Source organism: Panicum hallii, chromosome 1, assembly GCF_002211085.1.
Source record: "Panicum hallii strain FIL2 chromosome 1, PHallii_v3.1, whole genome shotgun sequence".
NCBI classification, from domain to species: Eukaryota; Viridiplantae; Streptophyta; class Magnoliopsida; order Poales; family Poaceae; genus Panicum; species Panicum hallii.
The window spans coordinates 43,184,982-43,328,815 of NC_038042.1; the positions used below are offsets into that span (position 1 = coordinate 43,184,982).

At 47.2% G+C, this 143,834-nt stretch overlaps 3 protein-coding genes, 3 long non-coding RNA genes and 1 pseudogene across 19 annotated transcripts; 3 read left to right on the forward strand and 4 right to left on the reverse strand.

Annotated features, from left to right (window-relative positions):
- Window positions 1-71,894: 71,894 nt before the first annotated feature.
- Window positions 71,895-73,693, reverse strand: LOC112897165 (annotated as a pseudogene).
- Window positions 73,694-76,619: 2,926 nt separating this feature from the next.
- LOC112878719 lies at window positions 76,620-80,591 on the reverse strand. The gene is made up of 2 exons (XM_025942926.1): window positions 80,280-80,591; window positions 76,620-77,025 (listed from the first exon to the last, which is right to left on the reverse strand). Exons 1-2 carry the CDS (start codon window positions 80,478-80,480, stop codon window positions 76,807-76,809), a joined length of 420 nt encoding a protein of 139 aa, XP_025798711.1. The 5' UTR covers window positions 80,481-80,591; the 3' UTR covers window positions 76,620-76,806.
- Window positions 80,592-85,697: 5,106 nt separating this feature from the next.
- Window positions 85,698-88,796, forward strand: LOC112873641. Of its 3 annotated transcripts, none has more exons than XR_003224809.1 (7): window positions 85,698-85,913; window positions 86,001-86,076; window positions 86,342-86,953; window positions 87,029-87,113; window positions 87,186-87,433; window positions 87,611-88,019; window positions 88,112-88,796. It is a non-coding gene; the product is annotated as an uncharacterized LOC112873641 (long non-coding RNA). The 3 variants fall into 3 exon arrangements; XR_003224812.1 differs by having other exon boundaries at window positions 87,044-87,113; XR_003224805.1 differs by lacking the exon at window positions 86,342-86,953 and having other exon boundaries at window positions 85,707-85,913; window positions 87,000-87,113.
- Window positions 88,797-89,924: 1,128 nt separating this feature from the next.
- LOC112891535 (protein ROOT HAIR DEFECTIVE 3-like) lies at window positions 89,925-98,141 on the forward strand. The gene is made up of 23 exons (XM_025958427.1): window positions 89,925-90,129; window positions 91,048-91,194; window positions 91,288-91,354; window positions 91,470-91,572; window positions 92,348-92,418; window positions 92,500-92,563; window positions 92,670-92,735; window positions 92,876-92,923; window positions 93,013-93,075; window positions 93,150-93,206; window positions 93,298-93,456; window positions 93,534-93,602; window positions 93,694-93,785; window positions 94,263-94,341; window positions 95,096-95,258; window positions 95,896-96,020; window positions 96,103-96,365; window positions 96,443-96,539; window positions 96,621-96,782; window positions 96,905-97,009; window positions 97,186-97,280; window positions 97,359-97,455; window positions 97,541-98,141. Exons 2-23 carry the CDS (start codon window positions 91,050-91,052, stop codon window positions 97,763-97,765), a joined length of 2,415 nt encoding a protein of 804 aa, XP_025814212.1. The 5' UTR covers window positions 89,925-90,129; window positions 91,048-91,049; the 3' UTR covers window positions 97,766-98,141.
- Window positions 98,142-101,998: 3,857 nt separating this feature from the next.
- On the reverse strand, window positions 101,999-104,283 carry LOC112878776. Its single transcript, XR_003225867.1, has 3 exons — window positions 103,685-104,283; window positions 102,594-103,143; window positions 101,999-102,510 (listed from the first exon to the last, which is right to left on the reverse strand). It is a non-coding gene; the product is annotated as an uncharacterized LOC112878776 (long non-coding RNA).
- Window positions 104,284-106,755: 2,472 nt separating this feature from the next.
- Window positions 106,756-114,179, reverse strand: LOC112888575 (alpha-1,3-mannosyl-glycoprotein 2-beta-N-acetylglucosaminyltransferase). 12 transcript variants are annotated; one of them, XM_025954879.1, is made up of 20 exons: window positions 113,866-114,179; window positions 112,730-112,833; window positions 112,388-112,611; window positions 111,932-112,006; window positions 111,719-111,769; window positions 111,476-111,563; window positions 110,967-111,029; window positions 110,291-110,402; window positions 109,880-109,925; window positions 109,736-109,798; window positions 109,063-109,129; window positions 108,916-108,984; window positions 108,767-108,836; window positions 108,607-108,668; window positions 108,431-108,521; window positions 108,251-108,344; window positions 107,970-108,032; window positions 107,842-107,880; window positions 107,592-107,762; window positions 106,756-107,425 (listed from the first exon to the last, which is right to left on the reverse strand). In XM_025954879.1, exons 4-20 carry the CDS (start codon window positions 111,998-112,000, stop codon window positions 107,315-107,317), a joined length of 1,329 nt encoding a protein of 442 aa, XP_025810664.1. In that variant the 5' UTR covers window positions 112,001-112,006; window positions 112,388-112,611; window positions 112,730-112,833; window positions 113,866-114,179; the 3' UTR covers window positions 106,756-107,314. The 12 variants fall into 12 exon arrangements, with proteins under 12 accessions (XP_025810664.1, XP_025810673.1, XP_025810637.1 ...); XM_025954888.1 differs by lacking the exon at window positions 112,388-112,611 and having other exon boundaries at window positions 111,932-112,002; window positions 112,730-112,818; XM_025954852.1 differs by lacking the exon at window positions 112,388-112,611 and having other exon boundaries at window positions 112,730-112,818.
- Window positions 114,180-131,813: 17,634 nt separating this feature from the next.
- Window positions 131,814-134,085, forward strand: LOC112902229. Its single transcript, XR_003230520.1, has 2 exons — window positions 131,814-132,399; window positions 132,855-134,085. It is a non-coding gene; the product is annotated as an uncharacterized LOC112902229 (long non-coding RNA).
- The last annotated feature ends 9,749 nt before the right edge of the window (window positions 134,086-143,834 follow it).

Genomic DNA, 143,834 nt, shown 5'->3' on the forward strand with positions numbered 1-143,834 from the left:
ATGCGGCATTCCCGCCATGGTACCGTCACCCGGCGAGAATCTCAAAGTACGCTGGGGAGACGAACCCCGGCCTGTGGCTCGAGTATTACCGGCTCGCCTATCGGGCCGATGGGGTGGATAGTGACTACTTCATCATCCACAACCTGCCACTGTTCCTGGCCGACTCGGCGCGAATGTGGCTCGAACATCTCCCATCTAACTGGATCCAGAACTGGTCGGACTTGAAGGAGATATACGTGGGCAATTTCCAGGGCACATACTGTGACACCCTAAGTGTCTAAAGACTAAACAAAGATCCAAACCATGAAATCAGTCACAAAAGAGCAAGAGAAGTATGAAACAACCTATCAAATCTACCTTTCAGGCAAATGAATTTGTGTTTGTGTATTTTGTGCATAAACTTTTGAACTCTTGCAAACAAACCCCTGTAACTTTCAAAGTTGATCACAACTGACTCCAAAAATTTAATGGCAAATCTGTTATAACAAAAGCAACAAAAGTCTTGTTGAACTCAAAGGCTATCACCGCAAAAATTCACATGAAATGACGTGCCATTTAAATACTTGTTTTTGGAAATTCAAAATAACTGTTTATGCATTGCTCAAATGGACATAGGCATAAAAGACAAAATGTTTGCCTTGAAAAGTTGAACAAAATTGGTATTCAAATATTTTTTATTTGACCTTGGGAAGAATAAGTTTTATCTCCTTTTTTACCCAGGCCCCCGCTATTTTTGTTTCCTACACCTAAGTCCCATCATCTTCTCCCTTCTCTCTCCTCCCCTGCCTTGTCCCATCGCCGGAGGCCAGCTGGCTGGCACTCCATGGTGCAGCTAAGGCCGCCTGGGCAAGTGGGCCTGCTAGCGCATGGGAAATCTTCCACGGACCCACAAAATCTCGGGCTACCCCTTAGGAAGCCTCCATGCGGTGGCATTCCTCTGCCGCGGGCGCTGCTAGCACCACGGCGAGCCCCGCCGGCGCCAGCAAGGCGGCTGCACCCCCGTTTTGCCCCTGGTCTCGCCTCCCCTACGGCTCAAGCCCAGGCCACTACCCCTCCCCTCGCGCCTATAAAAGCCCACCAGAGGCCCCTAAGCTCGTCGCCCCCAACCTGCAACTCCGGCGAGTCATTACCTGCACATGGACACACCACTCCGCCCCCACATTGTCCAAACCAACCTTTTCACCAACTTCTCCGCCTCAACCCGAGGCTACATAGCCGTTCCCCGCGCCATCTTCCTCACCGGACCGTCGCCCCCACCATCCGCACCCGCCGCCGGCTCTGTGCCACCATCGGCAGGCCGCCTCGGTCCACCCCTTCTCCACCCAAGACCTCAAACATGTGCGGTTTGTTCCCCTCCTACCTCTCCCTCCTTCACCCCTCACCACCAGCAACCCTAGTCGCCGGATTTTGGCCGGCAGTAGCCATTTCCCTGTGCAAAGGACCCTTTTGCTTCGATTTCAATCTATCTGAGAAGTTTTCTATAAAATCTCAGGGACTCATCTATAAACCAGGAATAAGAACTTTGAAAACCAATCTATTAACTTTGTAGATGCAAAGCAACTCATAGAAAAATCCTAAGAACACAAACCAAGATGTTCTGGAATCTTTAAGTTAAGATCTACAACTTTGTAAAAACACCTTGGAACAGTTTCCGCATAAATTCAGTTGTAGATTTAAATCAAGTTTAAATGTCTTTTTATTTGTTCCAAGAGTTTCAAGAAAGAATTGCTCATGAAATTTAGAAGGTAGCTTCAGTGCTAGGAGTAAAGCCTTTCATAAAAGTTTCATGCTATGAATCCAAGCACAGCTAGGTGTTTCGAGTACTTTTGTTATAGGCTAGATCTTGTTAAGCTAAAATGTTATCCTTTGTTTCTTGCTTAGGAAATATCTACAAAAATGTGCAGTAACCTATTCATGCGAGTAGGTTTGTTTAGTAAAAAGTTTAGCACCAGTTCATGCATGGTTCTGTGCAAGTAGATCTTGATCCTAACAGTAGCCGTGTAATGAACTTTTCATATTAACCTGCTATATAAAAATGGCTGAAACTGTTACTGTGAGTTTGTTCTTAAGTAACGAGTAGTTTTACATAAAAATTTCTACCCAGAAACTACCACTACGAGTAGTTCTGCAACCCAGAAACTACCACTACGAGTAGTTTTGGTTAACCAATGCTTCCTGTTAGAAATGATCATTTACAACATGCAAAACCACTCACTCACTTAATGAAGTCAGTTAATACAGATAAGTACTTGATAAATGACTACCCAAGGAAAAGAAAATGAAGTACTTGACTACATAACCTAAGTTTTGACTACTTTACAATGCAATCTTGTACCAGTAAAACCACTGATACATGTGCATTCATATAGATTCGACTACTCTCGCCGATAGGATTTACAATCTGGTGCTTGAGTCTGAGAGTGAGCAGCATGAAACTCAGCTTAATCTAACAGCAGCTGCTGAAGACCCGGACCAACGTTCGGAGGAAGCCCCGACTAGTTTTACACAAGAAGGCAAGCCCCGGTGCATGATCCCAGTATTTAAATTATACAACTGTTGTTCCTTTTTACCAATGCATTTAAGTCCATAGGATTTGATTGGAACCCTAGCTGCATGATCCTAGGCACCAATGTAATGACTACTAGAACAGGAAGTTTGAGTAGTTGCTCTGCTAATAGGTACGGTAAAAGTCGAGTGGTTTCCTGCCACTCGCGAGAACTATAGGAGTTGAATGTTTTACCGCATACTGCAACTATAAGGTCAACGGGCGGGGCTGTGGTAAAGTACTCCTGGTTGAGGCCCCATTCGATTAGAGAAAAATGGTAAGGCCGTAGTGTGTGGTAGTGGTGGTTAAGCATTTGAAAGTGTTAACCACATGCCGAGAATATGGTAATCGGTAAGCTTAAATACCCGATTGAACCGGTGCATGGACAGGTTCCACCATCTTGACGCTGTCCCATGGACCCAATGGTGAGTGCAAGAGGGGTCATAGCCCAGCATCGTTCGTGGTTCGTGGACCTCTTGTACTCGAGGCCGGTGGCCCTGATCCATGAAACGGGAATAAAGGGGAAAAATTGCACGTGTGACTCTGTGAGTAACCACATGACATGTGTTTAGGTTTCCCTTGCAAGGTTAAGAAATTCGATTCGAATCGTCCGTTTCTCGTGGTAATTGAGACTGCTTAATACTTCTGCCACATAGAGTAACAAGAGAAACTATGGCTATGATGAAACTTGTTGGATGATTAAATATTTTCCACCATGTTTGATTAGAGATTGATGCTCACCTAGACTAGTTAAATGAACTAGAATATTGAAAGCTAAAATATGAAATTAAGGACTTAATCTTTGTTGCTTTTCAGCAGAAAGAAAACCCTAGAACCCTAGAGCCATGCATGCTTAAGTAGTCGGTATTTCCATACCACTAATCAGGTAAGCCTTGCTGAGTATTAGTATACTCAGCCTTGCTTGTGGCAATATTTTCAAGTGTGTCTTTTGAAGATATAATGGCTAGTTTGGCCTGGCCGAGTGCTTTGCCGACTAGTTGGTCAGTGGAATGAGATCCATCCGCAGCTAGCAATGACTCTGCCGAGTGATGCCACGTATGGGCTTCATCGTGGTATCCAGATCGACGCTAGATAACCGTGTTTCTCTTTCCGCTGCTATTAAACTCTGAATGAAGTTTTATGTTGAACTTAAAATTACTCGAATGATGATTTCAACTTGTAATAATTGATGTCTGACTTGTGAATATAAAATCTGTGGAATGTTGTAATCTCTGGACTTGCCTTCGTGCGAGTTATGTGTATGCTTTGTTTCGATCGAAATATTAAGTGGTCGCATCGGGATTTACCCGACAGACTGTCGGATTACTCCATTTGAAGTGCATGGTAGCCGGTTTATCTTTATGGATGATGGTTAGTGCACTTGAGCCGGGTTAATTCGGGCAGTTCTGCCACACCTACAAACACCCCAGAAACCCATGGGACCTCAAGAACTGCCAGCAGAAGCCAGAAGAGACTGGTGAGTACACTCGGCGCTTCTCTAGGGAGTGCAATGCATTGGCTAATGTCACCGACGCTGATGGGGTGTTCCTGTCTGGGACCACCTGCGAGTCCCTGGTCCACAAGCTGGGATGCAAGGGCCCGGGGACCACTTAGGAACTCCTCGACATCGCGACGAGCCACGCCTCGAGCGAGGAGGTGGTTCGTGTCGGTGTTTAACCGGCTGCCCACCGTGGGATATACCCAAGGTGGTAAGTTTTGGGTGAGGGGACGCCGAGATCAGGAACTCGAAGGTGCAAGGAACACAAAGCTTAGACAGGTTCGGGCCGCAAGAAGCGTAACACCCTACGTCCTGTCTGGTGGTTTGTATTGCCTTGGGCGTAGAATGACCTAGTGATCTTCTTTCTTGAGAGGGGTCCCTGACCTCCCTTATATATCCGAGAGGCCAGAGTTACAAAGATGCTAACCAACCTCCACTGAGGGATCATACCAGAATATATCTCGAGTAGATCCCCTCCGTGTTGGTTAGCTCTATCTCCTATTTAAACGGGATAAACAAGAGATAAACAAAATGAATAAGAGATAAGATGGACTTAATCTCTTAGACCTCTTTGAACTACGTTATGTGCCCAGCCCGGTGGCCCCGGGTCTGACAAGCCCCCGAGCTCTTCGTAGCTGAGCACTGCAGGCTTATCGAGTACTTTCGAAGCAGTCTTCGACTTCTTCTGGAGCTTCGTCTTGAAAACCTTCTTCGAGTACTTGCTTGGCTGCATCGAAGCTATGAATTGCTCATGCCCCAAATTTTTGTTATGGTGTGCGATTTAAAAATCGCACTCCATATGGAGTAGCCCCCGAGCCTTAGGTCGAATCGGAGAATCAAGCTGAGGGTCCCCTTAATCTGCAATCCTGCTTATCCTTCATAAAATTTGAAAAATAAGTAGTCGACGCCATGTATCCCGCAGCCCCCGAGTCTTGAATCCAAATCCCACAAAATTTGGAGATAAGGATCCAACAACCGTGGCATGCAGGCAAAAAAATGACAACTTGCGAAATTACCAAAATGATGGTACAGATGATGGGTAGTAGATTATTAATTCGAAAAACCCCTTTTTTCGGGCTAACTAACCCTGAAAAAATGGTTAATCGAATATTTAATCTGAACAATCCACCAAATGACCCCTCGACTTCGGAATATTCTCAGAAGTGACTCCTGAACTTCGGAACAGTAACTTTTCCCCACCCCGCTAGTTATTTTAACCCCGCGACAATAGTAGGGAAAAAACCACGCTTTCAATCCGCATTCCGCCAAAAGCCACCAAAATTCCCAATCTGAGCCAAGCGCCGCCGCCATCTCCCCAAGGAAATCCTCCCACTTCAACCTCCCCGCCACTCTCCCCGCAGCCCCCGAGCATCTCGTGGCCAGCGAACCGGAGATGGCGCCCAAGAAAGCAGAGATCGAAGAGAAGAAGACGGAGGAGGCGCAGCCTTCAACCGCAGAGTGGTCACACAGTAAGTGCTCCCTCAACCACCTTAGAAACCTAGTTTCCGAGGGGTTGCTGCAAGAAAAGACCCTTGTCAATTTGCGCCCCTCTTACCGCGAACCTTTTCCCATGGAAAATGTTGACGAAATCGTCACATTTCTCCATTTTGCCGAATGGGGGTTGGCCCTCCCCTCTTGCTCCTTCTTCCGAGGCCTTCTGTATTACTACGGGCTTGAGCTTTACCATCTCAACCCAAATTCTATTTGCCACATTTCCATTTTCATCTATTACAGCGAGGCTTTTCTTGGAATCGAACCCCACTGGGACCTTTTCCGCTTCCTCTTCCGTATCAAACCGCAGCCCACCTCCAAGAACCTTTCCGTTGTAGGGGGCGCCAGCATCCAACTGCGTCAGCGGGCCGGCGACAAATACCTCACATACAAATTCCCCTCCAACCTTCCTGGATGGAAAAACCATTGGTTTTACATCTAAAACCATGCTCCCCATCTGCCAACGAAGTCGAACAGGCCACCTGTGATCAGGGGAGAATGGAACCTTGAACCCTCCGGCGGGGAGATGGACCAAGTCAAAGAGCTGCTGGGCGTCATTGAGGCACAGAAGAAGGAGGGAGTGACCGGCGCCTCCGTCATGTTGGCATTTTACAAACGTCGCGTCCAACCCATCCAGCAGCGACATCGCCTGGGATTCGAGTACACAGGACCCACTGATCCTTCTCGCATGTGCGCAGAGGGTTTGCCGGATGAAGTCACGCTGCAGCGAGTTCAGCGGGTGCTGCTAGACGTGGACGCCGTGCCATACGTGCCCACATTGTTTTCTGCACGGAATCCACCCAAACCAGTAAGTATTCGACTTCTTTTTGCTGAAGATAACCGCTTTTGCTTCGTTATGTAACTGAAGAACTCTCTGCAGGGACACACGGAGGTGTACCGCAGCTACCCGCCGCGACCTGACGTCCCCCGACCGGACCACCTCCTCCCCTCTGCTGCCGCTAAAGCCAAGAGGGCTCGTCTTGCTACAGCTCAAGGCAGCAGCGAGTCCATCGAAGGCGTGAGCTCGCAGGTGGGAGAAGGAACCGAAGGAGAAACACGCCGGGACAACTCCTCCGAACAGAGCGTGGAGTTGACCGGCGCTTTGCCGCCGGTGCCGCAAGGCCATCGACTGGTGCGCAAGCGCAAGGCGCAGGAACTCGAGTCCACCGGGTAAGAGCCTACTTGTTTGTTGTAATGTGTTACCTTGATGCTGAGTTGTACTTATATCATCCACCTGTAGTCCTTCCGCATCCTCCGCCCGGGCCGAGCCCGAAGGAGAAAGGGCGAGCCCGGCGACTGCCGCCGCTGTCACCATCGCCGTGGCGGGGACCGCGGCACAAGCCGGTGAAACCCCGCCGCCGGCAACGGAGACGCCGCGTCAGGCCGTGCAGATGAAGAGAGCCATTAAGAAAAAATCTGTACTGTAAGTCTGCCTCTTGTTGCACTGCAAATGATTTGATCTTTCGGCTTATGTGTTGACTAACTTCGACTTCATTAGTGCTGCAAGTGCCGCGGACCTCCAGCTGACGCCAACTTCGACTGCCCCAGCCCCCGGGTCTTCGACCCGGGAGGAATCATCAAGTGCTGGGCCAGTCGCCGCTGCGTCAGCCCCCGAGGCATCGGCCCCCGAAGGGTCGACGCCCACGGAGCAGCCCCCGGGGCCGACACCGCACTGCCCGACCTGCCGCCTCCCGAGCTCCAACAAGTTGAGGCCGGGGCCGGTGGCGAGAAATAGGTCGAGGCCCCTGGCGCCGCTCCAACAGATGGCGCAGGTGAGTGTCTGACCGCCTCGGCTAGCTACCGGGATCCGCATGCTGTATGCTGAGAACACTTGTGATTGCAGGTGCCCAGCAGCTGACTACTGAAGAAGCCGTGGGAACCTCCGGGAGACCCGATGAGCTGCTGCTGGCCGGATCGGGTAGTCTGGAAGCCGTTGCCACCGACCTGATAAACGACCTGCTACTGACGGATGACAATGTCGATATCCTCAAGAAGGCGCATGACTTTACCATGGTAAGTCCTGAGAGCATTTTCTGACAGTGGCTAAGTCGAGTTGCTAATCTGGTTTTTCCCTTTGTATGTAGAGTGTGATCGCCCGCTCCCGGAAATAGGCAGAGGAATTGAAGACCCTTGCCCGCGACCGTAAGGAACTCGATGCCTTGAGGAAGCACCTTGACGACGAGAAGACGGAGAATGTGCATCTTGAGAAAGTCAACGCCGAGCTTCAGCAACAACTCGAGGAATAGAAGAAGGAGCTCGAGGCGCATAAGGAGCAGCTCAGGGAGCAAAAGAAGGCGCACCAAGGTAAACCGTTGCCTCCCTCGGGTATTTTGCTCTGTATGACTCACTCTGGGTTCTGAAAAGCTTTCCACCACAGAGCTTAGGAGAAATTTAATCAGTAAAGAAGAGCTACTTACTGACGTGAAGAACCTGCTCTATCGCTGTACAGATAACGTCGAGAGGCTGCAGAAGGTGATCGGCGACACTGAGCAACAGTTCGTCGACAGCCTTCAGCGAATCAAGACGCTGGGCGAAGAACTCGAGAGCATAAGGGGGGCCGTCCGGAAGCTGGTGGACATGGTGGACCCACCATAAGAAGGCGAAGCGAACCCCCGGCCCCTGCTAGAGCGTCTCCGTGAGGCCCCGAAGAAAGTGATGAAGTTCCTTTCCGAGGCACCTGTCACGTGCGTCAACAATGCCCTCGCAATCGTGAAGTCCTTCCTGCCGAGCGCGAAGCTGGAGATATTTGCTCAAGGCATGGTGGCGGACTGCACCGAGGAGCAATTCGACAGATACCTCCTAGAGGCCCAACCTGTATCAGAACACATAGTTCAAAGTGTAATGCAGGATTAGGGTACTGAAAACAAGTATTCACTCCCTTGTATATATGGTTTCCTTTGATGTCTCTACTTGTGTATGTGCCTGTGCTGAATTGATATCCAGGCTTACAAGGCGTAAGTAGTAGACGCTACCCTGGGTGCAACGACCCTGAAGGTAGCCGTAGCTCCTGTAGAAACTTATCTAACAAGTTGTCCACAACCCGAACTCGTGGGTCTAAAACTGTTAGAAAAGAACGCGAGCATTGTCGCACAATTGCCAGGTTTTAAGGCAAAACTACTCCGAGTGCATTGACTCTGGACGTAGTCAGGGTCGCTCCTTATATGGGCGTGCTCCGCAAGTTAAGTGGGATCTGGACGGACATATCGGACTTGTTGGGAGCAAATGCGGGCATCACCGCTGTTGTGCCGTGCTTTTGGCAGAACCGAGACTACTCTGGTACATAGGATGTAGTCGAGGTAGCTCCTTATATGAGCTTATCCAACAACCTGGGTATGAACCAGTCGAACGGATCGATTGTGTTGGGAAAATGCGACTGCTGTCGCGTGCGACCATCCAGGGTCGCAGCGAAAATTGATATGGAGCAGATTTGATCGGGGCGGAGGTTTCCGTCGAGAGATGAAGTCGATAAGTTATGAATGTGGCCATAACCTTCGTATCATTCACGACAAGTAGTTGATTCACACAAATGTTTTCACGTGACAACGGCCATCGTGCGCCTGTGAAGGAGAGTATAACCCGAACATTGTGGAATACAGCCTCCAAATTGTTTCGAGGAAAAGAGATCTTCCACGCCCCCGGGGATTGGGACATCACCGGGCATTTTCTTATGGGTAGAACTTGCGCAGGTTCTGAATGTTCCAAGAATTCGGGATGTCATACCCCTCGGGACATTGTAGTCGATATGACCCTGGTCGGGTGACCTGCTTGACGACGAACGGTCCTTCCCATCTTGAGTTGAGCTTGTGCAGGCCAGATTCGTCCTGAATGCGACGCAAAACAAAATCACCAATGCTGAACGACCGCTCCCTGACATTGCGATCGTGATATCGACGGATCCCCTACAGGTATTGGGCTAACTGAACGAGAGCGGTGCAGCGGACTTCTTCCACAGAATCGAGCTCTAACTGCCTCGCCTCGTCCGCCTCGCCTTCGTTATACATTTCGACCCTGGGAGACTTCCACATGATGTCGGCTGGTAAAATAGCCTCAGATCCGTATACGAGGAAGAAAGGCGTTTGCCCTGTGGCTTTGGACGGTTGGGTCCGAAGCCCCCAGATGACATGCGGCAACTCATGTACCCACTTGCCCCCCTTTTTGCTGTTTTCATCATATAAGCTCTTCTTGAGGCCGTCAATTATCAGACCGTTCGCCCTTTCGACTTGTCCATTGGCCCTTAGGTGTGCGACTGAGACATATTTAACTTCGATGCAAGCATTCTCGCAGAACTCCCAGAACTAATTCGCCGTGAAGTTTGATCCCAAGTCCATGATGATGGTGTTAGGGAAGCCGAAACAATGCGAAATATCTGAGATGAAGTCGACGACCCGATCTGGCGTGAGCTTGGCTATCGGCTTGTACTCAATCCACTTAGTAAACTTGTCGATAGCCACCAGAACATGGGTGAAACCACCTGGCGCCGTCGTGAAGGGCCCGATCATGTCAAGACTCCAACAGGCAAAAGGCCAGGATGGCGGTATGGTGATGAGGCTGTGAGCTGGAACATGCGTCTGTTTGCCGAAGAATTGACAATTTTGGCACCTGCGCACGAGATCCTCCGCGTCGGTCACTGCGGTGGGCCACCAGAAACCGGCCCTGTATGCTTTCCCCACCAGCGTTCTTGAAGCCGCATGGTTGCCGCAGACGCCTTCGTGGATCTCCCGCAGTATGTCGTAACCATCTTCCTTTGTGACGCACTTCATGAGAACTCCTGACCGAGCGCCACGCCGATAGAGCTTGCCGTCGACCAGGACGAAGCCCTTGCTTCTTCGTAAGACGCGTGCCGCCTCTGCGCTCTTGGCGTAGATTCCCGCTGGTAGCCGTTGATCTCGAATGAAGTCGATAAAAGCCTCTCGCCAGTCCTCTTCCAGCACCATAACCTCTCGATCGGGTTGTTGGGGACCCACATCGATGGTTACCTGCGGAGAAGACTTGATGGATGGCTGCTTGAGCTCCTGGACGAAGACTCCCGACGGGACCTGGGCGCGCGTGGACCCCAGTTTGGATAGGATATCCGCGCCAACATTGTCCTCCCGCAATACATGATGAACCTCCAGGCCGGAAAAATTGCTTTCCAATTTGCGCACTTCCTGTACATAAGCCTCCATTGTCTCCTTGTTACAGTCCCATTCCTTGTTGACCTGCTGAACAACAAGAAGAGAGTCGCCATATACAAGTAGGCGCTTGATCCCTAGTGATATCGCCAAACGAAGACCGTGAAGCAAGGCTTCATACTCGGCTTCATTGTTGGATACCGCCCACAGGATCTGAAGGACATATTTCAATTGTTCACCTCGTGGAGAAATAAGTAGAACACCAGCACCGCCACCGTCGAGCTTGAGGGACCCATCAAAATACATGGTCCAGTGCTCTGGCTTGTCCACCGGGGTTGGGACTTGATTCTCTCTCCATTCAGCCATGAAGTCGACTAGAGCCTGTGACTTGATTGCAGTGCGTGGCTTGAAGTCGATTGACAAAGCCCCCAGTTCCACTGCCCACTTGGATATGCGCCCCGTGGCATCTTGATTATGAAGGATATCCGCCAGCGGGAAGTCCGTGATCACAGTGATCTTGTACTCGTCGAAGTAATGGCGTAGCTTTCTTGATGTGATTAAGATTGCATACAAGAGCTTTTGAACAGCTGGATACCGTACCTTGGATTCGGAGAGGACTTCACTGACGAAGTAGACAGGCCTCTGCACTCCAAACGCATGGCCTTCCTTGTCTCGCTCGACTACAATAGCACTGCTGACAACATGAGATGTTGCCGCGATGTAAAGTAGTAGATCCTCCCCTGGCAACGGTGCTGTAAGGATCGGAGGTGACTGAAGATGATGTTTCAGATCCTGCAAGGCCCGCTCAGCCTCCTCTGTCCATTGGAACTTATCCTAGAGTTTCAGGAGCTTGAAGAAAGGTAGTCCTCTCTCCCCGAGTCGGGAGATGAACCTGTTCAGGGCCGCCATACAACCTGTTAACTTCTGCACATCCTTGATTGTGGCCGGAGCCTCCATATCAGTGATGGCCGTGATCTTTACAGGGTTGGCTTCAATGCCCCGGTTGCTGACAATGAACCCGAGCAATTTCCCTGAAGGCACTCCAAAGACGCACTTGGTGGGATTGAGTTTCCACCGAAATCTGCGCAGACTGCTGAATGTTTCCTCCAAATCTGCAATTAAGTCGCTGGATGCCCTGGTCTTGATGACGACGTCGTCCACATAAGCCTCAACATTCCGGTGCAGCTGATCCGCGAAACACATCTGGATCGCACGCTGATAGGTTGCTCCTGCATTCTTCAACCTGAAGGACATTGTTTTGTAGGCGTAAGTCCCGTACGGGGTGATGAAAGCAGTCTTGATTTGGTCCTCCTCCTTGAGCGCGATCTGATGATAACCTGAGTAACAATCAAGAAAACAAAGAAGGACACAACCAGCCGTCGAATCGACAACTTGGTCAATGCGCGGCAGCCCAAAATGGTCTTTTGGGCAATGCTTGTTGAGATAAGTGTAGTCGACACACATTCTCCATTCATTATTCTTTTTCTTTACAAGAACAGGATTAGCTACCCACTCTGGATGAATTACTTCTTTAATGAATCTAGCCACGAGAAGTTTAGCGATCTCCCATTTAATGGCCTCACGCTTGTCGTGGGCAAACCTCCGCAGGCGTTGCTTTTTAGGCATAGCCTTCGGATCAACTCCCTGGGCACCCCTGGCATGTCCGCTGGTTTCCATGCGAATATGTCTTGGTTAGCCTGAAGGAAGCCGACGAGCGCAAATTCCTATTTGTCACCTAAGCCGGCACCGATGATAGCGGTCTTAGATGAATCTCCCTCCTGAAGCTGGATCGACTTGAGGGCCACGTCATCAGTTGACTGGATGCTCGACCTGCTGGCCTTCTTGGAAGGAATCTCCAGCCTGGATTGGGAAAGCTGCTGCGCGGCCGTGAGTACTTCTCCCGAAGCATCTGGCACGCGAGTAGTCGAAGCATATTGGATCGCCTCCTGATTATAGTCGTATGACTTCTTCAGGTCGCCACGGAGGGTGAGTACCCCACTGAGTCCTGGCATCTTAAGAAGCAAATAGACGTAATGCGGTACTGCCATAAACTTGGCGAGTGCCGGTCGACCCAATATAGCATGGTAAGAAGATTTGAAGTTAGCCACCTTGAACTTGATGAACTCGGTACGATAGTTCTCCCGCATGCCAAAGGTGACTGGGAGGACCACCGTACCCAGCGGGTGTGCCGCGTTACCTGGGATGATGCCGTAAAAGGGAGACTTGCTGGAAACCAGCATGTCCTTGAAGTCCAGGCCCATTTTCTTCAGAGTGCTGACGAAGATGAGATTGAGCCCACTCCCGCCATCAATGAGGACCTTGGTGAGCTTGACCTCTGCCACCACAGGATCCAGGACCAAGGGGAACTTACCGGGCACCGAAAAGCTCATCCACTGGTCATCGCGGGAGAACGAGATGGGGACCTCCGACCAACGGAGTGGTCGTGGTACCGCCGGCTCGATGGACAAAATCTCTCGGAGAAGCAGCTTCTGGTCCCGCCTGGAACCAAAATCCTCGTCTCCCCCGAAGATGACGTTGACAACCTTCGAAGCGTCTTGAAACTTCGGGTTGCGCCCATGATCTTCTTGATCATCATCCTCGGGTTCTTTGTCAGCAGGCTTCTTGTTCTTCTTTCCGCCACCGGAGTTGCTGAACGTCCTCCGAAGGTGGTAGCAGTCGATGGCGGCGTGGTTGGCGCCCGGATGCCACGGGCACTTCTTCTGTAGGAGCTTCTCGAACTCCTCCTGCGTCATCGACTTCTTGCCCCGCGAAGGACGATCGATAGCCGCGATGACATCATCTAGCTTTCGTTTCCGGGGTGGACCCAAAAAATCCCGCTGGCCTTTGTTGTTGCGGTTGTTGTTTGGACGCCTCAGATTGCTGTCCTGACGCCGCGGGAACCGCTTCCACATCTTCTCCTCCTGTTCAGACCAATCGTGCATCATATCACGAAGGCCCGCAGTAGACTTTGGCCTGTTCCACCCGAAATCCCTGTAAATGCCCGGGTCAGTGATGCCGTTGTAGAAGCAATCGATGATGTCGTCCTCTGAGATGTTCATGATAGTAGCGTGGACGTCGAAGAAATGACACGTGTAGGACCGCAGAAACTCGTTACGTTCTTGATTGCACTGGGCAAGATCATGTCGAGTACCTGCACGGGCAATCGCTCCCTGGAAATTGTCGATGAAGACCTTCTTAAGTCGTTCCCAGGAGTCGATGGAGTTGCTGCCGAGGCTCTCCAGCCAAGTGAGCGGCGCGGGATCCAAAGCCATCAGGAAGTAGATGACTTTGGTAATGTTCGAACCCCCTGCTACCTCGATGGCCGTGGAGTAACAACGGAGCCATTGTTGAGGAGCCTGCTTACCGTCGTACTTGGTAATGCCGATGGGTTTGAAGCCCTCTGGGTACTTGTAGCTGCTGAAACGTACAGAGAAAGCAGGAAACCGATCGCTACAGTTAGTACCTTCATTTTCGACTTCTTCGCGGGTCTTGCGCCTGGAAGAGATCACAGTCCGCGCGTCGCGGCCGTCATTGATGTGCTGGCGCAGATCCTCTGGAGGAAGTCGATGATTGGCTTGTCGTGGATGACCTCCTTGCTGTGGCTGCTGCCTCCCGCCAGGGGCCTGACTCCCGCGGGTGTTGTCGTTGCTGAGATGGTGTCGAGGGCGGCCGCCAGCCGTTCGGCTGTGAGCCTGACTTCGACTCTCACCCACGCGCTCCTCTCTGATGGTGGACGCCGGGTTGTGTTGATCCAGCTGGATCCAAGCCCTCTGCGCGTAGAGAAGTGCTTGACGCACCTCCGGATCGTGGCTGCGCTCGAGAATAGCCGTCACCCTGGCGATGTTGGCCACCGGAGTCCTGAAACCCCGTTCACTTACGGCGGCGAACTCAGGGTCAAGCTCGCGATGCATAGATCACCTACGCTCGTTGGTTCTCCTCCGCCGGATTGCGCGGGCCCTGTTCCTGGCCCTCCGCGCCTCACGATCGACGTCGTTTTCATCGCCAGCATTGGCCGTGATCTCATCTTCGGAGATCGCTTCAAAGTTGATGATGGGAAGATCCCCATCGTCCTCGCCTTCTTCGGCCATCAGCACCTGGCGGGAGGAAAGGTCATGAGAGCTTTCATCGACTAGTTCAGTCGACCCCTCCACCACAGTGGCCAATGGCCTGCCCTCTTGGAAGGGCAATGGCTCGAGGTGAGCCACAAGCCGACCCTCTGCCTCGAGTAGATCGAAGAGCATCATGCCCCTCCAATGCACAATGCGCCCCTTCGGCAAAGAGGTGATCACCAAATCACCGGAACCAGAACAACCCGAAGCCCCACGACACGCGGTGGCTTCAGGCTTTCCGTCCTGGAGCAGCAAGTCCAGATCCTTCTCTAACATGGAGAGGGACCCAGATACGTTGGCCTCCTGAAGATCAGTGGCCGGTTTGCATGAGCCGAGTTGAGATCGGCCATACGGATCCCTAGATTGGAACAAGTCCAAACCAGGGGAAGTTGTCGCAACACCAGAAGAAGTCGAGCCTGGAGCAGACTCTATCTCGATCTGTGCTGCGGAAGTATGGAGCGGGAAGTTGTCGAGCTCGTTGACGAACTTGTCAAGGCTGCTGCGAGGATCCGCAGCGAAGGTTTTTGGGCTCATGTCGATGAGGAATCGCCGAAAGTTGCCCGCACCATCTGCGATGCAAACCCACGAGCCAAAAACGAATGTCGTACCCTGAGAGGGAACTGACCTGGCGAAATTGAAAGATGCCATCGAGCTTGCCAGTGGATCTTCGACGCGCTCCCCTACCTGGCGCGCCAGCTGTCGGTGTTTAACCGGCTGCCCACCGTGGGATATACCCAAGGTTGTAAGTTTTGGGTGAGGGGACGCCGAGATCAGGAACTCGAAGGTGCAAGGAACACAAAGCTTAGACAGGTTCGGGCCGCAAGATGCGTAACACCCTACGTCCTGTATGGTGGTTTGTATTGCCTTGGGTGTAGAATGACCTAGTGATCTTCTTTCTTGAGAGGGGTCCCTGACCTCCCTTATATATCCGAGAGGCCAGAGTTACAAAGATGCTAACCAACCTCCGCTGAGGGATCATACCAGAACATATCTCGAGTAGATCCCCTCCGTGTTGGTTAGCTCTATCTCCTATTTAAACGGGATAAACAAGAGATAAACAAAGTGAATAAGAGATAAGACGGACTTAATCTCTTAGACCTCTTTGAACTACGTTATGTGCCCCGCCCGGTGGCCCCGGGTCTGACAGTTCGGGCGATCTTCGATCGTGCCAAGGGCAAGGCAAAGCATGACGAGAGCGCCGGCGAGGGTGCCTCGAACCGCTGTTGGCACTTGTTAAGCCTTTAGAATAATTCCGTGTAACATTCAGGTAATTAGAGATATAGACACTAGGTAATAGTGCGATATATGTATGCATGTTATGGTGTATATTAGTTGTAAAGAGAGAGCTAGGGGTATATTTGTAATTACTGAATTGTATAAGTACTTGAGTGTAATTGGGTAAAAGTACTACTAAGTGTCAAATCTAAATAACTATAGAGAAGAAAAGTACAAAAGTTAAGTTAAAACCTAAGAAAAATAGACTCTATATGAAACTAAGGACCTATGTGTAATTAACACAAATATAAGGGTTTACATGTGAAATGGTTGGAATATAAAACTCAAATTCAGCTATACTTAAGGACTAATGTGTAAAAATATAAGTAATCATGACGTCCCAGGAAAATTTGTAAACATACCCAAAGTTTGATCAAATTATTTGAATAAAGACAAAAGTAACTCAAATTCTACCTTAATTCATAAACTTAACTTAAGGAGTGGTAAACTTTGATTTTCTGAACTTAATCCCTAAAACAATATTGTAGAGTTTGAAAAACTCTACAACTTTCATGTTGAGCATTTTCTCATTTGACCTTTGTAGCAGTGAGAAATCTTAGTTTACCGAGAGGTCCCTGCACTTTTTGAAAATTTACAAACAAGCCCTTCTGACACTGCCTGCTTCTTCTTCCTCTGTCATCCCCGCTTCCCCTCTGCTCCGCTCTGCCACCGCCGCTCACCGCCGGCGCAGGACCCCGAGCTCCACCTCCAGCTTCTGCACGTGCCCACGCGTCGCCCCCTGCCTCCCCCACCTCTGCTCCTCTCCCTCCCTGGCGTCTCCTGCGCTCGCCACGCGCGCGCCACCGCCGCTCGGCCGCCACCGAGCCGTCACCGTGGCAAGCTCCAAACCGAGCACCCGATCCTCGTGTTTGCACGCGCTTGAGCACTACAACTATCCCGTGGAGCTATTGGTCGCATTCTTCTTTTCTTTCTCCACTCCGACGCCTCAGAATGCCGCCACCTCTTCCACCCGAACGCTGGCGAGCTCGAGCTCACCGTCGCCCCACCCCTCCACAGCTGCTCCACCTGAACTGACCCCAGTTTCAGCTACACATCATCCTTGCGCAGCTCCCCGGCCATTCCTTTTCCTCGCTCGGACACCGGAGCGCCGCCGCGCCGTTTCTCCCCGGCCGCCGCCTTCGGTCTCACCGTGGGCAGCGCGACTCGAGCCTCCCCACACCCTCATAACCCCTTAGCCAGCACCACATCACCACCACGGAGCTCTACGGCCACTTCGTGGCATCTCTAGTGCCTTGCATCGCCTCCCCGACGATCGCCGGTATTCATCCTCGCCGCCGCCGCCACTGTCCTCGTCGATTGCCTCCGACCCGACGCGTATCCTTCCAATTGATTGTACCTACACGTTCCCCATGACGTACTGGTTCTCATGCGCAGGTTCCCTGCCGACATTCACCACCGGAGCCTCGCCGTCGACGGTGACCCCTCCGCCGCCACCTCGGGTCCTCATCGGGATCCATCTTACAGACCACCCCAGCCCTCGACAAGTGGTGCAACAGAACCGCCGTAAGCCCCTGAGCCCTCTCCTCCCCTTGGACCTCGCCGCCGGTGATCGCCGTCGCCGGAACACGGCTGCCCTCTTCCTGCTCTGCTTTGATCCCCAGCCCAAGGACCCCGTGTTGACTTGAAAACCTAGGGGGTTTTATGCAAACCCTTAGACTCAGATGAATAGTACCAAAGGACCCCCTTATGTAAATTATGCTGCCAACTTAGAAATGCTATATCTATTCGAGGAAAATTCATAAAAATGCAAACTAAAATTTGTTGGAACCCTTAGTTAAAGATCTACAACTTTACTTAAGGGATAAACTTCAGTTTCTGAAAGTTTGATGATCTAATTTAAATGATAAGTTTAGTCACTTGTAGACTTAGAAAATGCATAGTAATTCATAGAAAAATGATAAAATTGTGAAACTAGTTGTGTTAGTTTTCTTTTAACATGTAGAATTTAAGAAAAATAATTATTCTATCATTTAAGTGATATTTCTTAGTATATAAGTTTAATTATAATTAATGTATAAGTTAATTTTGTATGATTAATATCATAAATTTAAATGCTCTAAAATCATGAAAGTATTTGCTGGTGTTGTTCTATAATAATGTAGTCTTTTTGTTAAAATTCTAACCCAATGTTAGGTGGGAAACAACCAAAACAATTGTACTTGTTATTGTAAGTACATAATTTAATATCGAAATGGAATTCATATAAATAAATAGTACAAACAATAGATAGAATAATTTAATTATTAGGCATCACCCCACCTGTTGTCCCATGCCATTACTTAGATACTTAGTAAAGTTAATTTAGACATTTAGTGTATCTAGATAAAATAATTAATACTCGATAAATGACTGCCCAGTACAGGGTAGTTAGGTTATTTGTCGAAATGTCCTATTCTTTTATTTGGATTGCAACTTTATTGTGAAATAACATAAAAGTATATGCATTCCATAACTGGTAACTTTGCATCTCATGTAGACTCGTCCACTCTCGCCGACGGAGATTACCAGCTAATCCCGGAACCAGAAGGAGTTTGTTCTGAAGACCCCGGGAACCTCGTCGCGGAATTCTCTGAAGCCCCGAACCAAGGTTCGGAAGATATTAATTTGACTAACCCCAGCCCCACCAGCGAAGGCAAGCCCCGGACATAACCCCTACTTTATTTACACTGCAAACTATACTATTTATATATATCTTTATGCATTAAGTTCTTAGGAATTGTTTGGAAACCTTAGTTGCATAATTCCAGGAACCGATGTATTGAACACTAGAATTTGAGTCCGAATAGCTGCTCTGCTTATAGGACCGGTAGAAGTCGGGTGATTTCCTGTCACTCGCGCGATATAGGGATTGTAATGTTTACTTTCCTGTATTCACTATAAGGATGACGGACGGGAATTTTGTGGAGTATCATGTTTGAGATGATACCCCGTCTGTGTTGTTGAACTGGATAAGGCTGCAGTGTGTGGTAGCGGTGGTTAAGCGTTTGAAAGTACTAGCCACATGCCGTGAAATATGGTAAGCGGTAAGCCTAGTAACCAATCGGCCCGAGGAGTGGACATACCCCCCACCACATGTATTTGCATCTTTTGGTTACTTGGTTCGACGTGTAGGAATACGTGTTGCTGGGCAACCAGGAGTACGGGTTTTGTAGTCGCGCTACAGACGTACATCCTGCACTTTGGAAGTGCGTATGGTCCTGCAGTCGCTTGTGGTGGATCTGATCCACGAGTCGGAATGAAAGGTAAACGGTTGCTTCGGAACGACCCTTTGGTGTTCCAAGCGTGTGTGTTAGGTTTACCCTTGCAAGGTTGAATTCGATTCAGAATCGTCCGCTTCTCACGATGGTTGAGACTGCTTGATCCCTTTGCCACATAGAGTAACAAGAGCAACTTTGTGATTATCAAAGATGATGTTTGATTAAAGATTCTACCATGTTTGAGTAGTTTTAGGTGCTTATCTAGAATGGTTAATCAACTAGAACTTGAAAGCTAAAATTTAAAAATAAGGATCTACTCTTTGTTGCTTTTCAGCTGAAAACCCTACCCAAAACCTGAAAAACCTGCATAAGTCTAGATACATGGCTAAATATACCATGAGCGGGTAAGTCTTGCTGAGTATTAGTATACTCAGCCTTGCTTTTGTTGATTTACTTCAGGTAATCTCCCTGATGAGCCAGCATTCGTTACACCGTGGCCCTACCCCCTGCCTGATGGTTGGTCCGTGGAGTGGGATCCGTCCCCGGCCAACCCAGATTCTGCCGAGTGATGTCGTGCCAGGGCTAGCATGATATCTGTAATAACGACGTGTACAATATTTACGCTTTTAAACTCCGCTGCTTTGACTTAAAACTAAAACCTGTTTTGTAATAATCTCCCTTCACTGGGAACTGATGATGGTTTGTGTACTTTTGTAATATATCTGCCTGTGATGTAAAAATATAATGGCATTTATATCTCTGGACTCACCTTCGTGTGAGGTACCTTGTTGGATCCTGCGTTCGGTGGTTTATCGGGACGTTACCCGATAGGCCAAGGTATTATACCGTTTGAAGCACGAGGTAGCCCTCAAGAGAGGACTCGCGTACTTGAGCCGGTATAATTCAGCTTGGTTCTGCCACATTCCGCAAGCGCATGGAACACCATTAGAATAATTTCACCTAGAAGCATTTTAGAGTATCGTATTTCCCCTGGGAAGCAGTTGAGCAATGGTTACTAGTTCATCATTCATCTAAATGTTATCAACTATTTCCACATAAATGATATGGAAGGAAGGAAAAGATAACGGCATGCATCCTCACCACAAGGATAACGATAATCGAGAGATAAATGAGACATTAGCACGGTTCCTATGATTGGTCATTCTCATGCCAAGATGTAGGAAATGTAGGCCAAGGTAGTACTGCTCGAGAGGTACAGTAGCAGCGAGGGAGACGGCTTACCGTAAAACCTGAAGGCAGTGGGAATGTAAACTAGCATCACATTTCATTCACTTCGATGGCTGGAAGTGGAAGGACTTTAGAAAGGGGTGAGAGGGGAGTCTAATGGCAACCTGCTACTACTGCTATGGAAGCACCCGAACATGGTGGACTACAAGGGATGGACATGGCTGTCACCACCTGCCGCCTACCATACTGTTTCGTGGGGTGGAACACAACCCAAGGTAACTATCTATCCTAGGCACCGCGCATACACTATGAAGTCACTGACTTCCACCTCGCGCTAAGGCTAGAAGAAACCCTGAATGGATAGAACTTGCTACCCACACATACAAGGGATCCCGTGAAAGGAAGGGAAGCTAGAGAACAACCCAGCTACTTAGCCCTACAACTATTCCAGTACTAATCTAGACATTAGAAAGTACTGAGGAATGTAAACATGGCATGGACAATATCACTATATTTAATAGGCAAATTCTTACAAGAAAGTAAAGATACAATGGAACTCATACCTAGACTCCTGAAAATGACTTCGGAACAAAGATAGCTCCTAACTCTAACTCTCGAACTAACCTTTGAATTACACGGGGAAGCGCCACCTAGAGGGGCGCCTTCCCAAGTGAGAGAACGAGGGAGAGGGGTCCTATTTATAGCTTGGAGGTGCCTTGGGAGAGTGGAGATGCTCATGGAATCCAAAGGGAATCTCCCCCTCCAGACACTCTCCTGCTGCCACCTAGCGTGAAGTGCAACCACCTCCACCCTCCCCACGTTGGTTACTTGCCGCCATAGCAAGATAAGGCGGTTCCGTGGAAAAGTTGGGCCGGCTGGTCCAACCTAGGCCGCCCGGCCTGTGATTCTTCAATCTTGCGTTGATGCACCTTGATTTAGCTCTTGGAGACCGTCAACTTGTTGTCCAAACTGGATTCGATCAGTTTGCCAAAGTTACTAGGCCAGCCAGCCTAGGTGAGGCCGGCCAGCCTAGGATTTCTACCAAATCCATCCATCCAACTTCCATTGTGTGGTGGATGGTCATCTTGGATCAGCCACACCTGATTTCACCGAATTTGATTGAGTTTGCTTCGAGTTGTGGCCGTCCAATCCTTGGTGGAAGCCTTCCGGTCATATCCTTTGTATTTGCTTGTTCCTCCAATTCATATGGGTCCATTAGGGGGTCTCTATTGGTCTATTGGCAAGGTATGATGTGCTTGGAAAAGATGTAGGGCCGGCCGGCCTAGGTGGGGCCGACCGGCCTGCTACTTCTGCATAGCACAAGTCCGGAACTTCCGATTTGCATAGCTTTTGCATTCGGACTCCGAATTGGGTGAACCAAATATCTAATTCGATCATCTCAACGAGCTCTTCAACATGGTATTGTCCAATTTGGAATTAGGCAATGTTTCTAATGGTGTCATCTTATGTCCATGTTTCATCATTTTTGCATATGCTCCATCTAGTGTTGTTTTCTGCATATTCTGAGCATAATCCTGCAAAACATCTCAAACCACCAAAACTTGTGGAATTTGTTAGTTCAAGGCTAATAATGCATAGAAATATATTTATACCCTTTTTATTCACCGAGATGTTGGTGTTCGATGTTGTAATTAACGACCACTAACACACCCCCAAGCTTAGATCTTTGCTCGTCCTTGAGCAAAGCTTAGACTTAGGCCCGACGGATCAGGAGTTGCATCGATTCCAATCACCTTGCAAGTGTCAAGTGTACAATCCAACATTCTAACTTTTTATGAATTGAAGAGGTTGGCAAAGTGTACCCATATCATTAACTCATACCTGTGGGGCTTTTGCCCTTCTCACCTTGTCATTGACGGTTGACAGACAGAACAGTCTCAATAGTGTCACCCAACAAAATCAAGTTTTAGGATGAACTCTCGGAGGGTTGACAAGTTTTCAAGTAAAACACCAAGTTCCTATAACGGTACTCTCAACTCGCTCAAGTGGTTATTTTTTCATTCCTCTCCAAGGCCCTTAGGCACTCTTTATCCCTATACTCTATAAAGGCTTATGTGGAGCTCCAGGTAGGGATAAGGAAGGCTCTCTTATGCTATGTATGTTGTTAAGTCAAAAATTGGTCCCAACGAAGATTATGACTCATCGAATTCCGATCATTGGAAGAGGGGTTTTCAAGGGCGAGGGAGAAAATGGACACACGCCAAGCAAAAACACAAGTGCAAGATATATGGTACAAATGATTCCAAGATATCAAGTCTTGAGTTTTGGGCTGAAATATGGTCTTAAGTGTAACTCCTTATTTTTTAATGGATGATTCCCTTGAGACACTAGATACATGGAGCTCCTGAGTTTTTTTTTTGCTCGATAGTTCCAAGGCTACCTCTTTTTTTTTCTTTTTTTGTTTGAGATTTCCATGCCTCCTTTTGCAAAGTGAATTTTGGGGAAATTTGCGGAAGGTGGATGGATGAGTGGGGTATTTATTTGGAAAGACCATATTAGTGGATGGGTTAAGGAAACACAAAGGAAAGAAGTATGTTTTAGATCGGGTGGATGAATATCTAGCCAGGTGGATGCTAGAACCCGAATTGGAATTTTGCATGACCAGATGAGGAAAGGCTAGCAGGCAAAGGTAGATGCAAAGGAGAAAGATCGGATTTGAAATGTCGCTACCCATAGGGACTCAAAGTTTGACAAAACTCAACATAGCAAAAGGTAGCATTTGTAGGGGGTTTGATCATCTAAAGTATTTGGCTCTGGAAGGAATTTCAAACCATCAGGAAACTTGTCTAAGATTTAAATTTTCAAAAAGAAGAACTCCAAGATTTTCCTTACTAGGATCAAAAGCAGATTGAACTCATATCTTGACTATCTCACATTCTCACAACAATTTAGACTTGGTTTAAGGCACTTGCAACCCACAAGGTTAAAGAATATAGGTAGAATCACAACTCATGCCAGCCAATTCAAATTTTCAAGGAGAGTATTGAGTTCTAAACAAGATGCTCGCAAGAAATTAACATAGCAACTATTCAACATCTCCTTTAAGCAAGGGTATAAACAAAGTTTTAGCATTATAGCATGGGAGTGAGTCCTTGTTGGAAGCAAATATGTTTGGTATTTTTCCTTATGCAATTTTTTATGTTTTTTTAATTTTATTAAAGGAAAGGGAAACATAAATCCTTTTTTTGGCAATGGTAGCAGGAAGGATGATAGAAATGTAAGGCACGGGGCACTTGAGGCACGTACATAGCGGATTCTCCCCCAAGCTTAGATCTTGCTGAAGGTTAAGGTTCAATGGCCACCATAGTGCTCCTTGGTATTTATTGTTCCGCCTTTTTCACCAGGGATTCCTTCATGAATATGTCAAGGTTGCTTGTGTCAAGCATCGGCAGGATCTCTTTGACTGTGAGTACTGCTCCACCCTTGGGCTGAAAATACAATCTTCCTCCTTGCGGTTGATATTGAACTGAGTTTTCTCAGTCTATACTCTTCGATCATCTTCGCCTTGCTGCGGAACTGTCTCTCGAATATGAGAGGGCATCCATGTCCAACTCATGCGATGAAATGTTGCGGAACTGTCTCTTAGAATTGAGAGGGTATCCATGTCCAACGTGACAAGGTTGTTCGCATTCGCTGTGCTTATGATTGCCCTGCAGAAAGGGTTCTTTGGGAGCAGCTCCAAGTCTTGCATGCGAAGTCCACGGGATGAAGATATTCCTATGTGGGCACAAATCTTGTTCCTTTAACGGTGAGCGCGATACGCAAGACACACCACCAAGGGACTTGGTCACCAAATATCTTCTACTGTCCTCATGAAGGTGCGAACCTAATTGCGTCCACCAGCTCCAGGTACGTTGTAGTGGGGACAAGGGAGTATAGCTGTACTTATTCTTGATGTCAAACAGTTTGCCGATAACTGCTTCATGATCACCCAAGGGGTTGTCAAGCTGTTGAGATCCTCTTGAGAGAGATACAATGTTCATTTTCCTACCTAAAATAATGTGGCTCATTTTCCTGCCTAAAATAATGTGGCTGACGACAAGGCGCTCATCAACGGCCTACGCATCGCCATCGAGCTAGGCATCCAACGACTTGAGGTCCAGGGCAACTCATGACTTGATGTTGATCAAGTCATGAAAGAGTCAAGTTGCCTCAGCCCCAAGATGGCCGCGTATTGCCAAGAGGTCCGCCGGCTGGAGGACAACTTCGACGATCTCGAACTTAACCACATCCCAAGATGGCTCAATGAATTAGCCAACACGTGGGCGAAAATGGCGTCGAGACGTCAGCCCATTCCATCCGGCATCTTTGCTAGCGATCAGTACAAGCCTTCGATCCGCTATGAGTACCAGAACAGGCCGGGGGAAAAGCACCTGCCTTAGACTCGGGGGCTCACCAACCGCCGACCCTTTCCAACCTTGAGGTCATGGAGCTCGACGTGGAACCAGCGACGGGGCCCGACCCTTCGGCCGACTGGAAGGCGCCCTATCTCGACTACCTCCTTTGCGGGGTGCTCCTGGCTGGCAAGACGGAGGCCCGACGGCTCGCATGCCGCACTAAGTCCTTCATCATCATCGAGGGGGAGCTCTATAAGCGGAGTCACACCAAGATCCTGCAGCGTTGTATCCCAATCGAACAAGGGAAACGGCTGCTGAAGGATATCCATGGTGGGGTCTGCGGACACCATGCCGTGCCTAGGACCTTAGTCGGAAACGTGTTCCGACAAGGCTTCTACTGGCCAACTGCGGTGGCGGACAACGAGCGGATTGTGTGCACCTGAGAAGGGTGTCAATACTACACTCGGCAGACCCACCTACCGGCGCAAGCACTCCAGACGATCCCCATCATGTGTCTATTTGTGGACTGGGGGCTCGATCTGGTCGGGCCCCTCAAGAAAGCACCTAGGGGATAGGGCTACATGCATCTGCTTGTCGCTGTTGACAAGTTCACGAAGTTGATTGAGGCTCGGCCGATCGCCACGATTGGATCTGAGCAGGCCGTGGAATTTTTCCTCGTCATCATCCACCGCTTTGGAGTCCTGAACTCTATCATCACGGATAATGGTATGCAGTTTGTAGGGAAGAGGTTCCTCAAATTCTGCAATGATTACCATATCCTCGTCGACTAGGCCGTTGTGGCGCACCCCTTACAAACGGGCAGGTCGAACGAGCGAACGGCATGATCTTGCAGGGACTCAAGCCCAGGATGTTTAATCGATTGAAGAAGTTGGCCGATGGGTTGCCGAGCTCCCCGCAGTTCTTTGGAGCCTCAGGACAACTCCTAGCCGAATGGCTGGCTTCACCCCTTTCTTCATGGTCTATGTTTCTGAGGCGGTCCTTCCGACCAATCTAGACTATGGAGCACCGAGAGTCAGGGCGTACGACGAACAAGGGTCCTAGGCATCCCTTGAAGACGCGATGGACCAGCTCGACAAAGCGCGCGATGTCGCCCTACTCCGATTAGCCAAATACCAGCAAGCGCTGCGAGGACATCATGGCCGATGGGTGCGGGGTCGGGCGTTCAATGTCGGCGACCTAGTGTTACGCCTCGTCCAAAGCAGTAAGGATCGCCACAAGCTCGCCCCACCTTGGGAGGGGCCATTCATCGTCACCGAGGTGCTCCGGCTAGGCACCTACAAGCTGCAGACCGCCGATGGTGAAGTGTTCGCCAACACTTGGAACATTGAATAGCTACGTCACTTTTTCCCTTAGTCTTTCCAAGCTATGTGTATATTCATGTTTATTAACAAGTTCTGGTGCGAAAACCCTTTTTTCTGCTCACTCTTTAGTGACGCCTGACCCTAGCCATAGCAGGGGGTCCAGCCTCACTCGGGAGCTGCTAAGGCTGTACTGACTTGAAACCCTTTTGCGCCCAACCCTTTCCTACGATTGATGTGAGATGATGAAAGCTATGAAAGAGCACGCTCTGAGTAAAGTTGGTCGGACAGCAGGAAACCCACGCCTCAGTAGCTATAGTGCCCTTGCTCACTAGTGTGATTAGAGTCCTCTCATTCGCATCTCATTTCTATCGCCTCAATGCTAGGAGTGGTCTGGCATCCCTAACCTTCCTCGCCAAAGGCCTCCTTGGCCGAAATCAAAAGATTAAAAGTTCGCTTATACACATGTTTTTGGACACCAAGGCCCAATCCATCATCTAAGCTTCTACTCCATGCTTGCAGCCAAGATCTGTGCGAGGGGGGCCACCTCTTCCTCAATCTAGTCTAGCTTGACGTTGTCAAAGCCGAGCACGAAGCCTTGGCTCATCACCTACAGACCGTTGTTCTCATAATGAGAGCGCGCAATCGCAAACGACCGCTGCATGCCAAGGTGCAGCGCCTGCATCGCCATTCTGCACGCCCGGTCCATGGCACTGACGACCTGGATCGTGATCGAGCTTGTCCCCGGCTCTAACATCATCCCAAGGTCATCCAAAACCAACCCAACGGCAAGCCGCAGGGTGTCATGGTCGTTGGATTCCTTGAGGAGGGTTCTCTTTGCCTCGCCGAGCTCCCTCTCTAGGCGTCTATGCGCCACCACCTCCTAACCAAGCTTCTCGTCGAGGGCTGTCCAGACACGCATTAACAACATCAAAGGCATGCCAGAAAACTCAGAAAGGATGGTGAATGCAAGCAAAATCTTACCATCCATCTGGTTGCGAAGCTTGCGCTCCTCGATATTCTTGCGGACGATCTCCGCTCGTCTAGAAGCAACCTTCACAGTGAGGTCAGCCACCACGGCCTCAGCTTGGAGCTTTAGGCCCACCTCGACAGCGAGCTCCTGCTGAAGGGAGGCCACTTGCTGCTGGACATCTGCAAGGGAGGAGGATCAAATGTGTCGCGCCCAAAAATCCCAACAAACTGAAGGGAGGAGGAGCAAGACCTTACTCGCAAGACTTCGTTGGGCCGATCGCGCCTGCTCCTCCCTCTCCTCGGACGGATGCACAGTAGCATCATGCTCTTGGCCGGTTGCTTCGAGTTCACCGCAGAGTCCTTCCATGGTACGAACCAAACGGTCCCGCTCCTCTTGCAGCCGCTCGAGCACCATGGCATCCATGACCACCTTGGCTCGAGCATCGACCACTTCCTGATGGGCAGCGGCGAGCTGCTCGGCCAATTCTTCACGCTGTCATGCCTCTTTGGCATGGCGGTCCTGGCCATGATTCATGAGGGATTATGAAAAGGGAACAAGTCAGGAATACCCAAAAAGGAGGTGACAATCAGAGACACCAACACATCATACCTGACACGTCGGGGCGGCAACGTCGTGCAGCGCACCCAGCGTGGTGGACAAGGCATCAGAGATGCTCCTCCACTCTGTATCCTCCATCTCGTCACCAAAGACGAGGATCGCTGCAATGGGAACTGGTGAGCCTGCTTCATGGGAGGTGCCTCCTCACCTTGGCAGATCGCCACCTGCCTGAGCCAAGGATGGCGAGAACCTCCCACCGCTGTCGGCCTCAGCCGCTCCCACCAACACCAAGGTGGTAGGCACCTCTTGCGGCACCATCCTCGCCATGGCAGCCGCGGCCTCCACGCCATCGGTAGATAAAGCCTCCCCTTGGACAACCGCCACGACCTCACGCGGCAGAGTTCCCTCCCGCGCCTGCTCTTCATCCAGGGTTGCCGTGTCCGACGTCAATGGTGTCTCCTCCCACTTTTTTTCCACTCCCGCCTACCCCGCCGCGGATGCGTTGGCCTGCTGAGGCAGCAGTGCTGCTGGCGCCTTGGCCTCTGGGAGTGAATCATGCACATTTCTTTCCGATCCCTCCTTGGCGGGTGCCGCCATTGGGAACATCTCCTCCGCAGGCGCATCCCCCTATGCTGGCTCCAAGACTACCATCGCCGACACCAGCCCTATTGGCACCCCCGATCACCTCGGTGCCTCCTGCACTCTCCCTTGGCGTGACGTCGGCCATCCTCGAAGGTGCTGGCTGGAGTGCGAGGACCTTCCACGGCGCCACCGCCAAGGGACGTGCTCGGCCTCCAACGCTAAAACAAAGGCCCGAGGGCAGTGAGCGCGCCACTGGTAGAGAATCGCCAAGCACGAAGGGACAAAGTAATCGTCGACTCACCGAGACTCCACCATGCAAGGGCGCTTCGGAGTCGGGCCCGACCACAGCTCCACCTCTTTGGCCTACTACCGTTTGGGAACCCCCGCCTGCATGGGAGCCCCCAATAGGGTGTTGCGACCCGCGTCCGCTCCCTCCATGCGCGCTTCCTCCCCTTGCTGTGTTGGGGCAGGCGTAGGGCCAAGGGGAACCTACGCTGACACTATCGGTTGCGAGGATGACCCCTCGTCATCACGCGCCAGCTCGTCCCAGGGGATGTCATCTTCCTCCTCCTCCTCCTTCTCATCATTGTCATCATCATTGATGTCCTTCGCTTCCCTGTCCGATCCCTACCGGCGCTTCCCGCGCTTTTTTCTTTGCCTTCTCCGCATCCTTTTTCTTCTTGCGCGCCTTATTGGCGGCATGATTTTCTGCTCGCACGGCCTCGTCCTTTGACAACGGCACACGGGAGTCACGGAAGGGGCTGAACTGTCCCTACAAATGCCGACCCACGATGTCGAAAGTAAGAATCAAGAAAAGGAGCGAGACATGAGGAGGATGTCGGGAAGTTCTCACGAGATCAATGAAGTCGGTGTAAGGCCGCATCGCTGGATGCCTCTCGACCAGGAACACCGAGTCGGGCTCGTCCAGCGCCTTCCGGATGCGCTGCTGGATCTCCTAATCGCAGAGCGAACCCTGGGAATGCGCCGCACACCCAGCGCCATCCTGAACAGTGAAAGCACGCGTGCCATCAGCATCGCCACCTGCCTCAAGTGTAAGCTCCGATGACCCCGGCACCGTAGAGGCCGTGGTCCTTCAGGTACGCTATGGCACCCAAGAGTGGGGCGAGCCTCTTCTTCTCCTTGTCCACAGGCTCCCACGACCATACCGGCGAAGCCTCCACGATCGTACGACCGATGAAGAGCAAAAGGGGGGTCACGTCGTGGTTCTTGATGTAGAACCACCGCGAATGCCACCCTTTGTTCGACTTCGTGGTGGTGATGGCCATGTACTCTTGGGCCCGAGGTCCGCGGAAATGGATTCCCTCGCAGCCTATCGGGGGCTGTTGACCCGTCCCTCTTCTTGACCAAGGAGACGACGAAGAAATACTTCCAAAGCTCAAAGCGAGGATCGATCCCCAAGAACCCCTCGCATAGTGCAATGAAGGCCGTGATATGTTGGATGCCCTTCAGGTTGAGGTGGTGCAGCTCAATCTTGTAGTGATGGTGGAGCCCTAGGAAGAAGGGATGAGGGGGCACCTTAAACCCGCACTCGTGGAAGTGTGCGAAGGCGACGACGTAGCCATCGCGTGGTGCCGGCACTTTCTCATGGCCAGGTAATAGCCACTCCCCTACAGCGGATCTCGGGCAGAGAAGCCCGCACTTGATGAAACACCCTAGGTGTGCCTGTCCCACATCCGAGTGGTACCACGACGCCATTGTTGGGCAGTGAAAAGGGATCAGGATCTCTCACAAGGGTAGGGGCGCAGATGGGGAACGACTCGGGTTCCCACGGCAGGGAAGTTAAGAAGGCGGAAAGATGAGATTATCGTGGCGACGGTGAAGGGGCCGAGAGCCCCAGTTATAGGCAAGGGGATGAAAGGCAAAACGCCGCCTCGACTCCCACGACCACCATAATAACCGCGCCCACCACGTCGCTTCGCCTTTCCATCGGGAGGAGTGTGCATGCCACGCGTGGGCCCGACCTTTCGGGGAATGCGCGCGATGGAAAGGGGGCCCAAAAGCCCCCGTAGGTAAGAAGGGATACGGGCTGGAAACGCCCCGACGGCCCATTTAGTCCTGAGGGTTTGAAGGTTGGCACGCTGATGGGTTCACAACCGCCTTAGGGCACCACTAGAGTGAGGGGTGGAGATGGATGGGCCCGCTAGCGGCCAGCACCCGGGCACACGCACCATGGGCATCCTGACCCGCATCCGAGTCTTGATAGGAGCATGATCCGTGGTTTTTCTTTGAAGAATGGCAATTTGCCGTTGGGACCAATCGAATGGACCTGATGGTGGGGAGGAGTTGAAAGAATCTCATTTCCCTCGTGACCTAAACTCGGAATCATTCCTATGGCCCATAGAGTTACACATCCCTTTCACTATTGGGCCATGAACGTTCTTGAGTTGCTCTATCCGGAGATCAAACCACCCACTCCATGAGCATGAAGTTCCATTCGGATTCATCATAAGGATCATGCTCATCCGAGATATCTCCAAGATCTATCGTCCTTTGTGCCAAGGCACTGCGAGTTGTACGATCATCTCAGGGTTTCCCATCATAGACGCCCTTTAGGATGGTTGTATTTGGTTCTACTTTTCAAAATATCTATGCGGGGCTCGTATGTGACAGTTCATGTACTTGTAAGCTAGGCACATTATTTGTTAGTGTGAAGTATGTGCTTGTTAGTGTAAAGCTTGTGTGTGTTTAAGTAAAGCTTTTAAAAATTTAAATGCACATAAAAAGGGTATTTTTATAATTACGGAAAAACCTAGGGTTGTTTTTGAAAATGTAATTGGATAAGAGGTAACTTCAGAATAAGTGAAGGGTGGTTTTGTAAACATGTTTTTCTTAATTAATCCCCTATAAAAAAAATAATAATAAAATAATAAATAATATGTATTTATCCAAAAGTTTCATTTGAAATGTATGTGTTGAATTGTGTAAAAATTTGAGTAAAGTTGTGGAAATAAGGGTATTTATGTAATTTTACAATAGTACAAGTCCTTTTGTGCAAGTAGTGGAATTATAAAAGTAACTTTCAAAGTTACTAAGGGCTAAAGTGTAAAAAGGTGCAAGTCATCATGACATGTCCATCCAGTCATCATGACATGTCCATCCAGTCATCATGACATGTCTATCCAGTCATCATGATATGTCATAAATAGGTCAAGTCATTATGACATGTCATAAATGCTTGCATTTAGATCCTGAATATTATAAAATTTACACCCTTTAGGACAAAAACCTTATAATCTTAATTTTAGTCCAAGGTTTTAAATTAACACTTCATTCTTTGAGTTTTTGAATTTAAACTCTAAAACAAAGTTGTAGGATTTGAAAAGTTGCACAACTTTTATTTTAAACACTTTTTTATTTGAACTCTAGAACAGTAGTTAAATTCTTCTTTACACCTAGGTCCCCGTATTTTCTGAATTTGTGTACAGGTCCTTGGGAAAATTCCCTCTCTTCTTCCTCTCTGTTTTCTCTCTGCTCTGCCGCCGCCATCATCTTCTTCTCTTGCATGCCACCTCCTTGATGTTCTTTTTCCACCGCAAGCCACAGAGCTGTCCTCCTTCCATTCCTACTTATTCTCCACCGAAGCTAGCAGGAGCTCAAGCTACCGCCACCTGTGTTCCTCTCTCTCACGATCAAACCAGCAGGCAGACCACCCAGCTCTTCTCCTTTCTCTCCCCCTATCTCTGATTTTCTCTTCACCAAGCAAAGCAATTCAGAGCAGAGCAAGCAGCCGCAAGCCAGCAAGCCAAGCGCCCTCTCCCTTCTCTGATTTCCTCCTCTACCGAGCAAACCAATCACCACCAGTCCAGCTTCCCTTCTCCAATCAGAGCCGAGCAATCAGCCACCAGCCCCTCAGCTCTCACCTCCAATCGCTAAACACCACCACCAGCAGCTCCCCACGTTCCATCCTTGCTAAGTGGAGCAGCACGATGACAACCCCAAGCCCGGTGACTCGACACCCCCTCTGTGCTCATTGCTCAAGCGGCCACGCCGTTGCTGCTGCTTGAGATACCCCTGCATTAGAGCAGCGCAGCCGCAAGCTCACAGCTTTGTTGATGAAGATGGCGACCACAAGCAGAGAGTGATGAACCGCAAGCTGAAGCCAAGTTGCCGCCTTCCTCGCCTGCAACCTGTTCGACGAAATGCCCCAGCCATATCGCTGTCCGTCGCCGCTGTTCCTGACAAGCTGAACCGCGAGCCTTCGTCAAGCCAGCCATGTTCTACTCTTTCGCCCCACGAGGAGCTTCACCCCCATCAACCACCGGAGCATTGCCGTTGTCGATCTCCTCTCCGCCGCTGCCTCGGCCACCGTGGGGAACCCCTCTCCGGCCCATCCCTTTCCTCCCCAAGGCTACCCCTAAGTCCGCCTCGGCCTCCTGAAGCTACTCCACCCCTTGGACCTCGTCGCCAGTGAGTCGTTGCGCCGGAACGCCGCCGTCCTTCTCCCTGTTTCTTGTTCCCCTCCGGCCAAGGACTTAATTGCTTTAAAATGAAAAGTTCTAGGGTCCTTTCTGCAAAGTAGTCTAAGTTTTCAAATCTATTTCAGTGAACTTTGAAAATTCCTAAAAAATTGTAGAAAATTCAGAAAAATGCCAAACCAGTTTTGTTGGAATCCTTAAGTAAAATTCGACTACTTTTATGTAGGAAGTTTGAGCTGTAGGTGTATATTTTTTTGACGTAGATTAAATATTAGAAAATAAGTGTTTTATTTGTATCTCATGATATATGCATGTGTTGTGGCTGATTTTTGGAACTTAGGTTGTATGTCCCATGTGTAGCTCTGTATAAAAACCTTGAGTTCATTACTGTTCAATTACTTAGAAATTCGAGTACTTTTGTTGTATGTTGATGCAATGCTTAGATTTTATTTAATTCTATTAATATTTATATCTGAAATTTATACTCTAACTTCCTTTTTGCCTGTGTAATCCATAGTAAAAATATTAGGATTAATATTAAGTTATACACCAAGTTGTGAATTTATACTTATTTTCAAAGAAAATTCATGAACAATAGCTCTAGTTCATGAAAAATTATGAAATTATTTTAAGGTGTTACTCTTGAGTAGTGTGTCATATCTATAAAGTTTCAGCCCATGATCAGGTGTAGAACAACTAGGATAAATAGAACTTATATGGTAATGCTATATTCCTGATTAATCAAATTAGGTCCATAATTAAATAATAACCTAGGGTTATTAAATATAATTAGCTAGTCAAATAAAATAATGTAATTAATGTGATTATTTAAAATAATCAAATATGCTACCTCATGCAGTTAATTAAATGTTTAGGGTAACCAACCGTGTTACTTAATGTAACTAGGCAGTTTAATTAATACTCAATAAATGATTGCCCAGTAGAAGAATGAATGATATGATTGGTAAATAGAATGTTGTTTATTTTGCATTGTTGATAAGTTTGGTAGTATTAGCTTATAATTTAGTGGTGTTAAACCAATTTATCTAAAAGTATGCGTTATAACTTGTATGCCATACTGTCGGTACATACAGACAGGGGTGCCTCCTGCTAGGGTGTCCAGGCCCTTGGTGTCTCATAAACCAATAATCTCCCCCTTGCCTTCTGGGTGACGTGGCATACGTCCCAGGCCTGTCAGCTGGGACCACGGTCTCCGGACCCTCCCAAGCTCTAAGAGGTCCGGGGCCTCTGCGCACCCAGGAGGGCAGGAGGGCTCTCGGGTTGCCCCCGCGGTGCCGGACTCCCCAGGGGTCCGGGGCCGCTACGTGTGATGGCCGGACCATCGCAGGCCAGACCGCTCCGATCGGCCTCGAGGGCCCGGACCCTCCTCCCCCCGGGGAGGGGTCCGGTGCCGCCACGTGCCGTCCTGTAGAGGGAGCGAGGCTGGCCCTGCCACGTGCCTGCGGCTGAAGGCCCTTCACGGGTCTCCAACCCACCTACCAGCATTAAATGCGGTAGCTGGGCTGGGCGCGCCCAAGTCAAAAAGTGCGGCCTGCCACTGACGCACGGGGCAGGTAGACTGACACCACGGTAAGCCTGCCTGATCTGAAGGCGGCGCGTCGTATCACCATGCACAGTGCACGGACTGCATACAGTCCCGTCACGGCGCTGCGCGCGTGATGATGGCCTGTAATAGGCGAGCCAAGGCGTGCGCTGTAACAGTGCGCACGCAGCGGGACAGCGCTGTTTCACCGCCTGACAGGGGGTCCCGTCCCAACAGAGACAGCACGACTTCACTGTTGGACAACGCTGACACCGGATACTGTACAAGACAAGGCCGTACACAGCCGTATCCAGACTGTGGATACACACATCAACTTCCCGATAGAGAGGACAACGGAGAGGAGCTTGAGGAGATGATCTCCATACCTCTCGCAGAACAAGCTCCTGTTGGCCGGACCCACATGTCGGGGCCCCGCTCAGTGTAAGCACTCACCTTGGACTATAAAAGGGAGAGTGCACTTGTTAGAAGACAACGATCAGAAACACTCACGGCAAAAAAGTTCCAGGTTGCACACACACAAGCTTATGCTGCTTTCCATTCAGGCTCACGCAGCCAATACAACACCAAAGTGGACGTAGGGTATTACGCTCCGGCGGCCTGAACCACTCTAAATCTTCGTGTCCTTCCTGCGTTCATCTGTCCACCGATCGAGCGCTCCTAAGTCTGCTCCAAACCCATCCTTAACTAGGATTAGGCGGGTGCTTTCCACCACCCGGCTGGAGAATTCCTCCGACATTTGGTGCGCCAGGTAGGGGGTTTAGGTTTGGTTCGCGTTTGATCGAAGTGCAAGGCCGCGATGGCACAGGAAAACGGTCACCATGACCTCCTGATTGGTGAAGAGGTGGCGTCCACGGCGCCACACGCCTCTCGCCGTCTCGCCTCCAGAGCGGCTCCGCGTGTTGCCCCACCGTGTGCGGCGGAGCGGGCCTCAGTGGCCCAATCGGTGCCCGCACCGAGCGGGCCCCTCATGGCAGCCAGGGAGTTGCTCCGCAACCCCCCTGGAGAGGCGGCTTCGCCAGACGCGCACAGGCAATGGCGTGACCATGTCGACCGTCTCCTCAACCTGGCACAGGCTTCCCCAGGCTCTGCGGGAGGGTCTGTTTCCAGGCAGCGCCGTCGCCAGGGCAGCGCATCCGGTTCCGTGCACTCACCGTCCGTGAGGAGTGCACGGACCGAGGACCTCCGGGCGGAGCTCAACAGCAGGCATGCGGGAGAAGACGCCAGGGTCTCTATCGAGCGAGCCCGCAACCGACGGCTCAATATTGAGGGTCGGGACCTTGCGCCCGAGCTCGATGCGGCTGCGGCCAGGCCGCAAGGACTCCCCCAGGCGCCGGTGTCGGGCGTGGGCTGCGCAGCGCTCGCAGTCCACCTTCGCGCAGTCGCCTGGCCGTCCAAGTTTCGGCCCCACCTGCTGAAAAAATATGACGGCTCCACCAACCCGTCAGAGTTCCTGCAGGTCTACATCACCGCCATCACGGCGGCCGGAGGTAACGAAGCCGTCATGGCAAGTTACTTTCATGTAGCCTTGACCGGGCCAGCCCGGACCTGGCTCATGAATCTTACCCCGGGATCCATCCAGTCCTGGGGTGAGCTCTGCGCACAGTTCACGGCGAACTTCGCCAGTGCGTACCAGCAGCATGGCGTGGAGGCCCACCTCCACGCCGTGAGGCAACAGCCCGGGGAAACCCTCCGGGCCTTCATCTCCCGTTTCACCAAGGTGCGCGGAACTATCCCACGTATCTCCGATGCATCTATTATCACGGCTTTCCGACTGGGGGTCCGAGACGAGAAGATGCAAGAAAAGCTGGTGACCCACCAGGTGGAAGCCGTCACCACCCTCTTCACTCTGGCGGACAAGTGCGCCCGGGCCGCAGAAGGCCGTGCATGGCACTCTACAACCCATGCAGGACCTGCTCAAACGAGTGGGCCCAGTGTTGCTGCCCCTGGCAGTGGCAAGAAGAAGAACAAGAAGAACCGTGGCTTCGACAAGTCACGGATTGGGGATCCGGCCGTTGCAGCTGCGACGACCGGGGGCCAGAACTCCCGTGGCAAGCGCCCGCGACAGCAGCGCACCGACCCCGGGTCGTGCCCTGTTCATCCAGGGGCTCGCCACAGCGCCACCGAGTGCCGCGAGATCCAGAAGCTCACGGAGCGCCTCAGTAAGAGGCGTGACCAAGCCTCTAAGGAAGGCACCTCCCCTCCGCGGCGGTCCGGTAAGGAGAAAGCCTCCGATGCCGACGCAGCTGCGACTGAGAGGGAGTTGGGGTATCAAACCCCCAATAAAGACCTCAAGTGACTTTTCCAGCAGTCCGATTCCGAGTCCGGCGGGGACGAGCGCCGCAAGAAGCTGTACGTTATGTACGGTGGCAGTTCAGAGCTCGTCTCTTGGCGGGGCGTCAAGGCCCTTCGCCGGGAAGTCCTCTCGGTGAAGCCAGGGGTGCCGAGGGTGGCGCCCCACCAGCGGTGGAAGGGCACCACCATCTCCTTCGGGCCATCTGACTACCCAGAGAATATGGCGGGCGCTGGAGTGCTGCCGCTCATCACTGCACCCACTATCGCCAATGTCCGCCTTCACCATGTGCTGATTGACGGAGGCGCCGGCCTCAGCGTCATCAGCTATGCAGCGTTCAAGCACCTGCAGATCCCGGAGTCCAAGCTGGCTCCATCACGCCCATTCTCAGGAGTGGGCCCGGATCCCATGTACCCGGTAGGGACCATCACCCTACCGGTTACATTCGGGGCAGAGGACAACTTCCGTACCGAGAATGTGCAGTTCGAGGTTGCGGAAGTTAACCTCCCCTTCAACGCCATCATCGGCAGACCAGCCCTGTACCGGTTCATGGCCGTTGCCCACTACGGGTACCTGGTCCTGAAGATGCCTTCTCCGGCAGGCGTCCTCACCGTCCAGAGCGATCGTGCCGCTGCTGTTGTGGCGGTCGAGAAGCTCCATGCGCTGGCCACAGGACTTACCCTAGCAGCTGGCGCCCAGGGGTCCGACCCCTCGACCTCACATGCCAAGGCACTGGCCAAGGCACCGAAGGTCCGCCCGTCCGACACGGACGATGTTCCCGTGAAGACCATCCAGGTCGGAGCAGAGACCTCCCATACCACCCGCATCGGTGGCAACCTGGGAGAAAAATAGGAAAGCGCGCTCATCGCCTTCCTCCGGGCAAATGTTGATGTGTTCGCCTAGGAACCGTCACAAATGCCCGGGATCCCTAGGGAGGTGATTGAGCACCATCTGAAGATCCACCCCGACGCCAGGCCGGTCCGGCAGAAGCCACACAAGTAGTCCATCGAGCGGCAAAACTTCATCCGTGAAGAGGTCCGCAAGCTGCTGCAAGCTGGCTTCATCGAGGAGGTCTACCATCCTGTATGGTTGGCCAATCCAGTCGTGGTCCCAAAGGCCAATAGGAAGCTTCGGATGTGCGTCGACTACACCAATCTTAACAAGGCATGTCCAAAAGACCCTTACCCACTCCCGCGTATAGACCAGATTGTAGACTCCACCTCCGGGTGTGATTTGCTGTCCTTCATAGAAGCCTATTCTGGTTTTCATCAAATCAAAATGGCTAGAGATGATAGGAAGCACACAGCTTTTGTAACAGTGGATGGTCTTTATTATTATATAGTGATGCCTTATGGATTGCTCAATGCTCTACCCACCTTTGCTCGTGCAATGAATATCACTCTAGGTGATTTGGTTAGAGATATAGTAGAGGTGTATGTCGATGACATCGTTGTCAAGACTAGAGAGTCGTGTTCCCTATTGGAAAATTTAGCTCGAGTTTTTGACAAGTTACGAGCGACCTCCACCAAGCTTAACCCCGAGAAGTGCATCTTCGGCGTATCGGCGCGGAAGCTCCTTGGTTTCCTGGTCTCCCACCGGGGGATTGAAGCCAACCCGGATAAGGTCCGGGCGATCGAGGCAATGAGACCCCCTGCGCGCCTCAAAGATGTACAGAGGTTGACGGGGTCCCTTGCAGCCCTCAGCCGCTTCATTTTGAGGCTGGCGGAGAGGGCACTTCCCTTCTTCAAGTTGATGAAGGGGTCTGGCCCATTCGCATGGACCAAAGAGGCAGAACGTGCCTTCCAAGAGATGAAGCAGTACCTTACCTCCTTGCCGGTCCTGGTCGCACCGGACCCAGGTGAGACACTGTTTCTCTATCTTGCAGCAACGACCGAAGTGATCAGCATGGTGCTGGTCATCGAGAGGTCCGAGTTTCTCTCGCAGGGGGCCCCTATGGACCCCCCTGCAGGAGAAGGAGGTCCGGCCTCCTCCACTCCAGCAACCGGCCCTACTTCGGAGGTTCCGGCCGGGTTCCGACCCGGAGAAGTGCTGAGCAGCTTGGGGGCCGACGGGTCCCCAGCTCAAGTTGAAGGATCCAGTCCACTTGGCAGAGTCAGGACCGTCCAGAAGCCGGTCTACTACGTCAGTGAGGTCCTTCATGAGGCAAAGGCCAGGTATCCTGAGACGCATAAGCTCCTTTATGCTATACTTGTTGCGTCCAGGAAGCTCCGCCACTACTTTCAGGCCCACAAGGTTGTGGTGGTGACCGCCTACCCATTGAGAGCCATCCTCCACAACTCCAACGCCACAGGTAACATCGCCAAGTGGGCAGCAGAGCTCGCTGGGTTCCAGCTCGACTTCCAGCCGCGTCACGCCATCAAGAGCCAGATCCTTGCTGACTTCATCGCGGAATGGACGCCTGCACCAAGCGCCTCCGGGGGTCCGGACCAAGGGACGGACCCCCCACGTCCGGAGGTCAAGGCTCCGGTCTTTACCGGACCTCACTAGACCCTCTTCTTTGACGGGTCCGCTCGCAGCAAGAGGGCCGGGGCTGGCGTAGTCCTCATCGACCCACGTGGCGAGCAGTTAAAGTACATGGTGCAACTCGATTTTGAGGCCACCAACAACATGGCGGAGTATGAGGCCTTAATCTTTGGGCTCACGACAGCTCTGTCCCTGGGGGTCCGGGAGCTCCTGGTCAAAGGGGACTCCCAACTCATCATCAGGCAAGTCCGGGGGGAGTGTTGCTGCAACAACCCCCAGCTTGCAGCCTACCTCATTCATGTGAAGAGGCTGGGGAAGGACTTCGATGTGCTGGAACTGCAACATGTTCCACGCGAAGGTAACACAGCGGCTAATGCACTCTCCGCGAGCGCATCAACCCAGGCACCCGTGCCTGAGGGCGTCTTCCAGAGACGTCTGCTGAAGCCTTCCGCCCAGCCTGCCGACCTGGGCGAAGGGGGCCGGACTAGCACCTCGAAGCTAGCGGTCCCGGCGGCAATCCATCCGTGGTGTCCGCCAAGGGTCGTGTGCTCCCTTGAGGGTCCCGAAGACCTCAGGGAACCACACCCAGTTTCTCAGGAACGTCCCGATGCATGGATCTCTAAGGTCCGGGACTACCTGAAAGATAATTACCTTCCTGAAGATCAAGCATCTGCTGAGCGCATTGTCCGGATGGCTAAGCGATACACAATGGTAGAAGGGGATCTCTACCACCGTGGCACCAACGGCGTCCTCATGCGGTGCATCACCCAGGAAGAGGGCCGTGACTTGCTTGCGAAGATCCATGGAGGCGAGTGCGGAAGTCATTCTTCATCCCGCACGCTGGTTGGTAAAGCTTTCCGGCATGGCTTTTACTGGCCGACATCACTCCAGGATGCAGCTGAGTTGGTAAGGACCTGTAAAGCGTGCCAGTTCCATGCAAAGCAGATACACACTCCAGCTCAGGCACTGCAGATGATTCCTCCCTCTTGGCCCTTTGCGGTATGGGGGTTGGATATCTTGGGACCTTTCCCTAGGGCCGTCGGCGGGTACCGGTACCTCTATGTTGCCATTGACAAATTCACTAAGTGGCCGGAGGCAACCCCAGTGGTCAACATCACCAAGGCGTCGGCAACTGCTTTCCTCAGGTCAATTGTGTGCCGGTTCGGGGTCCCGAACCAGGTCATTACTGACAATGGGACTCAGTTCACGAGCCAATACTTCCAGGAGTACTGTGAGGATATGGGCATTCAGCTCTGTTTCACCTCAGTGGCGCACCCCAGAAGCAATGGCCAAGTTGAACGGGCCAACGCTGAGATCCTCAGAGGGCTCAAGATCCGGACCTACTGTGATCTTGAGAAGCATGGCGCAAGGTGGATTGAAGAGCTTCCGAGTGTGCTGTGGGGAAACCGGACCACACCCAGCGGGGCAATAGGGGAGACCCCTTTCTTCTTGGTTTACGGGGCCGAAGCATGCCTTCCTCCGGAGATCACTATGGGCTCTTTACGGGTCCAGTCTTTTGATGAGGATTTGCAGGAACAGCAGCTTCGCCAAGATGTGGACCTCGTCGACGAGCGCAGATGGCGAGCAGCAGTCCAAAACGCACGGTACAACCAAGCGCTCCGGCGCTACCACCAACGGTTCGTGCGCAGTAGGGAGCTCCGGGTCGGGGACCTAGTCCTAAGGCGAATCCAGAACCGAGAGGGCATGCACAAGCTCTCCCCCAGCTGGGAGGGGCCCTTCAAGGTGACAAAGGTGTGCCGACCCGGATCTGTTCGTCTGGCTGCGGAGGATGGAATGCAACTACCCAATCCATGGAACATTGAGCACCTCCGTAAGTTCTACCCCTAGGACCTAGTTGGGAGGAAATTTTTCCTTTGTAATTGGTCGCCCCAACGTGCGGCCCAGGGTGGTGGAGGTCCGCCCTCGTGAACCCGGCCCCTGGCGTACATCGCACAACTTTTCTGTGCCAATTTGTTAAGGAAAAATTTGTTTCTCAATGTGTCCTTGACATCAATGCAGTCCTGTTTATTCTTTGTTTCCCGTTGCGCTAACCCCCCACGTGGTTTTTCGCGTCTGTGCCGTTCGAAAGCCCTACCAAAGTTGTTACACCACGTCTCTGCCTGGGACCCCTGTCTCAGGGAAGAAGAGGAACCGATCACCCGGGAACTTGCTTTAGGGAGACGTGCTCGTTCTTTGCTGAGGTCCAGGGCCGTGTAGCCGCTTAGCCTGGTTCTGTACACTAAGCCTACACGCCCTGCTCCCCTAGGACGAGTATCGTTTTACCTCGAACAACGGACCCGGGGGCCGGGACCCCTTAGATTCCCGAACTGTGGCTCCGGTGCTTTGACTCGCTGTGCAGCTTTGTAGGCCTTCGCTGGCCGGACCGGGACCCCGTGGGGACGTCTACTAAACGTCGATCCTAAGTCATGTGCAGGACCTCGGTTCTATGGCAGCTAGTCCCGACCTATCGCGACTACCTCCCAGGGGGCCACGGGACCTCGGTGTGCCCAACAGCACTTTGCAGATCGACAACCAGGAAAACAGCTAAGTTTTTCGCAAAAAGTAGACACATGGAATACTTAAACGCATTACTGAAAATGTGCACAACATTATAAAGTTATCTTACAATAACAAAAGTTATATTACAAAAGAAATAACAAAAAGATACTAGCACTACTGCTCTGGTGGTCCGGAGGCACTCCCACTCTCTGCAGGTTCGGGACGTCGCCGGAGGCGGGCCGCGACCATGTCCACCGCCTCCTGGACCCCTTCTCGCGCGGCGGCCGCTGTCGTCCGGAGGGGTCCGACCAGGACGGGAGTCAGCTGGACGGCAGGATCATGGCTCCGGAAGCTGGTGAGGATGTACTCCGCCATCTCCCGAGCAACTGCTCATCCCTCTGTCTCCAGGAGGACCTGTATGCCGGCCTCCACATCCTGTAGCCGCCTGGCGGTGGAGTCCAACAGCTGGAGTACGTCGCCGAATGGTGAAGGAGCCTCCGGTACCCAGATGGGGTTGGCCCCGAGCGCTTCTAGCAGAGGGTTCACCGCACCAACCCATCTTGTTAATCGGTTGATGCCTGCGCGCTGCTCTGCCAGGAGCCCCTCCACCTTGGCCTCCCTCTCCTGGAGCGCTGCCTCGCGTTCCTGGAGCCTCCGGTTCCCGGCTGCCAGCTCCTCCTCCATGGCCTCTTCCCGCTTCTGGAGCTCCTGAAGCCGAGCCACCTCCTCTGCTTCGCGGGCGGCCAGCCATTCTTCTTTCTTTGCTGCCGCCGCCGCCAAATCTGCGAGGGCGGACTTTTCCGCCTCGACCGCTGCCGACGCCTTCCTGGCCTGAGCCGCCAACTCCCGGGCGGTCCGCTCCCTGTCTGCCACCACCTGCTTCATCTCCTCCACAGCGATCAGCCCCTTGAGGGCCTCTGCTTCCCACCGCGTGGCCGCCTTCTCCCGCTGAAGCGCCGCTGCCTCCCGTCGCGCGCCTGCTTCAGCTCCTCCCGTAGGAGCTCGCGCCCCAACACGAGTTTGGCGCGCTCCTCGGCGTAGCGGGCGGAGACGGCGTTGATGCGGTCCCCCAGGCGGACCTCCCAGTTGGAGAGCCGTTGGCGCTCCGCCTCCAGCTTCTCCCACTCCCGGCGCATGCCAGCCTCTAGCTCCTGTTGAGCTTGCTGGCATTTGGCTATGAGCCGGGGGAGAGGGACCTCCGCTGTGCTCGGGAGGAGGTGCCTTCCCAGCACCACCTCCGGTTCCTCCTCCTCTGCGGGTGGGGCAGCGCTGCTGGAACCTTCAGCGACCTCCGGTGCCACTGTCTCTGCTACCTCTGGTGCCGCCGCCTCTGTCGCCTCCGGTGCAGCCACCTCCGCTGCCTCCAGCGCCACGACCTCCACCACCTCCGCTGCCTCTGGCGCTGCAGCCTCCGCCGTGGCAGCGGTCCCCTCTGTTGCTAGCTCAGCTGGAGAGGGCCCGACCTCGACACCCAGCTCTGTTGCCGATGCCTCGGTCGTCGCAGCGGGCCTGGTGCCCTCCTCCTGGGGGGCAGCTTCGGGTTGCGGTGGTGTGGTGGCCTCCGGCTCCGGGCCCATGGGTCCGAGGATTTCTGGAGCTGTCTCTGGCAGGAGACCTGCTGGGGTCGGCGCCGAGGGTCCCGACGCTGGCTGGGGGCCGGATCCCCCAGTTGGTGCGTCTGAAGATTGCGGCCTGCCGTATCACCTGTATGGTTAAGGACCAGAAGCCAAGAAAGGAAATGAAAAACCTTGACAAAACTACTTACGGGAAGTCGCACCACTCCCATCTGCCCCGGGCGGCTGGGGGGACCTTCCTCCCTGCCGAGGACCCCCAGACCTTTGGGGGGCGTCCCCGGCCATTGAGCCTCCTGGCGGCGGCGATGAGGACTGTGGCCTGACCTCGGACGGTGGTGGTGGTGTCGCTGGCCGCCGTGCTGGTGCTGGTGGTGGAGGAGTCTGCTGTGTCGGAGGAGGCCGTCGCGCCTCCTCCGGTCTCTTCACCGGCTGCTGCTGTCGTGGCGGGGGTGGTGGAGCTCTGCTCTGCTCCCCTGTTCCCGCCGTCCTCTGGCGTTTGGGCGCCGGCTCCCCGACGAAGGAGCCGTCGCCACGCTGGAACCTCCGGGATTTCGACCCCTCCGAATGGTCTTTCTACCGGTGCTCTGGCGCCGGCGCCTTCTCCTTTCCTTTCCCGCCGGGGGCCGGACCTCCAGGTCCCGGCTCCCCGGCACCTTCGCTGGGGCGTTGCTGGCGGTCCGGAGAGGCGCCAGGGATCTGGAGCCCATGGTTGGGGTCCCCTCCCAGCTGCCGGACCGCCAGGCCGCCCTCGTCCAGGGTCGGCATCGACGCCAGGACAGAAGACCGCAATGCCTGGTCCTCGCACAGGGCCTTAACCCCGCTCGGGAGGACCAGGGACTCTGGGATGAACACCTCGCCGGTCATCACCCGGAGCGCCGCCTCTAGCTCCGTCCTGGTGAAGTCACCGCAGGGCCCGCGTGCGATCCTGCAGCAATCATTTAGTCCCGTGTACACATAGGCCATCCGGGACCGCTGCTGCAGGGGGGCGATGCGCCGCTTTAGGAAGTCGCCCAGCACCATCATGGAAGTCAGGCCGCTCCTCGCCAGCTTCTTGATCCGGTACAGTACCGGGTCGAGTTCTGCTGGTATTGTTGGCCTGGCCTTCCAGGTGCTCCGGTCGCTCTGGGGACCCTCCGTTGGCAGCTCCAAGCGGTCGTGGGGCTCGACGGCCGCGATGACCCAGCCTTCACGCTAGTCCTCCCACTTGGAGCTGGAGAAGGAGGCGATGTAGGAGCCCGCCATCCCGTGCCGAAGCTGGAAGTAATAAGCGCCAATCTCACCGCGCTTCTTCCCGGTCCCAACCAGGGAGTAGAAATGTTTGAAGATGGTGGTGCAGGGGCGCACCCCCACGAACATTTCCATAAGGTGGGCGAAGACCGCCACGAGGAGGACGGAGTGGCGGGTGAGATGATGAAGTTGGAGGCCAAACTCCTCCAGGAGCAGGAGGAAGAAGGAGGAGATCGGAGGAACCAACCCGCACATAATGTACAAATTGAAAAGGACGAACTCCCCCGCGGCAAGGTCGCGGAGGGGAATCTTGCCGGCCCTGACCTTCCCAGCGTACGCCGGCGCGGTCCACCCCAGAAGGCGCCGCACCGCGTCCAACTGATCCTGGCTCTGGAAGCAGCGCGGGAAAGGAAGCGAAGCCATGGTGATTGTTGGGAATGGATTGCGAAGGAGCAGGGAAGAGAAGGGAGCCGAGCGCAAGGAAGCCGATCGCGAAAAGGGATGCGGAGACGAAGGGGCGCTACGGCGTTTGTTGTTGGCAAGAGCGAAAAGGTAGCCGTTCCCCTCGGTGCATACCTTTTATGCAAAAAGCTGTTTCTCTCTTGCGTCCCGCGGTGACCGAGGAGAAGTCGAGCGGTCTCCAGCACCAGCTCCCCCTCCTCTCACACTCTATGACCAGTGGGCTCGGGCCCACCAGTCATCGGCGTGGGTGCTGGAGGATCGAGGGAAGGGCGGAATCCGAACCGCCCGAGCCGTGCGACGGGCTCGAATAAGACAAGAATCTGAACCGGCTGACGCGCACGGTGCGCGCGAAGGACGGGCCCCTCGGGGATCCCGCTATGGGTGAAAGGACATCCATGCCCTTACCTGGCGAGAACGAACTGTCCACCCGGCGTGGAGCTGGGACTTGGCCCCACCTGCGGGTTCACCTCTCACCCAAGGTGGGCCCGGGGGCCTCTGTCGGTACATATAGACAGGGGTGCCTCCTGCTAGGGTGTCCAGGCCCTTAGCGTCTCATAAACCAATAATCTCCCCCTTGCCTTCTGGGTGACGTGGCATACGTCCCAGGCCTGTCAGCTGGGACCACGGTCTCCGGACCCTCCCAAGCTCTAAGAGGTCCGGGGCCTCTGCGCACCCAGGAGGGCAGGAGGGCTCTCGGGTTGCCCCCGCGGTCCCGGACTCCCCAGGGGTCCGGGGCCGCTACGTGTGATGGCCGGACCATCACAGGCCAGACCGCTCCGATCGGCCTCGAGGGCCCGGACCCTCCTCCCCCCAAGGAGGGGTCCGGTGCCGCCACGTGCCGTCCTGTAGAGGGAGCGGGGCTGCCCTGCCACGTGCCTGCGGCTGAAGGCCCCTCGCGGGTCTCCAACCCACCTACCAGCATTAAATACGGTAGATGGACTGGGCGCGCCCAAGTCAAAAAGTGCGGCCTGCCACTGACGCACGGGGCAGGTAGACTGACACCACGGTAAGCCTGCCTGATCTGAAGGCGGCGCGTCGTATCACCGTGCACAGTGCGCGGACTGCGTACAGTCCCGTCACGGCGCTGCGCGCGTGATGATGGCCTGTAATAGGCGAGCCAAGGCGTGCGCTGTAACAGTGCGCACGCAGCGGGACAGCGCTGTTTCACCGCCTGACAGGGGGTCCCGTCCCAACAGAGACAGCACGACTTCACTGTTGGACAACGCTGACACCGGATACTGTGCAAGACAAGGCCGTACACGGCCGTATCCAGACTGTGGATACACACATCAACTTCCCGATAGAGAGGACTACGGAGAGGAGCTCGAGGAGATGATCTCCATACCTCTCGCAGAACAAGCTCCTGTTGGCCGGACCCACATGTCGGGGCCCCGCTCAGTGTATGCACTCACCTTGGACTATAAAAGGGAGAGTGCACTCGTTAGAAGACAACGATCAGAAACACTCACGGCAAAAAAGTTCCAGGTTGCACACACACAAGCTTATGCTGCTTTCCATTCAGGCTCACGCAGCCAATACAACACCAAAGTGGACGTAGGGTATTACGCTCCGGCGGCCCGAACCACTCTAAATCTTCGGTCCTTCCTGTGTTCATCTGTCCACCGATCGAGCGCTCCTAAGTCTCCTCCAAACCCATCCTTAACTAGGATTAGGCGGGTGCTTTCCGCCACCCGGCTGGAGGATTCCTCCGACACATACTGATGTGATGCAAAATATTTTTGTGGTAGATCTATATGATGTTAGTAACCCCTTTCACGCGAGTGCTCATGCCTCTGTCCTTGTCTTGATTGCAATCTTGTTAGGGCCCCTTTCTATATAAAGATCCTGGTAATACCTTGTGTATCGACTGCTTAGTCGATACACCCTTGTAGCTATGCTTCAACAATCGGCTGCTAGCTTAGCCGATTTTTGTTATGCATGACCCTATCGGCCATATGCCTTTTGGCTACACGTCTGTAAGACACCCATTGGCTATATACCTACCCACCACACGCCTTCTTTAGCTGCACATCTATCGGCACAAGCCTATCAACCACATCCTCTTCCGTCTAGTTCCGCACTTGTGGTTCCATCAGCCTAGACCAAGTTTAGTGTTCTGTTCCACCTAGTTCTTGTAGCAAGTTCGGTTTAGATGACCCCATCAGCTGTACGTCAATTGATTGTTGTACTGACATAATCAAGTCGATGCAACCACACCTAGTAATCTAGGATAACACTTAAGCACATCTCAGTTAGGCACAGTCAGTGCAGAGTAGGACAATCAGCTACACGGCTGATATGCCCCAATAGATATAGGAGAACATTAAGGGTGAAAACTAGCTACACAACTGACCCACTAATCGGCTGAATACACCGAGACACAGACCATACGAATACATAGTTCGACTAGTCTACCAATACACCATCGGCTAATTACTCGCACTAATCGACTAGCATGCCGATTCACAGATCGACTAGAACACGTACACAAGTCAGCTCAGCCAATGTTCACACAATCAACTAGTTTTGTTAAAGCATAGATCGGCTATGCCGAAACGCACCACCACAGATCGGCAAGTTAACACAATAAGAGTCTCTGTTAGGCACGGCCGATACAGCTTTGGCCAATCGGCTAGCACCCGTAGACATCAAATTGGCTAAACCTGATGCACCCTCATCGACTAAAGCCAAGGCCGATACACCAACCAATCGGATAAACTAAAAACATGCTGATAATCCAATCGGCAAAATCCTTCCTTGTTCTATCCTTTAAGTACTGTACCTTTAGCGTTCCTATCCATATCAACCGATTTAACCTCAGGTGAACCCAAATCGGCTAATCCCCTCTGATCATACACAGAGACCGCTCCTGCCGATTTCTCTTCCAAATCGAAATCAGCAGATTTCCTAATACTGTGTAGATAGCTCCCTCCTTTGCCAATTCTATCGGCTGAACCCTGTTGTTTTCAATCGGCTCTGTTGTAACCTTCAACAAATAGCCGTTTTTAATCAGTTGTCCAACTAAAGCTCTACCCAAGTTAGTTTCTGATCTTTTTTATTGTTATGTGAGTAGTATGTTAAATGAGTGTTGGATTGCAACTTTATCGTAAACTAAAATAGCTTTATGTGCACACTTTGAATGTGATGTTTGCATTGCATATAGATACGACTACTTTCACAGACGATATCTATGAGATCTCCCAAGAGTCTGCAGAGGATATTTCTTAAGACCATGTGAACGTTGTTGCAAGATTCTCTGAAGGCCCAAACCCAAGTTCGGAAGCTCTTAACTTTACTGACTCCAGCCCCACCAGTAAAGGCAAGCCCCGGATATAACCCCTACTTTATTAAACTGCAACCTATATTATTTATATTTATCTATGCATTACGTTTTTAGGAATTGTATGAGAAACCCTAGTTACATTTTCCTAGGAACCAATGTATTGAATACTAGCATTTGAGTCCGAATAGCTGCTCTACTAATAGGACCGGTAGAAGTCGGGTGATTTCCTGTCACTCGCGCGATATAGGAGTTGTCATGTTTACATTCCTGTTCCGACGTGCTCCCTCCTCCGACACCCTAACCGCCCAACGTGACCTCCTCTGACTGGCCTCGTCCTCTAATGCACAGACGCGCCTCCTCCTCCGATGCCTTGACGCACCGCCATTGCAATGCACCCCTCATCATCGCCTCATCTCACGCCATCAAGGTGAGTAGACAAGTAATTCTTGATTAATGGCATTATTGTTTATTAGATCTTTTTCCTAGAAATTCTTGATTAGTGATGTGTAATGGTGATTAGTGCATTAGACTAGAAATTTTTTATTAGGGGTATTAGTGTTAATTAGAATTTCTCATAGAAATTCTTGATTGGTAGTGAGTAGTGGTGATTAGTACATCATACTAGAAACTTGTGACTAATGATGGTAGTGTTCATTAGAACTTTTTACCTAGCAATTGATGTATAGAAATTTCAGGTCTAATCATGTGGAGCTGTGGTGCTCGTGGTGACGGATGTGGCGGTCGTCGCGGCCGTGATGAAGGATGCTGGTGGACACTCTTATTGTGGCTCGACCTCCATGTGCCCACTTTCCAAATAGTTTTCCCCATGTGTGGCCACCTATTGTTAGCGGAACAACGCCCCCAATAGTAAGATTCTTATCTTATCGTAATTGTTTTTTGACAATGGATACCTGAATTTAATCTACATCTAATGTAGGTTATTAATCTTATTAAATGGTTTACTGATGTAGTTGAGGCATTAGATGGTACAACTCCTATGGTGCACTCATCAACATCCACCGCATACAACTTTGTGCAATTAACAATCTCTTTTGAGATATGGCCACGCAGAGCCTAGTATAGGATGGTTCAAATTGTGGGAACCGGTACATCCTGACCTGTCAAATACATATTTCAAAGATTCGCCATTTAAACGTGCTTAGAGCAGTTTAAGTAGCATGGGTATTTTGTACCAAACTTCTCATACTATCGCATAAAGACACTCGACGAGAGTGAACTAAATGTGACTGCGATTAGTGAGAGGTTTGCACAGAAGAACTACGGTATGGATTGTTATATTGAGTAATCATGTTATTTTCATCTCATAAAATTTTGAATGTGCTACAACTTTTTTTATTAATCATGTTATTTTCATCTCTTGCAGATTATGCCTACAACAAGCCTTACATCATTAAGTTTTGATGCTATTGTATCTCAAGCCTTTGAGACGATTAAGTATTCTTGGCACACTTCAGATTTTAAGTGCATTATCGATGAAGTGGCAGGAATATATAGTTTCATCCAGAATGATACTCTAGTATGGTACTGTTTACCATCTATGAAAAAGCACTTGGTCGTGTTTTGAAAGGGAGGGAGAGTGCACTTATTCATGCTATAGTTTATATTGATGAGGTGCAAGGCTACAAAATTAGACATGTTAGCTATGCCATATATCTAGTGTAACATAGCCAGATATAACTTATGTTATTTTTTATTTTTGAGACCTTAGTATTAATATATGAACTTGTGATACTTATTATACTAGAGATCTTAAATATTTATGTATGGACACCTGATTCTTATAATATATATTTAGTTTGAGTTGTTTGGAGGTAAGAGTTCAAATAAATCTAGACCATTAAATATTAGGAAAGATAAAGCAATTAACTACAGATGGAAAAAAAACAACCAGCTATCATATCACATTAGTATTGCATATATCTATTTTTTTCAAACTTGTCACGGTACACTACGCCAGAAGCCCTAATCTGAGACGCGCCCTAGGCAAAATGCTAGACGAGCAGGGGTCGCGTCCCGCGTTACCGCGTCGCAGATTAAAAAGTAATCTGAGACGCGCCTCACACGCGTCTCAGATTACCAAAATGCAAGACGCGCCTCACTTACGGCGCGTCTCGCCTTGGCTTCACACAGGCTTCCCTGGGAGCCAAATGCGAGACGCGCTCTAGGCTAAGCGGGTCTCGCATTAGTCACAGATGAGAGACACGCCTCACTTACGGCACGTCTCGCCTTGGATTCAAACAGGCTTCCCTGTGAGCCAAATGCGAGATGAGCTCTAGGCTAGGCAGGTCTCGCATTAGTCACAGATGAGAGACGCGCCTCACTTACGGCGCGTTTCGCCTTGGCTTCACACAGGCGCCCCTGGGAGCCAAATGCGAGACGCGCTCTAGGCTAGGCGGGTCTCGCATTAGTCACAGATGAGAGACGCGCCTCACTTAAAGCGCGTCTCGCCTTGGCTTCACACAGGCGCCCCTGGGAGCCAAATGAGAGTCGCGCCCTAAGCGAGGCGCGTCTTGCATTAGTCTACCCCCAACAGGGGCCTTTTTTTTCCCCAGCTGCATCCTGGAACTAGCCAGGATTTGACAGCTGCAATCAAATACCTACAAAAGATTTCAATTCATAGAATTCACCGCAATCATCGCACGCATCCATACAATTCACACAGTGCGATACACACAAGCAAAGATAGTATTATATAACACATGTACAATCAATTAGCCTCGTCCAAAACTCAAAACAAGGCTCAACCTAACTCAAAACAACAATGATCGATAAGAACAATAGAGTACATGCAAAGCAAGTCTCTCAATCTAGCTCAATATCGCCTGCCGTGCTATGATAAATGGAACTCCCCCTTTGGGTTGATCACCTCCATCGTGAGGAACCCCGCTAGCCTCTCTCGAATATCCTTCACGTTACCAAGCGTCGTATGATTGAAATAATCATCTTCATCCTTCGAAATATAATTACAAGCAGTTAGAATACAAGATGAAAACAGATATACTTAATTAGAACACGTGAGAATTCTTACCGTGAAATCCGGTTCCGCTGCAACTAGAAGCATGTTGTGGCAAACATAGAACCCACATGAGTTACCCGAGGGTTGCCGTGTGCACTACATGTCAAAGATAGATAGAAATTAGCATTTTGCGACACTTAGAACCAAGAAAACATCATAATAGTAAAGCGATTTAGTTATAGTAGTTACCGTCCACGCGGTGTGATGTGTAAACGCAACTTGACGTTGCTCTTTGTATCCTTCTTCGGCCCTAAGATGCCTGGCAAGAGACCTAAACACAGACATCCGGATGTTATATTAAAAATGATTGTGAAATGGGCAAATGACAAAAAACTAAAGCAAACAACAAACTTACTCGTCAAGGATTCAGATGACTAGAGAATAATCACGTATCTGAGGCTTTCCCGACTCATCTGATGGAATGCTCGAGTCAAGGTAAAAGGCTTGCTTGCTCTTGACATTGATGATGAGTGTAACCCAATGGTTGCCTAGGTTGTACGGCACCACAATGTGCTCCTTGTCAGCATGTAATCGCATGCACTTCACCATGTACTCGATAAGAACAATAGAAGACATGGAAAGCAAGTCTCAATCTAGCTCAATGTCGCCTGCCGTGCTATGATAAATGGAACTCCCCCTTTGGGTTGATCACCTCCATCGTGAGGAACCCCGCTAGCCTCTCTCGGATATCGTTCATGTTACCAAGCGTCGTATGATTGAAATAATCATCTTCGTCCTTTGAAATATAATTATAAGCAGTTAGAATACAAGATGAAGACAGATATACTTAATTAGAACATGTGAGAATTCTTACCGTGAAATCCGGTTTCTCTGCAACTAGAAGCATGTTGTGGCAAACATAGAACCCACATGAGTTACCCGAGGGTTGCCGTGTGCACTACATGTCAAAGATAGATAGAAATTAGCATTTTGCGACACTTAGAACCAAGAAAACATCGTAATAGTAAAGCGATTTAGTTATAGTAGTTACCGTCCACGCGGTGTGATGTGTAAACGCAACTTGACGTTGCTCTTTGTATCCTTCTTCGGCCTAAGATACCTGTCAAGAGACCTAAACACAGACATCCGGATGTTATATTACAAATGCTTCTGAAATGGGCAAATGATAAAAAAACTAAAGCAAACAACAAACTTACTCATCAAGGATTGAGATGACTAGAGAATAATCACGTATCTGAGGCGCGCCCGACTCATCTGATGGAATGCTCGAGTCAAGGTAGAAGACTTGCTTGCTCTTGACATTGATGATGAGTGTAACCCAATGGTTGCCTGGGTTGTACGGCACCACAATGTGCTCCTTGTCAGCATGTACTCGCATGCACTTCACCATGTACCTAACCAAGTTGAAATGGAAACAAGCGGTTACATGTGTTAAATGGAAACAAGTGACTACATGTGGCTACAAGTTGAAATGAAAACAAGTTTAACTGTTGCATGTGCGTACCTGACCAAGCTATCTCTAGCTGAATTCATTACTGTCACCGTCATCATCTGTGGGTCAATGTACCCACACTTCTTTCCGGTTCGACGCCTTGTCTCTTGTTGCATGTGCCTACATGATCCATATGAATTGAAATAGAAACGACTTAAATTGTTGAACGTATATCAAATGCATTGAAATGGAAACAAGTCTTAATCGACTTACAATGCAAAGCACCGAATGAGAGAAAGATCCAAAGCGTCGAGGTTGAAAAGGTTGAACAAATCGCAGAAGGCAACAATAAAGATGTTACCACTGCCCTCAAGCTACAGAAAGTGCCGCTCTTCGTATGACACCATGATTTCCTGGGCTTTATTGACATTGCGCATGTAGTAGTTGTGCAGGTCCACACAATATTGACCTGCTGTCCGAAGCTCAGGGACACTAACAAGGCTTTCCAACCCTGTACTTTGGATTCTCAGAAGTGTAAGCCCTTGTAACCGGTGTTTTATCCGCTCCACTTTTTTCTTACCCTCTGAGATCTCCCGCTCGTCGCCATCGGCCTACTCTGCTTCTTCCTCACAGATTAGCCTTGCTTGGCTTCTTGGAGCAGTAGCTGGCTCTGTCGGAACAGGTGGAGGGGGGTAATCTGAGGCTGAGTAGGGATAGGAGGATGCGGATCCGGTAACGCTTCCATGTATCTGGCAGCTGTGGCCATGGCTCAGAAAACGTCGGTGGCACTGCGGACTCTGTGGCTGAGGTTCAGTGGTTGGTACTGAATCTGCATCTGCTGGATCAATATCAATACCAGCTCTCCGCCACTGAACCCTTCTCGCAACTGCATCCCGCAAAGTGGTGGTCATGTCATCTGGTGGCACATCCAGCTTGATATTCTTAGCAAACTCATGCAGTAAGTCATCTTGACCACACACAATCAGCCCTGACCTGCAACAACAACAACAACAAAGCCTTTAAATCTCAAGCAAGTTGTACAAACCAAAAGAAAAAAAACAAAAAGAAATAGGAGAAAAGAAAAGAGAGGCAAAGACCAATGCACTGACCTGGACACCTTCAAGCTGGGACATACCGGGATACACAAGCCCTTTCCCGACCTCCAATCGAGATGAATCTCCGACCAGCTGCACGAAAGACTGCATCGGGTTGGACGAGCCAAGCCATCTATCGTATCCGGCTCCACTGATGTAGGCACTGATGGCCTCTCTGTCCCTCTACTCTAGAAGCACCCACTGCAGTAGAAGCGCGCTGTCCCTTCTCTCTTCACTCATCCTACTCCCTGGCAAATCAGGGAATGACAATCCCTGAGACTCGAAGATGGTCTTCAGCTCTCCAAACATCTCCATCTTCACCTGCTTTTTGATCTCATCTATGTCAACCTTTGATGAGGAGTCTCGAGTCCGCTTCCGGTATCTGCCTTTGTGTTCAGGGAACCCCTCCTTCTAGGTCAACTAACTGGAAACACCACGGACACGACCCCGTGCTCACGGGTTCCCAAAGCCCTGGTGAGCGCATCAAACTCCCTCACTCCTTCATTTGAACCTTGGCTCTCTCCATCAAAGCCCTTTGAGCAACTTCCTCAGCGCTCGTGCTGTAGAAATTGATATTGCCATCCTCCGTGAGCTTTGACCAGCACGCATAAATGGTGCCAGCCGCCCCTCAAACGATTCATAGGGATTCTCAATGCCCCTCTCTGCAGCATCTCATCCTTCTGCTCCCACTTGCTTGCTTTCCAGCATATCCCGCTGAGCCAAGGTGGTGGTCAAGCTCGTTCCGCGCTCGGAGACCCCGAAAATACTCACTTGACTGTTGGAACTCGGGAGTATTCCACTTTTGAACAAGCTCGTCCTAGGCTTCTTTGGTCAACTCCGCATACTTGTCAAAAGTTCTCCTTCTTCTTCCAACACTTTAAAAGCCTGCATGATAAAACAATAAATCTGCATAAGTGACAGTAGATAATGAAAAAATGTTAGTAAATGACAATAGTAAGTGACAACACTTTACTTGTTCTTGTAGCTCCTCCGGCTTTAGAGATGATCTTCATAGCATGCTTCGTAGCCTTATCGTGCAACTCTATCGATATTCAACATAGGGTTGAATATCGTTTTCGAAGATTCTCTTTTTGTCGTCCCAAGACAAATCATCGAAATGTTCCAAGGTGAGTGGCACCCTTTGCCGGGCAGCGAGGCCACAAACCCGTCCTAATCTCACCAAGATTGACGGGTCTTCGGTGCTGCCTCAGAATTGACCCGGCCACAACTTTTCACATCTGATGGCCACGTTGTCTGTGACCTTTTCTTTCTGCCAGCACCAGACGTGCTAGCTCCTGCTGTGACCGTGACGGCCGTCCTGATGATGCTCTGTCATCTGTAGGTTCTGCACACTGTCCTAACCGCCTGCAGCTTGCTGCACACTGTCGGACCACTGGACATCGTGCTACACGAGAAAGAAAAAAAAATCAGATACAACCATAGAGTAACCGCTCCAATCAGATACAACCATAGAGTAACCGCATGAATCCATACCTAGGCCTAGACATGCTTAATGCTTTAGTGATACATATTCTCGCAAAGTAATCTCCATTTTTGAAATATATGACTTAATCTTTGGTCATTAACCGCTCTTTTTTTTTAATTTGGCTAGGTTGGTCTCTTTTTGCTCTTGATAATTTGATTTGTTTTGAATTCTGTGTAGCAAAACATATTGTTGCTGCCTCGCTGGTTAAGTTGATTTAACATAAATATGATACTGTAGTGATGTATTAGGATAAATATGATAATTTGGTATGTTGATTTAACATATTTTTTGAAACATAATTTGATCTTGTCCTGCAACCACAAGAAGCTACAATGCCTGGAGCAGTTTGCACATTATGTGTGTCCATGGAAGATGTTTCTTGCCTCATACATCCATATACAGGGTATGAACACTGACTAATTAGAAAGGGGGAAAGCTCACCTACGGCGGCAGTGGACGACACTATGGTGGCTTGGGGCGGCGCCGCGGGCCGGGGATGACGGCGCGACGGCTCGGGGAATGCTCGATGGCGGCGGCACTCGCGGGGACGGGAGCTCGGGCCCGGGGGGCGCCGAGAGCGGGGAGCGGCGCTGCGGGGCCGGGGACGACGGCCGCGAGGGAGTGACGGTGTGGCTCAAGGATGACGGGCGGCACAAGAGGACGGCGGCGGCGGGGAGCAGAGAACGGGTGTGAAAATTTGGCGATTCGACGACGGGCGGCGCGAGAGGACGGCGGTTTCGATTCGAAAATTTGACCTAAGTCCCAAGAAGGCCGAGGGGCGCGTTCTAAATGCGCGACGTACTTTACCTAAGGCGCGTCGCGCATCTCCATGCGTGACCCGCGTTACCTACGGCTCATCGCGCATTGTGATAGGCGCGACGCGCCGTAGGTAACGCGCGTCTCGCCTTTGATGCCCCCGAGCTGGTTGCCTGATCAGGCGCGCGTGGGGAGGGGATTTTGTCCCACCTCGCCAACGCAAGGCGAGTGCGTCCAGCTTATAAGCTTGGGCGGTCCTTGCCATTTCGAAATTACGATACATGTACCTTTGAGCCGCTGTTTCCTCTCTTTGCCCATGCTGGCGGTGTGGGTCTGGGACTCGAGGGCTCCCTGCGGGTCGAACCCGTTCAATCTGTTCGTGGTACCCTGCGGGTTGAGCCCGGTGGCCCCGGACCCCAACCACACCCCCCCGGGTAACTTTTTTTTGTTTTCTCTCTTTAGGCACAAGTGTTTTTTACATCATGGACCCCAGGGTCCCTGGGTTCCGCCCGGACCCTCTAGGTTTTCGCCCGGACCACTAGGTTTTGCCCGGACCCCCTTAGAACAGGAAAAATAATTGCAGATATGCCCCTGCCATGGGGAATGCGCGACGCGCGTTACCTACGGCGCGTCGCGCATTGGTGTGGGTCTGGGCCCCGAGGGCTCCCTGCGAGTCAAACCCGTTCAATCTGTTCGTGGTACCCTGCGGGTTGAGCCCGGTGGCCCCGGACCCCAACCACCCCCGGGTAACTTTTTTTTGTTTTCTCTTTTTAGGCACAAGTGTTTTTTACATCATGGACCCCAGGGTCCCTGGGTTCCACCCGGACCCTCTAGGCTTTTCCCGGACCCCCTAGGTTTTGCCCGGACCTCTAGGTTTTGCCCGGACCCCCTTAGAATAGGAAAAATAATTGCAGATATGCCCCTGCCATGGGGAATGCGCGACGCGCGTTACCTACGGCTCGTCGCGCATTGTTATATGAGCGACGCGCCGTAGGTAACGCGCGTCTCGCCTTTCATGCCCCCGTGCTGGTTGCCTGTATTTGTTCAGTTCCAGAACTGAATGGTTCAGTTCTGGAACTGAAAATTCAGTTACAGAACTAAATTCGTATTTCCATAACTGAATTTGTATTTCACAAATATTCACACATTATCATATCTCACAAAGGCACAATTAAAGTCACACAATTACCATATTTCACAAAGGAACAATTAAAGTCACACAATTCCCATACTTGACAAAGGAACAATTAATATATATTGTGTGCCCAATCATTTTGCTACCTTCCGTTGTTCCCTTGGTTTTTTGAAATTCTTGACTTTTTCTTTATGGTCGTTGCGCAAGTAGGGAGTTTTGTTGGCCGATGGTATTCTTGGCTTGATCATTGAGGTGGCGAAAGGAGGTATCTCATCAAACTGATCAAACTCTTCCTCCTCGACCGCATTCTCAACACCGACGATTCGCCGTTTCTAGGTATAACCACCTTGAGTCTTTTGTTTGTTGTGTCAGAAACATAGAACACTTGAGCCACATGTTGTGCGAGGACGAAAGGGTCCGTCTTGTATTCGTGACGGCTAAGATCGACGCTAATGAACCCGTACTTGTATTTTTGTACACCTCTATTTGCATCAACCCAATTGCAACGGAAAAGAGCAATTTTAAAACCGTGAAAGTCAAGCTCCCATATCTCTTGTATTTGACCATAGTACGCGGTTTTGTCCTCTCCGTTAACATCGTAAGCATCAACACGTACACCACTATTCTGATACATGCTTTTCTTATCTTGTCGTTTGGTGTAGAACGTGTATCAATTTATGTCATACCCTTGGTATGTCATAACGGTGAATATAGGACCAAGAGCCAACTTTTTGAGTTGTTCACTTATAGGAGTATCTGATTGTGAAATTCGATTCCGGAGCCAACCACAGAATTTGTTCATGTGTTCCTTTGCTAACCATGATTCACTGTGTAGAGGATTCTCTCTAAGCAACAGCTCCTTGTGCTCATCAAAGTACTCAGACACAATGTCCATTTGTTGCAACACGTGGAAATGAGCCCTATGAAATAAATCTTGATCTGGAATTATAGCCTTCTTCCTGATCGTCCCCGTGCCTGTGAGCCTCCCCTCATGACGAGACTTGGGAACACCAACCGGGTTACTCGGGTCAGCGTAGTTTAGGGCCCACTCAATGGCTTCCTCTGTACAATATCCTTGTACCATGCTGCCCTCGGGGAAAGCTCGATTTCTTACTAGTGACTTCAAGATGCCGTTGAATCTCTCGTACGCATACATCTGGTGAAGGAACACAGGACCAAGTAGCTTTATCTCTTTGATAAGATGGCCCGTGAAATGAAGGCTGATATCGAAAAATGCAGGTGGAAAATACATCTCAAGAACGCACAAAGTTTCATAGTGCTTCTTTTCCAATGACTCAAGATCTTCTTCACCTAGAACCTTTTGACCAATTGCATTAAAGAAAAAGCAAAGGTTCATAATAGGCTCCCGAACATTGACCGGTAGGATATTCCGAATTCCTACGGCAATCATCTGCGTCAGCAATACATGGTAATCATGAGACTTTATGCCGGGAGATAGCTTTAGATCAGGCATTGATACAAGCTTCGAGACGTTGGTTGAGTAGCCAATTGGAACTTTCACACTTTTCAAGAACTCGCAAAACTCCTTCTTCTCATTCTTTGAAAGGGTGATGCATGATGTGGGCAGCTCCATTCCTTTAACGGAGTCATCATTGAGCCACAACTCTTCTCTAATTTTCATTTTCTTCAGATCAGCTCGTGCATGTGCGTGATCTTTCATTTTTCCGTCCATGTTAAGCAATGTGCCGAGAAGGCTCTCACAGACATTCTTATCCACGTGCATCACATCAATAGAATGACGGACGTCTAAGTCCTTCCAATACGGTAGCTCCCAGAAAATCGACTGCTTCTTCCACATGTCATCTTCTTCAACAACGACCTTCTTGCCCTTCTTGCCTTTCTTCTCTCCTTTCCTCTTACCGAGGACAACATGGACATTCTTAACCATTTCATAGACATCATGACCTGAGAAATGCGGTGGAGGACGCCTCTTCTCGGCCTTACCGTTGAAGTGATCACACATGTTCCGGAACGGGTATTTCATTCCAAGGTAGCGTCTATGTCCCATGTACACTATTTTTTTTGACTCACTCAAGTACTCAGAGTCTGTCTCTCTCAAACAATGTGGGCACCCGCAACCTACTTTCTTGCTCTGTCCGGACAAGTTCCGTGCCGCTGGAGAGTCACTGATAGTCGCGAACAAAATGGCTCGAAGCTGAAAGTACTCACGCTTGTACTCATCCCAGACCTCCACTCCTTTACACCACAGCAACTTCAGATCGTCAACCAAAGGACTGAAATAAGTGTCGATGTCATTCCCAGGTTGATGTGGCCCCGGTATCAAGCCCGATAGCATAATGTACTTCCGTTTGTTACACAACCAAGGCGGAAGGTTGTATATCGTCAGAACAATTGGCCAGGTGCTATGTGTGCTATTGTTCATGAATGGGTTCATGCCATCTGTGCTCATTGCAATCCTAATATTCCTCGGATCTTTCGCAAATTTAGGATATCGCAAATCTATGTTCCGCCATTGTGTGGCATCAGCAGGATGTCTTATCAACCCGTCCACCTTATGCTTCTCCTTGTGCCATCGCAACAATTCTGACTCCTTTTTGTTTGCAAACCAGCGCACCAATTGTGGAACAATTGGAAAGTACCAAAACACCTTTTTAGGTCCGCCCTTTGTTCTGTTGCAGTCCTCATCATCACCACCATCTTTTCTACGATTGAATCGATCGAGTCCACAAACAGGGCACTTCTCAAGGTCCTGATAATTCGAGCCACGATAGAGAATGCAATCATTCTTGCACGCATGGATCTTTTTCACCTCCAATCCCAACGGGCAGATAATCTTTTTGGCCTCATAAACGGTCTCAGGGACGGTGTTGTCTTGTGGAAGCATGTCCTTAAGGAGTGCTAACAACTCCTTGAAACTGCCATCACTCCATCCGTGGATTGCTTTTAACTGGAAAAGCTTCACCATTGCAAATAGCCTTGAGTATTTCAATCCACAACCAGGATAGAAAGGTTTCTTAGAGTCTTCGATCATCCTCTTGTACTTTCCGAATTCGCCTCCTTTGAACTCATCGTCGCCGTGTCTCTCAGCATTGCAAACCATCTCCTCTATGTTATCAACCTGTCAAGCCAGATATGAAAACTCATATTAGCACGACCTTATTATACTAATTGTAAGCTTTATTATGGGGCCGGGTTTGATTAGTACCTATTCCATGATGTCGGCATTGCTCAACCCTAGTATATCCGCCTCGTCCACATCGTCATCCTCTTCTTTGACAACGCTATGGACCTCCCTCTCCACATAGGAATCCCTACTCTCTGCTTCATTAAGTCCTTCTTCACCGTGTTTATTCCAACATCGATAATCCTCCATGAATCCACGTTTGATCAAGTGTGATTTCAACACGTGCTCTTGAAGATATCGCTTCTCATTTTTGCAATTTTTGCATGGGCAATAAAGATACTGTATACCATTGTCCACCATATCTTTCTTCGCGTTCTTAATGAAGGCTTGAACACCATCCATAAACTCCTTGCAAAGGCGTGGACCACACATCCAACACCGATACGACATCTATATAGAATATGAAATTAAAACGTTAGGATTCTCATAGTTTGAGGCCATGCACAACTAGTGTTTAAGTTCAAATATTGTTAGATGGCAAATGACATGATATCATGTGCTAGAAAAAATATTTTAAGATTTTCATCTTTACTTTTCATGCTATATGATTTATCTCGGATTAATTTAGTATTAGATGCTCTTAACGTCTGAAGATAGTCATGAAAAAATCTTGGTGTATTTTTGAACATAAGTTATAATGCCCTATTCTAGCCATAAAAGTTTGAACTTAGAACTTAATTATTACATGGTGAACCAAAAGGAAAATTCAAACATTTTCGAAAGTCAATCGAACCAAAATTTTATTCCAAGGCTAAATGGACAAAGAAAACTAATTAAGGCAATAGAATGAGTTTTTCTAACTCTACTTCTAGCACTGCACTAAAGTACCAAAATGTGTACAGTTGTGATGGACGAGAAACACATTAAGATGGGATGGATGCGGCGGCGGCCTCGCTCGAGTGGCTCATGTAGGCAGCGACATCTGCCTGGCAGGACGCACACACTGGTTGGGGTGAATTCGTTTGGAAAACGGGAGGGAAACAATCGTATAGTAGTAATAGCTAGACTTGACTTGGGCATAAAAGGCCCCGCTCGGCTCAAGTACGACGGTCATTTAGATCTAGAGTTGCGCTAAATTTTATTGGCCCAAAAGAATCGATATCATGTCGGAGGTACCTTGCCACTACCCCCGCGACACACGACAGCAAGAAGAGGCTTGATCGTGCTCCAGCCGCCCGCCACGACACGCTCCCCATGAGATCTCTACTGCCCGCCGTGGCAGATCCACCCAGCCGCACATCGGCTAGCACCACTTTCCCCAGATCCACCCAGCCGCACCACCAAAGTATCAGACTGCAAGTTCGGACAGCTTGTTCGGACCTCCAGACCCCCAGGCGGGTCTTGTCTGAGGTGGGAACAAATGCAAGACGCGCCGCATGATCTGAGACACGCCATCCAGTGGCGCGTCTCCCATCCGCATGATCTGAGAGCCGCCATCCAGTGGTGCGTCTCCCATCCGCATGATCTGAGAGCCGCCATCCAGTGGCGCGTCTCCCATTTGTCTCAGTAAAGTAAAGCGAGACGCGTCCCGGCTATTTGCGAGATGTACTGCTGAACGAAATGAGCACGGCTGAAACCCCCTCCCCAGCGTCCCGGAGACCGAGGACCTCGCCACCACCAAAATCCCCCTCCCCAGCGTGCCGGAGACCGCGGCGCTCGGCATCACCCTCCTCGGCGCATCCTCCGAGACCGCCGCGCTCCCGGAGTGCAACGCTTCGGAGATCACGGCGGTCGCCACCGGCAGATCTGCGGCGCCTCCTCCAGCGGGCTTCTCCACCACCAGCCGCAGATCTGCGACACGGGGACCACAGCTCCCTTCACCACCAACATCCCCGGGCTTCTCCACCACCAGCCGCAGATCTGCGACACGGGGACCACAACGCCCTTCACCACCAACATCCCCCGCGCATAAGGATCGGGTACCCCCCCCCCCATTGTTGCATGTATTTGTTGGAATCGTCGCATTCTGCCTGAATCTGCATCAGCAAACCCACGAAACCCATGGAGGAAGCTTCTCTTTATTTGCTTTAGTGGTAGTACTCTACGATTTCTATTGTCTCATGAAACCCACAAAACACGAGCTAGTGCAAGATGAAATTTCTGAGCTGGTCGAAGCTGTTTAGCTGCTTCGGCGGCTGCCTCCCCTGCAGCGACTGTTCAGCCAACGTCACCCTAAACTGTTGTGGCTCGGGGAACAACAACGCTTACAGGGGGCAGGACGATGATTCAGCTTGCGAAGCTGCTAGTGCTCGTAAGCCAGCGCCATTGCCTGATTTAATATCTATCTAATAATTAATATCGATGTAATAATAATTGCTGGATTTAGCTAGATATTGTAATGTATTGTGAGATTATTTGTATTTGAGACATTGTAATGTATTGCTGGATTTACTGATGTAATGTAATGTAAGCCGGTTCGTTCGGTTTCAAGGGATTGATTCCATGTAATATAATGTAATATGTAATGTATTGTACGCTACAGACGCCCCCCCCCCCCCCCCCCGCGCCCCCCCCTTTTGGGGGCCCTGGATCAATGCGAGACGCGCCTTACTAAGGCTCGTCTCGCATTACTTTCTGTGGCTTTATAAAATGATCGGAGACAAACCCTCCCACGGCGCGTCTCGCATTGAGGTGGGAATAAATGCGAGACGAGCCACGTTAAGGCGCATCTCAGATCTCAAAATGATCGGAGACGTGCCCTCCCATGGCGCGTCTTGCATTTGTCTCTTATCCTCCCCAACCCCACGCAGCGCCGCGCCCGCATTTTTAGCGTGTCTCTCTTTCTGTAATCTGAGACATGCCCTTAGAGGCTTGTCTCAGATTGCTTGCTCCTATTTGCTGTTTTGGCGTAGTGTACTCCAAGGCTATAATCACAATAGGGGTTTCATGGCAAGTTTCATGATATTAATTACCATGACACATTAGCATTTTTGATGATGTGGCACTGATTTAATGAGGGAAGAAAAGGAATCAGTTTCATCCCCACGACACTCTGCTAACTCGTTTTCAAGACGTTGGAAATGGTGTGAAACGACCACTGTGACCGTCGTTGTTCCATGGGGATCCCCTGCGCCAATAGATCAACTAGCATTTAATTACACTGATTAGCTTTGGAAACAGTGAAATGAAACTCTCCATTGAGGTACAGTGTTTCATTCATCCGCCAAGCTGACGTGGCATTCTTGGAAACAGGGATATGAAACCCCCCACTGTAATTAGCCTAAGAAGCCCAGCACAATTAAGTGTGAAGTATAAAAAGATTGTTAAGACCATCATAGACGTGACTTGTGAACTGGGTTGTGTACTACAAATGTGATCATTTTTGTGTTATATCTTTGGTTTATGAATTGTCCAATTATTCCAATCCATAAAAAGCTAAGCATGTATTATCTAAGTATTTTAATCTGCTTCCGCTCCGACACCGATCTAACTCCGTACCATTTTCGACATCTGAAAAAGTTCATATTTGTATCAGCACTCATATAATATCCGCTCCGCATCCGAACAAAAATACGGATTAGGAGATGGAAAATGTATTATCCACTCTACCCGATCCGCTTTCATCCCTACTGCAAGCCTATCAGTCCCGCCTGCAAAAGACAAACCGGTGGGCACCTGTTGGCGTCCGCATTTTGTAAGTAGATACACACAAGAAAGGCTGCTAAAGCTCTGTTTGGATTCTATCTAGCTAATGGTTAGCTAGCTAATTGGTAATAGTCTCTTTTAGCTAGCTAAAGATTAGCTAACTACTCATTAGTTAGGTGTGTTTGGATCCACCAACTAATTGCTAATTGTTAATATGAATAGACCATGCTACCTCTGTGTTTTTATGTGTTTTTAGCTATAAGTAAAAATTGGTTGCAGCTGTTAATAATACTACTGAAAAGATAATTGCACATACTCAGGTGCATGATATCAAAATGTTCCAAGAACCCTAGTTGAATGAAGTCGAGCTGCCATATCAGGAGCTTGGTTTGAATGAAGTACAGTGCTGGATTTGATGTCCCTGTGTATGATATGAGGCTATGCTTTCTCGTGAAGATACTCAAGGCCTTTTGCTGCTCCAACAGCAATTTTCACTCGTGTCCAAGACAGGAAGAGATGCAGGAAGAGATGAAGGCGGTGAAACAGATGCGATGCGGGGAAAAAGAACTCACGGAACGAGCGTGCGTCGCAACTAAATATGGCAGGACAAGGGTGCTGGTAGCGTGGGAAAATCAACAAAAGATGTAGAGTAAATTGGTCTTTTAACGTTTTTAGCTGGGATTAGCTGGCTCATTTAGCTAATAAGATACTAATATTTCAATAGCTGGAATATCATTAGCTGATCTATTTGAATCCATAAGTTAGCTAACTATTAGCGGGAGGATCAAACTGAGGCCATGTCTGCTGAGATTTAGCCCGCAAGCCCACAACGCCTGCGAAGCCTGCTAATACGACATCTGCCTGCCAATATGCCGTCGCCTGTGTATCAGCCTAGCTTCAGCTGCCAGCCGAATGCCATCCCGCCATTCCCACGACTGGAGTGTCGCCGCGCGCCACTGGAGCGATGTCCCCACCACCAACCCTGTAGATCCACCTCTCCACTTCCTTCTCATGCACGCGGAGGAGGCGGATGTAGCCGTCCCTAGCGACCGTGGCCGTGGAGCGAAGGACGTCATCCCCTTCAACGACGACAAGCCGCTCTCCAAGGAGATCCTCAATTCCTCATCCTTGAACGAGTCGCCTGCTGCATCACCTCTTTCCTCTCCACATTTTGCCACTCCACTACTACCCCGTCGGCTCCTCGGCACCGCTCATCACGAGGTCATAGGAGGCACCAACAGTGATAACCTTCGGTGAGAACACACACATCCCCCTCCCTTTCTAACTTTCCCTCTCGCATTCTACATCCCAATACTATCCCAAACCATAATCCAAGAAATCCTTGAAATGTGTAGGTTTGGTGGGAGCAGCTCTAGTTATTATGTACTTTGATTTTTGGTCCTCTTTTGTTGCTATTTGCTCTTCCATTGACACAAATGTAGGATCTTTTTCATGAATTGTTACATTGACTCCATGCACGGTTGAGGTCCAACGCAGGGATACCCTATTATTAGCAGCCTAAGCACTTTTCCGAAGTTGTTCCGCCATCTGGTTGAACATAAGGTCACTTGCAATTTACTCTAACATCTCTCTTATTGCTGGATCCATTAGGGAAAATAAACACACAATTATTACTTACTGACAAGGAAGCTTCATAACTTATCTACTAGGAAGCTTCATAATTTATCTACTGGACCTCCATTTAGGGTGTGATTGGTTTGCCTATGAGCCTAGCCTGGCTCGCACCTGGAACCAGGCTCCCACTGGACAGGCTGAGCGCATGCAAAATTTTTATGTTTGGTTTCTTGAATGTGCTGAGCCTGGTTGAAACGAGATGGTGTTTGGTTGCTCGTATGTGAATATGTTGCATGAACTAGATAAGAACCATTATCATGGTATTTAATATGTGCAACTATTCACTTATAGCTCCTAATTCATCATATTACTCCCTAATAGTATTTAAAATATGTCAATATCATTTAATATACACTAACACTAATCATAGACTAATAACATCATTAACTGATTAACCGCTTGTATCCGGTGAGCCTGGCTGTGGAGTAACGGCCACCACTGTCGTTTCCCCGAGCCAGGCTGGGCAACGTATTTTGCATCTAGGGAGCCAGGTTCCAGCATCCATGCAAGCAACCAAACAAAATGATTCTGCATCCCGCGAGCCTGGCTCTGGTAGAAGCAGACAACCAACACCCCTTACTGTCCTCAAAACACACAAATATCTATATGATGCGTACTAGTTGGTTAATATGATGTAATGTTTAGTTTCAGAAGCCTCTGTCTATAGTTCAGTACTTCTGTCTCTGTCTAGCAATCTTAAGTGTTTTGTCAATTCCAATCCTCAAGTCATTCAAGAACTGCAAGTAGTTTAACGGTACTGATATTTAAATTATTACCTGAACTTGGATTATTTTGAATTACCTGAACCTATGAATTGTAGTATACTATCTATGTATAGAAATTATTCCGTAACTTCTACTCTGGGATACCAGCAGCAGCTTAATCTTCTTGGTATACTACTGAGATTTTCTTAGGTATAGTAAGCTTATTTACATGCCAATACTATTTTACTCCTACATGATCTCTTAGATTCTTGCTGCTGCTCATATTCTTCAAAACCTTGCTCAGTCCCTTACTGCTGCTCAGATTCTTCAAACTCTTGCTCTTGGAAGTGCTCGAATGGCTCCTCGTCTACGCGTCACGAACAAGCCAAGAAATTGCAATACAAGCATATACAAGCAAACAAAGGAAAAAAATTAAAAACAGTACACCAAACATTGAGAAACAGAAGGAAGAAGCTTAAAAACTAGTTCTGCATTATAACAATCGAAACGGTACTAAGAACGCTTAAAACGGATTTAAAATGCTAAAGATACGCTAAAAATAGTTCTGCGGGGCTTAAAAGCGAGAAAAACTAACTAAACAGGCTAAATAGAAAGAAACTAGGGGCTAAAACATGATTTTATAAAAAATATGAGGGCCTAAGCTCTAAAACACTAAGAAAGGACTGCGAGTTCTAAATTAACAAAGGTCAGAGAGTTAAATGAGATAAAATGGACTGAACTGGAATTATTTTTTAATAGAAGTGGCTGGCGGGTTGATTTCATATAAAACTAGGGTGTTTTCTGCAAAAATGCCATGGATAACTATGGGGGTGAGGTTTGACCCTGGCTATTGGCCGCGGATCGGGTGGCTCGGAACTCTCGGGCTACTTGCGCGGCAGCGGCTCGTCGGACTAGCACCGGTTTGGCGCTACGGTCCGCCAAAAAATGCACGGGCAGCAGCAAGGGCACGAGGGCGACGAAGCAAAGCGATCTAGGGGGGTTGTGGCACGAGGAGGTGCGGCGGCAAGGCTGCGGCGAGCATGGAGACACGTGTTGGTAGACTAAAAAGGAAGGAAATAGAGATGGGGAGCATCCCCGGCTTACCAACAATCTTGGGGTGGCGATGATGTGGGCGGGTGAGTGACGGCGGAGGAGATTGACAACGGCGGTTGCGGTGGCAGCACGTGCGTGCAAGGAAAAGGCGGCGCGGTTTAGGGCGAAGGGTGCAGGGCTAGTTGCTGGAGAGAAAAGGGCACGCGTGCGGGGTCGGCTCGGTCTTGGCATGCGAGCTCGGGGCAGTCTCGATGTCGGGGTCGGGTCTGGCACGGCTCGGCCAGAGGAGCGAGATGACGAGCAGGCCCTGCCCGTCAGTGACAGGGAGAGGGAGGCGGGTGAGGGGTGAGACCGAAATATTAGGAGTCACAAGTGGGATTGGCAGTCAAACCATCACATAAGGCGGAATAATTTTTATATTATTAGAACAATTGTTCCAGCTTAAAAAAATTGTTCCGCGTTCAAAAAAAATATTTCAAAAAAATCATCCAAGTGTGATCTTGTTTCAAATATTTCATCAGGTGCAGTCGAATTTTGATTTGAACATACAGTTTTGGAAAATATGACTGTGTGACACCTTGAGTGCTAGTCACACGTGTGACTCCAAGTAGCCCCCATGGTGAGAGGGAGACAAGACGCATGAGTGGGCTGGCGTCAGCCCAAAAGAGGAAAAAAAAGGGGAGAGAAGTAAATGGGCCAGGAAAGCCTTGGCCTGATGGGAAGAGGCTGGTGGGGTAGAAGAGGAGCTCGGGCCGGCGGCCAAGGAAAAGGAGGGAGAAAAGGAAGAAAATAAGAAAAAGGAGAGAAAGGAAAATAAATAAGGATTTTCTTTGCTAGAAAATGAAAGAAAGGTTTAGAAAATCAAACCCTGAAAAAATTCAGAAATTTTTGAAAAGACTCTAGAGCTCAAACACACTCAAACAAAAAACAAAATATGCAACGACATAAGTACATCAACACAAGGTTGAGCCTATGATTTGTTTTAATTAACTCAAAATTGATTCTTTTGAAGCCTAAATATATGAATGCACAAGGTTCACACACTGGCTTTAATTAAACATTATAAAGGTAAATTTTAGGATGTTACATACATGAAATGGTTGGTAGAAGCAGAAGAGTGTATTTTTACAAATCAAGCCATCCAGTTACTCCAATATCTATATTTTCAATTAGAAGGTCATAAAAGCAATACCAACTGTATTCTTGAAATTTTGTAGACTTGGAGATTTGGCTTTTTCATGAGAAGCTATTCCTATCATTAATGTCCAATGATTCTTTTTATTGTTGATTTGAGTAAGAAAAAAGACCTACCCCTTGTTACCAATGCACATCAATTTAGTGGATTCATGTAGGGATATAAGCCCTAATAGCTCATGGCAAGAATAAATAAAAGGATTATGATGATTCTAAGTTTATTAGATACTACTATAATGCTATTGTGTGATTACAGCCTAAATCTCTTTTAATGTTGCACTGTATACGGAGAAACACATGTGAGAAGTGAAGTCTTGGATGTTGAACCAAAGGTTTCAAAAAAATCAAAAAATATAAGAAAATATGAAACAGAGAAGTAGAAACACAAAAGCTAGCAGATCCCTTACTAATCTGAGCAAGCACATGGTTCTTTCTTTTCGATGGGTAGCTTGTGATTGTAGTTGATCTTGAAAGCTAGAATAAAAATATATATATTATTATCTTTGAGGTGATACACCATGTCTTGCATGATATAAGAGATATTGTTGCTAACTCACAAAATGCTCAATCTTCTAGCTGCCACCTGGCTGTCTATTACTTATCGATCTCATTACACAACTCCCACATGTTCTTCATGGTTTACAACTATATTTTGGTCCCTACTCTCAACATTTGCTTATACCTAGGGATGCAATTTTCCCTTTCTCCTTATCCGTTTGGATGTGGATGTTGGAGGGCATAGCATTGAATTGGGTTCAATACCAAATTGGCAATAATATTGAAATGGCCATATATCGGATATTGTTGTTTTGTTGACCATGATATTGGATTTTGGAATTCTAAGAAGCATTCCAATTCAATTCCTATTTGGATGCAAAAAAAATATGAAATTGAAATGGGAGAAGGCCAGAAGGACCGCACTGGCCAAGGAGGGGAGAGGGGGGAGGGCTCCTCTCACCTCGCAACCATCCTGCTCCTCATCGTCGAACTTGGGGGTGGCGAGTGGCCGGCGCCAGCGGCCACATTGGAGTGGAAGCTGGAGGACCACCAACTGCAGTGTTTTGGAGATGGCACGCTTGGAGGGGGCGTTGTGCCGTGTATCGGTGTTTTACCGCCAAGCCCCACCGAGGGATACCCCCCGAGGTGGTAGATTTTAGATGGGGTGTCGCCGAGATCTAGAACTCAAAGGTGCAAGGAACACAAGGGTTTAGAGGTTTAGACATGTTTGGACTGCAAGGAGCGTAATACCCTACGTTCTGTGTGGTGGTTTGTATTGCTTTAAATGATTGTATTTTGGAGGGGTCCCTACCCACCCTTATATATAGTTTGGGGGGATAGGGTTACAAATATCCTATCCATATACGAGCTCAGGAGTCCTACCTGAGTACTACTCGGGTAGTTCCGTTCTGTTTCGACTAGTCTTACTTGTGGCCGAATAGCTTACAAGATGTATAAAAAGTATGGGATATGTCCTATCCCTTATTCTACAATACTCATACCATGTGCGCAGTCCTATGGCACCGGGTCTGACAAGCCCCTGACCTCTTCGTAGTTGAGTACTATAGGTTTCGATTACTTCTGAAGGCGTCTTCAAGTTCTTCTGAAACTCCGTCTTGAAGGTGTTTTTCGAGTACTTCCTTGGCTGCCTCGAGACTGTTAGGTGCTCATGCCCCGAATAGTCTTCTTTTATATGGGGTGCGATGAAACTCGCAATCCAGGAGTAGCCCCCGAGACTTGAATCGAAGAATCAAGCTGAGGGTCAAATTAGTCTTCAATTTTCCGATCTTTATTTTTCAAAAAAATTCAAAAATAAGCTATTGATGACAAGTGTCCTGCACCTCCTCAGCCTTGAATCAAAATCTCAAGGTTTGAAAAAAAGATCCAAAGAATCGTGGCATGCATCATGAAATAAATCTTGAGTTCGAATGATGATTAAAGTGGGCAAATTGATTCAGAAATTCAAAACCCTTTTTTCGGGATGACATCTCTAGAAAAAATAATTAAACAAATAACTTCCTCAAAGAAACACTAAATTATCGCCCAAAACAAATCTTATCACGAGATAAACTCTTCTCGCGCATTGTCCCCAAGCATGGGAGCCAAACGAGTCACCCGAGATACGCTAAGTTGTTTCCTGCGCCCAGCCTTGAGCATGGGAGTCAGGCGAGCCGCCAAAAGCACGCTGAATGCCTTGTTGCGCCCAGCCCCCGAGCATGGGAGCTAGACGAGTCGACGAGGGCACGCCGAGTGCCTTGTCACACCCAACTCCCGAGTGTGAAACGAGCTACCGAAACCATGCCGAAACCACGCCGAGCGGTCTGTGCCGACGAAGTGATGGCCAAGTAAGGCAGCTCTTCGCAGCATACTTCACCCAGCGGCATGGTCCAGGTCTGGTCCCTGCAATGTAAACATTAAAAATATGTTGTAACTGATATATATGATACCGAGTTGGGAGCGAATCCCAGCATTGTAAATTACATGTAAAATTTTTCACGTCTTGCTAGGTCACATAAATTCCCAGGGTAGGTAACTTATTACGTTTAAGCACCTGATCCCTGATAGTCGTAGCCCATAGCGCAGAGAATATGGTCGTATGCACGTATAGGAACATAGACGCATAGAAGAGTCGAGGTCTCACGGTTTAAAGCGTGTGCTACCCGGGTATTTTAGCGGCCATTTTCAGAAAACTAGAGCAGTCAGCGCTGCATGAAAAAAAATAACGCTCGTGGAGCGCATATTATACACCCATAGGTGTAGTCCCGACTACAAGCCCGAAGCTACATGAGTAGTCAGAAATGCAATTACGAGGTGACCACGGAGGCATATGGTTAATATCTAGAGATATAAAAATATTTAGAAAAATATTAAAGTATGACTTAGCTTGATTCGTGGATGATTTGTCGATGAATCCGCAGACGTTGATGGAGCCGTGACGGTTTGTTGATGAAGCTTGATCTGTCGGAGTCGATTCTAACTAGTTATTAACGGTGTAAGATCCGCTCCCAACTAGTTTTCTAGTCGAGATGAGTAGTCGAGATAGTCATCGACGGATCGCCGAACGTCCTCGTCAGCGGAAGTCCTGATGAGTTATCGAGGTACCCAGGAACGCAATTTGGAGTCATGCTGACCTGTTACAGCGTGTATAGTTGCCCACCAATAGCCGCAGCCGTTAGATTTCCAAATTGTTTATCCGCGATCTTCCTTGACGTGAGCTTCGCACGTGGAATCACTACAAGAAAATAGCGTAATTTCATCGGCCAGAAACCGTTGAAAATAGCCTAAAAGCCGTCGAAAATAGCTATTTTTGTCGGCAGACCGACGAAAATAGGCCGACGGAATAAAATCGACGAAAATGAACGCATTTTCGTCGGCAACCAACGAAAATAAAACTATTTTCATCGGCCAGCGAGGCCAATGAAAATATTCGACATATTTTCGTCGGCCCATCCAGCCGACGAAAACGATACAGCATATTTTCGTCGGCCTGCCTAGCCGACGAAAATACTGGGCGCCTGCTAAAAAAAACAGCTGCATATACCAGGAAGCTTTCTTCGGTTTCTTTGCACTCTCCTTCGCCTCGCCATCTAGAAACACTGCAGTGTAGCCCACAAATCATGTGACGCAGGGACACCATCGGGTGGTAATCGTCATCCTTGACACGATCGCCGAGCTCCTGCTGAAGAGGCTCGCCCACAGGTTGTGGCCGAATGCCAGGAGCAGCACGAAGGAGAGGGCGAGGAACACCGAGAGCTTCATCGTCACGGCGACACGGCCACCACGGCACTAAACCCAACTGAGATCATGCAGGTAATCGCCTCCGTGCTAACGCTGCACACATCATTTTGCGGGATAAGTGATCAGTAGTTTGTTTCAAGATGATGAATCAAACTGATGGTACAACGACATTGTCAGTTTAATTTTCATCCGGAGATCAAGCAGTAGCGAGAACACATTTAGTTTACCACATGGCGATCAGCGGCGTGTCGACGGTGGGATGGGGGAGCAAACCGGCGATGAGCACCTGGAGCTCGAACGCCCATAGCTCCAAGCTGCAGCCGAAACGTGGGATGGGGCAGCACGTACTTGAAGGCGTCGGCGGAGAACCCCCTCCACGTCTCGCTGAACTCCTCGGAGAGGAGCACGTTGGCGAGCAGCATCAGGCAGGACGCCCACAGCGTCGCCGAGACCGTGGCGGACGCGCAGGCGAGCCCCAGGCCGAGCACGTTCACCAGCAGGTGCGCGAGCAGGACGTGGAGGGCGAAGGGCGCCACGAAGCAGGCGACGAGCGGGAGCACCACGGACTGCGTCTGCAGGTACCGGAGCAGGCACTGTAGGAAGGCGAAGGCGAAGAGGCTCGAGATCTGAGCCCGGACGAACACCGCGGCGGCGGGGCCCGCGGGGCAGGTGGCATGTGGCCACACGGGGCTGCGGGGGCCCGCAGGGCCGGCGGCGGGGGGCCGGCGGGGGTGGCGCCGGTGGCGCGCGGCGGCGGCGGCGGTGGTGGCGGGGGCCCGCGGCGGTGGCGGCGGGGCAGTGTGGCTGGCGGCTGTGTAAGCAAGACAACCAAATCGTGGGGAGGAGCCAGGTATTTAGGGCACCACTATTTTCGTCGGCCAGATTTGAGCCGACGAAATTAGAAGTATTTTCATCTCTGAGGCCTACGAAAATATAGGCTTTGTTTCATTGGCCTCTGTCAGGCCGATAAAAATACAGCTAATTTCGTCGGCTTTCACAAGCCGGTGAAATAATTTGATAATTTTCGTCAGTTTGTATTGGGCCGACGAAATTAGACGTGGTCCACGAAATTAAGCTGCTTTGGTGCAGTGAATCCAGCATGCACGGGACAAGTATCCTTGATCTTGTACCATGAGGACTCTGATTCGTCAAACATGCTGCTTGAGATTTTCGCAGCGAGCATGTTACGAGATGCATATCGATCGACTGCCTTGATTGGGCGGCCGGTCGCCGGGATTTTTTTTGTTCGGGTGTAGCCGCGCACACAGCTTAGCATCAAGCAAGGGAAGCTGCCCCGACACGGCCGGTCGCACTCGCATCGCGCCTAGCTGGCTAGGATGAGCAGCCGGGGCGACGTGCGTTGCCACGCGCCAGCTTGCCGTAGCCGCGATCTGAGAAAAGTCACAGTTCCTGGATCGGGTCGCGTGGGTTTCCACATCTGATCCGGAAGCAGATGTCGATGGGGTTGTCGATGATATGGCGAGAAGTTGTTGCATGCACCTCGGGCTCTCTGGGTTTGGCGAGGTTGTGGTTGAAATCACCTAGCTATTGGCGATGCAGATTCAGAAGCCGAAGGTAAACGTAGTGCTTTCGTCGAGCACGGCGCTAGTAAAGTTAAACGATGACATCGAGTTTGCCAGTAGCTCTTCGATGAGCGCCCCTACCTGATGCGCCATCTACCAGTGTTTTACCACTAAGCCCACCAAGGAATACCCCTGAGGTGGTAGGTTTTAGGTGGAGTGTCGCCGAGATCTGAAATTCGAAGGTGTAAGGAATACAAGGGTTTAGACAAGTTCGGGTTGCAAGGAGTGTGATATCCCACATCATGTGTGGTGGTTTGTATTGTCTTAAATAATTAAGTTTTGGAGGGGATCCCTGCCCACCCTTATATAGTCCGAAAGAACAGGGTTACGGAGATACTAACCAAATACGAGCTCAGAAGTCCTACCCAAGTACTGCTCAGATAGTTTTCTTATGTTTCGACTAGTTCTACTCGTGGCCGAGTAGCTTACAAGATGTATAAGCTATTGGACATATCACATCCCTTATTCTAGAATATTCATACCATATACGCACCATATGCGCAGTCCTGTAATTCCGCGAGGACGAGATGCTAGCAGCCGTCGCAAACTCAGCGGGCACGTCGAGGGGAGGGGACACTGCGCCACAAGGCCGAGAGGCCGGCGGCTGCTGCAAACTCGGCGCTCGTCGAGGGAAGGGGGTGCTACGCCGCGAGGGCGAGACGTCGGCAGCGGCCGCAAACTCGCGCATGCATCAAATATTGCAGAGGACGGCATCTAAATTGGCAGGGAGGACGGCGCTGTGCGCCAGAGTTGAGAGAGAGAGAGATTGGGAGGGTGAGGGTGGGGTAATAATTCAGCCCAGCACGGAGCGGGATGGCTCGGAATCGCGAGAGCAAGGTTGGTAATAAGCCGAATACTTCCCTATATTAAATTGAGTTTCCAATACCAATTGTCCAATTCCCTAACCAACCAAATAATAGATATTCGATACACTCAATACCAATTCTAAATTCCGAACTTGAATATCTACATTCAAATGGGATGTGTGTTACCAATTTAAGGCTCTGTTTCAGCGTTCCCATAGGTTCCGTGGAGAAAAGTGAAAGAAACCCGCAGAACAGTCTGCGTCAAACACGTTTCTCGCAAACACACTTCGAACGAAACGCTGGATTTGAATTAGCGGGCGCGAAACCATCAAGCAAGGTCGCGGCCGCTTCCCGCTTCCACCAGACACAATTTTTGTGGCCACCCTTCCGAACAGTCCCTAAGACTCATCCCATTAAAATTATTCTGAATTTAATGCAAGAAAAATAAGATGCAAGTGTGCCATGATAATAACCTAATTTTTTTTAATAATGAGGAGGGAGCATGATGCCAATAGGCAAAATGCGCATGGGTAGGGACTATCAGACAAACCCATGTTTGTGGTGTAATTCACAAACCCACACTAGCTCACACCCATTATCTGCCATAGGTGTCAAAGACATTAAGCCTGCCGCCCACAGGCACACATGTGCCAACCAACGTGAAAAACATACTAGTAATAATAGCAATAAGCATCCCTTAGAGCATCTCCAAGAGTACCCAAAACAGATTCCAAAAATCTAGTTTAGGCACCAAACTCTAACTAAGCCCTGAATTCTTATTTTTTGCTCTTTCACAGAGAAAGAGAAGACCTTCCAGTTGCCTCAAATTTTATATCTTTATTACTCTTTAAAAGAGGGAGACATTATTTATCGCCATTCAAGGCGTCAAGTGTTTATACAACTGTTTTGGATAATATCCAGCCTTCATTACTAATCCAAATGAACCTCAAGTCAGTACACAAATGCAAGCTCTAATGTCACATTGCAAAAGAGAAAATGAAAGTGATGATTCTTTGATTATTGTATACAAACTACGATTAGTATAGTGCAAATGTATAGCCTCAATCGAAATCTATCGTAACCGCAGTGATGATTTTGGGTGTTGATCTAATTGGTTTCAGAAAGGCGTTGAAATGTGAAACAGGGTTTCAGTCACCTCAAAACTAGTAGAACCCCGGGATTAGCAAACCAAGCAAACAATAGGGTTAAGGGTTATCTTATATGAGTAGTCTGTGGTTGTACTTGATTGATTGGTTTGTGTTGTGGCGTTATGAATCTGCCACTGTGGTCGGTAGTGCAATACAATGAGCAGAGAGGGTCCTCTTTGATGTAGAATCCTTTGGCGAGGGGTCGCTGCAAATTTATCCTTGCCCTTATCTTTTCCCAAGGACAATTATATTGTCTCCACCTTTGCCAGGACAGATGACCCCATATTTGTCACTCCCAGGCGCTCATATCCCCTATCACAGAGCAATCATTCATTATTGAGCCTCGGCCTACAACTTAAAATGCTAAGCAAACAAACCGGAGTAGCAGCAGTCGACCACTACGCTGCAAGGCGCGGTGTATCGAACGCACAACAATGCGTGTTCCTTTTTGTATACAAGAAAAAAAAAATCTCAACGACATCTAGACTATCCAGAGTCCTTTCAGTCAATTTCAGATAAGGAAACCCCCTATAGTATGGATCCCTTTCAAAAAAAAAGTAAAAGCGGATCAGGAAAACTTCAGTTGGTTCTGATCCTGTAACCCACGCCTCTCCTGGCCTTGGCCTCCCACGAGGTTTGCCTCGGCCTGAGGGAGGCGTCTTCCTCGTCTGGCGCCCCGCGTGCCTGGCGACACGCGAGGCACGCCAGGACGCTAAGCCAGACTCGTTCAACGATGCCGAACGGTGCGCCTCGATCTTCAGAGCGCCCGATGCCCCGTTTCGAGACCAGAAAATCGCGACCCCACGGCCACGAATCTCCCGTCCATGCCCCCATCTCATGTGTCGCGCTCGCGCACGCTTCACTGGTTGAGCATTTTACCAGGCAAATTGCAAGCGCGCGTTCGACCCGGGCGTCCAGCCTACCGGGTCGTGTACGGCGCGCCTCACTGGATGCCCGTACCAGTATACTACGTCTGTACGTGGACCAAGCAAGTGCCTCCTCAAGAAGATTCAACAGCCAAAGCCCAAAAGATGCTTGCTTTGAAGTCGTTACAGAACAAGCACGTGCACGGGCATCCCAGATATTCTACTCTCTTCAGTCAAAACTCAAAAGCAATCCACATCACAAGCGACGGTCCACAGCAGCGTTTACTCAAGGATTCCGCAATGGCGACGTTTGCAAGCTCTGACTACTCACGGAGCTGAAGCCCGGTTATGCTCAGAGATTTTCTAGTAACACTAACTGCGAATCACTAGGCCTTGGGTTTCTCCTCAGCACTGGCAGCCTTGGCGGCCTCCTGGCTCGCTTGGGCGGCCTGGGCGGGGGCAGGCACGGGCTGGATGCGCTCGTAGCGTTTCCTGGTCAGCGTCTCCCCTTTCAGAGCGGCGACGTATCTGTCGTTCGTGTCCTCTTTCCTTTGCAGCTCGCCAAGAAACTCGGCCAGTCTCTCCCTGTTCACTTGCCCCATCATCTGCTTGCCAGGAGTTCATTATCAGTGAAAAATGGGATCACAAATAAAAGCGCAATAAAACATTAGGGGAAAAAACCCTGTATGCATAGTAACACCAGGAACGAAAAAAAGGGAGGAAAAGAGAACAATCAAGCATAGTAAATTCAAACGATTTTGGCAAGTAGTAAACCAGTAATGCAATGCCATAAACACCCCCTGAGAAGCCAGAAGGGAACTGTCAAGTACATCTCTGCACGTGCCTTATATGGGCATCACCAGGTCAGCATGTACCACATGCTCGTACTGCAGGGAGCATATGAAGAAAGGCAAGAAACAGTTTATCACAGTCAGGTCCTTGTACATACAACTTACTTTGTAACATTTGACAATGAGTGATGAGTACAAGCTGGAGGTGTTCAATAACCAGTTTTCAAATGATATACAGTGATCGATTCATGGACAGGCAACTGTAAGCCACCAATTCACCATTACTAGCAAACAACAAGAATAGTAACTGTTACTAGATGGTGAATTAGTGCACCAGAAACAATATACAGACAACAAAAATAGTAACTACTACTAGATGGTGAATTATTATAACAGAAACAAGATACAGATTCTCCTGCTAAGTTACTCCTAAATACAAAACTTAAGAAATCATCAAAACAGCCAGCACATCAAATCCACCCGTCTTTCCCAAACATCAGCTGGCAGCTACATATCACCTTGCGAGCCAACCAAACACATTTGCAATAGATGGGAATCCTCATCTATCCCCTAACTGTTTGCACTCGCCATTTGTTCATCATGATCAGGATCCCTAAATTGGGTTGTTTTGTGTGACTATACTGTTAATTTGTCAACTAGATCCAAACTCTGAGAGAACAATATAGCATTTGCACAGACTAATGAACTTTCTATCAAATGTTTTTCTTCATGAATTTTCCAAACACTTGTTTGTTCTTTTGACGCAATTTGATCATTGAACTGCTCAAAATAGGAGACTGTGGAAGCAGCAGCTCACGCTGCTGAGTGGTCAGTTGCAATACTTAACAAACCAGGGCAATTGAACATTGGCAGCAAGCCATTTGATTTGGTTTTTGGTAGATAGTTGGGATTGAGCCCTGCAGCAGCAAGCTGTTTAATTTTGGCTTTAGAAAAATGAAATATTTTCCACAAGGGTATGCTTTTAATCCATAAATCAGAACAAGTTTGGTCTTGATAAACCAAAAACTAACATGATCTACAAGCCAACAACCACGCCTTACCTAAATGCAAGCTAAATAGCAGTATGAAGGCGTACTTAAAGCAATTTGAATGACAAATGCTCCAATAATAAGACTCATTGGAATTTACCATGTATGACCTTAAGAAGACCATAAAGGCATAAACCCTGCCTGTCCCAACACGAACAAAATTTTAATTGAAACGAACTTTCAGATGGACTGACCAGCAGCGGAAGAAACAATCATTCAACAAAACTATAGTGGTAGGTGTATTAATTTACTCTCAGCAGAATACTGGTGTCTTCCACCTCCAGGCACTAGTAGGGTAATGAGTAATGACTGCTTCCATAGCTCTAAAAGCAAGTTTCAACTAACATATAACAAGAAAATTAACTACCGAAACAATACAAAAATTATAAATTGGACTTTGTGGTTTTGCCACTTTTTTTTTTCTAGAACACGGTTTTGCCACTTGATATATTGGTTTTTGGGTATTATTGGCACTTTGTTCACAGAAGACCAGGTTATTGGGAATAAGCATTTTAACTACAGAGCACCAGCATGACTTCACTATGAGCATAACACTGCCTTAGCAAAAATTACTAACACCCATAGCTATTCAGATAACCATTTATCCTAGACCAGACAAGAATATCGCCTAGATTTCTAACAATAAAAGCTTTTGATTCACATTTGATTGTTATTCCTAACATCATTATCTAGTCCATTCCCTTTCTATTCATACAACAACAACAAAGCCTTTCAGTCCCTTTCTATTCATAGTTAACTATAATTACATAACTGTTGCACTCTGATGCCAATAATAGGTGTGTTATACCGCAACAAAGAATTGCATTTACAGAGGGTCTGGAGAAATAAGGCAAGCTTATGGTGCTTTTGACAGATATTGACTGAACATGAGTAAGCTTCATCAATTATGAAAACAAAGAGCAAAAAAAAAATGTAGTACCAAAGCCAGCTGGTTTCCCTCTAATCATCACTCATGCTTTGGCTGGCGGGTACAGCTATTATTGCCATGAGCTGTAAATGGGATGGATTCAACCATTCCAACCAATACAACTAAGAGTTGGCAATTTACTTCTCACAGCTAAGGATCTTGGTCTGGAAACCAGAACCAGGCAGTCAGATATAGTCATGTAATCAATCTGGTTCAGATATCCTAATCTCATGGGTTCCTAGTTCCTTCGGCGACGCGAGCATCAAATCATGACTTGTGCAAGAAAAGAAAACGTAAAAAGAAGCTAGCTACTCTATTTATCCCTCAAAACATTTTTAGAAACACAAGGCCGAAACCCTAGTTCAGATTCATCAATCGCTCGCACAGTCGCACATGCTGCCGCAACTTTCAAATTCTTGAATTTGAAGTGAAACTTGATTGAACGCGTAAACTAGATCGACCAATCCACTTATAGATCTCCAATCAGTTATCTCAAATCGCAGAACATAATTCCCAACAGTAATAAGGGAGATGCTAATTTTCAGGTGCCTGAAAATTAGTCTATCTCTCAGGCAACGATTCACGACCATTGGATCGAGATTGAATGGCAAGATCATCATCTTCTACCTCAGTCTGCTTCTCATCTAGTCACAGGCTCACAGCATGGTTTTTGTTGTTTCTAGTAGTCAGCTCGCCTCGGCTCGTCGCCCCCGCCTCCCGCCCACCTTCTCCAGCCCTTGCGGCATCCCCGCCGCTGGGCTGCACGCCGCTGCCCCCGCCACGCTAATCCAGCGGCAGTCCCCGCCCCCGCCCCCGCCCCGACCCTTCCCATCCGGGGGTCCAACGCCGCCCGCGACCGGTGGCGCCCCGCCGTCTCTACCGCCACCACTGCCTGACCGGCATGCTCCCTGCGACCCTCCCTCCTAAGCCTGGAGGCACTCATCCCCTTCTCGGCCGGCAGCCCCCCTCCCCTAAACCAAATAGAGCTGTCGCCTGAAAGTTTCTTCAGATTTCAGGCGACTGAAATATAGGTGGTGTGCAGTAATAATCGGTCAGGGCGGGATCTGTGCGAGGGAAGCGCGAGCACGCACCGTGGTATCGGGTCGGGCGGTGGAGCGGAGGTGGGCCTCGAGCTGCTCGTTGCGGGAGCTGGTGAGCTGCATCACGCCGTAGCCGATCACGCCGGGGACGACGCCGCACAGCGCCGCGAAGGTGAAGAAGAAGGGCTTCGAGTCCCGCGTCCGCCGCACCAGCCACCGCCACCCAGCGCTCTTCTCCCACAGGATCGACATCTCCCACCGGACGCCGCCGCCGCCGCCGCCACGGGATGCTCCTCTATGGCTCTACACCTTTCCTCCCCGTCTCGCTGACCGCTCGTTTAGGTTCTAGTTTCTTGTTCTTTTTGTTTTGACGGGCTCTTTTCAATTTTCTTTCTCTTCATTTCAACCTCATTTTTTTTGCTTTATTTTCCTTTTCACAACCAAGAGTGGGGTAGGCTCCTAGCATCAGCAATATTGGTTTATTTTTTCCTTAAATACATGGAAGAACTACGTATCATTATATTAAAAAAGAAATATAAAGGCTAAAATAACCGTAGACAACACACACCCCACTGCGAGGTTTAAGTTACCGGCGATATTGGATTAACTATCCATATTAATGAAATTTCAACCCAATACAATTACCTATTGTCTTTTTTTCTTTTTGCAAAGATCAACCACTTCTAATGCTCCATGTACACTTATACAATTAAATTTATTTGCTCATCATCTATATAGGATATTGGACGTGGCTAACTTACGACTGGTCATTATATATACCTAGCGTACGGCTGCTCCTTTATTAAGAAAACTCTCTGCATGCCATATCTTTCCTTTTCTAAAAAAAAAATCCAGCTAGCACCGGTTAGGACTAAATTCCTACCGGAACCAGACCCGCACGACCACCTCCTATTTTGCTTGCTTCCGGACGATTCAATCTTCTTAATACTGGTAATTTAACTCAAAAATTATAATAAAGAGCAACTTTTATGGACATCGCAAGGAAAGCGTTGAAAAGCTGTAAGCAAATTAGAACATGCAAAGATATTTTCGGCCATCTAAATTCTAAACATTCACAAAAACAAGTCTTTAGGCATCATCCGCTATCACCAGGTTTAGAAAAATGGAATCGCTCCATCATCAAATTTTGTGTGAGCTTGCTATACAACCTATGCACAAAGCACCAAACAAAAGGATTGAATCAGTACAAAAAGGAGGCCGATAATCAGAATATAAAAATGCTCAACGAGAATACAGAATGCTAGACTAAAACTGAATTTTTGCTTCTAAAGTTGATTAGTTGAACCAAAAATAGCAAAAAACTCATCAAAATATGAAAATTTGCTAAAACCAGAACACTAAATTATGAAAAAAAATGATCATGCAACATGAAAAAAAAAGTTGTCATGGAATTGTAAACCACTTAACAATATTTGCTTTCTCTTTTTTTCCAAGTGACTTCCAAGAAACAGATGATAAAGAACAGCAGTAAGCACCAGCAATACAGTAAATAACCAGCCAGTATATACATTTATCTATATTTGAAGTCATATTTTTGTATAAAATAAGTACCTTGTATCTAATCCAATTAAAATGCTTAGAAGTTTGTGCCAAAAATTGTCTACCTCTCTTACACAAAAAACATTCATGTATTCAACTCATATAATTCTTCACCCCGACCTTTTACATGCAGGGTACACACCATTTGCATCAATATCTATTGTCAACTCTAGATCCTCAAGCTACTAGCCTAGCTATCCAACTCTATACCGCAAAAATGCAAATGACAATGAGCAACTTTTTGAAAAACCATAAACAAAGATTTGAAAATTTATAAGCAAATTACGACATAGAAAAAGCATGCATTTATAAGGTGTGTGCATCCTTTCTTTTCTTCATGATATCATATGTCGGAGAAATTCTCCAGCCGGGTGGCGGAAAGCACCCGCCTAATCCTAGTTAAGGATGGGTTTGGAGGGGATTTAGGAGCGCTCGATCGGTGGACTATGTCGGAGGAATTCTCCAGCCGGGTGGTGGAAAGCACCCGCCTAATCCTAGTTAAGGATGGGTTTGGAGGGGACTTAGGAGCGCTCGATCGGTGGACAGATGAACGCAGGAAGGACACGGAGATTTTAGAGTGGTTCGAGCCGCCGGAGCGTAATACCCTACGTCCACTATGGTATTGTATTGATTGTAAGAGCCTTGGATGGAACCTAGCCTGGACTTGTGTTCGTGTGATCCTGCCTGTTGGAACCCCTTCTAACGAGTACACCCTCCCTTTTATAGTCCAAGGGGGGTGCTTACACTGAGCCTGACCCCGACATGTGGGTCCGGCCAGCAGAAGCTTGTTCTAAGAGAGATATGGAGATCTTCATCTCCAGCTCCTCTCCGTAGTCCTCTCAATCAGGAAGTTGATGTGCGTATCCATAACTTGGATACGGCCCTGTACAGCCTTGTCTTGCACAGTATCCGGCGTCAGCGTTGCATAACAGTGAAGCCGTGCTATCTCTGTTAGGATGGGACCTCCTGTCAGGCGGTGAAGCTGCGCTGACCCGATGCATGTGCACTGTTACAGCGCACGCCTTGGCTTTGCCTATTACAGACCATCATCACGCGTGCAGCGCCGTGACGGGACTGTACACAGTCCGCGCACTGTGCACGGTGATATGACGCGCCGCCTTCAGAACAGGCGGGCTTACCGTGGTGTCAGCTTACCTGCCCCGTGTGTCAGTGGCAGGCCGCACCTTTTGACTTTGGCGCGCCCGACTCAGCTACCGCATTAAATGCTGGTAGGTGGAGAGGCGACCCGCAAGGGGCCTTAGGCCGCATGCACGCGGCGGGGCCAGCCTCGCTCCTCCCGCTGGGCAACACATGGCGGCACCGGACCCCTTCCCGGGGAAAGGGGGGCCCGGGGCCGCCGAGACCGGTCGGAGCGGGCTGGCTTGCGATGGTCCGGCCATCACACGTGGCGGCCCCGGACCTCCCAGGGGAGGCCGGGTCCGCAGGGGCTTCCCGAGAGCTCTCCCGCCCACCTGGGTGGTAGAGACCCCGGGCCTCATGGAGCTCGGGGGAGGGTCCGGAGACCGCGGTCCCAGCTGTCAGGCCCGGAGGCCGTATGCCACGTGGCCCAGAGGCGAGGGGGAGTATGGGAAGCCGAAGGCCTGGATACCCTAGCGGGAGGTACCCCTATCTGTATGTACCGACATCATATTTACAAATGCCTATGTAAAGAAAAACATTGTTCAGAACTAGGCAAATTAAACATTTTAGTTAATTAAATTACTGCCTAACTCAGGATTCATGAAGTACTAGAATTAATGAATTCATGAAATATTGCCTCCGCTGAAAATGCATCGCAGAACAGCTACAATTACAAACTATTTTTGCAACAGAGCAGAACAATAGTGCATACCTTCGAATGCAGTGCTCTAAAGTATCAAAAATCATTCATTAACCATTGTGAAACCGAAAAATAAACAAATAAAATAACTCATATAAATGCAGCTAAAATAATTTTGAATGTTAACACGCAGTGGTCACCGATTCAAATCGTGAAAGCTGTTACCCTCATGTTCCATTATCGTCGCCGCAACAGAATTAAAACGTTCAAACCAAATATGTAGCAGAGGAAATTTAACCAGAGTCAAAGCTAGCCTCCCGATTCAAACCCCGAGAAAGCGTTAACGAGAGGGAAAACAAGAGTGACCGACAGAGGGAGATCTTCCGTAGGCAGCATGTAACAGCGTAATCCCTGATCCCGGCAAGGGTCCTGCATCTAGTCCCCTAAGCACGTGTTTGGTTCGTGGGTTGAAAAGAGTTGGGTTGGGTCGAACCCGAATAAACTCGCGTTTGGATGGGAGAGTTGGGTTGGGTCCAACCGGAATAAACTTGCATTTGGATGGGAGTAGATATGGGGTGGGATGAACCTCCGAAAGAATATATAGATGCAGTTTCATTCCATTCGATCAAAACGAGCGGACAGGGTTGACCCACTTCGACCCCGTCATGCACCGTCTCTAGTCCGTTCGGGGGGCACGAGCGCCAATGAGCGAGCTGAAGCGGGGCGCGGCGCAGGGGCAACCAACTAGTGGTGTAGGGGTGGGCGGCTAGCGGCGCAGGAGCAGCGACTGGAGGCGCGCTCGAGCGAGCTTGTGCGACGCGCGACGCAGATGTGGGCGACGGGCGGTGAAGGTGCGGATGAAGCTGGGGCGTAGGGTTGGGCGACGAGCGGCCTAGGAGTAGCGGCTCGAGGCGCCACCGCACGCGGCTCAGGTGCGAACGAAGCTGGGGCATAGGGGTGGGCAGCGAGCGGCATAGGAGTAGCGGCTCGAGGTGCCACCCTGCGATGGTGCCAGCAGTGGCTTGCACAGGGGTGGAGGGACGCAGCCGGCGCGTAGCGACACGTGGCGCAATGGTGCATGTGGGTGCCGCGTGCGGCGCAGGTACGGGCAGCGAGCAGTGCAAGGGCACACAGGTGGCAGCGAGCTGCACAGGAGCAAGGGCCGAGCTCCGTGGTGGATGGCCTAGGAGCGAGCGGCCGAGCTCGAGGAAGAAGATAAGGTGTGGAGGAAAAAAGAAAAATAGAGGATGACACGTGGGGTCTACTGATGACATGTGGGATCCACAGGTACTCGTCACTAGCAGTATGAAAATATCATCCATCATATCCCTCTTAATCTCTCTAACAAAACAAAGAACTGGATTGGATCCATCCCTCTTAAGCAAACTCGTGATAAGATTAAATCCAACCTTAAAAATAGGATAAACTTAGCCTATTCTATTTAGTCCCCGAAACAAACACATGCTAAATCTCGCCCCAGAAGGCAATCCCGATCGCAACCTAGACATTGGGTGGGCTCCGTCTGATTCAGATCCACCCCGACCAACATCAACAACCTATAACCGATAACACGAAGAAGAACAAATTTACGGCGATGATGAAAAGCGAAATGAACAGGCGCGGGCTCGTGACATCCGGATGAATGCCGACTAGTGGGCCTGGAAAACCAATTCACCCCATGCCGTGGAAAACTCGCATGTGTCCTTGCTCCTTTCGATCACAGAAGGTGAAATGGATGGCAGATGGAGGCGGCCGTGCAGACACGCCAGTGGCGAGCTATATGATGGGCAGTGTGGGCATTGGTCCACCCTAAAATTTTTTTGTCCACTATCAATTAACCTCAGAAATTTGGTCGGCATATCTCATGTGTTTTCTATTTTTCTATCGATACGATTTCCTGTACCGTGGAACTCTTCGTGTTTCCAGATCCTAACGCTACGCATTTGTAGTTTGCAGGCTGAAATCCTACAAACTGGAGCTAGCTTTGCGAGCTAAAAATTTATTAAGTGGACCATCCTAGTTTGAAAATTTAGCTATGGCACTGAGACGCGCTGACGTATGGCCGGCTGGTATGAAGTCTTCTATCAATTGGGAGACCAATTTTTGGTGAGACCTTTACCTCCCCCGTCGTTATTTTGCCGTGCGCAATCTGCACCGTCCAGCAATCGTGGCTAGCGCACGCCCCACTCCCTGCCCGTAAGAAGCGCATCGCCCTGCCGCGATGGTTTTCTAGCCGTCCGCTGCCCACCCTCCTGCCGTCGATTAGTATTAGGTTAACAAAATAGTTCCGGTCTTCAAGCGATCTTGATCTCGATCTGAGAGGAGCGACTGCGGCAGAAGAGGAGGTAGGCACTAGCGCTGGTGCCCTGGCGGCGATTGTTTTCCACCGCATCTAAAAGGAGTGGCTGCCTCGCTTGATCTCATGTCAATAGGCACCTGCGGCGGAGGCGGCTCCAGCAGATCGGCAGGCGGCCGCGGTGTGGTCATTCCGGTGTTCCCCGCACACGGGTAAGCGTTAAAATAGAACCCCCTCAACCTCCTCCTTTCATCCCTCTACTCCTCGAACCCTGTCATGCCCTAGATCGTCGGCAATTCGGCTGCACAGTGCTGCCGGCCACCATGGAAGGAGAAGCCCGAGCTTTTGCATATTAGTCCTTGGATATATCTATAATTTGGATGATTCTCATTGTGTCTTGGCAGACTTATCGAAAACTCCCTAGATATATCAGATCTTTCCAAACGGTGCCCAGCCATGATCTTTTACATATATCAGGTCACAAGCAATAGTCTGGAGATAGACAAACCAGGAGAAAATGCGAGCTTCAGTGTTTCACCTGGTTTGCCTTTGCATTATCCTCTTGTACCATCTTCTTTTCCCCTGTAATGGCAGGTATGGTGTTTACAGCACTGTAATATCTGTCGTAAAAATAGAGAACAGCCATCTCAACATGTGGTCCACCAGATTGCAGGAGCATGTCTCGTGTAGTTTGTACTGTGCTGGTTGCAGCCCCATATCGTGTCCCTCGTAAGCACTGAATGAATTTCCCTCTGTACAAGATAACAATGATTTATTTGACCTCAACCTGTCTTCCGCTTGCTAGCAGAAAAAAACATACGCACAAATCTATCTTAATTCACTATATTGCTCTGGATCAACTCTGTACCATTTGATCTGATCCTGTGTGGCTATTTGTGAGATATGTCGTTTCTTTTCCACCTGATGCTGAGCTGAGACCTGAGAGCTCAAGCTTGGAGGTCACCCATCTCCTTTGGCTCGAGCTCTCTGAGCTCGTCCGCTTCACTCCTACTGCAGCTCTGGTAGAACATGCAGCTGACGATGATCTCCAGCACGCCTGCGTTAATGATGTGCGCCTGTCTTTTTTTGGTTGGTGCTGTCCTCAACTATTGGTTTAATTTTTTTTGTTTTATAGAAGAACAAAGTTAACAGCAGGTGATCCAGCCCTTTGTGTTTCAGCAGATGGAGCACAATAGGAATTGTGTTTCTAGGGAACCATTTGCTGATTTGACCAACACTGGTGGCATCGGTAAGTGGCCTAACTCAGACAAGCAAACTATATTTGTGTCACTATTGATGAAAATTATTCAACTGATTGCAGTAGATGTAGATTCGAAGGAGCTTAAAGAGGCAGATGGAGTGAGTGCGTTCTGCTTCAGTATCCGAAGATCAGAAAAACGAGCGTAACAAGAGATGGTGTGAAGCTTATAAGAGGAAAAAGGAGATGAATAGAGAGCAGGAAAACAAATGTATTGATACTGTTCAGGCTGCGCAGTAGACAATTCGACTTACAAATGTATTGGCTCCACCGGGATGACACCTATCGCGGATGTGAAAATGTTTGGCAAGGTACATGCTTGATCACCATATTTACCCTCACATCTGATTAAATTTGGTTTTGGTTGTAGACTATTTGGTTGATTGCTGATTTATAGAGGTTAATGAACCAAATGATTATACGGAGGATATGGACTACCAAATCACCGAACATACTTCAGATTGTAACCTCTTTGCTCTTCTGTTCAGGTTGTACGACGGATTGCACGTGCAACAGCTCTGTTGCGGGGAGGATGGATATAGCAGAATGCCAGCGAAAGAATTTAGCTCAACGAGGGTCTGTTTGGTTCGTGGGCTTATTCTAGCCTGGCTAGAATCTAGAGCCAGGCCAGCCCAAGCCTGTCCAATATTAGCAATCTATGCCGTATTTGGTTTCTTGGTCAATCCAAGTCTGGCTAGCTCAAGATTGTATTTGGTTGCTGTACATTTGATATAATAACTGTGTCTTGGCTGAAGGGTGAAGTACCGATCTCTTTTTCCCCTCTCTCTCGCCATTGCTCCATCCACATCATCGTCAGCCCTTCCCCGCCGCCGCCGCCGCCGCCGCGGGCGACGCATGTCCAGGAAGAAGAAGCCACGAGTTCCATAAATTTCACTGGTCCATTCATATGTTCTTCTCTTCAGTAAATCCCAATAGCTAGTCATTACAGCTTAATTTATTTTGACAAATTCCTCTACATTCGCTTGCAGGTGAAGAAATTGCACGATGTTGGGATGACGCAGCTGCCCAATCCGCCCCATCTCTGCTCTGAAAGCTTTCTCCGATAGTGGGCAGGAGTGAAGGCGTCAGCGCAGACCCGTCCCGAAGCGGCGGCCCCGAAGACCCCCGCGGCGATGACGGCCGAGGCCGGCGCCCCCCAGCCCGCGGCCGCAGCGCGAGGAGAGCCGTCGGATGCTCCGCCCCCGCGGGCGAGCGGGAGCCGCGCGAAGACCTCCGCCGCCACGCGGGGAGCGCCGGCCGCGCCGCGCCGCCGGCCGTGCGGAGGACCTCCGCGCGCCGCGGGTGGGGAGCGCCGCCGGCCGCGCGTCGGACCTCCGCCGCCGCGGGCTGCTGTGGAACGAGGGGGGCGAATCCAAGTTCGCAGCTGCTGTCTTGGAACGAGAAAGAAGAGGAAGGTGGACGCCCAGCGGGTGACGCGAGACAAGTCCTGGAGCACCTTCGGCTTGGGCAAGCATGGCTAACTGGAGACGCTCGTGATTCACGTTACCGTGGAGGCAGGCTAAGGGGCCGATTTGGTTTGTTGTAGCCTGGCTAAAGAGGCTAGCCAGGTATCCAAACATACGCTGGTGTGGCTTATTGGAGTGTGGTTGGGGTTTAGCCATCCAAGTCCAGTATTTGGTACATTTTATATTATTAATGATCTTTTAGTCTTAACGAGGAGGTATGTTTATTATAATTTTCTTAATTATATTTGCTAAATTTGGGACGGGACATTTAAGAAAGTTTCTTATGCTTTGCTTTCCAAGGAAAAATCCTTATGGCTGAATATTAGTATTATGATTTCTTATGCTATAATATTTTCAAGGCCTCCACTGTGATAATATCACCGAAGTGAATTGACTTTTTGCTGCTTCCCGTCATCAAGGCCCTCGAGCCAGTTTTTTAGGCCCTATGTTTTCTCTTCGGCACGCTTATCCTGGGTTTCATAGCAACTACGTAGGTTCTCATCCAGCCTCCATCTCGCGTGCCTGCCGTTGCCTGCGTTCGACATCGGCTCCGCAGTCGCGCACGCGCCTACCGTTGCCTGTGTCAACATTGGCTGCGTGGCCTCTGTCGCGCGTGCCATGCTAGCCATTGCTATGCGCCCTGCCATTGCGCGTGCCATCGCCTGCGCTGTTGCCCACATGGTCTATGGTCCTAAGCATATCGTTGTCGCTCGTGCGTCTGCCGTTGCCTGTGTCCGACACGGGTGCCCATCCTGCCATCGCGTGCGCGCTTGCTGTCGTCTGCGTGCGCCGTTAAGGGGTTGTCTTTTGCATGCTGAGATGCTGAAATGTTGTTGCAGGATTGTTTAGTTGTGTGGAAGCAATAAACCAGTACCACTTGTTATATAATGGTGTGAACTCTAATAGATTTGCGTGTGGGAATCTTAACCGCTGTGATGTTTGTTGAATAAAAAATATGTTCTAAACATTTTTGCAAATCCAAATTTGATCAAAATTATTTGTGACATATGTTTTAACGACAGTTCTGATGAGTGATGACACTATAATTGAGCACTCCTATTTATCTTTAGTCAATGATATATTTATAGTGTGTAAATTATGTTTGAGCACTTCTATTATTTTGGTTATTGATGTCTTTATTCATGATTTTCTTTACCCTAGCAAGCCACGGCACGGGCACACCCTAGTTATCTAATAAATTAGTAGTAATCTACTATTTTATTTCACTTAATAAATATTCTTTTCTCTTTTATTTCAATGAAACTGAATCTATATTCTTTTTTGTTTGGTGCATCTCCGTCTTGCCCGATCTCCACTCCCACTACCGGTCCGGATCCATTCCCGTCATTCACCGCCGCCACACTGACAGCCCTCCCCCTCACGGCTCAGGTCCTCAGGCTCATCTCTGTTTCTTTCCACCTTTCCCTTCTTTCTGACTCTCCTGCCTTGGTCTTCCTTCCCTGGCGGCGACGATTGGGCGAGCGGCGGCGTCATTCGTCACGTCTTCGCCCAGCCCTTTGCCGGCGACGAGCATCCACCAGGTATGCCTGCCCCTTCTCTTTCCTTCTGCTGTGCGAGACGGAGCACCCTAAACCCTAACAAACTATTTGTACTCGGATCTGATCCAGTTACAATATATTACCTACTAACTTCGATTTCGTTTGCAAAAATTATCGGGTACATGTGTACACCCATGTCATATGCTGGGTCCGCCCCTGCATTTAATCCTCCTGCATTGATATTCAACTTGACAGGCATAGTACGCTAGTAACCAGACATTTACTTTGTTTTTATTCTTGTGGAAGCTTTGGTTGCGTTTAGATCATGGCCACACTTTGCCTAGCTCACACTGGCAAAGCCTTCAAAAGCAAGAGCTATTATTTTTTTTTGATAATAAAAGCAAGAGCTATTATTTGGTTGCTCAGTGTAGCAGCACATTCAAAACACACGATCTTTCATGTAACTGCTTGCTTGCCGATGACTGAGAGCTAAGTCAGCTCGCCTGGCCGGGCAAGCTATTTCTTGCCGCTGCAGGCTAGATTGCCTCCAAAAGCCAGGATTTTCTATTGGTACCAAATGCCAATGTTTGCTGAGCAAGACTAGACTAACGTTTGCCTGAGATCCAAACACACCCTTTAAATAGTAATTCCAATAAGCTGCATTGCTTGGTTTTGCGGCGACATGGCAAACACTTGCCTGCCATTCTGTTCAACTTGATGGTCTTGTCCTTAAAAACCCTAAATATCGGCGTTCTTTTGTGACTTCTTCGAGTATTGTTGCTGTAAGCTCTGTGTCGCTGTGTGTTTGTTTTGTCACATTTTGTTTTTGGAGAAATCTTTGAGGCAGGTGATATGCTGCAGTCATCTTCTCTCTGCTTCGATTTATGCCTTTCCCCCTTGCCCAGCATATACTGTGATGGCTTATACTTCTACTTCATACGTTCCTACCCTGCGGAACAGAAATGGGGCATGCATTCTCGATGCAGCTCATCGACGGAGATGGGGTCTTCAATGTTTCTGTATTGGATAATTTCATGAAGGAAGTTAAACTGGGTGAATGCGGGCTCTCGTATGCTGTTGTATCAATAATGGGCCCGCAAAGTAGTGGTATGGGGTTTCTCCTTTTCTCGTTCTTTCCATATGTTTAGTGAGCACTTTCTCTTATCTGATTACATTGTTGACTCCAACTTTCTTTTTCAGGGAAGAGTACACTTTTGAATCATCTATTTGGCACCAGTTTTAGGGAGATGGATGCTTTCAAAGGAAGGCATGCTTCTATTATTTTATATTTTTGTTTTTGTGTCTTTGCTTAGCAGAAACTTCCTGGTTTTCATGGAGCCTATTCTTGTCTGTAACTTTGGTAGCATTCTTGGAATTTTCAGGTCACAAACTACGAAAGGTATATGGTTAGCAAAGGCCCAAAACATTGAACCATGCACCCTTGTAATGGATTTGGAAGGAACTGATGGAAGAGAGAGGGGAGAGGTAATGAAAATGAAGATAATGAGAAATTATGATTTTGGTGGGGGGTGTGTGTGTGGGGTTGGGGGGGGGGGGAGGGATTGTAATTTGAACTTTGAACCAATGTACTGAAACTTGGTAACATTTATCACCTGTCATAGGACCTTGTGGTGAGTAATGAGAATCACCTTTGAACTGGTTTCCTATCAGATTTATATATACAGAAGTAGTAACACAGTTGTTCAGCTCTAATGGGCAGAGCTGCCAAATTGAATTCTTGTGTCAATGACCCTTCTAACCTGCCTTTTAATTAACCAGCATGGCCACATGAATAACCGACATTTATCTGGGTAATAACTGGGGTAGGTACCAGTAAAAGTAACTTGCTGATTATTTGTGCTACCAGGCCTGTTTTAAGAACATTAATACGAAACTTTGCTAGCAGTGCCACATAAACTGCATGCTTAAAGTCATTTGGGCATCTCCAATAAGCCATCCTATACTCGCCTTCGCATCCAGTGCTAAGCCTGCAATGCCTTCCTCATTGGTTTGAGCTTATCTTATTATAAATTTTTTATGGAAGGAGGACTCCAGTGTATTAGATAAGCCAAACAATGTGCTGCCTGTCGCATCCTTGCTTCAGCTTATTGGTGAACAAGCTGTAGCTGAAATTGGCTCATACTGAACCATCTGATTGCCCATAGATGTCAGGGTTAACGATTGCTGTTAGATTTTGTGTTGCAAAAATTTTACTCCTCATTGTGCCTGTATAACCTGTACTTCATCTATTTGATGTCAGGATGACACAGCCTTTGAGAAGCAAAGCGCATTGTTTGCTTTGGCTGTTTCGGATATTGTGCTTATCAATATGTAAGTTATGCTAAGTGATTAGAGTTGGACTTATTATTTAATTGTGCAATTGAACAATTGTTTTCTTTCCTCCTTCCATAGGTGGTGTCATGACATTGGCAGGGAACAGGCTGCAAACAAGCCTCTTCTGAAGACCGTTTTCCAGGTTACTTTGTTGAAACTGATATCTTAATTTTAATATCTTATTTATTTATTACCCTTTAGTGGTATACGAGGCATTACATATTCTCAGGAATTGTTTATCTGTGTAGGTCATGATGAGGTTGTTTAGTCCTCGTAAAACAACATTATTATTTGTAATTCGCGACAAATCGAAGGTGAGTGTTTGATATTGCTGCTGTTAGGCTGCTTAGAACTATGATAAGTTGCTGATCAACTGTTAACTTTCTTAGTTTTTCCCTATCCAATATATTTGTGTATACAAAAAGTAATGTCTGCTATTTTTGGTTTAAAACAGACACCCCTGGAAAATCTTGAACCTATTCTAAGGGAAGATATTCAGAAGGTATTTCTCTTAGTTGATTATCTTTCATGTGTTGTGCCTGATGTTTCATTGTATTTTTAGTGTGTTGAGCTGTTTTCATTCTGATGCAGATATGGGATGCTGTTCCCAAACCCCATGCCCATAAAGAAACTCCGCTAAGTGAATTCTTCAACGTAAACTTCTTAACCTAGTCCTTGTTCTTGTTGTGGTTTATGGTGGATTTACTCAATGTCAATCCCACATCCAGGTAGAAGTTGTGGCTCTATCCAGTTATGAGGAAAAAGAAGAGTTATTCAAAGAACAGGTGGTTGTAAATACAATGTAAATTTCTAAATACATGCTTATTGCTGATCTCCCAATGATTATGCCTAATAGTAAATGACTTTTTTTTGAAGGTTTCCCATTTAAGAGATAGATTTCAGCATTCTATTGCTCCTGGTGGACTTGCTGGAGACCGCCGTGGCGTTGTCCCAGCTTCAGGTTTTTCTTTTAGTTTACAGCAATTTTGGAAGGTCATTAAGGAGAACAAAGACCTTGATCTACCTGCACATAAAGTGAGTACCCTCCACTATTTATTCATTTGAGCTACCAGCATCTTGTATATTGACATATCCTTCTATGATCGGTTCAGGTTATGGTGGCTACTGTACGTTGTGAGGAAATTGGTAATGAGAAAGTTGCCAGTTTTACAGCTGATGAGGTGATTATAGACTTAAAAGTGCATATTGTACTTGAGACATGGTATATAGAACTTTTGATTCACTGATGCTAAGATATTTTTATATGTAAAGGAATGGCAACAATTTGAGGAGGCCATTCAACATGACTATGTACCTGGGTTTGGGAAGAAACTCAGCAACCTTCTTGATAGATGTTTATCAGAGTGAGTTCTTTAGTCTTTATGAGTAATCTTTTCTCTTATTATTTTTGTGGTATTCCTAAAGTCAGAAAACATGCAAGGCTGGCTCCTGCTATTTACCAGTCAGACTGGCTGGTGATGGGATCCTGAAGTGTCTCTTATTATTCTTGTTGAGATAGGCCAACTCTAGCCACTCTATCCAAGATAGAAGTGTCTCATAGGTTCTCATTGGACTATAGGATCGTTACTGATTACTGCAAAATAGCAGAGTCCAGGGGCATATCCTGGTTTGGGACCCTATCTATTCCTAATGAACTTCTCATGGCAATCTTGTTGGGTGTTGGCATAGGAACAAAACATTCTGTAAAGCATATCTTTTTCTTATTGATGAATTACTTAGTTTATCATCTAAAAGAAATGCAATGTTTATTTCTTATCATACATTGCGAGTACTATCTGAAAAAGAGAGAACAACTTGAAGATTTACTTCTTTGATTGAAGGTATGACATGGAGGCTATTTATTTTGACGAAGGTGTCAGAACCTCAAAAAGACAACAACTTGAGTCTAAACTCTTGCAGGTTGTCCCTTCTTCTCTCACTCGTCTTTTTTTTTTGTTACAGACACACTTGATCCATTGCATCAAATTATAGATGCGCCTCACCTCACTTCCTCATATTTACTCCCGTTTATATATATGTACTCGCTACCTAACATTTACTATCTGTATATAAATGTGTGTTGCTTTGGACATGGCAGTCTCCAAGAGGCAACTCTCTAATGCTTTCTATCACAATATGTTGGTTAAAAGTATGAGATACAGTATGATGGAAGTATTTTTTGTTGATGGACATAGTATTGCTTTCATGAGGTGAATCTAGATATAGCTGCTTATATTTGTAGCCAAATTTAAAATTCAACTGATTCTTGCCCAAAATGGCATACATACACCAAGGGAACGAGCAACAGTTGATGCAAGTATTTATGGTGTAGAGCATGAACCAGTCCATATACGTACACCACATTAGTTATCTGGAATTGAATGTGAAATCAAATATTGATCTCATTTCCTGTGTACTGATTGCCCTATTTTGTAGAACTGATTAGTGAAAGAGTGAAAGCTTTTTACCATAGAACCTAAACCTAAGTCGAGTCTTGAGAGCATTCTCGTATTCATTTTCTGCCATGACTTGTTATTTCTCAATGGGTTTTCTTGCTTGATCCTAACTGAGTTTGGATCACTAATTTAGTCTGATGTGCTGCTTATCTTGTTGCTCTAAAACATTATTTTGGATGACTTCATTCCTAAACACATGCCTATTTCATCTCCTATAGCTTGTCAATCCTGCGTACCAATTGCTTCTGGGTCACTTACGGACTAGAACTTTGGAAGGATTTAAGGAATCCTTTGACAAGGCCCTAACAAAGGAGGGGTTTGCTGTTGCTTCTCGTGATTGTACGCAGACTTTCTTAGAACAGTTTGATAAAGGATCTGAAGGTATGGTTTCAGGAATGCTATCTATTCACTTCCTCATAGTTTCTTTAGCCTACCCCAACTTTCTTGGGACTAAAAGGCTTTGTTTTGATTTTTTTTTCTTCAGAAAGGTTATGTCACCTGTTAGTTGACTCTGGGTTGTGGTGGGGATATTAATTTGGGCTCTGAGTGGATGGTGAGGTATAATTTTATAATCCAGTCAGGCACTTTTTAGGATAGAAGTATACAACTTACAGTTCAAGAGCCCACAAGCATAATTCGAGCAGACTAACTTTCTAGAGCTAACCATTTAGCATTAGAAAGTACTTGATGCATAACTTCCTGTTCTCCATTTCAGTATGGAAATTTTGACAAATGGGCAAGTATGTTTCTGGTTCTGTTGGTGAATCTACCAGCCACTTGAAGAGTAAAATAAGACCTGTAGATAGGCTTACCATAAAACAATGTGTATCTGCTGTTGGTGTTTAAGTTTTCAGAACTAATCGAAGCATTATTGATTGCCTGCTATATTTATTAGGACACAAACTTTTGAGTAAAGTCTTATTCTAGATAATGTTATTTTTTTAATTTAGAACCCACTCCTTTTCTACCTAAAGTCCTAAACATATGTCTTGTTACATATGAGCTCTCTCTTTGACAGATGCTGCTATTCAACAAGTGAAATGGGATCCCTCAAAAGTTAAGGATAAGCTTAAGCGTGACATTGAGGCACATGTGGCTTCAGTTCGTGCCGCAAAATTATCTGAACTTTGTGCCAAATATGAGGTTGCTCGCTTCTTCGAATTCATCTGTTTATGTCATAGCAAAGAACATAGAACCCTTGCCTAATCTTCTAATGTTGTTTCAGGCACAACTTACCAAAGCTCTGGCAGAACCTGTTGAAGCTCTGCTAGATTCAGCCAGTGAAGATACCTGGCCAGCCATCAGAAAGCTTCTTCAACGTGAGACAAAAGCTGCTATTTCAGGTCTCGAATCTGCTCTTTCAGCTTTTGAACTCGATGAAGCAACTGAGAAAGAATTGCTTGTGAAATTGGAGAACCATGGAAGAAGCGTTGTTGAATCAAAGGCAAAAGAAGAGGCTGGAAGGGTCTTGATTCGCATGAAGGACAGGTGAACTTACTGCATATCTGCTACAGAATGAGAAACATATCTTCTGTATGAAGACTAAATTGAATATTTTGTTGCAGGTTCTCAACACTATTCAGTCGTGATGCTGACTCAATGCCAAGGATGTGGACAGGAAAGGAGGACATAAAAGCTATTACCAAAACTGCACGTTCAGCTGTATGTCAAATGTCGGTACTATATTTGAAACATAACTGAATTGTTTTAATAACTGAAAATTATTTTCCCATTTTACTACAGTCCATGAAGTTGCTGGCAACTCTGGCTGCAATTCGGTTGGATGAGGATGGTGACGACATAGAAAACACTCTCTCCATTGCTCTTGTTGATACGGCGAGACCTGGGACTACCGATAGAAGTATCCAATCGTTCGATCCACTTGCCTCCAGCTCATGGGAGAGGGTAAGGAATATGCCACATCTATGCTCTTCTGCTGAAGGCCTGAAGCAATTCTCTGGCTCTTAGTTTCTTCTTTAAGCACAGATATGTTTGGGTGTTGCTAAAGGGATGTCATTAATGTGCAGGTTCCTGAGGAGAAAACTTTAATTAGCCCTGTCCAGTGCAAATCTTTGTGGAGGCAATTTAAAGCTGAAACAGAGTATACAGTCACTCAGGCCATAGCTGCTCAGGTATCTCACAAGATCCATTTATACATGTGCTCATTATGTGCTACAAAAACTGTGGTGCCTATCATCTCAGTCCTTTATTTTGTTTGTTGTCCGCTGGAAATATTGACTGTCATCTCAATATGATTTTTTATATGTAAAAAATCTAGATACTAAACATGTACAGTTGCCTTCATCAGGAAGCAAATAAGAGGAACAACAACTGGCTTCCACCTCCATGGGCACTCGCTGCAATGGCTATTCTTGGATTCAATGAGTTTATGACATTGCTAAAGTATTTTTTTTTGCAGAATCATACATTAATTCTTATTAAGGTATTTACATTTTGATCTGACTTTTACTTGGATAACAGGAATCCACTGTACTTGGGTGTCATATTTGTTGTCTTCCTTGTTGGGAAGGCCATTTGGGTACAATTAGACATTGCCGCTGAATTCCAAAATGGATTTGTGAGTATTCAAACCATTTCTACTGTTCTGTTTTGTGGCCTCCTAAAAAGGGTTTGTAAACTGATATGTTTGTAATGTTATACAGCTTCCGGCCCTCCTTTCACTGTCAACAAAATTTGTTCCCACAATAATGAACATTTTGAAGCGATTAGCAGACGAGGGGCAGAGACCTGCAGCCCCCGAAAGGCAAAGAGAGATGGAACTCCAACAAACAAATCGTCCTTCGTACAGCAATGTGACGTCTGCAGGGTCGTCCAGCGTAACCACGATAGAGAATGGACCCGAGTATTCAAGCCTGGTGGCAAAATGATTTCTCAGGTCTATAGCTTTTTGCTGAAAACTAACCCTGCAGTTTGAGGCTGCACATGGCCTCGAACCTATGGAGGTTGAAGTGCCATCCAGATTTTGTAAGCTTGCCCTTCTCAAAATGATGTATGGAGATCACACGGGCCGTCCACCTTGGATGTTTGATGAATTTGGGGCTGGTAGTTGTTTGTAAGAACGTGGTATAATAACTTTGTTCTGTTTCACTGTAACATCATATATGATAGTTGTATAAAGTTCAGGCCAAGGGGTACACGGCAGCGCATTCAAATGCTACACTGTACTCGTTTCATAGTTGCTATGTAAATGTCTCAAAACCGTCATCAGTTTGCATTGGGAATGTATTGGGTTTTCTTCGGTAACAGAAGTGCAAGCAATCCTTTTGCATTTTATTGTTCCTAGTGGCCATGGTTTACATTAATTTCTCTTTCTTGATTTATATCGCAAATTCTCAACGTCCAGAATGACAGCATTTTCTGGCAGAAGCATGCTGGAGTTGAACTGCTGTGCTGACTCTCATTGGCAGTGAAAATTTTACAGACTCGTAGTACAACTGAACTGACATTTTTCCATTTTCATTCACGATGTGATTCCGCCGTCCGCTGTTTGGCAACCGACATGGAGGAGATGTTTCCTCCTATTGCACTCATGATCCGCCTCATGTCAAGTCCATGTATCAAGCCCTATTGCACTCACGATCCGCCTCATGTCAAGTCCATGTATCAAGCCCAAGGGCAGAGGGGCTATCTGCCTCGCTGGGCTACTGCCTTGGCCCCTCCGCCGGGAGCAATTATGCATCAGGTGATGGTAAAATCATAAATCATCTTAAGATGTGCGATGCTCAGTTAAAGTATGATGGGCCGCGTACCGGTATTAACATTTGCGGCGGGTCCATCCACTCAACAGATCCAGTGCACGCACCCGTATAAAGAAACAGAACAGTGCATGCATTCAACAGAGGGCAAAATTGATGACGTCACCCTACATGCAAAGAAGATTCAAACTAAAAAAATATATGTCTTAAACTGTGCATCCAAATTCAATTTTGATTGCATCACTAGATTTTTTACAATAAGTTCTTCAAAATAAGATCTCACTTGACTATCTTTACAAAAATTTTATATTTTTACCAAGTTAGAATAATTTTGAAGATACAGGACAACTTCGATTAACTTAAAGAACAAAATAAGTGCACGTGTTGAACAAAATATACGAACCCACGGAACAAAGATGTATACTCTTGGATAAATTACACAAGCCCATAGAAAAAAAATTTGTACTCCTAAAATAAATTATATAAACTTATTAAATATTAATTGTATGTATACTCTTGGATAAATTACACAAACCCATAGAAAAAAATATTTGTACTCCTAAAATAAGTTATATAAACTTATTAAATATTAATTGTAGGCATCGAACAAATTAATATTAACTAATGCAATAAATATGTATACTCCTATAACAAATTATAAAAATTCACAAAACAAATTATGCAACTTACAAAACAAAACACGTGTCAAACAAAATATAAATTTTACAGAAAATGATGTATACTACTGGAACAAATTAGAAGACGTCATAGAACAAATATTTATACTCACGGAGCAAACTTTACAAACTTACGGAGCAAATAGTTGTAATCCTAGATTAAATTATACGAAACTCACAAAATTGTACATCCAAATAAATAAATAATGGATATATGACAAATATTATACTTTATGAAGATAAAGTAAATAGCTATGGCAGGTATTAGGAAAGAAACATGAACAAAATAAGAACCAAAAGAGAAAATTAAACCATGGCATACCACGTGAAATAAAAGTTAAAGAGAAAATAGAAAAATAAGCTATTCTTATTCTTGAACTAAATATGTATTGATGGTGAATGTATTAGAATACAATAAAAAATAAATGAAAAGAAAAGAAAAAGGATAGAACAAATAAGTAAATACAAATAAAAGAGAAGGGAAAAAACTAAAAAAGTATAAGTATGAAATAGAAAAAAACTTAATCAAATAAGGAAATGAGTATAAGTATGAAATAGAAAAAAACATAATGAAATAATCAGAGGTATATAAGTATAAAATATATAAAAATAAATTTGTTAGTATACAAAGTAAATAAATCATTTTATATCACCCACTAGTGAGTCTATGATATGAAGAAACTAGTAATCATGAAGAGAAGTATAGATTTGTTAACTGGTTAGTGTAAATACAAATGATACTAATTGTATAAAATAATGTGCTGCAAACTAAGGAAAAACACATACATATGAGAATTAGGAAAAGAAAAGAATGAAAAAGAAAAATAGGATAGAGATTATGATGGGAAAAAGTCAAATATAGATTTCTTTAGATCCAATTATAAGAAATAAAGATGAATGATATATTTTAAAAAAATGACGAAAGGGGAAGGAAGAGAAAAAGAAATAAAATGAATAGAAAAGGAAAAAAATTGGAGAGTAAAAGGAAAGGAAATGAAATTGGGAAGAGATAATAAGCAGGAAGAAGGGAAAGCCTACAGCTAGGTACTCTCCCAAGAACAAAGAGAATGGGCTAAGAAAAGAAAAAATAAAAAGATAGAAATAATAAAAGGATGTTAATAAAGCTAAGATAAATAGGAGAGATAAATTGTAAAAAAGTTTAGAAGGAACGAAGGAGTAGACAATAAAAAAAAGGAGGAAAGAAGAAAAAAGGAATAAAACAAAGAAAGAAACAAACGAACCTCGTAATGATGTTGCTTAGACCACAGTGGAACAGAACAATGATGACATGTACTTGCATTAGCTGTGTTTTCGTATGGTAGGTACATTAGCTGCGTATCGGTATGGATCATGAAGGCAGCAACAGTGGTAAAAAATATAAGCAACTAATATGGGCCAAAACAGGAAACGGGCTGAATTAAAACCAGATGCTTACGTAAAATTCTTCACACAACGGAATAGTAATTTGCAGCACAGGCGATATATAGTTCCCCGCCCCTCTGCCCCCTTGCATGAGGTGGTGGTCTCACGATCTCCTCCCGTGCTCCTCGGCTCCTCGTCCCTCTACCCTACCACACGCAGTCACGATTTTCGCGTGTTATACAAATTTTTTCGGTTCAATCAATTTTGCAGGTATGCTTTATTTCAAAACACACTCTTTTCTGTTAATCAAATATTTTCCCTAGATATTCACATGCTTGAAGGACTGGAATGCATTTGATTTAGCGATGCCGTAGTTTTGATCACATAATGTTCTTTTTGTGTGAACCAGGGGCTAGATCAATTTGTGAAGAAGAGAGCTCATTCTATGAAGAAGAATCAAGAGACTTCAAAATAAGCTAGCCGTAACCCACTAATGGCATTCTTTTTAAAGTTATCATATCTATAAATATAAATACTCCATCCGTTTTAAAATATGTTGTTTTACCTTTGCTCTGTCGAACATCTATTTTGAAAAACTTATAGAAGAAGATATTAACATCTACAATACTACCTATATCTATATGCACTTTTAACAATAATACCTCATGACGTATTAAACTGAAACCTATTTGTTTGATATTGTAGATATTGGTGTATTTTCTGTAAACTTGATCAAATCTAGAGAAGCTTGGCTCCGGACAAAAGCAAAACAATTTACATTCACATTTGGGAAGGGAGGGCTTATCAGTCAATCATATATATTGGTTCTGCTTCTTAGAAATGAGGCAATTAATGGCTGCATGTGTTGTATCTATGGCATTATGTTATGTATAAGTATTTTAGTCTCAGATATTGAGATCATGCCGCTGCAATTTCTTACTTGGCACCCATTTAATCAGTAAGTACTATAAAATGGATTCAGAATAGCCTAAAAAGAAGAAGGTCATAATTAACTAAAGGCAAGTACATTGCTACACGTCAACGGTCTTATAGATTGTCTCATGCAGGTTCACGTTGGATTTCTGATAATACGGTGGGTGATAAAACCTGCTTGGGTTTGTTATTAATCTTTCGATGAGAGTGGGGGATAACTCGATTTATGGAGGATTAACGTTGTGCTGCCCGACTACAACACCACAAGAGGCTGCGCCTTAGCGATAGCTACACCGTCTCCGATTTGTTGCTGTTCTTGCTATACCAATAACAACCTTGAACCTACAAGCAAATCAAATAACAAGCAAGAACAACTGGATAAGCAAACAACACACAGACCTTGCCCAAGGGATAAATCTGATACACACAAAGTTGGGGTTTTGAATCAAGAAAATCGGATGGTCTGGTCGACACACGCATTTACAAGGAAGAAGAAATGGCTAAACTTTCAACAAAACAAAATCCAAATATATCCTGGTGGTTGCTACTAGTTTATATAGATGGGAAGGCAGCCAGGAGGGTGCTGGGGTTGAAACCCTAACTTAAAATGGGCCCCTAGTGGGTTGGACGAGATATAAATGACTTAGCCCATGTCTGGAAGTCCAAACGTCATTTTGGCGATTCCGCTTAGCTCCGGGGGAATTTCATCATGAGGTTAGATTCATCTGAAAGTAGACTTCAAGACCTTTCCAAGCAGTACTCATGGGACTCAAATAACCTTTGGAGCGAAGAGTTGTGGCCTTCTGAAGTTGCCCTTGCCTGGAGGTCCGAACTGGCACGGTCCAAACTGACCGATCCGAACTGGCAAAGTCCGAGCTCGCTGTTCAAACTGGCTGTCCATTGTCGTGGTTGCTCTTCCTCCAATCCGATTCATGTTTCAAGTTCCTAATCATAAGAAAATGATCACAACAATTTAGTAGCACCCCATTTAGAGAATAATCTATTTGGTCAGCAAGGAACAACTTTACCTGAGAATTAGGCATGTAAGCTCAATCTCTAGTTGTGCGACTTTGTTTTCCTTACTGTCCCATAGGTGTGGTTGTATCAGGGGTAGGGATATCGACATCATTCTCCCCTTCTTGCATTTCAGTCGTCCTCGACTCAAGCTCTTGCGTGATTCTTGCTTGTACTTTAGAATCAGCCACACCATCAAGTCCTCGAATAGGCATGAATGGAGGAGGCCAGGGAGGCACTCGATTTCAAACACCAAGTGATGAACATGTGCATAGCTTGGGCCTATTGTCCCAAACTGAATGTGAGAGGTTGTTGTAGAGCTAGTCGAGGTTGCTATAGCCAAGTTGTTGGTGTAGTCAAACATGGTGAAGTAGTCATGGTGCTGAAACGGTGACATTGTGTGTGCAGCCATGATGAGCTCCCATCAATTTCCCCGTCTTGATGACAAGCTGTTTCTAGCTTGCTCCAATGGGCAGCCAATGAACTTGTTTTGACATCGGCACGTAGAGCAATGGCAATGTTGCAAGGCCACAATGAATGTTGCCCCCTTTCTTGTGGCTGAACCTGTTGCATAAGAATAAAAGTAGAGGAATTAGGCAAGACATCACTTGCATTGGTGCAGTCCATTATTTGATCATGTTGTTGCAGCCCAAAAGGAGTTTTTAGATTAGAGCAAATATAAACTTTATGCACCAAGTATTCTCCTTTGTTGTCATATTTGCCAATAGCATGAAACGAATAATGATATAAACTTAGCAAACCAGAATCAAATTTAAGTTTCTCTTTTAGAAAATTCAGATTACAAAGAATATCAAATTCAATATAATCTAATGTGTTAAAAGAGGACAGGAGTTTCAGCTCATCCTTCTTGCTAACAAGGCAATGAACACGTTTAGAAACATCATGTATATCATTCATGACATGTTTAACATGTTGGTGCATTAATTTTATCATTGCTGAATAGACAACATTATCACACAACTTCTTGTTATCATAAGAAACACATGCAAATAGCGAAAAGACAAGGTAGCAAAGGATGCCACCAAAGATTGTTGGAGGTTAGCATCATAAGGGGACAACTTCATTTCAACAGGTGCAAGCTTACCTTGAGGGATTCTAGCACCACCTGCATTACCTTCTTTATTCTCTTCCAATGTTGTAGGTGCAGCACGATCATTTTTTTCCAACTCCAGCGGTGGGTGTTCTTGCTCAATTTCTTCAATGCACTCTATTGAATTGTTCTCATCTACCTGAAAAATGTTAGGTAACAAAAGAGGCACAATAGAGTGCTCTACCTCTAATTGTGGTGATGAAATGGACGTGTCACAGAACTCATCTTTGTCACAAAGTTCAGCAAGCAAATCAGCAGCGGGTTCCACTATTTCTTGGTCTTTTTCAGCATGTAAAGTGGAAAAATATTTATCATGACATGGCATATTATTCTTGCAAGTATCCACGGATATAAAATCTGATTTTCAGCATTTTTGGCAAGACAAAACAAGTTAGAAATGTGGCTATAAGTTTTAGGAATGTGCATGGTTCGAATTTCAGAATTGAACCCTCTCATGAACCTACTCATTATATCGTCCATGCTTTTCCAAGATCGTGGAACTTTGTTGTGCCTACATATAGGCTTCCACTCATACAAAATATTTTCTGTTAAAGCATTAGAGGCAGCAAAAACCATTTCTTTCTAAGATAAATCATACTCCTCAAATTCCTTGTATATCTTTAGCTTCCAATCAATGTATGCATGAGGGTCAAAATTTCCCTCAAAAGAAGGTAGGGCAGAACTGACCATAGCTAAAACATCATCATGTAGCTCAAGTGAAAATGTTCCCATGTGTTGTTGAGTGTGCAAATTACCATGGGGAAGGCTGCCAGCTCCCATTTCCTTGCCCATGCCTGTCATGGTTGGTGGGCAGCAGAAAAATTCACAAGAAAAAATATGCGATCAACTAGTGGAACTAGATGACAGCAAACTCCATCCTCTCGATCTTGTGCATCCATATTCTTACTTGTTCTTACCATGCAAAGCAGGAGGTGTTGGCAGCCAACAAGAACAGCACAAATAATTACATAAGCACAACCCTATGATGTGGTAGATAATTTGTGGAGCTATAGGTGGCTGCAAGGAAAACAAATCAAGGTACAGCTAGAACCACGTCAGTCAATGCAAGTTGAATAATCATTCATTGATGGTCCTATGCTGATCCTAGGGCTAAAACAAGCTGGAGACGTGAGCATGAACACAAGCATTGTCACACACCAAAGCAGCAAAGGAGTGCAAGGAAAACAACATCTTTACCCCTTCTCTATTTTTTCTCCTTTTTCTTTCTTTCTTTCATTCTTTCTTTCTTCCTTTCTTTCCGTTTTATTTCAGGAGCTCTTTTGTTCAGTATCACAACCAAAATAAAGGGATTACTGCATACAATACCTTTAAAATCAGATCGACATCTCTAGTTTCAGACAACAGATTGCAAATCTCTAGTGCAATTGCGAAGCGCTCAAAACGAATTTGGAAACAAGCCTAGATCCATTGGAAAGATCACAAGATAAGCTTTCTATATTGTATTTACACTCTTGAGTTGGACATCAAACACAAAATATATGACTATTTTCTTCTGGTCCTTAATTAGGGAAGATGGATTTGTGGTGGCAAAATGGCAGCGAGATGTAAATGGTTCTGGTGGACTTTGTGGTAACTAAAAATATGACCAGAACTCAAAACTCTAAAGAATTAACCACTAAGAACCAGCAACTAGTCCAAACAATGCAACTGAAAACTCAATAAGTAAAGAAATAAGTAGAATAACAAAAGCTCAAACTTGTTGTTGGGATTTTCAAATCTAACGTATTTTTGTGAATTTTTTTACTGTAGGTAAAAGGATAGGTTGGATCTCTCACCGAAAAACCTTGCTCTGATTACCATATGATAGAACCTATTTGGATTTGTTCCTGATCTTTCGATAAGAGTGGGGGATAACTTGATTTATGGAGGATTGACGTTGTGCCGCTCGACTACAACACCATAAGGGGCTGCGCCTTAGCGACAGTTATACCGCCTCCGATTTGTTGTTGTTCTTGCTGTGCCAAAAATAACCTTGAACCTGCAAGCAAATCAAAGAGCAAGCAAGAACAAGTGGATAAGCAAACAGTACATACAGAACTTGCCCAAGGGATAAATCTGATACACACGAAGTTGGGGTTCTGAATCAAACAAATCGGGTAGTCTGATCGACGCACGCGTTTACAAGGAAGTAGCAATGACTAAACTTTCAACAAAACAAAATCCAAATATTTCCTGATGCCTGCTACTAGTTTATATAGGTGGAAAGGCAGCTAGGAGGGTGCTGGGGTTGAAACCCTAACTTAAAATGGGCCCCTAGTGGGCTGGATGGGATACAAATGACTCAGCCCATGTCTAGAAGTCCGAATGTCATTTTGGCGATTCCGCTTAGCTTCGAGGGAATTTTGTCATGAGGTTGGATTCATCTAAAAGTAGATTTCAAGACCTTTGCAACAAGTACTCATGCACCTGAAACAACCTCCGGAGTAAAGAGTTACGGCCTCCCAAAGTTGCCCTTGCCTGAAGGTCCGAACTGGGACGGTCCAAACTGACCGGTCCGAACTAGCAAGGTCCAAGCTCGCTGTTCAAACTGGGTGGCCATTGTCGTGGCTGCTCTTTCTCCAGTCTGATTCATGTCTCGAGTTCGTAATCATAAGAAAATCATCACAGGAATTCAGTAGCATCCTATTTAGAGAATAATCTATTTGGTCGGAAAGGAACAACTTTATCTAATGTACGACTTTGTTGTTCTTACTATTTCGTAGGTATGGTTGTATCACGGGTAGGGATATCCACGTCAGAGGGGAGAGGAGAAGAAGCGCGAAACAAACTATAGACCGGTGCAACCTATACTACACGTCTAAGATCGGCGAATTATCAGACAAGAAAATTATTGTGCAGCACTCACTCGGAAAACCAATACAACGTAAGGTATAGCTAATTTCAGGTAAATTTAGATTCCAATATTGAGTTTGTTTTTTATTAGTGTCCTGATTAAATTCAATGCATCGATACGATGTTATTTTCAACATTGTAGAAGGAACACATATTTTTCATTGATACTTCGCGTCAACATCTTTGATAGAGGCGCGCATAGCGTGCCAATCTGACAGTACAAGTTATCCGTCCTTGATTCCAAGATGCCATGGCATTGTACTCCTCCACATAAAAAGCTAAGGAGCATCACATGAATGTTTTTTATCATAAAAAATTCCACCTTTCTTTTACCCCAAAAAGACCCACTATGTCAGGTCAGCTACTGCCCTGCTGCTACATTCTCTATTTGTGTATACCACAGCATCGTGTAAACCCAAAATACACCACAGGATAAGCGTCCCTTGCTATCTAAACATTTACGTATTCATGGAAAAAATATAATATTGATGTATCAAATGTTCCAATAAACCAAGCCCCTCTGTTCTCAGTACCTTGGCCCTTGGGCACTTCTCAAAAGTTTCTTCGCCATGCATCCCAGTTGCTCCATGCTGGCAGAAATCAATCAAGAACAGTACCTTGGCCCTTGGGCACTTCTCAAAAGTTTCTTCACCATGCATCCCAGTTGCTCCATGCTGGCAGAAATCAATTGACGCATCCGCCGACATTTGCCATTTGATAAAAAAAGGATTCACCACTGGCTCCATGGTGAAATTTATCTTCTCAACACCACTACACCCCAAGCTGACGAAGAGAATCTGGGCTCACAAGAAATATCCGCCTTGGACTACTCTTGTACCGGAAGACCACTACTCCTTTGTAAGCAGTTCTTGGGATGCCATCCTAGAATTTTTTTTCCAAGAAAAAAAAAGATCAAGATACACTTTACCACTTTTCAAATCCAAATAGGCAATTGCTAACAGAGCAAAGAACTACCCCTACAACATATGAAAAACTGATGCTTCACGTAACTGAGAAATCTATATCTACATTTGGGTTAAGAATCGACCTTCCATTCTTCGAATATTCCAAATTGACGAGCTATCCGCTCAAAGTCTTCCTGATCATCATATTGGATCCTTACATCTGCAGCCATGTTGTGGGCTTTCAACACAGCATCCGATCCATGGAGAGGCGTGGCACTAGCCACCTCTTTTCCAAATTTGGTTGAAAACTTATCCTTAAAAGTATTGCATAAAAAATGATTAGGCACTTTCTTATGTGCATGGCAGCCGTTGAAATCCAAAATTAGTTCTTACCTCCCCAAGGTAACTCAGATCCTCTGAATTCCAGTCAATCTGTGGCCACAGGTATGAAACAAGTAAATTTCAGCAACAAGTAGCTTGTAACAGGAATGCAAATGAATAATATGGAAAGTTTTGCATACATGAACATCATTTAACTTAATGGGTTCCAAATATTGCTCGAAGAATTGTCCCAAGCTTGATCCCTGCAAAGAAACCATAATGCCAAAGTGTAAATGTGGGGCAGCCATCCAACAACAAACTGTTATTCGATGGATTCTATTGTACAAAGAAATGTGGTGCGTTCCACTGCAGATTCACTTTTGACTGTTAACCATTGGTCTGTATCACATGAAGAAATTTGGTGCTTGCTCTTCCAATTCCTATTTTAATTGAAAAAATTGAGGAACAATAGCCAACGTACATGTTTGCCAAAATTGTATGTTCTACAGATTTCCGGACGTATGAATTGCCTGTTTCCATGTATCTCCTTTAGCCTCATCCAATCATCCCAATAAGTAAAATCTCGTCAAGGAAGAATTAGATGATAAAAGGTGGGGAAATAGCATAATAATAAAAAAAATCTACGCAGCAGTAAGGATATGCTTTTGGCCACTTTGGTGACAGTTCAAGCCAAGTGGACTTTGTTAACATCCATCCAAGCCCAGGAAAGAAATCCGAGCGGTAAAGTGCTTCTACAAAATGTAGCATAGCAAAGTGAGTAGTATTGCCTCTATATAGAGAAAGGAATTTTGAAAGTACGACTATCACAGTACTAACTTTGGTCGTTAACAAACTGCTTTTGCCCATTGTCATTCCAAGAAGAAACGGCCATAATTGTCCTTGACGAGCCACAATTATTAGAACAGGAAAGTGATTTGAGAAATTATATATCGAATTCCTCAGATTTTCAAGTAGAAAGTACAATAATGTAACATACTTGTCATTATCAAGTAATTTAGCTGCAGCCTCGAAGTAGTCAAAAAAATCCGGGGCAATCTCCATGTCATCTATTAACAAATTATGAAAACATGTTGGAAAGCGAAAAATATGTAATAAATGGCTAAAGGATCATCGTAGATGTCAGACCTTCTAGAATGATTACTCGAGCAAAGTTATGTTTAATGAATAGCTCATCTAAGGCCCACTTATAATGTTCTGAAAAAGTGCAGTGTTAGGAACCACATAAAGCCCAAAACCATTAAGTACACCGTACATCAGTTAAGGAGCACTTACTAGCAATCTTGTAATATGCTGTCAATTCTCCTGGCCTTTCAGTTTGCACAGGTTCAAGATTCACATGCTGCAACATATAGAAAGCACAAGGACCACAGAAAGTCAGCTAAATGAATCAATAACTGCTTTGCTTAGAAATCAATTGAATGAATCAAGGGGGGAAACATACTACCATTCAAATTCACTATAAGATTTGAATTTGATATTCTGTCAATTATCATTTGTTTCCAATAAGGTAATTTAGTTTTGCTCTCATTTAGCTCAGTGAAAACAGAAACAACAGGAAACATCAGAGGCTTTTGGTCTCTATTCTCTATTTCATTATGGAATCATTGCCATCATCCTATTTGAGACCCACACAAATGCCAAACCCTAATGCTACTAAAACAATGCAAGGGTTTCCTACTTTCCTACATCAAAGCTGAATAGCATATAACTGTATTTGAACATCCAAGGGGGGTAATGTATAGAGTGCATGAGTGGGAATAGAAGGACTCTAGTGCTGAATGTGTAAATGATTCTATTACTCCAACTACGAACAGCATCTCTCTGTGACAATGTCTAACCAGTTATGCTCCAAATAGTACATGAACACAGTGGTTTATGGTCTATCTTATTAGGTAAATAAGCATAAAAGAGCTCTAAAAAACCAACATAACATTTATTTCTGCACCTGCATATATGTTATCTGTTTATAATCCAAAGCTTTCTTTTTCACAGCTCCATTTGTTCCATCCTGTGACAAGAATAGAACCAATGAAAATATGGAATTACCACACTTAATGGATCCAAGAACAGAAACTGCTATTGCAAGTACCTGAGATATAAAAAGCGGAAACTTTGAAGCAACTGATGTCTGATACCTGGAACAAGTATTATCAATATCACTCATTTAAAAAGGGGCTCTATGCACCAAGCTATTGAGCTAAACAGGATTAATAGTTCGCAATGAAGAATGCAACTTAAATATGTGCATATAAGTACCACAAATGTCCATATACCTATTATATTCATAATGGCTGAAAAATTATATACATAAACGTTATGTGTAATTTATATGTAACAGGGTTAATTTTGTTTACATTTTGACAAATATATATAAATTCTTGTGTGATCATATAACTACATCAGGTGGGTTCTAGTACCACGTAAGAAAACTTGTCGGGAATCAAGAGTAGAATAGATCATTTCGCTTTTTGGAAACAGATGATTCAGACGTGAACCATACTTCAGGATAGATTCAACTGTTCTCTCCAAATAGTCCGGTCGATTGCAAGCCATTATGACAACAGCAGCAACAGGAACCACATTCTTGTTTAGTAACTTCTGCACGCTCCTTTCTGCATTTAAAAGAAATGTTAGGAAAGGATTAGAAATTAGTCGAATTACACAAGGGTAGAATATACATCAAAGGATAAACATCATCCAGTTATGTAAATATACAACTTTGGGTCCGATATGCAGATGGCAACTACCAAGGTTTAAGTACCAGATATCTCGCTTCTGTATTCTGGCATTTGACCAACATCATTTAGCAACCATAATTTTACTATAGCTAATCCCATTTGCTGCAATGCTCTTTCTAAACATACTTTACTCAAATTTATCCACATAGCATACAATACAATGGTTAAAATATTCTCCTCTATAGAAGACATGTAAAACAATATTTCAATCCCAGAAAAAAAAAACATGCTAATTTCAAGATGAAACATCAGTCAAACTGTTTACAAATTCCGCACAATGCATGGAGGAATGGACCATGTGCACAGCGCTCCAGTTTGGTAAGGTCCTAACTGGTGAATGGCGTGTATAAGAGAGGACAAGGAAATTCGACAAAAGTAGACAAGACTGGCCAGCAAAATCAATAATCAAATGCTAGAAGGTGGTAAATGATTCCATACTTTCAAGATCCTGTATGAGAATCTTCAGCTGTGCACGTTCTTCATCTTGCCGTATCTTCATCTCTGTTGCATTACGAAAAAGGTTGCAATCTTAAATACCAATTGGATCTTCGTCAAGATAACACATGGAAGCAGACAACAACTCAAAAGAAAAAGGAAGGAATTTTCATAAGGCAGGGGAAGGCATATCTGTAGTGTCATGATCCAAGCAGATGCTGTCCGAGATATACAAGTTTATTCAGGACATAATTGGTGAACATGAGCATAGTAACAATTTATCATCAGCAGAAGTCATGTTTGTCACGGAGCGCAGCAGAGCAAACTAAGAGTTGCAGCAAGCTATTGTCTGTGTCAATTAGTAGTGAATATCCAAGCTAGTGTCAGGAACTATACATGACAATCAATTGTATCTTGCAAATATTGGATTTGAGTAAACTCATAGACATGCTTGATTTGAGTTTTAGCGTCCAAAAAAATCATATGGAGATGCAAGTTTGAAGTGTTTGTACCTTCCAGTGCTACAATCTTCTCCTGCTGCATGCTGACTTGATCGATCAAGGACTTTAATTGACTGGTGCATTGATTTTCAGATTTTTCCTGTATGGGGCAAATTACAGGTGTAAACAATTTTGAGTTACAGAGTGCTTTGGTTTCTAGTCCCGCGGTCAGTCCACAGGTGAAGAAGACCTCCAATGGAAATGCATAGATGAAGAAGGGATAGAAACAAAAGACAGACAAACAGTAGTACTTACTGCTTCTGCAAGACGGTCAGCATAATGGGATTGTGTTGCGAAGAGGCGCACCTGAATGGAGGGACTGCGTCAGTATAGCTCACTCATAGTGATGTAAATTGAATGAATTTGTAGGAGAGAACAATGTAATTAGGATGCAGAGACCGAACAACCGAGACCATGATTGAACAGCGGACATAGAGACAGAAATCATGGGCAGGTATGCTCCCTTACCTGGATGTAGATGAAAGCTACAGCGGCAGCAAGGAGGAGGAGGCGGAGGTCGCAGGGGCTTCGAGCCATCGCTGCCTGATTGGAATGATTGAAATCTTTTACAACCGTTAAAATGTTTCATTATATTTTTCTGTGCACAAAAAAAATAACGAAATTGTTTTAAACAATGCAAACCAGGCACAAATGATGTTTATGCCAAAAATTAGCAGCAGCAGCAACGGGCATACAAAATAATCAAAGTATAGGTCTGTGCCCGTGCGTTGCTGCAGGAGCTAAAAAATTAAATGTAATAAGATGCAAATCTATGAACAAATAATAATAATCATCAGGTATAACATTGTCATACAAGTTGCATGCAGCTCAGGAGTCTCCGACAGACTCTATTAGGAAGGGAAGCATGTGTTCCAATCTTTCTGGGAGGGAGATGACACAGGATGAGAAGGCGTCCGAGCTCACCTGCTCCAGCTCTGAGGAGCTTCGCTCTTGTGGCTCAGGGGCAGGCCCAGGATTTGGGGTATGGGTATTCAAAATTTTCAAAGGCTAAAAAAGATTTTCTTTGACAGCGTAATATATAAATTCAGAGCACATTATTCACTATTAATTTATCACAAACAAAACAAAATCAAAGCAACAACAATTCACCGGTGCTAGAAGTGTTTGTTATATCACCAAAGGGAGATCTTCCAGAGTCATTCATTGTTGTCCAAAAAAATAAGTAGAACACGCATAATTACACCTCTGAATCACAAGACAAATTGAAACCAGAAAGTAACGTAGGAGTAGTCAATATGTACGCACCAGGATATAGGGATTTGGCTACTATTAATGGATGAGCATGACAACACCCAATCTGTTGCGGTTCGACAGATTACACCTGCTTTTGTATCCTGTGAAACAGACGACTGCTCCCGGGGTTAGGGTGTAAAATCACGTTGATCTTAATGGCCTATTAGGATAGAGTACAGAGAGGCTCATATGAAGTATCCATAATTTGAACCATTTTTAAACTGGAAAATGGTTAAGAATAATATAGATATCAACACATTAATTTAGAGAACCATCACAACAATATGGTGACAAAGGAATATGTAAACAGGGCAACATCTGTAATTTTTAACGTGTTGTTATCCATTGCACATGCATTCAGAGAAAGAAATATAATATCATCTAAGGTACACCATGGACTGCATAGATAAGAAAATAGTGGTGAATTACATATCACAAGTAACCACTAAAATCCATCAGAGCGGATTAAGAAACAATTATATGCATGTCATGGATAAAGGTAAGCAGCAAGAGGAACAGACCCGGAACATACAACTACGCACGTACTGGCACACAAGTGAATGCAATTGCTACTCTATCCGATGGCAAGAAGGGGAGAATATCTGAATCCGGAAGTCAGAATCTGGGCACAATTGATTGAAAACAAAGTTTATCTGTACTCCTAGAAAACCATACAACATTAGACTAAAATGCAGATCGCACACAGTGACACGGGGTAGCAAGATCACTATGCACATGACAATCACACACAGGATAGTAAGGTCACTATGTTCATGTCAATCATAATCATACATCATTAAAATAAAATACAGTTTAGCTATTAAACCTTACGACTTTCTAATCACACATCATTAGAATAATCACACATCAGAATCATGATGATCTGTATTTTCTGATGACATTCAGAACGACAAGTTGCCATCTAAATTTTCAGAACTACACCAGGAGTGGCATTCTTCAGAACTGATCTATTTTGTTCAAAGAACTGGAACAATCTATATTATTAACTGATAAGATTAGGTACGCATATGCCATATTAATGTTATGGGTGCCATCTTGTGATCCTAAGAATGAATCATCGGATTTGCAGGCCGCGGCGTACCTGGTGTTGCATATGCCATCTTAATGTACTATAACTACGCACGTACCTGGTGTTGCAGCGGCAACCAGGAGACCCCTTGGATCCTGATGGCGTAGCGTCGGAGGGAAAGCAGGCAGGCAAGGCTGCGACGGATCGGATCGGCGTGATCTACGGGGGCAGCTACGGCGTGCCGCGGCCGATTGGAGAGCAGGCCGCGGCGTCGGAGGAGACAGCGGCGTCGAAGCGCGGGGGGCGGGGGGAGAGCGGGGCGACGACGGCTGCGAGCGCGGGGGGAGGGACCGGGGGCGACGGCGGCAGCGAGCGGGAGGAGAGGAAACTGCTCTGCTCGCGAGTGGGTGTGGGGGGTGGGTGGGGAGGAGGGGAGACGCCGGTCGCGTTTTTTTTTCACGGTAGTAGGGGGTGGCGGGGACGGGGAGGCAGACCAACCGGGGAGGCCCACCCACCGGAGAGTGAGAGGTAAATATCTACTTCGTTCTTTTTTTTTTAACATACTTCGTTCTTTTCACTAGTTGTAGATTGGTTGTAGATTGTAGAGATGTAGAGATTTAAGTTGCAAATTTCAAATATAGAATTAACCTTACAAACTGATTAGCACCCAAAAACCTAAACAAACCAAAACTAGAGTGAATTAGAGTGTGTACGACCACTGAGTTATGCCCTGAAATTTCATATCAGAGCTCAAATTAGAACATGTAAATTGGATCAGAGCATTATATTCCCGCACGGAGCACAAAGTAATCGAGGAGAGAGAGAGAGAGCGACGAACCTGGCAGATCAACCGGCGCTCGTCCTCATGCTCGCGCCGCATGTGCTCGCTATATCCTCCCTGCTCCGGCCCAGCCACCTCCCCGCGCGGGCTCCTGCTCCGCTCTGCCATGGCGACTTGGGCCCTGGCTGTGACGGGAGAGACGGAAACAAGGAGCCGCAGCAGTGGAGATCGATGGAGAGCAGAGAGAGAGTTGCGGGAGAGAACTCTGTCGTGCGACTTCTCCCACTGCCGTGTAGGCCCCGCGGTAACTGCCCATGAACCAAATATTTGGTTAAATCTCATCGTGTAATTCGGTTGATCTTAGGGCCCATTTAAATCAGCTAGAAAATGATCAGCCGGGCCGGATTTTGCTGTTTCGAATTCTCAAAATCCCGAAAGCTAGATCGGATTGGCTTCCGACAACTATTCAAGGTCGAAATGACTGTTTTGCCCAATTACGCTAAAATATCATCCCATCTCTCCCATCTTTAGCACGCTGCTCCACCTCTCTTCCGCGACCAAGCCTCCCTCCTACGCCAACCAGGCACCATTCCTCCCCACCAACGATCGCCGCCCCTCCCAGCGCGCCGCTGGCCCAGCTCTCGTGGCCACCCTCCCATCTCGCGAAGGAGGAGGCACGCGGTTGGCCCGGTGCTAGCCGTCGCCCCTCCCAACGTATGGAGGAGGAGGCGAACGTGACCGCCCAAGCCCCGACCGATCCTCCCCCCTTCCCTCAACGGTCGCCTTGCCCCGCCTCCAGCCCCATGTCGCTCCTTTGCGCCGGCAACAGCGCATGATCCGCACAGCAGCCGCCCAGCAGCCCGTCCACGCCCAAGCGCTGCTCCTTCGTTGTGCGGTGGCCACCCCTCCCCGTCCGCGGCCGCTAGTAGGGCCAGCCGTTCCCGCCGACGCCCATCGTCAGTCGTCCTGTTTCGGCCCATCCCTGCCCATTCACGGAGTCCGGAAGGGGAGCATCATCGAGATATCCAAATCAGCTATTGGAATCTACATCTCCAAACAGCATCATTCAGATTTTATAGATTCTTATAATCCATCCAAAATCTAGCTCCTCAAAATTCACGATCTGAACCAACCAAATGTGGCCTAAGATGTTCGACTTAATCGATGTAAGGTAGCATATGAATGCACATTATTACAGTTACCTTATTTGATAAACTAGAAGATAAGTATTTATAGGAGTACAATAGAATTTTTACATGATAACTTTATATTTGTCTCCACCTTCATTCTTGGGTTAATATTCTCTTAGTGTTAGCAAAAAGCAAACTTATTATATTATACAATAACAATCAAGAATTTGCAAAAGAAAAAACTAAAAATGAAGGATGAACATTAAGGATAAGAAGCATATGTACGGATGCATAGTTAAAGTAGAACTTTATTAATGATTCTCAGACAATGGCACTGTAAGAATTTGTTAATGCGACTTAAAGACACCAAATATGAACCGCAAGCACAGGAATTAGTTGTAACTCTTCCTTAAAGTACTCCCTCGAAGTTTATCAATCAGTAGAACAACTATGAACTATTTTAACTAAGCATTAAGCACAAGTAAAAACAGAGACATAACGGATATTAGGAAGAGATAACCAATTTAGAGCAAACTTAGACTATATATAAATTATAGTTCTAATCATGCATGATAGCAAGTGAAAACGCAGTTCTCATTCAAAAGTGTTTTTAATTACCATCTCTGGTCTGCCTCTTGAATAATGACCATCGTATGCATTGGATCCTATCAGGATTCACAATCCTACAGTTCTGCACAAGAGGTTATATGAGTATAACCACTAGATACACGTCATAATGCTACGATAGATGAGGTATAAAATTCTAAGAGTAAATTACATCTGGAATACAACAACTAGGCACGTGCATGTAAATTGGTCCGAAAACATGTAATCTGCTTAATCTGATACACGAACTTGACTCTTTGGTGCGTTACGGTCCAAATTCCACCACATCACGTATTTGTCAACGTGGGCTATGAGGTGGCTGGGTGGCTCATTGCAACCTGGTGGCTGGGTGGCTCATTGCAACCTGGCTCGTCGGAAGAAGGCTCGATGGGATGGCTTGCTAATAAAATAAACAGATTTAATGAAGGTTTGCAGGACGCATGATCTAGGGCCACAGAAATAGGTGTGGCTGCTCGACATCAGGAATCGCTGCCGGGGAGCTGGCGGCAAGCCAACGCTGATCCTCCTCCTCCTCCTCCTCCGGTGGTAACGGAGCCTCAACATCGGCAAGCCAACGCTGGCCCTCCTGAATACAGTTAGTCACCAATCTTGGCCCTAATACTACGTTCTTGTCGGTATTTTACCGCTATACCCACCTAAGGATACCCCGAGGTAGTAACTTTATAGGTAGGGTGTCACCGAGATCAGAAACTCGAAGGTGCAAAGGAACACAAGGTTTAGACAGGTTCGGGTCGTCGAGAGCGTAATACCCTACATCCTGTGTGGTTTTATTGCCTTTGATGGTGATTGTCCCCGAGGGGGTCCCTGTCCGCCCTTATATAGTCCGGAGGAATAGGTTTTCGTGGAAGTCCTAGTCAGGTACGAGCATAGGAGTCCTACCCGAGTAATTCTCGGGTAGTTTCCTACCGTGTCCGACTAGTTTCACTACTCTACGAATAATCCTACTGCATTACGAGTAGTTGCAACACATGTTGGGCGTGAGCCATATCTCATCCCGTATCGTAGGAAAAGTATGCCACGTGTACAGTCCTGTGTACCCGGGTTTGACAAGCCCCCGAGCTCAGCTCTTCGTAGCCGAGTACTGCAGGCGTCCGAGTATTTCTGAAGGGTTTTTCGAGTTCTCCCGAACTCCATCTTGAAGGTGTCCTCCGAGTACTTTCTTGGCTACGTCGAGGCTGTGATTGCTCATGTCCCAAGTACTTGTCAAGTCTTAAGTCTTCTATCCTTATCTTCCAGCATATTTGAAAAATAAATCGCTGATGACACGTGTCTTGCAGCCCCCCGAGCATTGAATCCAAATCCCAAGTGTTGGAATTAAGGATCCAAAGAATCGTGGCATGCAATATATGACGGTAAAATTTGATGGTGAACATGGGCAAATTGGTGAAGTAAATTTGAAGATCTCTTTTTTGGGATGAATTCCCTGAAAAAATGGTAAAACAAATAACATCTGCAACAAACACCCAAAATTACCTCTCATATCAATCTTTGTGCCCTGAGCCAATAACTGAATAAGACCTCTGGATAATAATGTGAATAAATCCCTTATTTCGGAATAAAATTTCTGAAGTAATGGTTAACAAACATCTACCCGAGATAAATATTAAAAAGCCTCTTGGATCGGATATTGTCGAGTGATTTTACAGCGTCCAACATGTAAGCATGAGAGCTGTCCCTTGAGGCACGCTGAGTGCCTTGTCCCATCAAACCCCCGAGCCAGGAGCCAGATGATAAGCATAAAATAGTCGTAGCAGAACGATGGCGCTAGCCCCCGAGCCCAGACATTGGGCAAGTAGCCACAGGTGCTTGAACAATCGATGAAGCCATCTAGTCGGAGTCGATCCCGACTAGGATTGTAGTCAAGACAAGTAGTCGAAGTAGTCGAGCAGGTGTAGAACTAGTCGTAAACTAGTAAACCTCTTGCCATGGGAGCGAGGCCCCTTCAATAACATAGTGCACAAGTCGAAAATAAGTAATATGTTACTGGAAATAAGGGAGCGAGGCCCCTTCAGCAAACTTACGTGTAGTACCAGTCGTAAACCAGTAAAACGGCATTGTACTGGAAATATGACCGCAAGGCCCCTTCAGTAACCTAAAATACTAGTCGAAAACTAGTAATTATGTACTGGAAATATGGGAGCGAAGCCCTTTCAGTAAACTTGCGCGTAATACAGTCATAAACTAGTAAAACAGAGTTGTACTAGAAGTATCAATCTACAGGCACCAATATGAGATGTCCCCAGTTGATCAAGGATGAAAATAACGTAAATGCTCAATATTCCAAGAATTTGGTACCTCCTGGCCGTCAGAATATTGTAAGCGATAACATTCAGGGCCCGTAACCTTGTGCACAATAAAAGATCCCTCCCATCGTGAGTTAAGCTTGTGTAGCCCGGTATTATCCTAGATTCATCGAAGAACCATATCTCCAACGTTGAAAGAGCGTCGTTGAACATTCCTGTCGTGGTAACGACGAACTCCTTATAAGTAGCGGACCGACTGGAAAAATACATTGCATCAAATTTCCTCAGCTGAGTCAAGCTCAAGATGTCCTATAGTGTTAGCCTTACCTTCTTCAAACATCTCCGATCGTGGAGACTTCCACATCACGTCAGCTGGTAATATAGCTTCAGACCCATATACTAGAAAGAAAGGTGACTGTCCTGTGGCTTTGCTTGGTTGTGTGCGAAGCCCCCAAACTACGGATGAGATCTTATCGATCTACCTGCCACCCTTTTTGTTGTTCTCATCATAGAGTCTTTTCTTCAATCCATCAAGAATCAAGCCATTGGCGTGCTCGACCTGGCCGTTGGCCCGCGGGTGAGCCACCGAAACATATTTGACTTTAATGGAACTGCATTCACAAAAATTTCAGAACTGATGCGAGTAGAAATTTTATCCCAGATCTATAATGATAGTGTTGGGGAAGCCAAAACGATGTAAGATGTCGCAGATGAAAGTAACCACTCGATCCGCCAAGAGCATTGCGATTGGCTTGTACTCGGTCCACTTGGTAAACTTATCGATGGCCACCAACACATGTGTGAAACCTCTTGGCGCAGTTCGCAGTTGTTAAGGGTCCTATCATGTCCAAGCCCCAGCATGCAAATGGCCATGAGGGTGGTATAGTAATGAGGTTATGAGCCGAAACATGGGGCTGTTTGCCAAAGCACTGGCAGTTGGTACACCGGCGAACGAGTACTTCGGCATCTACCAAAGCAGTCGGCCAGTAGAAACCAGATCGAAACGCCTTACCGATTAGTGTGCGAGAAGCCACGTGGTTCCTGCACACGCCTTCGTGTATTTCTTGGAGTATCTCTTTGCCCTCCTTCGTGCTGACATACTTCATAAGTATGCCTGATGCTGATCTACGCTTGTATAGGTTACCCCAGACTAGAACATACCCTTTGCTGCGCCGAAAGATGTGAATAGCTTCAGCGCTTTTTGGGTCAACACCGGGGGGTAGTTTGTGCTCCTAGATCTAGTCGTTGAAAGCCACCCTACAGTCGACCTCGATCATCAAGACCTCTCGATCGGGTTCCTTAGGACCCTGAGCGATGGAACTTGAGTCCGGTGCCCTGATTGAGGGGTGATGCAACTCGTGAACGAAAACTCCCGGTGGGACATTAGCTCAATCAGAATCCAGTTTGGAGAGCACATCCGTGCCCACATTGTTGTCATGAATCATATGGTGAATTTCCAACCCCGAGAACTTTTTTCTCGAGCTTGCGTATTTCCGTATCGTAGGCATCCATGGTGTCCTTGTTGATGTCCCACTCCTTGTTGACTTGTTGAACCACCAGTAAGGAATCACCATAGATGAGTAGTTGCTTGATGCCTAGGGAGACTGACAGGCGTAGCCCATGCAATAATGCCTCGTACTCGGCTTCATTGTTGGAGATCTCGAATAGTATTTGAAACACGTACTTGAGCTGTTCTCCTCTCGGGCTGATGAAAAGTACTCCCGCACCAGCGCCACCGAGTTTGAGCGAGCCGTCGAAGTACATGACCCAATGCTCTGACTGGTTGGTTGGGGCTTCCACTTGGTTTTCTCGCCACTCCGCCATGAAATCGACTAGTGCCTGAGACTTGATGGTTGTCCGGGGCTCGAAGTCGAGTGTGAGGGCTCCCAACTCCACTGCCCACTTGGAGATGTGCCCAGTGGCATTGTGATTGTGGAGGATATCCGCCAATGGAAAGTCGGAGACCACCAGGATATTGTATGCGTCGAAATAGTGGCGAAACTTCCTGGAAGTGATGAGTATATCATAAAGTATTTTCTGAATTGTTGGGTAACGAACCTTAGATTCAGAGAGGACTTCGCTGATGAAGTAGACTGGTCGCTGCATCCTGAAGGCGTGGCCTTCCTCCTGTGTTCCACCATGATTGCCGTGCTGACGATGTGAGTAATCACGACGATGTAGAGTAGCAGATTCTTGCCTGGTTGGGGAGCCGTCAGGATGGGTGGCGACTGCAAATGGTGCTTGAGATCTTGCAACACTAATTTGTCTCCTCGGTCCATTTGAACTTGTCGTGGAGCTTGAGCAATTTGAAGAAGGAAAGTCCCCTTTCTCCAAGTTGGGAGATGAATCGATTCAAAGCTGCCATGCAGCCTGTGAGCTTCTGGATGTCCTTTATCATCCTTGGACCGTCCATGGTTGTGATGGCGTTGATCTTCTCCGGGTTTGCTTCAATTCCTCGATGACTAACAATGAACCCGAGTAGTTTTCCTTGTGGCACACCACAGACGCACTTCGTTGGGTTAAGCTTCCATCAAAACCATTGCAAGCTGTTGAATTTCTCCTTGAGATCAGTGATGAACTCGTCGTGGGATCTGATCTTGATGACCTCGTCATCCACGTAAGCTTCAGCATTGCGGTGTAGCTGGTCCGCAAGGCACAGTTGGATGGCCCGTTGGTAGGTGGCTCCTACGTTCTTCAACCCGAATGACATTGTAGTGTATGCATATGCTCCAAAGGGGGTGATGAATGTCGTTTTGATATGATCTTCCTCTTTGAGAGCTATCTGATGGTAGCCCGAGTAGCAGTCGAGGAAGGAGAGCAAGACGCAACCAGCCGTAGAGTCAATGACTTGGTCGATGCGTGGGAGCGTGAAGGGATCCTTCGGGCAGTGTTTATTGAGATCAGTATAATCCACACACATCCTCCATTCATTATTATTATTTTTCAAGACTAGTACATGGTTAGCTAACCACTCGGGGTGGTACACTTCTTTAATAAAACCAGCCGCGAGTAGTTTTGCTAGCTCTTTCTTGATGGCCTCCCTCTTGTCGGGGGCGAAGCGTCGTAGCCGTTGCTTCTTTGAAGTGGCTTTTGCGTTGACTTTTAGGCAATGCTCAATCAACTCCTTGGGCACCCCTGGCATATCCGCTGATTTCCACGCGAATATGTCACGGTTAGCCCTAAGGAAGCTGATGAGCGCGCTTTCCTATTTGTCGCCTAAGCCGCCCCCGATCAAAGCAGTCTTGGACGGGTAGCCCTCTTGCAGCTGGATGGCCTTGATGCCAACATCGTTGGGGTTGAATTTAACTTTTGACTGGCTGGACCGCTGGCTGGAGATCTCCATCTCTGAGTTGGTCAGCTTCAGCGCGCCGCGAGTACTTCTGCAGATGGCTCTACTACGCGTGATGTCGTGGCGTAGTCAATCGCTTCTTGGTCGCAGTCATATGACTTCTTCAGGTCGCCACGTAGTGTGAGTACTCCTGTCTTGCCGAGCATTTTGAGTAGCAGGTAGACGTAGTGGGGCACGACCATGAATTTGGCTAGTGCCGATCTGCCAAGAATGGCATGGTATGACAAGTTGAAATCCGCCACCTCGAACTTGATGTACTCAGTGCGGTAGTTTTCTTTCATCCCAAAGGTGACTGGCAGGACCATTGACCCGAGTGCGGTAGTTGTCTTTCGTCCCAAAGGTGACTGGCAGGACCACTGACCCGAGTGGTATAGCCGCGTTACCCGGGACAATACCGTAGAAAGGAGCTTTGCTGGGGGTGAGCATCTTGGAGATGTCCAGGCCCATCTTTTTTAGAGTACTCACAAAAAGCGTGTTGAGGCCGCTCCCGCCGTCGATGAGTACTCTGGTTAGTTGTAAGCCCGCCACGACAGGGTCTAGGACGAGCGGGAATTTTCTCGGCTCGGAGAAGCTAGCCCATTGATCGTCCTTGGAGAAGGAGATCGGGACCTCGCTGTATCTCAGAGGCCTTGTTGTGGCCGGCTCCATAGAGAGTGTTTCGCGTAGGGTTTGCTTCTGCGCGCGCTTGGAGGGGAATCCACCGTCTCCACCGAAGATGACGTTGATGACGTTCTTCGGGTCATGGAAGTCTTGAGCCCCCAACTTGTTACCTTCCTCATCGTCCTCCTTGTTCTTTCGCTTTCCAGCTTGAGGGAGGGGTGGTGCATTGAGTGACTTGCGGATGGTGACACACTCGAAGATCGTGTGTTGCGACTTTGGGTGTATCGGGCATTGTTTGTGCATAACTTTCTCATATTTCGAGTCATTGTCCCCGGACTTCTTGCCACGCAGGTTGCCCTCGATAGTCGCAACTTCATGGTCTGGCTTGCGCTCTCGGTTATTCTCCGAGTGGTTCCGCTGGCTCTTGTCGAAGTGCCCGTTGCCATTGCTTTGCTTGTCGTGGTTGCGCTTGGGAAAGTGGTCATTTTCCTCGTCCTCTTGGTTAGTCCACCGTGCCATCATGTCGCACAGCTCTACAGCAGTAGTCGGGCGGTTGCGCCCAAAGTCGTGGTACGTGTGCTTTGAGAAGAGCCCGTTCTGGAAGCAGCGGATGATGTCCTCATCGGTGATGTTGGCAATGGTGGCACGCATCTCGAAGAAACACCGGGTATAGGACCTCACGGTCTCGTTCATCTCTTACTTCACCTGGGACAGATCGTGGTGAGTACCCGCTCTGATCTTGGATACTTGGAAGTTATCGATGAAGGCCTGTTTGAGGTCCTCCCACGAGTCGATTGGGTTTGGCTTGAGGCTTTCAAGCCACGTGAGGGGTGTAGACTCCAGAGCCACCGGGAAGTAGAGAGCTTTTGTGGAGTTGGATCCCCCTGAAACTTCAATGGCAACGGAGTAGAATCGAATCCACTGGCACGGGTCCTGCTTATCGTCGTACTTGGGAATTCCGACTAGTTTGAAGTCCTTTGGATAGGGATTGTCGGTGATGTTGGAGGTGAAGGCGGGGAAGCGGTCGCTGTCATTGTCGTCGTGGTGCCCGCCGGTGCGGTCCCTTCGCCTTGCTTCAATAACACGCCGCGCGTCGTGGCCTTCATTGATCTTCTGCCTGAGGTCGATCATGGGGGCGTCGTGAAGGCTGGCCTCAAGTGGATCTTGGTCTTGATGCCTTGCACCACGCTGGTTGCGAGTGGGTTGTTGTACCTCTTGTTCATTGTTGCCACGCACGGACGGGTGGCCCTCGTTGCGCTGGCGGTTGTCGTTCCTCCAGCTTCCAGGATCTCCTCCGGGGGTGCGACTGACCGGCGCAGTTTCGTCATGGTGCTCAGACCTCGAGGGCGGAATCCAAGTGGAAGGCACTGGATGTTGCCCATCGAGTTGCACGAGCGCGCGCTGGGTCGGATACTGCAGCCTTTGTATCTGAGGATTGGTTGGGAGTTGTTGAGCTAAGAGGGTTGCTTCTGCGATGGCGCCAATCGGCATGCGGTACTCCCGATCTGTGACTACTGCAAAAGCATTGTTTAGATCCCTTGGTTCGCGGGCGCGATTCTGCGTGTTGCGCCTGCGTTGGGCACGCTTGACATTCTTTACCCGCCTGATTCTTCGGTGCTCCTCGTCTTCATCCTGGGGAGCATCAGCTGTGGGCTCGTCAGCTGAGACGTCCGTGAGTTTCTCATTATCGTACTGGGGGTCCAGCTCATCGTCCTTCGCGTTGCGAATGGAGGCCATGCAGACTTGATGATCCGACAAGTGGTTAGCTGTAAGGCTGTACTCGAGTAGCTCTATGCTACTTTCTCCTTCTTCCGTGACAGGAGAGAGAGGTCTACCTGGAAGGGTAGTTTCTGCATGAAGGCCATAATGCGGGACTCATAATCGAGTAGTTCGGAGGGCTCAAAGCCCTTCCAGTACACGAAGCGTCCTTGCGGTGTTGATATTATGGTTAAACCCAGATGGCTGCCCGAAAAATATTTGGTGTGGCTGTCGGGTTGTGAGTGTATTTCAAAGGCGGGGGCCGCCCGACAAGCGGTGGTTCTCTCGTCTCCGAGTGCTTCTCAGGACTGGCTTGAAGGTGTAGTACTGCGCGGGGAGTACTATTTGTTGGAGTCCGAGTAGATGTCAAAAATGGGGGCCGGTGGCGTCCACGTCCTTGATCTTGAGGAGCAGATCTAAATCCTCCTCCAAGTCGGAGAGGGATTTAGATCGTGTGGTCTTTTTAGATCGGTTTGAATCCGACCCGACTAGATCTGGTGCGTCACGAGTGGAAGTCACGTTGAAAACAGACATCTTTTTGATCTGCTGGGCCAAATCGGGAAGCAACAGATCATCGAAGTTGTCGATGAACTCATCGAGATCGGTGCTTGGAGTTGATGAAGAGGCCTCCGGCTCCTTGGAGTTGGCTAGGTGGCTGTTTAAGCCACCCAAACCGTTGGCGATGCAGATCCAGGAGCCGAAGATGAAAGTTGTGCCCTCGTCGAGCACAGCGCTGGTGATGTTGAAAGATGCCATCGAATTCTCCGGTGGATGCTCGATGAACACCCCTACCTGGCGCGCCAGCTGTCAGTGTTTTACCTCCACGCCCACCTAGGGATACCCCTGAGGTGGTGAGTTTGTAGGTAGGGTGTCACCGAGATCTGGAACTCGAAGGTGCAAAGAAACGCAAGGTTTAGAGAGATTCGGGCCGCCGAGAGTGTAATACCCTACGTCCTGTGTGATTTGTATTGTCTTTGATGGTGATTGTCCCCGAGGGGGTCCCTATCCGCCCTTATATAGTCCAGGAGGACAGGTTTACATGAAAATCCTAGTCGGATACAAGTCCAAGAGTCCTACCCGAGTATTTCTAGGATAGTTTCCTACCGTGTCCGACTAGTTTCACTACTCTTCGAGTAATCCTACTGCATTACGAGTAGTTGCAACAGATGTAGGGCGTGGGCCATATCTCATCCCGTATCCTTGGAGAAGTATCGCATTACATGAAAATCCTAGTCGGATACAAGTCCAGGAGTCCTACCCGAGTATTTCTGGGATAGTTTCCTACCGTGTCCGACTAGTTTCACTACTCTTTGAGTAATCCTACTGCATTACGAGTAGTTGCAACAGATGTAGGGCGTGGGCCATATCTCATCCCGTATCCTTGGAGAAGTATCGCATGTGTACAGTCCTGTGTACCCGGGTCTGACAGTTCTTGTGCTTAATTTTCTCAACGGTGGAAGCGTAGCATTGTTCGTGTATGCTGGCATAAAATCTTTTCCCAATTAGCTTGTAGTCTGTGCGAGCAGTGCATGTGGAACATTCGACCAGGAGCCTCTCTTTCTTTCTATGCTTTGAACATTTGCATGTTAGGCTTGTTTCTCAGACATTGTTTTAGATCATGCAAATTTGCTAGTGTATCTCTGAACCGAGTAGCCTAAATCCGTGGAAATCCATGCTTTGCTGAACCTATTTCTATAGCTTTGCGTCCTGCTTTGCTGCACGTACATGCCCCCATCTAAATGATACCTACACTGCTTATTCCTTCAGTTAATGTTATTGCCCATCTATTTAATTAATTTTTTGGAGAAAGTTAGCACAGTTGGAGCATTGGTTTTAGTGTTTCATGTTCATTGTTTTCTTGACTGATGTACGATAATCCAATGCAGGTATTCATGATGATTACTTTAGTGTGGAGATACATAAAGAAGTATTTTTCTATGGACTTGGCAAGAAAAGGATATATATGGACAATAAGATTGACTGGTTTGATTTTTGCAATACTGAATTACTGATACGTGGTCCCTATTCTATGTTGAGGATTTCTTGAGGATTCTAGAATGCACAAATGCAGCATCTGCAAGAATTTATTGGTGCGAGCCAGGGAAGTCGGTGGCAGATGTACTGAGAAGTTTGAAGGGTGATGCCGATATCATCGCAATGTCAAATATGACTTCCACTTGCAAGAACATCTTGATGTATATCAACCATTTAAATTTCCTTGAAAGTCAGGCACGCCTGCCTAGAAGACAACATTGTGATGACATTTTCCATGATGAAACACAACACCTTCAACAAGTGGACCATACTAGCTCCGAGAAGAAGTCTAATTGTGCTGAGAAGACACGGAAGGTTCCCAGGAAGCAATTCAGATAGAAGATGGTGGTGTCCATGACTTAGGTGCATATGAAGATTCTAAAGCAGATTCTGACTTTATCGACAGTGACTATGAGCTATACATCGATGATGATGACTTATTTGGTCAAAATATGGATGAAATTATAACAGATGAAGAGGCTAACACTAAAGGTAAGGAGGTTGCTAGTGAAGATGAGTTAGAGGAAGACAATGTAGAAGATGCCATGGGGGTACATATATCAATTTGCCTACAACAGATGATGGTGCACATAAAGTGAATTTCAATTTCACAAATTTTAGGGCAGATGTTGACATGGTGGCACCGGTGTTTAAGTTGGGAATGGTGTTTGCAAATGTCAAGGAGTTAAGGAATGCAATTGATGCATACAGCATTAGGGAAAGGAGACATCTTAGGAAAGAGAGAAATGAGAAAAATAGGCTAGAAGTGGTACTGCCAAGGTGATTGTCCATGGAAGCTTAAGGCCGCCGTTGACAGCAGGAGCAGGAGCATTCTCATCAAAGAGTATGTTGGCACCCATACTTGCAACAAAATTTGGAAAATCAAGGTTTAAACTGCTTCTTTTCTGTCAAGGAAGTACATTGACATGTTCAGGGATGATGAAAAAATGAGCCTGAAGGCTTTTGCGGCTAAGGTGCAAAAGGAGTACAACATGACCCCTTCTAGACACAAGTTAGGGAGGGTAGGGAAGGAAGCTTTGCGCATAATTCATGGAGATGAAGAAAGGCAATATAATCTGCTTTGGGACTATGGCCAAGAGCTACGAAAATCTAATCCTAGAAGTACGTTCTTCCTTACATTGAAGGCACTGCAACATCCTAGAACTAGAATGGTCATGGAGCATTTCAATATACTATATTACTTACCAGATGCATGTAAAAGAGGTTTTCTGAGAGGCTGCAGGCCCATTATATGCATTGATGGTTGCCATATTAAAACCAAGCATGGTGGGCAACTATTAATGGCAGTGGGGATTGGTCCAAACGAATGCATATATCCTATTGCAGTGGGTGTAATTGAGGTAGAATCAATAAGTACGTGGAAGTGGTTTTTGGCTACTCTGAAGAATGACTTAAATATCCTCAATACAGGTCCTTATACCATTATGAGCGACAAACAGAAGCTATAGCACAAGTCTTTCTCATGACTACTCTGTATTTAGTGTCATGTTTGTCTCTTTACATGTTTTGTGTGTATCAACAGGGCTTGATTAATGCCGTGATTGAAATGTTCCCAGATGCTGAACATAGGTTTTGTATGAGGCACTTGTATCAAAATTTCCACTCAATTCACAAGGGAGAAACACTAAAGAATGATCTGTGGGCAATAGGTAGATCTAGCAATGTCCCTCTGTGGGAGAAGAACATGGAGCAAATGAAGAAGGATAGCCTAGAAGCCTATGCTTGGGTTGAAGAAGTGGCACCTAGTGTTGAGAATATAGGCAGATGCAATATTAAATTCCGTATGAAACAAATTATGATGAACACAGGAACTAGCATGCATAAGTCTAACATACTAGACAACATAAACAGCATAGCCGGAAACTCATGATACATGCTTAAGAAACAGATCAGATCACAGAACACGTAATGAGCCTTGGCTGGAGGGTTGACGACGACGACCGCCGCTGCTGGAGACGATGAAGGCAGTTGGCCCGTGAGGTGACGGAGTTGGGTGGAAGATGCGCCGTGGTGAAGATTTTGAGCAGTCGTGCAAAAACGCTTCCCAAAAATATTATTCGCCCTCTCCCGATGCAGGATCCCAAAGGTGAAGAGTTCCGGAGACCTGCTCTCCCGTTCAACGATGCACGCCGGTGCTCGGGATGGAGAAGACTACGGTGGAGGCCGATGAGTCATATATATAGGGAAGTCAAATCGACCTCGCGTGATTAATGGCAGTGGGGATTGATCCAAACGAATGCATATATCCTATTGTAGTGGGTGTAATTGAGGTAGAATCAACAAGTACGTGGAAGTGGTTTTTGGCTACTCTGAAGAATGACTTAGGGATACCTCGCGTCGTGATCGGGATACCTTTAGACTTCCATATCTCGCAGACTTAGGGACCAAGTCACCAAAAATTAAAACTGCAAAAGGAAGCCACGCCTCCGGAAGGCGAGGGGCTGGATTTCGGCAAACCATTCACGCAGGTGCCCCACGGCCGCGCCCGGCGAGGCAAGGTGTGAACATTTGTGGTGTTTATCTTCCCTTCCCCATCACATAACTTGAAGGAGCGGAGACAACCTTCATATTTATGTTGGTCATCCCACTCCTCCACCAGTAAGGTGGGACTAAATCTTAACAACTTCCTCATGCACGCATGGACCTTTGAGATTTATTAGAATTTCTGAATTTGTTAATGGGCCAAGCCCACAGAAATTCCAGCACCTTGTACATGGGTCAGGACCTTCTTTAGTGATTTCCCTAAATGTGACATGCTACTGAACAACAACTGTGAGGTCTTCAATAAGTAAGTTACCCTATAATGCTAAGTCATTACCTATTGTTACCTCACAGCTTGCACTGACATCCTTTTCATATTCCATTAGGTATATATTGGATGCAAGGGAGATGCCTATACTCTCAATGCTTGAGAAAATCAGGTGCCAAGTCATGAACAGAATTTATATAAAGCAACAGGAAGCTAAACATAAGTGGACTGGCACCATATGTCCCAAGGTGAAAAAAAAAGCTTGATAGACATATAGAGATCGCAGCATCTTGTGTGGTATATCCTGCAGGAGGATGGATTTTTTTCAGTTAATGACAAATATGGGACCAACATTGTGGACATAAATGTGAGGTCCTGTGACTGCATGAGGTGGCAGCTAAAGGGTATACCATGCTGCCATGCCATTGGATTTTTCAGGCATGACGAAATCAGGCCAGACACAATGGTGCATGAGTGCTATTCAATTGCAACATACATGCAGGCATATGGATATAACATATGGCCTGTGAGAGACAAGATACATTGGGAAAAATGAATGGGGTTGATGTCCAGGCACCTATCTATGAGAAGAAAGTAGGGAGGCCTGCAAGGAATAGAAAGAAAAATCCAACTGAATTAGAAGGTGGTACCAAACTTAGCAAACATGGAGTCACGATTCACTGTGGTGCTTGTGGATCATCTAAACATAATAAGAGAACCTGCCATAAATATTCAGATAAGAATATGCCTAAACCAGAAGAAGAATTGGAAGAATATGACGACCCAAGCATACTAGAGGTATGTTTATCTATTTACATTTCAACAAGAGAGTTCCTTTTTGTATGAAAAACACCATACTGATGTCTTTATTTTCCAGGAAATTATGCCAGCTAGACTCAATTGTGCAATGGATCCAAGTGAAACTTCTGATACTATGGTCTTCCATCTGTTGCATCAGGTAGAGCACTATTGCTCTCTTTATTACTTAAATTTAAGGCAATATAATCACCTTTGTGCATATACTATGTAGGAAAACATAGCACAATCATAAATGCAGCCACGTGGTCCATTATCGGAAGAAAATATGTTTGTAGCTGTGCAAAGGGATAAAGGGTTAATACATCAATGAACATAGGTAGATCTCGAACTATAGGTACAAGGTCAAGGAAAAAGGCAAAGACAACAACAGATGCTGCAGAATGTAGTGGTGCAGCAAGGGGAAAAGGAAGGGGAGGAGGACGTGCTGGCAGAGCAAGAGGCAGAGGAGGAAGAAGGGGGCGTGCCAGGGGAGAGCAGTCTCATGTTGCACATGAAGAATTGAACACTACTCAGTCAGCTCCAGGAGAGTTCTGAGTTCATGACTCAAAGGGCCATGTGAACAAAATGTTCATCTTTGAGGTTATTCATCATTTTTATATGGATATTTTATCATATTTTTAATACATATTTCAAATTCTTTCATTCTAAATTGCTCTAGAACAGAGTTCCGCTTCAGATTCTAATGCATAATGCTTGTACAAACCTTTTAGAGTAAATTGCAAGCTGTGCATGTGTGCGGATTTATTTTTTAGATTGATGTGGATTCAGTTGTGAGCCACACACGGCACCTACTATGAGCTGAGGCAACCCGGCACGGCAGGTTGAGCCGTTCTACTCAAGCTGAGCCGTTCCCCTAGCTATCTCATGCCCACCGTAGACAAATACACGACTTGGTGGGATTTGGACCGTACATGCACCAAAGTGTTAAGTTCACGTATTGGATTGAGCAAATTACAAGTTCTTGGACCAATTTGCACGTACTTGTTGTATTCCAGATGCAATTTACTCAAATTCTAACCACCACAACTACAAGAACACCCTATACATTCTACATTGATCATAGATTGAAACAAGCATACTTGCAATAGTATAAAACATAAAAAAGGTGGCATACATATCACTAATGACTCGGAACATATGAATTAGATAGCTATGAAAGATTATTCATTATCAGATTATCGTTAAGATCATACTTTGATCTATTAATCCTTGCACCAGAACTCCAACATGATTCCCTTCACAAAGTGACCACGTCAGCTAGAGTTTACTCTTATGTTGTTCTCTAGATAACTACATGGCTCACAGCCTTCCGGAACGGTGTACTTCGGATTCCTCTGCTTCCCTGCTCGAATACGATGAATGCATACTGATGCCGATAGATGGAGTACTTGTACCTTTAGGAGGTCATGGGTCAAATCATGACTACGGAAAAATGCTTGTAGGGCGGATAAAATGATATTTGTAGGGACAACAGACCGCTCGTCCGTACTTTTTGCTGTTATAAATAGAGCATTTGCAGGGGTGGTGGAAATTCCGACCGCCCCTATAATTATATTTACATAGAGCGATGATATTGACCATCTCTACCATACCAGTAGGTTAAGTTTGGTTACTGCAAGATTAATAGCAAAATAAATTTCATAACCCCTAGACTTTTTTTCGAGATGAATTTATTAAACTTAATTAGTTCATAATTAGCTCATATGATGCTACCGTAAATATATGCTAATTATGGATTAAGTAAGTTTAATAGATTCATCTCGCGAATAAATTCTAAGTTTATGTAGTTAGTTTTATAAATTCTAATTGGTATCAAAATATTTCATGTGATAGAGTTTATTATAAGCATCTCTAATCCAAACAGCCGTTAAAAATAGGTTAAAAACAGGTTAAAGGTGATATTTTTTTCAGTCGTCTTTTCGTTTCGCACGTCGCCCATCCGTTCGCCCGTTCGCGTGAGGTCGTTCCCCATCCCCCGTCACTTCCTGCCCTCCCACCCCGCTCACAGGCCCGACGCGCCGCCCTCTGCCAATCCGCCCCAACGCTGCGCCGCCGCGCGACTCCCGCGCCCGAGCCGCCCGCTCGCAGGTCCCGACGCGCCGCCCTCCACCAATCCTCTCAAATGCCGCGCCGTGCCGCCGCACCGGGGACGCTTGCGGTCGGGGCTCGGCTCCGGCAGTGTCGGAGTCGTGGGAGGAGCACGGAGATGGCGATCGGGCTCCCCGCGCCTACCTTCCTGACTTGAACCTTCCGCATCGACAACGGCGCCGATGAGTTTGGCCGTCGCGTCCCTCCGTCGTCCACCAACTCCTCTGATCTGAGTTCGGTCGCCGCTCCTCTTCTCCCTCCACGAAGCAGCGCGTGCAGGAGGAGGTAGCGTGGATTTAGACGCTGCCGAGGCCTGATGCTGCAGAGGATAGAGATTGCTGCAGATAAAGCTTGATCGGATCAGTCACATGGTTGAGGTGCTCATCGGACGCAACGGCGGCTCCTGATGCTGCATTAACATCCCGGCCAGCTACGATTCGTCCTTCTTAGCAAGTACAAAATTTTGCTTGCTTCTGGAATCAATTTCGCTGATAGTGAATCAGTGCAAAATTCATGTTGTAAATTCAGGCTTGCCAAAATTAGATCGGTATTATTTGGATGTGAGATTCCCAGTTCCTACTTTTCTAGCTTGCAACCTTTTTTGCGACATATAGCTTGTGACTCGTGACTGATTGCTGGGTTTGCTTCATAACATCTAATAAATTCGATCCAATGAGAATATGTGGGGTTATTATTGGGCTGTTAATCATGGTTTCAGAGGGTGAACATCACATGATTAAATTGGATCGTAGCACTAATAAACTATTTAGCAGAATAGTCAAGCACCGTAAAATTTGACATTAGTAGGTCATTAAGAGCCTGATTAATTAGCTATATTAATCTTTTCCTTTTTAGTCTTGCTTGTCAGCCAAATTTGACATTAATTGTTCTATACTTATGATTTTCAGGGCTTCAAAGGTGGCTAGGCAATAGATCATTTTTATATGGTGTTCGTCTTTTACCAATACATTCGGAAAATATAATTACTCAATTTATCACTTTTTACTGTTGCATGATGAAATATTACCGTTCTACTCTGGTATGGTGTATACAAGTATTGCTGCTAATTTTAGTGCAATAGGATGCGGTGTCATGTCAATGCAGTATTCTGCAAAAATAGAAGCACTGTCACTCTGATCATATAGGGTCAAACCCTGTGATGTCATTTCACATCTCCAGAGGTTTTCCATATATTCGTAGCACTTTTTTGTAAATTGGACATACTAGGTTTAATTGAAGATCTTAATATCGCAAGTTTCTTGGTATAGCATTTCATCTGCCAGCAGATAATTCAATTTTTTTTACTGATATATCCAGAAACGTTTAATGTTGAATCTGGAATTATGGTTTGGCTCTGGAATTATGTACTGTTCTTTCTTCTATGCATCCATATAAAACAGGTTCTGTTCATTGTCCAATTCCTTTCTTTAGCTGTTGTGCTGACTGTTGAGTTGAGATAAGAGCTCAAAAAAAATTCCAAAGATGTGATCGGCTTCAAGATATAAATTCACTGATGCAACTTTATCTCTTCTTCTCAACATGGTAGGTTACTTTCACCTAGATTTTTGCTTGATAGAAAATACTAGCTTTTTCTTGGAAGATAGAAATTCTGAAGCATTTATCATGTTGTCTACTTCCTACTACAGCAAGTGAGGCCAACATTGTTAGAATCCACTAGATTGTAGCCTCATCTGTTTCTTAAGATTTTTGTTGTTTCACTATTTCTACAACAAGAATATTGATTATTGGTACGATAGTTTTGCTTTCCAGCAGGCAGCAGGAATCTATCTATGCTATTTGATTTGACATTATGGACCTTCTGTCAGGAAGCAGCTCGCTGGATGTTATCTTGGTAAAAATGTTCAGGAAGCAGGCAGCTCGTCAGGGTCGCCGGACCCCCATGAAATCTGCAAAATCCCACATAGACTGATGTTCGTCTCTGTATCTGATCCTGCTGTCCTAATGGTGGCATGCTCGGCTGGCTTCGCCCCTGATGATGTTCCTGACTCCAAGCTGGTGCTAGCGTTTCTTTGTTGTCTTAGTTGTAATTTCCTTTCTTAATGGTAATTTTGCTGTTCTGCTATTTATTTCAAAATTTATGTTAAAAGCAATTGCTATCATAAAGCTATTCTCACTTTATTATCTTTCACTTTAATTACTCCACCAATCATGCATGTAGTTCTTTTCCTCTGTTCTGTTTGAGCATCATTACGTTTTTTATGCTTGGCGGATGCAAGACAAAGCAATTGTAGCCTTTGCTCCAAGCTCTAGCTATATGCCCCATCTGTTGAGTTGGATTGGTCACAAGGACATGCTGTATCTTTGCTGTAGCAAGCATTGGAGGATATTGCTTCAAATTACGATATTGGTTGGGAGAAAGAATTGGAGGCATTCTCATTCACATTTTTTCCATATGGGTCTTTTTTATCATCAGCATACTGCACTGGAGTTCTCTGTTGTGCCTACTTTTTTCACACTTTTCTATGGAGAAGCAATCTTGTGGTTATTTATTTCTTAAATATTCTGGTCATCTTTCATGATCATTTATTTCTTGCACTTTTTGTATGTCTAAGTCTAATTTTTTGAGAGTGATAAGTACTACTGTATATTTTCGTAAATAGGTTTTTACAAATGATGGATAAACATGGTAGTGCCAATTGCTTTTTAATCAATGTCAACTTGTCAAGTTTTTTAACTTGTGTAATGAAAGGTGTAGTGAAATAGTGATATATTGCACGTGCATCCACCATTTCTCATTTATGGGCATCATTTTAGTGCATTGTCATGACTAGCTCAGCCCTGCTAGCTCAGCCATGTCAGATCGTGGGTGCTCAGCATAAGCCGTGTTCTTGAGTGGCCGACAACTTTGCTGGAGAGTGGCTTCTGTGTTAGTGCATACGAGTCCACCATATAGGTTTGTTAGTTACTAATCTGATTACTGTTGGCTTTAAAATTATTTTGACTGTTAGTTTTAGTTGGGTTTTCAGACTGCTAACCTTAATTGTGCCTGCTTGAAATGAGCTAATCTTAACGGTGCCGACCTGAAGATAGATTGCAAATTATTGCACATTATATCCTTTTATGTTTATTTAGATAGTTCCAGACCATCTGTATCAACAATGCGTGGATGTCTTTGATTTTGTTTCCAAACCATGTCATGAGTCGGCTGCATTTTTTCCTAGCGTAGTTTTAGCCTTTTTTATGAGCATCTTGCTTTTGCGTTTGTATTCACTGTGATATGATCATTAGGTGTTTTGCATGAACTTTTTGAAATAGATGTTATGTTATTCAGATTTGTTTGACCGTAGCAACGTACGGGTACAGACCTAATCCCTACATATTTGTTTCCTGCCACATCTAAGTTTTCTTCGTGCCTAACTTGTACTCAAAGTTCATATACACCAAAGGGCTTTGCTACGGTACACCAAAGTGACTGTGGACCGTTGATTTAATGCTATATTACCTCTTAGGAGGTAATAGGTTTAATATTTACTTTATATATTTTCAATTCTCGGATTTCTGTTTTCCCCACATGATGTGCCGGCCATGGGAATTATATTGAGACAATCAGATAAGTAATAATTTTTTTATCCCCTTCAAGCACACAACCATGGGCAGATTGCATGTACCATTTGTTTTTTTACCATCTCGTCACGTGACATTTGCCAATCATATCTTGTGACATGGATTTGTTAGAAAAACGAAGTAACATAGCGTGACATGACGCGACAAAGGCTTGAACAAAAATATATGAAACACTTTACATTGTGTACCACTTCGCCAAAACAACAAATAGGAGAAGCAATCTGAGACAAGCCTCTAAGGGCACGTCTCAGATTACAGAAAGAGAGACGCTAAAAATGCGGGCGCGGCGTTGCGTGGGGTGGGCGAGGGTAAGAGACAAATGCGAGACGCGCCGTGGGAGGTGAAGCGTCCCCCCATCAGGGAAGACTTAAAAGTGTCGCTTTATCAGTCCTAAGAGGCTGATAACACTTTTATTACATCAGATGGTACATCACCGTACAACTCTACGCGGTAATGGGCAGTGAAGCGCCACTATTACGAGGATTACAACTAGAACCCACACTACTACACTAGCTACAAAAAGAGGATCATCAGAGTCTTGCGCCATGCGGAACTCCAACGGTGGCCTTAACCACAGGCAAGACTGGGTGCAGGACGAAACCCTACTCGATGTCTTCGGAGACGTAGTCTGGGTCTTCCACTGTAAAAGTAAGAATGGGGTGAGTACAAACGTACTCAGCAAGTCCAATCACACCCACGGAGGGGGTATAACAGAATTAAATGCACAGGATAATCGAAGGCTAATGTTAAGGTTTATTTGCGGAAAAACACGGTTGTATGCAAGTGTTCGTTTAAATCATTTTCAAAACAGGTTTCCAAGTACCAAAGAGCATACGATGTTGATCCACGCAGGATCCAAGTTTTAAACTGCTACCGGACTCCCCGTCCGCCGTAGCACACGGCACATCTGCCGGACACTTTCCAAACAACTCACACCAGACCAACCATTCCCAGAGAGAAACACTAGTTATGTGACCACACCATAACTTGCCTAATACCGTGGGCACGACTATTCGAATAGATTTTAACTCTGCAGAGGTGTGCAACTTTACCCACAGGTGGGGTACCACAGCACGAACACCTTAGTGCCGGTGCAGATCCCAACAAAGCCATTACCCACCTTAGCTAGACCTGACTAGCCACCACGGGATCCACCAAGGGGTCACTCAACCTATCTCCGAGGTTTAACCAGGGCATAAGTCACACAGAGCTTATCCCTTCTCCTTGATCACCCGTTGCTCTCAGCTCTCCTGATGGCTATCAGACTAACTAGTGGGATTTATGCTAAGCCGTTGCCCATACAACGGTCAAGTGGTTTGCACGACAGGAAGCTAGGTGAGATGTCACATCAACTCGGTCCTTAGGGGTGACAAGATGGATATCTCCCTTCCTTGCCCTACCACACAGGTACGAGCACACCAATGGCAATTCACACAGAAATGCCATCCATCCCGTCAGACTCATCTTTCAAAACCACATTTCATCCCTTCCCACACGCACACATTTTCTTTATAAAATGAGATGGTCAAAGTAGGGTTATCTCAAACAAGGGTGGCTATCCTACCATGTTTTCAGCACACAAAACCATGCAATTTTATAAAACAGGCTACTGGGTTGTGTTTATAAAAACTAGGACAAAAACATGCATCAAAGGGCGGAATTGAACTTGCCATCGTCAAGTCCTTGCGGGAGGTCCTGATCGAAGCACTGTCCCTGGGGTTCGGGGTCGCAGTACTGGTCCTCGTTTGCTTGGTCACAGTCGGGACCTTCCTCGTTCACTCCGTGTCCTACGACGCAAACAAACAGGCACGCAATCAAGCGCAAGAACGAAAAGCTTTTATCGTTGAGCTTGAATCGGAAATAATTTAGTTACGGAGGTAGGGGTAATATTTTTGGGTGGTTTCTTAATGGCAGGGCTAGAACCATACTAGAAAGGGCATGGTAAATTTTCGGGTCAATCGGAGGTCGTTTCGCGCATAAAATGACGCGCTAAAGAGGGTTTTAAGGCTTAAACGGGGGTCCAGGGACTTGTTCGTAATTATCTAAAGGGGGTAAGGACTTATTTGCTAATCCTAGAAATACCCTGTGCATGCTAAAAAGTATCAAATATATCTTGGTTTATGTATCGAGGGGTTCGATTTGAAATAACGGAAAGCGTAGGGTTTCTTTTGCAAAAAGAAGTAGATAGGGGGTTTCTTTTGGAGAAAAACAGAAAAAGGGGGGGGGGTTAATTTGGAAATAGTAAGGAGAGGGGGCTCGTTTTTGCAAGAGTGGGGGTTTCTTAAACAAATGGAGAGAAAGGGGGGGGGGCCTAAAGGCAAAATTGCCCCCTTTCTTCCTCCCCTCGCTAGCAGAAACAGAGGAGGGAGAGGGGAGCTCGGCGCCGGCTCCAATCGGCGGCCTAAGGCCTAATAGCAGCTGGGGCTTGAGGGGAAAGGGAGAGGGGGAGGAGGGGGTCCCATTCCGGGTCTTACCCCGGGCGGGGGTGGCGCGAGGCGGCCGGCCGACGGGGCGGGCGGCGGCGAGCAGTGCGGGCCGGCGGGGCGGCGAGGGGAGTTCTGGGAAGGGAGCTGGGGGCGGTGGCGCGGGTTTGTGGAGGTGCCGGGGTGCGAGGGGGAGCTATTTATAGGCGGCCGTGGTGGAGGAGCGGGTGGGCGGCCGGTGGCCGGCGGAGCGGCTTCGGGGCGGCCATTAATGGCGCTCGGGTCGCGACACGGCGGGCGGCAAGGCGCAGGCGCCAAGGACGGCGTCAAGCACGTGGGGGAGAGGGGCCGGGGCTGCGCAGCACAGGCGACGACGCGAGCGGCGAGGCGGGGCGCCAGCGGCGGCGGGGCGGCGCTGTGCAGCGCGTGTGCGTGGGCCGGACGCGTGCGCGTGCGCGGCTCAGCGGCGCGTGCGCGTACGGCGGCGTGCGCGGCCGGGGAACGGGGCGACGTGGCTGGGGGCCGGAGGCCGGGCGGCGCGGCGTCGCGGGACCGAGCGCGCGCGGCGCGGCGCGCGGCGCGACGTCGCGGGGCGTGGCAGCGGAGGACGGCGCGGCGCGGCGCGCGGCCACGCGCGGCGCGTGCGCGCATCGTGGCGTGGCTGGGGTGAGGCAGGGCGGCGCAGCTCGGGAGCTCGGAGCAGGGGAAAGGAGGGAAAACAGGAAGGAAGGAAGGAGGAAAGAAAAGAGAGGGAAGGAAGGAAAAGGGAAAAGAAAGAAAAGGGAAGGGAAGGAAAAGAAAAGGAAGAAGGGAAAAGAAAAAGAATTAGGGAGAAAAAGAGAAAAGAAAAAGAGGGAGGGAGGAGTGCCGGCGCCGGTCGCGGCGGTGACCGCGGCCGGTCGGTCACGCGCGGGGGAGCGCGCAGCGCGAGGAGAACAGCGAGGGGAAAAGGAAAACGCGCCGGCGTCAATCGCGGCCGCAGCCGCGGCCGGTCGGCCACGCGCGCGGTATTCGCCCGAGGAGAGAAAGAAAAGGAGTCGCGCCGGCGCTAATCCCGGCGGGCGGTCGCGCGTGGGTAACAAGCCATCGAGCGATGCGGAACGGAACAGCGATCCAGTTAGGGTTAGGGTTTTGACATCGAATCGTCTTTACGAATTACTCTAGCGCATGATTTAATTAAGTGAATTTTCGGGGCGTCACAGGAGGGCACGTCTCCGATCATTTTGAGATCTGAGATGCGCCTTAACGTGGCTCGTCTCGCATTTATTCCCACCTTAATGCGAGACGCGCCGTGGGAGGGCTTGTCTCCGATCATTTTATAAAGCCACAGAAAGTAATGCGAGACGAGCCTTAGTAAGGCGTGTCTTGCATTGATCCAGGGCCCCCAAAAGAGGGGGGCGCGTCTGTAGCGTACAATACATTACATATTACATTACATGGAATCAATCCCTTGAAAACGAACGAACTGGCTTACATTACATTACATTAGTAAATCCAGCAATACATTACAATGTCTCAAATACAAATAATCTCACAATACATTACAATGTCTAGCTAAATTTAGCAATTATTATTACATCGATATTAATTATTAGATAGATATTAAATCAGGGAATAGCGCTGGCTTACGAGCGCTAGCAGCTTCACGAGCTGAATCATCATCCTGCCCCCTGTAAGCGTTGTTGTTCCCCGAGCCACAGTAGTTTAGGGTGACGTTGGTTGAACAGTCACTGCAGGGGAGGCAGCCGCCGAAGCAGCTAAACAGCTTCGACCAGCTCGGAAATTTCATCCTGGACCAGCTCGTATTTCGTGGGTTTCGTGAGACAATAGAAATCGATAGAGTACTACCACTAAAGCAAACAAAGAGAAGCTTCCTCCGTGGGTTTCGTGGGTTTGCTGATGCAGATTCAGGTAGAATGCGACGATTCCAACAAATACATGCAACAATGGGGGGTACCCGATCCTTATGCGCGGGGGATGTTGGTGGTGAAGGGCGTTGTGGTCCCCGTGTTGCAGATCTGCGGCTGGTGGTGGAGAAGCCCGGGGATGTTGGTGGTGAAGGGAGCTGTGGTCCCCGTGTCGCAGATCTGCGGCTGGTGGTGGAGAAGCCCGCTGGAGGAGGCGCCGCAGATCTGCCGGTGGCGACCGCCGTGATCTCCGAAGCAGTGCACTCCAGGAGCGCGGCGGTCTCGGAGGATGCGCCGAGGAGGGTGATGCCGAGCGCCGCAGTCTCCGGCACGCTGGGGAGGGGGATTTTGGTGGTGGCGAGGTCCTCGGTCTCCGGGACGCTGGGGAGGAGGATTTCAGCCGTGCTCATCTCGTTCAGCAGTACATCTCGCGACTATAATTTCTTTCGTTAAATAGCCGGGACGCGTCTCGCTTTACGTTACTGAGACAAATGGGAGACGCGCCACTGGATGGCGGCTCTCAGATCATGCGGATGGGAGACGCGCCACTGGATGGCGCGTCTCAGATCATGCAGATGGGAGACGCGCCACTGGATGGCGCGTCTCAGATCATGCGGATGGGAGATGCGCCACTGGATGGCGCGTCTCAGATCATGCGGCGCGTCTTGCATTTGTTCCCACCTCAGACAAGACCCGCCTGGGGGTCTGGAGGTCCGAACAAGCTGTCCGAACTTGCAGTCTGATATTTTGGTGGTGCGGCTGGGTGGATCTGAGGAAAGTGGTGCTGGCGGATGTGCGGCTGGGTGGATCTGCCGCGGCGGGCGGTGGAGATCTCGTGGGGAGCGTGTCGCGGCGGGCGGCTGGAGCACGATCGAGCCTCTTCTTGCTGTCGTGTGTCGCGAGGGAGTGGCAAGGTACCTCCGACATGATATCGATTCTTTTGGGCCAATAAAATTTAGCGCAACTCTAGATCTAAATGACCGTCGTACTTGAGCCGAGCGGGGCCTTTTATGCCCAAGTCAAGTCTAGCTATTACTACTATACGATTGTTTCCCTCCCGTTTTCCAAACGAATTCACCCCAACCAGTGTGTGCGTCCTGCCAGGCAGATGTCACTGCCTACTTGAGCCACTCGAGCGAGGCCGCCGCCGCATCCATCCCATCTTAATGTGTTTCTCGTCCATCACAACTGTACACATTTTGGTACTTTAGTGCAGTGCTATAAGTAGAGTTAGAAAAACTCATTCTACTGCCTTAATTAGTTTTCTTTGTCCATTTAGCCTTGGAATAAAATTTTGGTTCGATTGACTTTCGAAAATGTTTGAATTTTTCTTTTGGTTCACCATGTAATAATTAAGTTCTAAGTTCAAACTTTTATGGCTAGAATAGGGCATTATAACTTATGTTCGAAAATACACCAAGATTTTTTCATGATTATCTTTAGACGTTAAGAGCATCTAATACTAAATTAATCCGAGATAAATCATATAGCATGAAAAGTAAAGATGAAAATCTTAAAATATTTTTTCTAGCACATGATATCATGTCATTTGCCATCTAACAATATTTGAACTTAAACACTAGTTGTGCATGGCCTCAAACTATGAGAATCCTAACGTTTTGATTTCATATTCTATATAGATGTCGTATCGGCGTTGGATGTATGGTCCACGCCTTTGCAAGGAGTTTATGGATGGTGTTCAAGCCTTCATTAAGAACGCGAAGAAAGATATGGTGGACAATGGTATACAGTATCTTTATTGCCCATGCAAAAATTGCAAAAATGAGAAGCGATATCTTCAAGAGCACATGTTGAAATCACACTTGATCAAACGTGGATTCATGGAGGATTATCGATGTTGGAATAAAAACGGTGAAGAAGGACTTAATGAAGCAGAGAGTAGGGATTCCTATGTGGAGAGGGAGGTCCATAGCGTTGTCGAAGAAGAGGACGACGATGTGGACGAGGCGGATATACTAGGGTTGAGCAATGCTGACATCATGGAACATGTGCTAATCAAACCCGGCCCCATAATAAAGCTTACAATTAGTATAATAAGGTCGTGCTAATATGACTTTTCATGTCTGGCTTGACAGGTTGATAACATAGAGGAGATGGTTTGCAATGCTGAGAGACACGGCGACGATGAGTTCAAAGGAGGCGAATTCGGAAAGTACAAGAGGATGATCGAAGACTCTAAGAAACCTTTCTATCCTGGTTGTGGATTGAAATACTCAAGGCTATTTGCAATGATGAAGCTTTTCCAGTTGAAAGCAATCCACGAATGGAGTGATGGCAGTTTCAAGGAGTTGTTAGCACTCCTTAAGGACATGCTTCCGCAAGGCAACACCGTCCCTGAGACCGTTTATGAGGCCAAACAGATTATCTGCCCGTTGGGGTTGGAGGTGGAAAAGATCCATGCGTGCAAGAATGATTGCATTCTCTATCGTGGCTCGAATTATCAGGACCTTGAGAGGTGCCCTGTTTGTGGACTCGATTGATTCAACTGTAGAAAAGATGGTGGTGATGATGAGGACTGCAACAGAACAAAGGGCGGACCTAAAAAGGTGTTTTGGTACTTTCCAATTGTTCCACGATTGGTGCGCTGGTTTGCAAACAAAAAGGAGTCAGAATTGTTGCGATGGCACAAGGAGAAGCATAAGGTGGACGGGTTGATAAGACATCCTGCTGATGCCACACAATGGCGGAACATAGATTTGCGATATCCTAAATTTGCGGAAGATCCGAGGAATATTAGGATTGCAATGAGCACAGATGGCATGAACCCATTCATGAACAATAGCACACATAGCACCTGGCCAATTGTTCTGACGATATACAACCTTCCGCCTTGGTTGTGTAACAAACGGAAGTACATTATGCTGTCGGGCTTGATACCGGGGCCACATCAACCTGGGAATGACATCAACACTTATTTCAGTCCTTTGGTTGACGATCTGAAGTTGCTGTGGTGTAAAGGAGTGGAGGTCTGGGATGAGTACAAGCGTGAGTACTTTCAGCTTCGAGCCATTTTGTTCGCGACTATCAGTGACTCTCCAGCGGCACGGAACTTGTCCGGACAGAGCAAGAAAGTAGGTTGCGGGTGCCCATATTGTTTGAGAGAGACAGACTCTGAGTACTTGAGTGAGTAAAAAAAAATAGTGTACATGGGACATAGACGCTACCTTGGAATGAAACACCCGTTCCGGAACATGTGTGATCACTTCAACAGTAAGGCCGAGAAGAGGCGTCCTCCACCGCATTTCTCAGGTCATGATGTCTATGAAATGGTTAAGAATGTCCATGTTATCCTCGGTAAGCGGAAAGGAGAAAAGAAAGGCAAGAAGGGCAAGAAGGTCGTTGTTGAAGAAGATGACATGTGGAAGAAGCAGTCGATTTTCTGGGAGCTACCGTATTGGAAGGACTTAGACGTCCGTCATTCTATTGATGTGATCACGTGGAGAAGAATGTCTATGAGAGCCTTCTCGGCACATTGCTTAACATGGACGGAAAAATGAAAGATCACGCACATGCACGAGCTGATCTGAAGAAAATGAAAATTAGAGAAGAGTTGTGGCTCAATGATGACTCCGTTAAAGGAATGGAGCTGCCCACATCATGCATCACCCTTTCAAAGAATGAGAAGAAGGAGTTTTGCGAGTTCTTGAAAAGTGTGAAAGTTCCAACTGGCTACTCAACCAACGTCTCGAAGCTTGTATCAATGCCTGATCTAAAGCTATCTCCCGGCATAAAGTCTCATGATTACCATGTATTGCTGACGCAGATGATTGCCGTAGGAATTCAGAATATCCTACCGGTCAATGTTCGGGAGGCTATTATGAACCTTTGCTTTTTCTTTAATGCAATTGGTCAAAAGGTTCTAAGTGAAGAAGATCTTGAGTCATTGGAAAAGAAGCACTATGAAACTTTGTGCGTTCTTGAGATGTATTTTCCACCTGCCTTTTTCGATATC

What these genes read in the sequence shown, in the direction of transcription:
- LOC112878719 (XM_025942926.1), bottom strand. Translation starts at nt 80,480, where the DNA reads ATGTCGATCCTGTGGGAGAAGAGCGCTGGGTGGCGGTGGCTGGTGCGG. An exon ending in CCGCCCGACCCGATACCACG is followed by an intron (nt 77,026 to 80,279) that starts GTGCGTGCTCGC and finishes CCTGGCAAGCAG; the next exon opens with ATGATGGGGCAAGTGAACAG.
- LOC112891535 (XM_025958427.1), top strand. Translation starts at nt 91,050, where the DNA reads ATGGGGCATGCATTCTCGATGCAGCTCATCGACGGAGATGGGGTCTTC. An exon ending in CCAGTTTTACAGCTGATGAG is followed by an intron (nt 93,603 to 93,693) that starts GTGATTATAGAC and finishes TTATATGTAAAG; the next exon opens with GAATGGCAACAATTTGAGGA. An exon ending in GTTTGATAAAGGATCTGAAG is followed by an intron (nt 95,259 to 95,895) that starts GTATGGTTTCAG and finishes TCTCTTTGACAG; the next exon opens with ATGCTGCTATTCAACAAGTG.
- LOC112888575 (XM_025954888.1), bottom strand. Translation starts at nt 112,000, where the DNA reads ATGGCTCGAAGCCCCTGCGACCTCCGCCTCCTCCTCCTTGCTGCCGCT. An exon ending in GCAGTTTGTTAACGACCAAA is followed by an intron (nt 108,522 to 108,606) that starts GTTAGTACTGTG and finishes TACATTTTGTAG; the next exon opens with AAGCACTTTACCGCTCGGAT. An exon ending in GAATATTCGAAGAATGGAAG is followed by an intron (nt 107,426 to 107,591) that starts GTCGATTCTTAA and finishes AAAAAATTCTAG; the next exon opens with GATGGCATCCCAAGAACTGC.